At 44.3% G+C, this 144179-nt stretch overlaps 1 protein-coding gene across 4 annotated transcripts; it reads left to right on the top strand.

The window, feature by feature from the left end:
- The first annotated feature begins 58659 nt into the window (after positions 1 to 58659).
- On the top strand, positions 58660 to 129842 carry ZFP64 (ZFP64 zinc finger protein). 4 transcript variants are annotated; one of them, XM_081291311.1, is made up of 9 exons: positions 58661 to 59035; positions 61789 to 62028; positions 74170 to 74334; positions 75433 to 75495; positions 79063 to 79314; positions 121388 to 121525; positions 122088 to 122150; positions 125881 to 126132; positions 128810 to 129842. In XM_081291311.1, exons 1-9 carry the CDS (start codon positions 58990 to 58992, stop codon positions 129517 to 129519), a joined length of 1929 nt encoding a protein of 642 aa, XP_081147437.1. In that variant the 5' UTR covers positions 58661 to 58989; the 3' UTR covers positions 129520 to 129842. The 4 variants fall into 4 exon arrangements, with proteins under 4 accessions (XP_081147438.1, XP_081147437.1, XP_081147436.1 ...); XM_081291312.1 differs by lacking the exon at positions 79063 to 79314 and having other exon boundaries at positions 58660 to 59035; XM_081291310.1 differs by lacking the exons at positions 121388 to 121525; positions 122088 to 122150; positions 125881 to 126132; positions 128810 to 129842 and adding an exon at positions 84807 to 86643 and having other exon boundaries at positions 58822 to 59035; positions 61795 to 62028.
- Positions 129843 to 144179: the final 14337 nt, after the last annotated feature.

The raw sequence follows: 144179 nt of genomic DNA, 5'->3' as shown, positions 1-144179 counted from the left end.
CCAAGGATCTGAACAGACACTTTTCAGAAGATAATACACAATCAATCAACAAATATATGAAAAAATGTTCATCATCACTAGTAATTAGAGAAACGCAAATCAAAACTACTCTAAGATTTCATCTCACTCCAGTCAGAATGGCAGCTATTATGAAGACAAACAACAATAAGTGTTGACGAGGATATGGGGGAAAAGGCACACTCATACCCTGCTGGTGGGACCACAAATTGGTGCAGCCAATATGGAAAGCAGTATGGAGATTTCTCAGAAAATTGGGAATGGAACCACCATTTGACCCAGCTATCTCTCTCCTCAGTCTATACCCAAAGGACTTACAGGGACACAGCCACTTCAATGTTTAAGCAGCACAATTCACAATAGCTAAACTGTAGAGCCAACCTAGATGCCCTTCAATCGATAAATGGATTAAAAATGTGGCATATATACACAATAGAATATTATTCAGCAATAAAATAGAATAAAATCATGGCATTTGCAGGTAAATGGATGGAGTTAGAGAAGATAATGCTAAGTGAAGTTAGCCAATCCCAAAAAAACAAATGCTGAATGTTTTCTCTGATATAAGGAGGCTGACTCATAGTGGGGTGGGGGGGGGGGGTGTGGGAAGGGAAGAGGAAGGCAGGGGGTCAGAAATGATGGTGGAATGTGATGATCATTATTATCCAAAGTACATGTATGAAGACACAAATTGGTGTAAATAAACTTTGTATACAAATAGAGATAAGAAAAATTGTGCTCTATATATGTAATAAGAATTGAAATGCATTCTGCTGTCATATATAAATAAAAATTAATTAAAAAAACATCATATTGTACACTTTACATACACTAAAAAATAATTAAATAATTAAATATTGACAATGCACCCGGCTTAGGTAAGTTTTAATACACACATTTTTACAATTTCTCAGCATTTCTCCCGACCCCCCAACTTCATTAATGTTCTGGGGAAATTCTGACCATTAAAAAACTACATAGACGTGACCACACAGAGGGCTGTGGCTTCCCTCCTTCTGTGGGCCCCAGCGAGGCTCCACGTGGCCTATTACTGATCTGGGCTTTTCTTAAGATGCTGATATTTTGTTCACTATAGATTCTTGGGTTAACTTTGATTTTTCAAATGTTGCATTAAAATATGACTTTCCTTGATTCCTGAGGATCTGGATTCCCTTGTGTAAGTGCCTCCCTGGTCATGTCCCTGTCCTGCCCTGATGGGACATGCACGGCACTTAAGCCAAGTGCTTAATGGGTGACAGCTTTACTGCTGGTCTTCAAACCCCACTTGTCCAGCGCTACCAAAAATATTTCTTTTTACAACCTTCTCGTTGCTTCCTTGGCCCATCAGGATAACCACATATTCACATCTAACAGTCACCACAATAAATTATCTCTCTCTCTCATTTTCCCATCCTGGCATGTGGGGGGAAATGCAGTCTTTTATTGAATCTTTCAGAGGCATATGTGTTGATAACTACTCACATAACCTGTTAGAGAGGGGGAAGTTAGCAAAGCCAAGGCAATTATGGCTGGATAATTTGAAGGGCCCACTTTTTCCTGACAGCAAATTAATTGATGTTATAATGGGTATGTCACCCTGTCATCCATCAACATTTATTGAGTTCTGACAATGTGCTAGGTTACACATGAATCAGAACACACACACACACACACACACACACACACACACACACCCCAGAAACCAAAGTCTTTCTTCCCCTAGTAGTATTCATTGATGACGTGGTTTGTAATGTCTGTTTTTTTATGCAAAAAGGAAATCACATCGCCTATATCCCCTGCTCCATCTTAGCCCTTCTCTCTCCCTCTCTCCCTCTCTCTCTCCTTCTCTCTCCCTCCCTCCCACCCACCCCCCCTTTTAGCACATGACTCCAATTGGCTTTGAAGATGAGTTGTAATCAACTTCTGAAATGGAATAAAGAATTCTGATTTGTGGGAGGAAGTAGATTTGTCTGAGAGTCGCATTTTAATGACTCCTGTGTGTTCATGACCCAGGCTTCCTGGAACCAGGTGGTTCAAAAGCTGGTGCTGTAGTCAGCCTTCCTGACTCTGTCTCACAACAGATGCCCACAGAGGCAGGGAAAGCATCAACCGTACCCTATCCGTGGAATCAACTGCCTGTCGGGTGCTTGGGTGCTCGGGTACTCGGGTGCTCAGGTACTCGGGTGCTCGTGAACAGGCAGATAGCCAATGGCTCTGTGGATCCTGCTCCTGGGGAGGGAGGCAAGTGGCTGAGTCAAAAGAAGAACATCACCAAGTAATTAAAAACACACACACACACTTCATTTCCAGTTGCTGGGAAAGATATTAAAGAATTGCAGGAAGCAAAACCCAACTGAAAAACAGCCACTTAATTTCTAGAGTTGCTGTTAGAAATTAAGATGAAAGAACCCTGGAGACGGATTTATGACTTGGTCCCACATTACTGTTTATTTACTTATTTATCTGTGTGTGTGCGCGTTTGCTCTGGGCAACACTTTGTGGTATCAGATCGAGACCTATAGCAGTGAAATTTCATCCTTAACCCCACGTTTCCTTTCTTCCAGCAGCTCTGGTTACAACCTAATGTTATTTTAACAGTTTTTCTTTAATTTAACGATATTTAATTTGCATTCGCTCAAGTGACATACAATAGATCATGCTATTACTATGATTTATATCTGATGAACTGGCATAAATTCAACATTATAAATTGCGCCTGTAAATGAAACTATTATTTTACAGGAATTACTGTAGCAGAAAGGCTAAGGACCCTCCAGTCAACCTTAGTCAAACCCACTCTTTAGAGTTTTATATTTTATGCCCGCAATAAATGCTTTTGTGAAAGCTCATAACCCACAAAAAAGTCATTTGAAGTACATTAATTACGATAATACTATCCAAAAAGCTGCACGGGCCTATTTTTGTGACATCATTCTTTGATTTCTTGCTGCCTTAAATTATCCCTTTGATGGCTGCGGAGATTAACAGTCATACTTTTGTCATTAAATATAAGGCATTTTAAAGCTTAATCCACCTAAGTTCTAATTGATATTGCTTTCAGTTGGCAGATAGCGACCTGATTTATAATTTAAATATGTGGCATTATATGCATCTCTCCAGTATAATGAAAAAGCAAAGTTCCTCTCATCTTTCTCAGCAATGTTAACATCAAGGAAAAGTCACTTTCTTTTTTTCCTTTTATATCCTAAGCCTAATTGAAAACTGTTCATTGAATTTCAACATGATAGAAAAGTCTTTTTATCTCTCAATTTGTCCATTAGCGATTATAATTGAAGTATCTGCTACACAGCTGAATTGATATTGTTCTTGTTTAAATTCTGAATTTCTCTAAATCTTTCAGAAGACATCAAAAAATGTATATGTATATCTATGCACACACACACACACACACACACACACACACACACACTTATGTGGCTCAGACGGTATCGGCTGACAATCTGCTTCAATGGAGGAGTCGACGGACTCACTCTCCACGTGGAAAAAGCCACACAAAGAAGGAAGCGGCTAATTTTGCTGGAGAATGTGTTGCATAATAATCTTACCAGCATGACCATAAGGTTTGCTAATTGCCACATCTGTTTAGCAGCTGTCAGACGCTCCTCACATGCTGCCATCAATATTACAACAGAACGCATTACTGGGAGTTTTATTGTTCTCAACTGTTATTTATTCGTCATAGACATTACTACAGCTAATGACGTCTATTTATGTTATACCACTAATTATTTAGGGGGAGGGCGGCTGGAAACCTCCCTTCCATCCAGTTCACGGTTTGGATTAGGCCTCTCTTTTGTGCCCCTGACCCCTGGCTTTGTGTCCCTCCCTGATGATCCCTTCCTGGGGATGATACTAATTTGTCCTCATCCATAGTCATGACTATCCTAATAGATTTGTAGAATTAAAAAAAAATTAAAAGGAAGTTTTCGAAATGTCTTCATTCCTGAATGGCACTGATGAATTCTTCCCCTGCATCTCTAAGCGGAGTCCGCGTTAGTGATGATAAATGCAAATGTACAAATATGGCTGTTTAGGCCGCCTTTGTGGGGGCAGAGCTGCTCTTGCTGATTTTTTGTAATTGCTTTTGTATTTCACCTGGTTCTTCAGCATACTGCATTTTTTTTTTTTAAGCACAGCAAACTACGCCATCTATTAAGCAGAAAACAGAGGTTGCCAAACTGCAGACTGAGTGAAATACACATGGCCTGATTTAAGATGAATTGATAGGTGTCACTGATCTCTATTATACATAGAACACAGGAATTCTATATGATGTATTATTTATCCGTAGCCAATGCCATTTTGTTCCATTAATAAACCTGTATATCAGAGATATACAGTACTGAAGATTCGTTTGGGGGAGTACAAAACGACATGGTATTTGCCTACCATTACTCAATTATTTTACTCATTTTTCCCCTGCATCTTTGCATGAATTATTAAGACCCAGGCTGTTTATTTAAGCATCTAATTTTAGTGCACGTGTCCAGCCGAATCCTGTCTTCTCCTCTAATGAAAGGAAAATAGTGAGAGAATTTCCAATCGCGGCCTCAAATTTTAGATTTGCAATGCACAACACAAATTGTAAAGGTCACTCTGCTCTTGAACCACGTGGCAGAGACATTTGATGAGCCTAAAAGTCCATTTTGGTTATGCATCACATCATGCCAACAAATTAAAGTAGAGCTGCTTGGTTAAGTCAAGCACAATTTGCATGCACTTACAGAGAAATAGATTAAAGGAGGAAAGATCCAACGCAAGTAGCCCAAAAGGAAATATCTTATCCCAAATGAAGGGAGCCGCTGGGTGATCACTGCCAGGAGAGGCAGCAAGTTACCATCATTAACAGCACAATGTTTAACACTGCCTACCCCAGTTACCAGGCTTGGATGTTTTCCTGTCTGGTGATGCATATTCATTTATAAATCAAATCATGCTTCAACTCCATAGAATGATTTGAAAGGGCTTACTAAGATACTGAACAGAATGATCTTATTTGTAAGAATTTACTTTGCTTTTCCAAATGTGGACTGAAGGCTAACATTCTGCTGTGGATTAAAAGTGATTTAACATGATACAGAGACATTTAGTATGGGGATTTTCTTGGTTTGGGGGGGTTTTCATTAAAGACTGCCTCAAAGACAGGTCTCTCTCCTCTCTGATCCTATGAGGAGGAAGTTTATGTTGATTCTCTGCACTGCTCGAATCTTCAGAATGAGATTTTTCAAAAGGCTTCAACAGGAAAAAAAAAAAAACTAAAATCTTTCAAAAGATAATACAACTGCAGAATGGAAAGCCATCCTGTGACTCCCACAAGCAATTTTCTTGAAGGCTGCTAATCTGTCCCAAACTTCTATACCATCTCTTCTACCTTGACCCTTGTCCCCTTTCTCCAAGCTCCTTCAAGCCCAGAGATGGAGAGAGGGGCGTGACATATCAGGTACCTAGGAACCAGATGCCCTGCCAGAGTCTGTGTCACCACGCACTTGGGGGCTGACCTTGGTGCTGGGGAACTCTGGCCTTGTGAAATTCCCAACAGGACAAACATCAATGATAGCTCAGTCAACTGTCCTGCCAGGCTGGAGCAGCATGAAGAGAGAGAGGTGGAGTGGAGGGACACCTTCAAAATTAAGGGAAGGATATCAAAGAACTTCCGGTGGAAAAGGGTGGCATGAATTCATCTACTCATTTTCTCTCCTCCTCAAAACCCCAGGAAAAATGGCAGTGAAGGAATTAAAGAGGCATGAATTCATGGGGACAGAGCATAGGGAAACAGAGAATGACAAGAGAGACATGTCAGTCAGATTTGGAAAGATGGAGAGTGGATGGATACATGGTTTCCCCTTTTTGCCCATCTGCTGGGGACCGGATGGTGGTGAGAAGTCCACTTGGAGCCAATTTAAGCTCCAGGACATGGAGAGTTTAAGGACCAGCAGACCCAGGTACTTCTAAAGTCAGGGAAGCAGAAATGAAGTCAGGGCGATGCTAAGGATTTCCTCCCTCATCTTCTCTTGCAAGAAAAAGAGAGTTCCCGCCAACCTGGGTTGAAGGGCTGGAAGAGAAGGCTGCACAGCAGCTGGGAGGTGAGATGAGTCCTTCTCATACAGGATCTGCATCCTGACAGGGCTCTCCCCTCTGTTCTCCACTCAGCTCCTAGTCCTGGTCTATTTGGTTTACACTCACCTCCTTCCCCAGCTGGGAAATCACTGTTTCCTTCATCAAAAAAAAAAAAAAAAAAAAAAAAAGACTGGCCTGTCCAAGAGAAAGAAAAAAAAATTCTCAGATACTGACATCCTGGGGTTCTTCAATGATACAGGCCAGACATCAGTCAGGGCCCCACTGAGAGGCCTACCACTCAACAAGATCCGTGCCAAACTCAAGTGTAGAACGAACAAGGGAAAAGCAATTCTGTGGAAATGAAGCCTGGGTAGCATACAAGAAAAAATGTCAAAACACCAAAATATAACACTCATGAATACAATGCATAAACAGGAACATGCCAAGAATAAAAAAATAGCTTTGGAGAATTAAAAGATAAAATGCAACAACTGAAAATTCAAAAGATAGTTTGGAAGCCTACAGTGAGAACTCTTCTAGAAAACAGAACAAAGAAAGAAGAGATGGATAATGGAGGGGAAAATATTAAGAATTAAAGAGAAAACATCCAAATTATAAGAGTTCTAGAAAACAACAATAACAAAAATTAGAGGAGGGAAATAACATAAGAAATTATTCAAGAAAATTTTCCAAAACCCGCTTCAAGAACTGTCAGTTTCCCAGATTGGGTGTCCACTGTGACAGAGGCCTGGACACAAAAAGACTGAATGCAAACTACCTACTGGACTGAGAGTCCTGGACACCCAAGGCTGGGTACACACTGTCCACTCTGTTTCCTGGCTACCATGAACAGATTTCCTCTGCCTCACTTTTCCTACCATGATGACCTCATCACAACCACCACAGGGCCAAGCAACCATGGACTGAAACCACAAAACAAAATTAACTTTTCTCCTTTTAAATTATCTCAGGTATTTTGTCACAGCAATGGAAAAGACAAAGACACAGCCCTTCCTGTCTACTAAGTGCTTCACTAAATTAAATCAATGAGGCAATTTTTATTTCTAAGGTCTTACTTCTTTGCAGTGTAGGTTTTAGGGTCTCTTATATGTCTAACCAGCCCTTCTCAATGGGTTAAAACCATTCTTGAGTCAAGACAGCAGAGGTTCCCCCAGATTCACCTCTACACCTTCCTCTCACCCAAAGGAGATTTCTTCCCCTCTCCTGGCTCCTCTTACCCTCTCTCACCTGGATTCCTACTGATGCCCTGGTTTTCAGTTTTCCTCCTCTGAAGGTACCCCTCCACATGACAGCTCTAGAGATCATTCTAAAATGCCAACGTGATAATGACCTTTTCCCTTGTTGAAACACTTTAATGGCTCTCCCAATCATCCAGGGGGATAAAATTCAACTTCCATAAATTCAACATCATGTAAGTTCCAGTCCCACCTACCTGCAGCTGAGACCACGTAAAGATGCTGCACACCCCCATGACTCTGCAAATGCTGTATCCTCAGCCCGGCCTTCCCCACCCCACCCCATCTATTCCCATCAAGCCTGCCAAGTTCTCGCACATCCTTCTAGATCCCACACAAGTACGTCTTGCTCTGTGAAACTCACCCCAAACCCACCACCCACCCGGTTCTCTCTCCTCCATCGATGCCATCCACGCCATCCTTCCTGCCATCCTTCCTCCCTCACAGTACTCATCTTAGGTTCCACTGTCTCTCAACACAGGAAGGAGTCCCAGGCTGGAGGATGAGCTCATCTCTCTGTCCCAGTACTGAGACAGGGTCTGTCCTTGGTAGATAATAAATATTTGGTGAAGGCTTGCTGAGTCCTCTTCCAGGACCATTTCTGAATAGTCTTGTGGGAAGAGATACTCAGTAGTTATTTACCAAAATGAACCAAAACTTTTTCACACTCTGTGGGAAGATTCCATTGAGTTCGACTGCTCCACTTCTATGCACCATTACTTTGATGTTGGCACTAGAATGGTGATTTTCTTTGAGAACACCACCTTTTTTTTTTTTTTTTTTTTTGGTCTCAGCCAGTAGTGTGACACAAACAGCTCTTACTAGCTCATGGGAGCCCGTTGTTAAATTATCAGGAACACCTTTAGACATTGGGCAGATAGTTTGAAATCAGCCACGATGAGAACATTGACTCATAGAAATTGGCAAATACCAAAATGGCCTGTCCCACACCTGGAGCAGGTTGTCAAATATTTACCACTCACCATGGCTTGACAGGGACTGACCTCACCCACCGCCCACCGAGTGGGCACCTAGCTCAAGCCTGCCACTCCCTGCAGTCCTCGCCCTGCCAGACCACCAAGACTGGTTGGTTCATCAGCACCCTGTTACTTCCCAACGAGAAACTACTGAGCTACTAAAGAGAGAGGCTCATTGCACTGAAATGACTCTCTCTAAGGATGACAAGTAATCCCACTGCAGGGGCTTGTCTGGTGGAGAAAACCTACCTGAGAGTGAGGTCACCTGGAGGAGAGAGAGAAGGCAGGCAGCAGCTAGACCAAGGCCCCCGCAGTCAGCTGGATCTCATTTCTGGCCCTTCCAATGATCTGAGGCTCCTTTTTCACTTTGGTCAATCTGTGCTGAGGTTTCATCACTTGCATTGAAACATATCCTGCCCGGTTTGTAGCCAACCCTAATTCCCAGCATGTAGGTGGAATCTCTTTGGATGGTTATCTTGCTCAAATCAGTGGCCTTTCCAGGGAACTGGCTCTAACATGGGCTGGTCCCCGAGCAGCTGTTTACACTCCTTGACCCTCTCCTCCTGGCCACAGGTGAATCTCTTCATCCCCTAGGTTTGCAAGTTTCACTTGGGTTATAGTGTGAATGACATAATCATGGAGTTAAGCAGTCTTATTGAAAGCTCTTGAGAAGGGCTATGTCCCTGGCCACGTCCCTGGTCCAAGTGACTTCTTTGCCCATGGCTGCTCCTCTGATTTTACAAGAAACTCCAATAAATTCATTATCTGACCTAAGCTATTCAGTTCTACTTTCTGCTCATGTACTAAAAGAATCATAAATCTGCCTCTCTCCTAGGGTAGCACACGAGCTGGCAGGATGCAAGGCAGTCTTAGATAACAAAGATGACTCTTGGGATATGTGTGTGTGTTTTAATGCACATTCAGAAAAGCCATAACTAGCACATGTAAAAGGGATTCCATGGACATACTACTTAAGATGAAGCGACGGCAGGTACTTTTTAAATCTGTTAATTTCAAGAAAAACATCCAATACATGTGCCCACTCATTTTTTTGACTGCAACAGCAGAACCCAGCTCAGGTTAACTTAGCAGAAATGGAATTTATCGCCAAGAAATCAGGAGGTGCCCAAACTTCAGGGAAATTCCAGAGGACAAGGTGAGAAAAAATGAACAGGAACCAAGGTCAGCGGACCCAGTTCAAGGTCACTTCTGAAGAACCGTTGGTTAGGACACTTCCTCTTACAAGTGCAATGGCCACTGCTGGGTACTGAGCTTCACCTCCATCAGGCGCACAGTGCTGTCTCCAATGCCTTTGCCATAAACACCTTCCAAATGCAGAACCTCTGTGTCCCTCCAAGAGCAGGAGTAGGCCCTGACAGAGCAAGTCAAGATGCATGTCCACCCCACAGAGCAGGGAGGGGGCTCTCACACTCCACAGCCCTTGGGAATCCCCTGGGGAGTTTTAATCGCACTGGTACTTGGTGCTACCCCAAAAGTGCAGATTGCATTTCTGGAGAATATGTCCCCTGGGTGTCCTGTGAAAGCTCCCCAGGGTGCTCCATGCAGGCTGGAGAACCACGGGACCAGCTCCTCCAGCTTCCACAGTGGACAACTTTACCGTGCAAGGAAAGCTGGTCTTATCTGAATTCCACAATTGGCTTCCTGGCTCTCTTCCTTATAGGTCTAGTGCTAATTCTGTTTTCAGCTCTTTCAATTATGCGATTTCCTTATCTTTATACTATTGAGAATACCTTACAAGATTTCTTCAACAGCAACTAAATTTATCTGCCTGTCATTTTGTTTTCATTATCCGCGATACCAATCTCTCGCATAGCTTATAAGAACACATCAAGAGATTGGTTTTAAACAAACAAACACAACTCCACCGAGTCAACTTTTTTGCCGAGGTGCCCGGGGTGCTTGCTGCTTTGGTGGCTCACACACAATCTGTGTCCAACTGCGATGCTCATTCTGGCTGGCAAAGACTCTTCTCTGTGCCTACGCCTGGGCGCTCTTATCCCCTGTTTCCTCCTTATCTCCACAATCTGGAAGGCTGTGGCCCCAGTTTTGCTCTAATGAAAACGATGATTCTAAAAGCTCGCTGAGAAATGTAGATGCATGGTCATTGTCAAAATTTTCTCATTTTGAATGTGGATAGGCATCTGCTCATCGTGGCTGACAGTTGATGGCTTTTAGCTGTAGCATGTCTGTAAAAAAATAAACAAATAAATAACAAGAATCTGCACATCCCATCTCCTCTCTGCTTTGAGCTCATCCACAAAGGTCTGGATCCAGGGGGTTCATGACGGCGGCCAACGTTGTGCCTTTTTCATGATTACTGTGGGAAGAAAGCACTCACAACAGCAGATCTACCCTCTCCACGGTGCTCACTCTCTGTACTACGTCACAGAACAGATCACTAGGACTTTTTCATCTTGCTTAACTGAAACTTTACACCAGTTCAACAGCAGCTGCTGTTCTGGTACTCAGGCAACCACTATGCTACTCTCTGCTTCTCTGAATTTGACTCTTTTAAGAATTATGCAGAGCCAGGCACAGTGGCACACAGCTGTAATCCCAGCGCCTCAGGAGACTGTGGCAGGGAGATCACAAATTCAAAGCCAGCCTCAGCCAAAGCGAGGTGCTAAGTAACTCAATGAGACCCTGTCTCTAAATAAAATACAAAATAGGGCTGGGGATGTGGCTCAGTGGTCAAATGCCCCTGAGTTCAATATCTGGTACCCACTTCAAAAAAAAGGATTATGCAATATTTGTCTTTCTGTGCATCTGACTTATTTCACTTAGCATAAAAGCCTCAGGTTTCAACCTTGTTGTATGTGGTCCTCCTCTTCAAGGCCAATTCATATTCTATTGTCTGTGTCAACCACATTTTCCTTATCCATTTATATATCAATAGAAAGTCAGGCTTTTCCACAGCTTGGATGCTGTGACTGAGGCTACCACAGAGACAGGAGTGCAAATATTTCTTCGAGAGTCTGATTCCAATTCTCTTGGATAAATACGTAGTGGGATTGCCTGATCGTATGGTTATTCTATCTTTCATTTTTTGAGGACGCACCACGCAGCTTTTCACAGCAGTTGCTCCATTTGACAATCCTGCCAACAGTGTGCAAGGGTCCTACTCTCTTCATGACCACACCAACACTTGTTACTTTTGGGTTCTCCATCAGGGCCAGCCTACTGGATGTGAGACGCTATCGCCATGTGGTTTGGGTTTGCATTTCTCTGATGACTCTCCAGTGCCCTTTTGAACCACGGCTATAGCTCCCGGTGATCAGCCATCTACCGACCTGGAAATGAGGTGCACGTGCTCCTACTTACAGGCTGACACCACCTGCTCAGAGTCTAGGGTTCAATGGCGCAGTCAGCTATTCCTCTAACCCAGGGTTTCGCTTCCAAGGGCACCACTCAAAGTTTGAGTGAAGTGCTCTTCTGTTGCGGGGACTATCCTGGATATTGGAGGACATTTAGCAGCATCCTCAGCCTCTGCCCACCAGATGCCAGCAGTACACACACCGGTTGTGACAATCCAAAATGTCTCTTGATGTTGGTCAGCATCCCCAGGAGAAGGCAGAAGGAAGACCTGCTCAGATTCTAGCAGGTCACGTATGAGAATCACCCAGAGAACTCACTCTCCTGGACATCAGCCCGACCAGGAGACTCAGCATCTCTGGGCACAAAGTCCCAACACCCTCCTTGTGAAAGTGGTCCAGGGGTTCCAAGGGGAAGCCAGAGCTGAGAAACTCTGTCCTGAAGCACCCAGCCTAGTGCTGCCTCTCAAATAGATTTATAACTGGCTCTCCCCTGAGCGACAACTGCATAGAAACAATACCAGGTATAGCATCAAGGGCTATCTTGTGGAGTTTGCAATTTAATGAGGTCACGAGAATGTGAAGGAAATAAAGCATTCTTCATTCATAAGTCCAAGTGGAAAATTGCCTGGAAAGGGGATCTAAGAGGAATGAGAGAGAATGAATGCTCACCTGTAGGAGGTCAGCGGATAGGTCGAAAACTGGGAAGCGCAGGGGGAGAATGTGCCCAAGGCTTCTTAGAGGCCAGGAGGGCACTTTGTGTTTTTTGAAGTTCCTGGTATAGTCTTAAATGTTACAAAATATTGTATTATGCTTTTGGCGTTTACTTTTTTAAAAAATCTGTATTATAATTCGCATACCACAAAGTACACCATTTTGAATTCTTTAGGACAGTGATTTTTAGTATATTCATCGTTACAGACTATCCTCAGTATCTACTTCCAGAACGTTTTCATCACCCCAAAAAACAACCCATGTGCCCATGAGCAATCACCTCCCCTGACTCCCTGGAACCTCCCAGCCCTGGACACCTCTAATCCTCTAGTGTCTGTGGACACGCCTCTCCTGGACATTCCGTATAAATGGCCTTTTGTGTCTGACTATCTGGAGAGTGAAAGCAAAATAAAAGGAAAATCAGAGCCTTCCTCTCAAGAGCCAATGAAATATGGTTCCTGAGATATGGGCTTTGGCAACCGACGAACGAAGATCAAACCTTATTTCCTCTACCCTCTAGCTCTCTGGTCCCAGGCAGAACCACTGTCAGACGACCCAAAAGCATGGCAGTAGCCTCCTCCCCTGCCTGGCTCATCCTGAGGCCCAGTGGGCATTGCCTGGGCCTCCAATTCTGCCAAGAAGAAAGAACAGGAAGTCTGGGGTGGCTCTTTTCTGTGACTAAAAAGAGAGACACTCAAAAGAGACACTCTGCCACTTGTCCCCGCCCCTCCCTTCCCTTGAAGGTTGTGAGAAAGCAGGAAGCTTGGACCACATGGTGCTGTATTATGACCACGCAGAAAAGGCCAAGAGGGTCCCAGGAATCCCGTCCAAATTCTGATACCGTTAAGCTACTGAACCAGTAACTGCTTCCTCACCGACTGGTAGACAAAACAGATACGCCCCTGTGTGTCTAGGCTGAGATTCCGCGGTTTTTGTTCCTTGATGCCTAACATATCCCTGACTGAGTCAGATTGCTATTCTGTTGCTATCATTAGTTCACACACTGGTCTGTGGGCTCCCTCATCTATGGGCCAAGCGCCCCTTTCCATCTGCTGGGCATAGAGAGCAGTTTCCTGCTGCTAGGAATCTTTCTTTCCTTTGGGAACAAGCTCATAGGCATCATCTGTCAGCCAAGGCATCAGGCCTGCACACTATCTGCTATGGCTTGGCTGTGGTGGGTCAAGAGTTCATGTTGGAAGCTTGCTCCCCAATGTTCTGGTGTTAACAGGTGGTCATACCTTTCAGAGGTGACCTTAGAGCAAGGTAATTAGGTCATCAGAGACACTGCCTCCAGAAGAGGTTAAAGCTGCTCTCATAGAATGAGTTAGTTCCATGAGAATAGGTCTTTACAAAAGAGAAATCCTGACTCCTGAGGCTCTCTAGTTTTCTGTCTCATGTGTGATCCTTCTGCAAGCTTCCCCACCATCGTAATACTGTTTGCCTTGAAGACCTCACCAGACACTAAATTAGTGGAGCTGCCTGATCTTGAACCTTCCAGTAATAATGATGAACTAAGTAACCTCTTTTCTTTACAAAAGCCTCAAGTATTTTGTTATAGCAATGGAAATTAAACTAATACACCATCCTATACCAATCAGAAACCACTCCCTAGAATTTGAATATTGAAAAGGCAAATTATTGGAGTTCATTTTGTTAAGTGGGCTGTGTCCCCATATTCAACCATGAGTGAATTCACGGGTTTATTGCAAAAATATATTTATTGATTACTTAATATATGCTGGATTGAGAACATGAGATTAAATAAAACAGGAAATCCAGGAACTTACGTTCTAGAGAGGGAATCAGATAATACGTACAACGAGGACTCTGGGGAGAGGGTTGGATGTCAACAGGAATGGAAAAACTTCTGCTTCAGAAGATAGTCAAAGAAGGATCAACAGAAAATGACATTCGGGCAAAGAAGCTCCGGTGTGTGTTCCAGGCAGAAGGCAGAGCAAGTAGCAAAGGCCGCCAGGCAGCAAACTGCTTTGTGAGTCTGAGGAGCATGGACAAGGAAGTCAGCAGAAGATGGGGGGGGGGGGGGGGCGGGCAAGATGGTTGGTAAGACAGTGGAGAAAGCAGCATGAGCCGGCTGGAGTCAGAGAAAGTTCATTACTAAGAGATGAGGACAGCTCGGAGCCAGGGGCCTCCTCTGGCTTAGCTTCTGCCAGGATCCCGCTGGCCACTGGGCAGAGCAAGATTGTCGGGGGCCAGGGGGACCAGTGAGGAGGTGATCGGGATATTTGGGGAAAGCAACGGCGCTGTCCAGAGCCAGGGTTGTAACTGTGGGGTGAAAGGAAGTGGACAGCTTCCAGATATCTTTAGAGGTAGACAGAGCTGACCACATTTTCTGAAGAACTGAATGTGGACGATGTGAGAGATGGAAGAGAAGGATTATCCCAGTAGGTTGTCCTGAGGGCCTGGGGGAAGATAGGTGCCATTCGCCAAAGTGGAGAACCAGAAGCAGGAGCAGGGTTTGATAGCCACGGAGACATCAGAAACAAAGATGGAGCCCATTCCCATGGATAGCACTCTGGGGCCGCCTCAGAGAAGTGTGGACCCTCAGCCTTCCCAATGATTCCGAGCTCCCAGTGGCTTCCAGTGCAGTGTTTGATTCGGTTAGCCAGAGTTAGTTTCTGTGCTTTGCAACCAGAGCCCCAACTGATAAACAAGATGGAGTCACTCTTACGTGCTGGCACAGGACACCAAACACCCTTCTTACCATGGGGAACTGTGTTCTCAGAAGCCACCCACAGATTCCCAGGTGAACCTTCGGACGCCACCCACTTCTCTGCTGGAGGCTGACTCTTCCTCGCATGGCGTCTCCCCTCAGAGAGACAGCTTCTGCCAGTACAAGGTGGGGAAGTGTCAAATACTATTAAAACTTGATTGCTAATTCAAATGCAATTGTGCTTGATGGGCCTGTCATGTAAAAGTGCACAATGTAGCTTAATAAAATTGATAGAACTCCCCTTGAAGATATTTTTGTCACAGAAGCACTGAATAAAACTGTCTCCATCAGCTTCTTCTGCCTCTTCCATATTTTGCTAGTGACACGTTTTCAGGAACTAGTCCAGGGCCCAGCAAAGCATGTTTTGCAGAGGAGGCTGGGGGAGAGGAGGAGAAGAGGAGGCGTGTGCAGGCTTCCCTTTTTATTTTGTGTAATTAGCCGGACCCCTTCTAACTGCCTAATGACGCGGTTCATGTGGGTCATTGGAAAACCAAACCAAAGCCATTTGCATCCAAGCCATTTGTGATCAAATAAATAATCCACAGAGGCTCCCGTCACTGACTCAAAAAGAGCTAATTATGAATACTGGCTCCAAAAATTAATCTGTTCAAGGAAATGTTTCTTTTTTTCTCATCCAAGTCCAACAAGTGCTTTTGGCAGGGAACCCAAGAGAACTGCAGATTCACGATCACCAACAAGATGGTGGCTCAGGGCTGGGAAGGTAGCTGGTCTAGAGTGCGTGTAGAATGGTAGGGTGCTTGTGTGGCCAGGCAGGTGTCTGTGGGGCCCTGAGTTCAATCCCAGCACACACACACACACACACACACACACACAGATAGAGAACCCACAAAGAAGAAGAAGAACAGGTATCTGTTACCTGTTCAAGAAGGAGGTATGCTAGGCAGAGAGTGTCCAGTGCCAATATGGAGTTTGACTTGTGTTATGGACACCATCAGTGTAGCTAGAAGTGGGAAAGATATTTCTCAGCAGTAATCCTGAGCAGCCCTGGAGGGATGCTGACCCGAGTCCAGAGCTCAGTGATTTGAGGAAATGACAGACCCCTGCAGCTCAGGACCCACGTCTGTAAAACAGATACTCTACATACTGTGAGGGGTGATACTCTTTTGAGTGGAAGTGACAGAAAATCCAAATCAAACTGACTTTAAGAGGGAAAAGGAAATTAATTGACTCAAATATTTGAAAATGCTGAAGACAGAGCTGGCTTCCATTACATCCAGATTCAGGAGCTTAAACTCTCTGATCCTTGACTCGGCCCCCTCCCACACCAGCTTCACCGCCAGGCTGCTCAGGACAGTGGGTGCTGCTCCTAGATCACCAATTTTGTATTGAAATATGGAACGTCTGACTCCCCCCCAGTACCTCAACCATTGGCCTGAATGGTGTCTCAGGCCCATCCCTAAACCCAGCCCAGCTCAGTGATGCTGTGGTTGACACGTGCCAGGGATGGAGCCCATCCTGAAGGAGCCAGTGCTCCTCCAACCCCAAGGGACAGATTTGGGGAAGAAGAAGTCCCCAGGGAAATGGTATCTGTTTCCTGTTCAAGGAAGGAGGCATGCTAGGCAGAGAGTGTCCAGTGCCAATACTCACTGTGTTCAGACTGTTGGGGAAATTCAGTAAGACAATACTGGCCTGACACTTTTTAACAGGCATTGGGGTTAAAAGGTTTGGGAACTAGATAGGAGAGGTGGTTACACAATGTTGTGAATGTACTAAATGTCGCTCAACTATTCATTTTAAAATGATTAATTTTATTTTATAGGAACTTCGCCTCACTTTTTAAACAAAGACTGCTTTGGGCTGAATAACAGCCCTATCCATGTGGTTTTAAAATAAACATTTTATTTGCTTATGCAACAAAAAGTATGGAGGTTGGTAGGCCAGAGCTGGTCAATGAAGCTACCTGGGACCCAGGACTTTCCTTCTTTCTGCTCCACCATCCTCAGCATGAGGCATGGATCCCCACAGTCACAAGATGGCTGCATCTCCTCCAAACCTCACATCTATATTCCATATAGGAAAATGAAAAAGGTAAGGGTACAGTGAGGCTGGGGAGGAAGAAGGGATTGCACATGTATCAGAAAAGCAAGAAATTTTCACAGAAAGCCCAGCTTCACCTACTGACCAAAACTGTGCCAGATGGCCAGCCCTGGTGACAAGGGAGAAGGGGACACATTGCATGCTTGGAAAAAAAGAATTGAACTCTGCTAGTAAGGAAGAAGGAGAATGGACATCAAGTGGACAGCCAGCATCGCCTTCTATATGCCTGGAACAAGGTGGGACTTAAATGAAGGAGGGAGAAGCGTCAGATTTTGATACTGAAAGTCTAAAAACAAAAGATACAATCCTCCTGACGTCACCTCCTAAAGCTCACTGATTTTTCAAGTGTGAGTTTCAATTCGGTTTATTTTTAGTCTTAAATGCGAGTTGATTGAACCGGGAGAAAGTGAACAGAAAAAAATGAAAAAGACCAGCAATCCTCTTATGCCAATCATTAGCCTCTTCCTTTCTTTTTCTTTTAGATTCCTTTTAACTGTACCTGAACTGCATCAGAAACAGTCCCTTACCTGGAAAAATCCAGAATGCAGACATTCCACATTCCAGATTCTAGAATTCGGATTCCAGATTCCCAGATTCTCTGCCTGCAGTTACCCCCAGAGACGAATCATTTGGAATGGCTTTACTGCTCAGTCCTGAATCCTTCCAAGGTGTGCACAGGAAATCAGCACACTGAGTACCACTTCTCACTCAAGGTACAGTGGACACACAGACGCGTTTTAGTAAAGAGAGTCTGTGGAGGGGAACAGAGCGGGCACAGCTGGCCTCAGCTACCATCCAGACATGGAAAGCGTATGGTGAATGCAAGTAGAATCTCAGGAATTATTTTCACCCTGGAACCCATCTCTTGATTTCCAGTGTCAAGTTAATTGTAACAGATATGTGCCACATGAGAAAATATCACTAACATAAAGTATAAATTACTTTTAAGATGAACAGAAACTCCATTTTCTAATAGAAATATACTTCAGGGTGTTTGTTTTTTTAACTCACAAAAGAAATTATTGGTTATTTTTAAATAAAATAAGAATTTTTTAATTGAAAATCCCCCTCAGAGACGCAATCTGTGGGGAAAACTTGCTCTCTCTAGCATCTATCTCAGAATTATTTTTATATTTCTATATTATATATTATAATATATTATTTTTATATTACAAACATACACAGCTGTTTTCCTCCCTGCCATGCTGGGCTTCAAACCCAGATCCTTAAACAGGCTAACCAATTGCTCTAGCACTGAGCCACATCCCAGACCTTTTTATTTTATTTTGAGAGAGGGTCTCCCTAAGTTTCCCAAGCTAGCCTCAGACATGCGATCTTCCTGCCTCCGTCTTCAGTAGAGAGAAATAGAGGCACACGCCTCTGTTTCTGGGTAACATACACACATTTTTTAAAACAAAAACTAAGTCATATGACAATATGAACAGGAACACTTATTCTGTCTTCCACATATTTCCCCATGGAGGGACCACAATCCCAGTAACACCCTGCAGAAACGTGAGGTAATTGGTTGATGCGTGATGCCCACCAGGCCACAGTTCTCAATGGGGGGACTTAGATGTTAAAAGGCTGGTTGTAACTTTCTTCTCTGTCCCGGAGCCCTATGATCTTTGAGACAGCAGTCAATGACGAGTAAAACTTTGGTCTAGGTGGGTTAAGCCAAGTGTACATGGGTGCACCTCAAAGCTACATCCTCCAATAAAATTTTCACCAGTAATGAAACTGATGTTTTTATCTCTGTCTGCCTGACTTGTGTGGCTATCACTCAGTTAGCTCAGAACTTAGATAAAACAGAAGAATATTACTTTACTAGGAATATTACTTTACATCAAACTCCACCGTGTGCATGTTGGTCAGGAGTTTTTCATATAACAATATTTTGTGGATACCTTTCTTTTTTTTTTTTACTTTCTGAACCAGATAATCATTCTTTATTTGTTTTTGTTTTTTTTATTGGTTGTTCACAACATTACAAAGCTCTTGACATATCATATTTGTGGATACCTTTCTACATCGATAGCTAAATGGAATCCTTAGTGAGTAAGGTTAAAGATTATCTCACCCACTTGAGTGGATACTATAAAAATATGTTGCACATTATACAATAATTTATTTGGTTAACCCACTATGACGGGCACCTGAGTGTTTTCAGTTTTCACTAAACAAGCAATCGTGGAATGAATATCTTAGCACCTACACTATTATTTCCCTAGAAAATTCATACAAGTGAAGCTACCGAATCAAGGTATATGGACGTGCAAAGAAATAGTACTCATTTCCAGATTTCCTTCCTGAAAGTTTGTAACAGTAAAACCTCAAGTGTCTATTTTCCCACACCCTCACCAGCACTGAGAATTTTCCTTTTGATCTTTTCTGTTTAGCTGACATAAAAATGGCACCCGAAATTTTTTTTTGCAATTTTGTTATTACTGAGGCTACATAATTACTCATTTGATTACTATGTTCTTCTATGAATTGCCTGAGGATATCACATTTTATTACTATAGCCAATGTCCATAGAGACATTTATTCAGTGTCAAATCACATCACAAATGCTTTCCCCAGCCTCTTTTCCTACCCCTCCTCTAATGGACCTGTCCAAAAGTCAGGATTCAGAGTTTCAAGCAACAGAAACCATCTCTGGCTACTTTGAGTGGAAAGGGAATTTAATAAAGAATGTATGTGGTCCTTCCTACATGCAGAAAAAGAACCAAGAATATGGGGACATCAGCCAAAAGAATGCTGAAAAATATACTGCAGAACTGCCCAAGTGGGGTGTTACTACCCCTTCTGAATCCAGACTCTCAAGCTGGCACCCCTGCATCCAGGTGTGGGCCTTAACCCTGCCCCTCAGCTCTGCAGCTGCTAGCTCCAAGCCCCCACGGGGCTCTCACCCTGCTCACTTGCCAGCATGGATTCTTCTGCACGGTGCCTACTTTGTCAACAAGCAAGGATCTCAGGGTCTGGGATGGGAGTCTGACGGCGGCTGTGCACTAGCTGCAAGGGAAGCTGGGAAGGCCAACCTCTGCCCTCTCTGTGATGCATGAGCTTCACAGTCCCAGGGGAAAAAAAAATGCAAAAGAAAGGGTTTGCGGATCCCAGAGAAAATGCTGAACGTCCACCACAGTTCTTGAGGTCTAGATCCACATCTGTGTCACACAGGGAGCTTCAGCGTCTGTTCCAAGGCAGGTGATCAGGGTCCCGCCTCACCCCCATCCATCTACTACCTCGCTCATATATATGCTCACTCCTCTCTCTCTCTCTAGGGCGCTCCTCTTTCTTCCTCCTGTCAGAATGCTGGCCCACACTACACTCCATTAAAAATGATATATAAAATAAATTGCAGAATCTGAAGTTTCAAACTGTCTCCAGTAAAGACAAAAATCAACTCGTCCTCTGCCTCCTTCTTGCTACATTAGAAGGAGACATTTAGCACATTCTTGGGAGGATGTGTTTCTCCAGGATGGAAGACAAACATTCTCTAACAGACAAGGTCCCTGTCCTCCTGGGACCTACAGAGTTAAAAAGAAAAAAGAAAGAGAGAGAGAGAGAAAGACAGAAAAGTTTGCCTAAGGAATGAATCCAAATTTCTTCCAACCATCCCTTCCTATTCTTCCTGCGGGGGTTGATCACCTAGTGCTGATGATGGAAATCATGATAGTGTAGCCAAGTGCTTTCATCACTTCTGGGCCTTTTGGCTAAGATCAAGTGATAAGTGCATTCAGCTTGGTTGGGTTTCCCTTTGCTACCCTGTATGGTTCCTCCTGGGTGATGCTTGGACAGTTGTGCATCCAACCTCAGCTACCGCTGCCCTTGAGGTGCAGCGATCTAATTTTTTCATGATAGTGACTGAGATGCCTCTTTAATGAGCAATCAGGACAAGAAGGGGCTTCTGCACTCACCCTTATCCACTGAGTCAATCGCACTAGAGACCCCCAAAGTTAGAATGTGTGGACTGGACCCCATAGCTACCAAACATGCACTGGAAAAAATATCCCCAAAAGCACATCAAAAATTAAGCGGCAAGCCAGGCATGGTAGCACACTCCTGTAATCCTAGCAACTCAGGAGGCTGAGGCAGGAGGATCCCAAGTTCAAGGTCAGCCTCAGCAACTTAGCACAATATCCTAAGCAACTTAATGATACCGTCTCAAAATTTTAAAATAATAATAATAACAAAAAGGGCTGGGGATGTGGCTCAGTAGTTGAGTGCCCCTGGGTTCAATCCCCAGTACCAAAAAAAAGGAAAGAAAGAAATACAGCAGCTGTTGTCTTCAGGACATTGAATTAATGGGTTGGGGGTTTTTTAGTGTTTTTATTTTCTAAATTCTCTACCGTATTATGCATTTCAGTGTTTTTAAATATCGGTTCATGTTGTTCCAACCCCCCTGCTGCTCCCCTCCTCCCTTCATCACCCCTGATGGAAGGCCGCCCTGCTTCCCAGGCCCCCTCACCCCGCCCTCTCCCTCTCCTCCTCTCCCTCCACCGCTCATTCTCCCGCTCACCCCTGGTCTGGCCTGAGATTAAATTTATCTGTGTCCTCATCTTCTCCCCCTGGTACTGCAGCCCTCTTGTGGACATTGACTCCATTCAATTTTTTTTTTTCTTTCTTAAGCCATGACTGACACGATGGCTCACACAAGGTGGAGTCTCAGCCACTGTTCACAGAGTTGACTTCTCATTTTTTTTTCTTTAACCAAAGGTTTATCTTCTCAGAAAAAAAAAGTGGGGGTGGGGGGTGGGGGGTGGCTCTGCAATGTTACATCTCTCTAAGAAATCAACCCGGCTTGGACCTGGCCATGTCCCTGAAGACCTGAGGCCGAGGCTTTTCATGAAATCTACACACTTTCACATCTCCTTCCAAGCCCCAGGTGGATTCTGGGGGAGACTTCTGGGACCACCTCCCACATTAGGCTCTACTGGGTGATTCCAGGGTCGAGCAGGGAAAAGACGTGATGTTGAGGGTGGGGTTGCTGACAACATAGGTAAACCTGCCCTGAGGACAAGAGACCCCCAGCAAGAGGTTCTGCAGCCACATACGTGCAAGCATACAAGGAGGTGCATCCTGCAGAGTTGCTGGAAATATGTAAAAAGTGGATCCAGGCTCAATCTCTGATAAGTAAATGAAAGAACACCCATATAGACCGGAATATTCTCCAACAGTTGTAAACAAGGAGACAGCCTGCCTGTAGGAAGATGGAGGGATTGGCAGGACACGCTTCCTAGGAAAAGCCACCAGTGCATCAGCAGAAGGACCACGGGCACAGAAGGTAAAAGCAACAAATGCTGAAGCTTCTTTCTGAACTGCACACACTCACAGGAAGTGTCTGGAAAATCCACATTTGACTGAACAGTGAATACTTCTGGGGAAGGAAGAGGACTTGCAGGAAGGGCTACACCTTACCTCTAGGTTAAAAATTATGCAATTGAAAGTTTATTGTTTGAATTTTTTGTTTTCTTTATATATTACATGTGTAACTATAGAAATTTTAAAAAGGCGGCTTGGGAGGCTGAGGCAAAAGGATCACGGGTTCAAAGCCAGCCTCAGCAAAGGCGACGCGCTAAGCAACTCAGGGAGACCCTGTCTGTAAATAAAATACAAAATAGGGCTGGGGATGTGGCTCAGCGGTTGAGTGCCCATGAGTTCAATCCCGAGTATCAAAAAATAAATAAAATAAATCTTTAAATGGAAGGATAATTTCAGGATAAAGTTAGAATTCCCAAATACTCCTAGAAGAAGACTTTTGTACAAAATGGAAGTCCATTTATTAAATTTTGAACAACTAAATTTTACAGGCCTATGATATATCAATATCATATTAAGCTTTAGCTTTAAACTGTAAGAGTTTAAGAAAAATGAAACAGTGGAACCAAATTGGGAAAATCCATTCATTAATGTATTTTTCTTTCCTGACAGTTAGGGAAAAGTCATAATTCACTTTAAAGGTGGCACAGCTTGGTGTGGTTTTAAGAACACTGTCATTTCATGCAACATGATTTGAATTAAATCCTAGGAGGAAGGTAAAGAATCTAGAGCGAGAATCAAAGACAGGAAAAGTCAGCCATGGTTATCTTGCAGACAGTAAGAGCTCAAAAGACTGAAATCCTGAAAAACAAATCGAAAGATCATCCTGGAAATTGTTTTAGATAACAATAGTCATTCTGGAAAACCTGACAGAAGTACGTACCTCGACCACACAGACTCTCTTTGTCTTTTCAGTAAAGATCTGAGCAGACAGTATTAATATTTACAATACATTTTCTTTGAGCAGTAACACATATAGAGAAACAATTGTCAAAAGACCTTTGGGATTACAATAATTTAAACTTATGTCTTTTGCTTCTGTCGTTCCATAATACCACTGGGACTCTATACATATTGAAAGATTCAGGGTCATGTTATACTTCTTAAAGTGGAATTTCACACATATAAGCAGAAAATAAAACAATGTCTTGGAGGAAATTTCATAACATGCTCAACAAGAATTGTATCAGAATTCATAGCCCCATAGTCATTTTTTTATTATTTTTATGAAAAGGAAAAGAATGTTAAATACACAACTAAATAGCGCCCTCTAGTGGGAAATACTATGTATACAAAACACTCAGAATTTGACCTATTTCCAGAAAATACTGCATCTCAGATTTGCTATGGATAAAACAAACGATGCTTAGAATATAGTGCTTGAAATCACAACATTCTTTGTTTAAAGCCCTTACATTTTTTAATGTTTCTTCTTTGGGACTAGTAAATGCGATGGATTAAAATATCCTTTTCTTCTCGAACACATCAAGGCTTCAGACCACAATTGCTTTTCTTATTAAAATACACTCCTTTGTTTAGAAATCCTGGAACACAAGCATGACCCCAGAGGGATCATAAGATGGGGACACATTTACTCCCGCTTAAATATGTGTCTCTTCTTTCGGCTTCTGCACAAACCTGCTGATATCATCTTGTGACCTGATGCAGACAATGATAACAACCAAATTAAAATCCCTCTTTAGGCAGAATCGAGAGGCGCCAATGAAGCCTGCTGCAGTGTATTTCAGAAAGCACCCAGGACTGGGATCTTCACATGATCATTAATCACACGCCTCTGCTTGGAAACCAGATAGCACAGCACACAAGCCAAAGGGGGAAAGATTTGAAAACCCAGCATGTTTAGAATCAATGTGCATCACAAAGTTCACAACGGGGAGTTCCACCAAAACAACAAGTTTCTCCCCAAAACACAATCATGGAACACTTTCATTAGGAGAGCACTCAGGGCTCACTCCACCTGGTGTCACCTTCCCGATCTTTACCACCCATCTATCTTGGCCATTGATTCAATATTTGTTTTGCACCAGCTGACTTTTATTTTTAAACAGGAAAACCCTGGTCATATATCACCAATAGGAACTAACCATAAAAATTTAAAGAAGGAAAAGCAAACGATGTTATTTCAGATACCTTGAGGTTTGTCTTGAGGCCTGCTTTTCTGTTTAAAAGGGGAGATTGAAAGAGCAGAGAGGAGTTTGGGTGTAAGTGTCCGAGCCATGAAAGAGAGGCTGGTGTTGACAGCAGTTCACACCTCCCGGGGCACTGCAAGGACCAAACAAGTTAACACCTAAGAAGCAAGCATCCGCAAGAGTGCAAGTCCCTGTGAGGACCAGGGCCACCTTAGACACAGGAAGTGAGAGTCCTGAGCTAAGCACCATGCCTAAAGCCCTGCTCCAAGATGGTCAAGTCCCCTTCTGGGAGGTGAGTTTCAGAAATGACGGGGTGGGATGTCCCGGGCCAACCAGGAACTCATGGCACCCCCACTTCTGGTTGCCCCTTCAATACTCTCTACCCCCATCCCTGAAGCTCCTCATGGGGTGGTGTGGGGTTCCAGGTCCTGGAGGCCAGCCTGCCAGCCGATGGCGGTCTGCCAGCCACATAGCACCACCTCGTGTGATTGCAGAAGTGGAGTTAACATGCCAAGGGCAGCTAATGTGCGCTGACCCCCATTCATATTGGACTCAGGGTGACATCAGGATTCTGGACCGCAACTCCAGGCTGGGCACCAGACCAGATTCTCACCCACATGTGCGCCCAAGACACTCAACCTCTGGGTTAGAGCACTCGAGGATGGGGCTGCAGTGACATCCTGTACAGTGAATCCCGGGAATTATCTCCCACTCCCTCCACAGGCTCTGTACCCCCGACAGGGAGTTCTCTGGATGCCCACACTGACCTTCAGCCAGGGCTTTGAAGACTCTTACTCCTCAAACCAAGGGCCCTTCTAATTGATGTCCTCACCTCCTGTTTCACGCAGGGACAGTGACATGCCTTCCCCCTGGGTCTTAAGACCTGCATGAATAAGAACACTCTTCTCACCAGCTCCTATTCCCCCCATTGGTGTGAGGTGTGGAAGGCAGAGATAAGATCAACATACTAACAATGCCACAGTCACCACTTAAATTGTCCAAAGAGGTTAGTGTTGGGAGATACGATGTTCTACATCGATGCTCTGAAGTTCCAAGTGGTAGATTAGCAAGAGTGGAAAACAAATGACTGTTCTCCTGCCTTCCTGCATACTCTGGGCCCGATTCATTTGTGGCCACCATTGGAAGAAGCAGACAGGATCATCCAGAGAGCCAGTGGAGGCTGGGTTCATAGGGGCCCAACAGATGAAGCAGCCTCAGGCCTGCAGGTGTAGGAGGCATCGGGGCAACAGGAACACAAAGGTCTGTCTATACCATCTCAGTACAACCAGGTTGCAAAGAGCATGGCAGTTGAGTGACAACAGTGCCGCTGCCTTGTTCTCTTGGTGGAAGAGATGAAATTAGCTCAAGTCAGCCACTGGACCATTGAGGAGCAAGAGGTGGCTTCTGGACCTCAGTAGGAGCCAGTCATGTCAGGCACTAATGAAAGCTTTTGTTGAACAATAAACTTCTAAATACCTCTTCTTCCATGAGTCACCACACCTCAGATAGACCCATATATGTCTTTAATCAAATTGCTTATATAGACAAGAATCCTAAAAAAAAAAAAAAAAAGTTTGTTTGGGACCCCAAAATTCCTAGGGGTGATCTGATGAACTTTATAGAAGTGGTTGCTAATTTCTCAAGAAGTTGAATATCAGGAAAATGTATCTGAAAGGACACCGATGTAATGACACCATAGTTAGCATAGTGATCCCACAATCCCAGTGCTGGATATAAAGTCAAAGCAAATGAAATCAGTATGTCAAAGAGACCGGTGGACTCCCGTGTTCGTTGCAGGATTATCCACAACAGCCAAGATATGGAATCAACCAAAGTGCCCATGGACAGATAAACAGGTTTTTAAAAATGTGATAAACACACATGCAGGAATATTATTTAGCATCTGAGAAGAAGGAAATTCTGCCATTTGTAGCCACATGGATGAACATTATATTAAGTGAAATGAACCAGGCACAGAAAGATAAATCATGCGATTTTATTTATATGTGGAGTCCTAAAAAGTTGGATTCAGAAGAGAAGCCAGGCTCAGTGATGCACACCTTTAATCTCAATGACTTGGGAGGCTAAGGCAGGAGGATTACAAATTCCAGGCCAGCCTCAGCAACTTAGAGAGACCCTTCTCAAAATTAAAAATAAAATGGGCTGGGGATGTACCTCAGTGGTAAAGTGGCCCTGGGTTCAATCCATAGTACCAGAAAGAGAGAGAGAGAGAGAGAGAGAGAGAGAGAGAGAGAGAGAAGGAAAGAAGGAAGGAAGGAAGGAAGGAAGGAAGGAAGGAAGGAAGGAAGGAAGGAAGGAAGGAAGAAAGAGAGAGGGAATAGATGTTGTTCAAAGAATAGTTTCAGACAGGAGGAATAAGTTTGAGAAATATATGGTTCAACATGGTGGTCATACACAATAACAATTTGTTATATTCTTGAAAATTGCCAAAAGATTTTAAGTACCCTTACCACAAAAAAAACAGAGAAAAGTGTGTGCAGTAAGGCATATGTTAACTAGCTGGATTTAGACACCCCACAAAGTTTACAATTTTTCAAGACAACATGTGGTACACTATCAATATATACAATTTTTATTTGTCAACTTAAAAAATAAATTGAAAATAAAAACTGCAATCAATTCTGCCATAGCAAATTTAGACACATTCTCTGTTTCTCTTGGTTCACAGTTTTACCCTTCTCTCTTCACATGTCCCACTAGACATCAACCATCCCCAAATGTGCGGATTCTCAGATGTGTTTGGAAAGTACTCTGGGTTGGCTGCGTCTGGTTGAACGAAGTTTATGGGTCTCCACCCCAAACCTGCTGACCGGTCTTGTCTTCTCTAAAATCCCTGAGATCAGGATTTTACAAGACCCCAGGAAGCCCTGGAAGCCAGCTGCATTAGGGCAGCCCTGGCTCTGCACATGCAGGAGGAGCAGCCGCGGCTTCCTTGAAGCTTCCCACAACCAACTTCCAGAACAGAACAAATACACTCAATTGAAAAAGTTTCAATATGGTCCAAATCCAACATTTTTTTAACCTTTTATAGCAAAATGATGGATGAGGAAATCCACGAGCTTCATGATTTGTTTGTGAATTTACTGATGACACCAAAATACAGTCAAAAGACTAAGCCTTTTGAAGGTAAAAAATAGCAGATCCCTAGTGAGGATAAATGTGGGGCATGGCCGTCTAGTTGAGAAAAGAAACCTTCTTCTTACTTAAGTTAATTGATTTAAATCTGAAGGTTCAAGAATATAAATTTACCAAATGTTTCCATTGAAACCTGGGTCATTATACATTATGGTTCTGTGTGTGTGTGTATCACACAAAAAAGTGTATATATATATATATATATATATATATATATATATATATATATATATTCCTCAAGAGGAAATATTTTCAATATAAATTCAAATAATAACGTTTTAAGGTTTAAAGATACAAAGAATTAAAGAATCACATAGCTAATACATGACTTTTAAAAAAAAATCCATTCCAGAAAAAACATCTCTTGGGCACAAATAGAAAGATTAAACAATAATTAGTAGATTATTTATATGTGCTGCTTTTACTTTACTACTGAAAAAATGTGTGTGTGTGTGTGTGTGTGTGTGTGTGTTGAAATTATGTGCTGAAATATGCCTTAGTTGTACACAATACCTTTGTTTTGTTTGTTTATTTTTATGTGGTGCTGAGGATCGAACCTAGGGTCTCGCATGTGCTAGTCGAGCACTCTACCGCTGAGCCACAACCCAGCCCCTGGAAAAGAAGTTTTTAAGATAAGCAAATGATTAAGGTAGAAGGCCTAGGGCCAGGGTTGTGGCTCAGTGGTAGAGCACTTGCCTCGAATGTGTGAGGCACTGGGCTCGATCCTCAGCACCACATACAAAAAATAAATAAATAAATAAAATAAAGATATTTTCCATCTACAAAAAAAAATTTTTTTAAAGATAGAAGGTCTCTCACTTCTGTGATTTGTTGAGAAGTAGGGAGAGAAGAGAAAGAAAAGAGAAAGAAGAAGGAAGGAGGGAAGTGGGAAGAAAAAACTGCCAGGTTTTTAAATACTAAAAGAACACCGTTGGCCTGCGTGGTGATGCACACCTGTAATCCCAGGGTTTGGGGAGGCTGAGGCAGGAGGACTGCAAGTTCAAAGCCAGCCTCAGCAAAAGCGAGGCACTAAGCAACTCAGTGAGACCCTGTCTCTAAATAAAATACAAAATAGGGCTGGGGATGTGGCTCAGTGGTGGAGTGCTCCTGAGTTCAATACCTGGTACCAAAAAAAATTTAAAAAACAACTTTACACACTCAAAAATTCATATTTGATCATGCTGTAAACATTAAAACCAAACTGTAGGAAGCCGCCTCTGAGAGTTTTGTATTTATTTGATTGACAATATTTGAATAACCCATGAAAACACCAGCTGAATTTCAAAGTGATTCAGCATTGCATGAAGCAAAACTGAACATGGACTTACCCTTTTAAATTATATGATATGTTACTATCAGTATAAGTGTATCCAATACATGTGTCTAATTTTCGCCTACACTGCTAGAAAATAATAGGTAACAAAAGCTTTTAAGAAATACACATTTGTATAAGTTCCATTTTCTTTTCTCCTTATCTATTGATACTATGTCTGGTGCTCTAATACTGGTGGTTGTCTTGATGACACAAATTACACAGAAACTCACTATTTTCCCCAAATCTTATCCATCATTCAAATTCCAAAGCAAAAAAAAAAAAAAAAAAAAAAAAAAAAAAAAGTTGCTCTAAATGAATTTCAACCTTCTGTTCATTTAAAAAGAAGCAAGAGAAAAAATACACTCTATCCATTGCATAGTGATTTGCAAATATTGTGTTAGTGGGTAGGGGGAGCCGGACAGGACTGGTTTTTAAGTCCAGATCAATAAACATCACTCAGTGTAAAAAACACACCATCTCATCTATAATGCTGAAACTTGTGCTAGAATAAGATTTGTAGACTAAAATCTCTACAAAGAACATTACCTTGGGTAAGATTTGGTGAGTACGAGTTAATAAATTTTTTTTTCAGGCCAGCTCTTAGGATGGACTCCTTTGTCTGAATTTTGGTTTTGTTCCTCTCTGTCCCTCCCTCATGGGGTCCAACCTGGAAACAGCATCACTCTCGAGCTCGTTAGTTTGATAAACTGGCCTAAGTGTGCAGCAACAGTGGGTACCTCCTGCTCAGGAGCACTTACGAGCCTCCAGGGAATTCTGAAAAACACCAGCAAGTGTTTAGGTACTGAATCACAGCCAAGTATTCTGAATCTTTAATTTTTTTTCTATGAGGATGTCAGCATTAAAATATAGAACATGCTTCTCCCGCTTGGTTTCCATTACTTGTAAAGCATTGGGGACCTGCTAGGCTGGAATCTGCTTCATCCCAGGCAAGAGAGCATGCTACACTCCAAGAGGCATTAGCGCTTCCTCTGCTGGTCTTCTTTTACATTTTCGACCCAACCATATAATAAAAAAGACAAAATACTAAAACCAGGTGCCGGCTTCCAAATCCATCATGTTTCGAATTGTATTTTTCTGCACAGTGTTCTCACCTTTGCTGCTGAGATAATGCATGTTGAAATCAATTTCCAGAGATAACCACTTTGTTTTCAGCTATGACACATCCATCATGCAATAACCAGGCAATTACGACATGGCAAACCTAAGGAATCAATGATTTGTTAGAAAGGTGGTTTAAGTTACGTTAAAAATTAAAGTTCACTGAAAAGGCAAAAAAAAAAAAAATTAAGACCAGGAAACAATGTCTGTGTAAGTAAGAATTTAAAACTTAAATTTAGGTAAAGGTGAGTTTTTTGTTGGCTGATGTTTGCCTTTAATCAAACATGTTTATTATTTATACTTCAATACTTCAGGCAGCTGTTAAGGAGAAAGAGAGATTACAACTATTTTGTCCCCAATCTTAACCTCACCTCTCTTTGTTTACCATCCGTCCCAGGCTTTTTAAACAAATCACACTGGCAACTTCACGTTCAGATATTTATCCACTTATAAATAAGGAAAATTGTAGGTTCAAGGATGTTGAATGTACCAAGTCGTGACATTAACAAATTAGAGACAACTGTCTATCCGTAGGGAAGGGCTAATACATTTTTGTTAGAGTCATATAATGAGGATACAGAATGTTTTGCAGTCACTGAAGAATTGGTAGATCTGCATGTGCTGAGGTGCAAGCCTATCCAGGGGACCCATGGCTGAGTGGGGGAAGCATTCGCATTCAGAAAGCATGGTAGGACGTCATGTGTTAATAAGTATCCATAGACACGTGTGAGCATTTCTTGCATTTTTGTAACATGAATACATTTATTAACCTCCATATTTTTTAAATGATTCTTTAAAGGATCCAAATGTGTACCAAACAAGGTGTTAGTAGTTATTGTATTGAGCAGGTATACAAAAAGCATATTCATTCTTTACTCATATCCATATCACTTCCTAAATCAAAGAGCTTATGTTACTTTAAACAATGCTTATCTTGTCTCTATACTGTTTTAGCAGAGAATGAAAACATGACATTCACATGAGGCACAGAACTATAATACAAATACACACACACACAGATATAGATAGATAGATAGATAGATAGATAGATAGATAGATAGATAGATAGATAGATAGATGGTATGGGAAGAGAAAATGACAAAAATACCTAGTTTTAAAAGTGCATAATAATAATAATGCCATCTAACATGCCAAAAGGATAATTAAAATATTTCAGCTGATGGTGGGAACAGACATTGGCACAGCCATTCTAAGGAGCCCTTTTGCATCACACATCTTGAGCTTTACAAACACTGTGTCCCAAAACTAAATATTTTCACTTCTAAAAACTTAGCCATGTCAATGTTTATGGCAGCTCAATTCACAATAGCTAAACTATGGAATCAACCTAGGTGTCCTTCAATAGATGAATACATAAAGAAAATGTTTTATATATATATATATATATATATATATATATATATATATATATATATTCAATGGAATATTACTCACCTTTAAAGAAGAATGAAATTACAGTGCTTCTCAGTAAATGGATGGAGTTGTAGAATATTATGCTAAGCAAAATAAGCCAATCCCAAAAAACCAAAGGCTGAAAGTTTTCTCTAATATGCAGATGCTATTCACCATAGGAGGATGGGCACTAGAGAAGAATAGAGTTACCTTAGATTAGGTAGAGGGAAACGAGAGAGAGAGATAGGAAGGATAGTAGAACAAAACAGACATTATTACTGCATGTATATATGCGACTGCATGACCAATGTGATTCTGCAACATGTACCCTCAGAAAAATGAGAAATTATATCCCATCTATGTGTGATATATCAAAGTGCATAAATGCATTCTACTGTCATGTATAACTAATTAAAACAAATTTTAAAATTAAGTTTAAAAAAATTAGCCTAAAAATTGGAGGATCACAAGTTCAAGGCCAGCCTCAGCAATTTAGCAAGATCCTGTCTCAAAGCAAATTTTTTTTAAAAGGGCTAGGGATGTGGCTCAGTGGTTAAGGGTCCCAAATCACCATGCTAATGGGCCTTTCCAATTGATATCCTCATCTGCCCCTGACTGACATATTCCTGCCCCATCCCATCAAGCAGAGATGAAAAAAAAATAGTATTTACCATCCTCTGAAAGGTGGGATTTAAGAGTAATTTTAATGTTTTCATTATACTTGGAAAATATTTTCCAAAATTTTTTATATAAATGTAGGACTTTTCATATAAGAAAGATGGTCATATTACTAGTTTAGCAGAAATATTAAATTTTAAAAACCACTTGAATCTTAGATATTAGATTAGAGCTTGACCCATTCCAATATTCTCCACCCATATATGGTGGATAAATATAATTTTCACCTCATTGGATTCTCCTGCCCCAGCAATGCCACTGACCCAAGAGTTTGGGGATTGAGAGAGTCCCTAATCCCCAGGCACCCTGCTCCTGCTACCCTTGACTTAGTGAAGTCCCTGCTACCTGATGTTGTGAATTCCTGGTCCGTGCTGGGTCTTATCCTCTAGACCACCAGAATGCTCCCTCTGGGCCAGAACAGCGTGTCTTACACATCATTGTATACACAGTGTGTTACACAGATTGGGAACTAAATAAAATGGCATCTCACATGACAAAGGGGTTAGGGGTGTGGCTCAGTGATGGAGCCCTTGCCTGGCCTGTGTGACGCTCTGGGTTCCATCCAGGTACCCCTAAGAATAAGGTAGAAGGAGAAGGAGAAGGAGAAGGAGAAGAGGGGGAGGGGGAGGGGAGGGGGAAGGAGAATAATTAAGACAAATAGAAAAATTAGAAAACTTAGGTAAGGAAAAGGAAAGTAGATGAATTGTTCACAATACCAATGTGGACCAGATGTGTTTGGTTGTATTGGCAGTGTGGGCTACAGTTAATAATATCATAGTGCATTTGGAATTTTTGACTAATGAGGAAATTTGGCTGCTCTTGCAGCATACACAGCAAAAGGAAAGGCAACTCTGGGAGATGAGGGACATATTAATTTGCCTCATTATAGTAACCATTTCATATGAGTCTCATAACATCGTTATGTACCTTATTACAACATTCGTATTTTTAAAAAAAATCAATAATGAGGAAGGGTTAGGGTTAGGGTTAGGGTTTGGGTTAGGGTTTGGGTTAGCTATCCCTTTCTCAACGCACAAGGCTAAGCTCCGCTCACATCCAGAAGCCCCTCCTAGATAGAGGCTGAGAGCTTGTCCTTGCATCTTTTAAATTGGAAGAGCTGACATCTCAAAGAAACACTTCGAAAGAGAAGATCTGAATTGACACCCAGGCATCCCTCTTCACACGGACCAATGTTTATTGAGAGCACACAGCGGCCCTGACTTGAAAACGTTTCCCTGGTTTTGGGCAGTTCCGCTCCTACGAAGAGGCCCTTGCCCGTGGGTGTAAAGGTGCACATTCAAGAAAAGACTAGCAATAAACAGAGACAGGAAGGGGGAGGGAAAGGGAAAGAAAATGGGAATTACATGGAAATGGAGGGAGAGCCGCATTGTTATACAAAAATACATATAAGAGGCTGTGAGGGGAATGGGAAAATAAATAAGGAGAGAAATAAATTACAGTGGATGGGGTAGATAGAGAGGATGGGAGGGGAGGGGAGGGGAGGGGGGATAGTATAGGATAGGAAAGGTAGCAGAATACAACAGTTACTAATATGGCATTTTGTAAAAATGGGGATATGTAACTGATATGATTTTGAAATCTGCGTTGGGGGTAAAAATGGGAGCTCATAACTCACTCAAAGCTTATGTAAGAAATATGCTATGTCAAGAGCTTTGTAATGTTTTGAACAACCAATAAAAAAAAAATGGAAAAAAAAAATAAAAATTTTGGATGTAGAAGTTCACATTGCCTATTCAGAACAGAGCCTGTAATTTCCAAATGTGGAGTCCTTTTTCTTCAGTAATTAGGTAAAGCTTACCCTTGGAGGAAGAGGGTCCGAAGCTATACTTGCTGAATATCTACCTAAGCAATGTGATCTGGCAGAAATGAAGAATGAGAAATGAAGTAACCACTAGGTCACTGTATGCCTGAATTTTTAGCATTGACAAGAACTGTGAGAAATAAAATTAAAGAAAAAAAGAAAAAGCAAAAAAAAAAAAAAAAAAGAGGATCAGAGATGCACAACCTATTATAGAAAAGCACTGAAAGCAACAAAGTGTCCACTAGTAGCCGGATGGTCACGTCTGTGCTACATGCTGGCCATGACATACACAGTCATCGGATTCCTTAATAAGGATCTGCCTCTGCGCTTGCACAGCTCACCTTATCCACCCACCCTAGTCCTGAATCCCCCATTCGAGGAAGGGGAAGTGTGGGAGGAGAAGGAGCAGAGGAGGGGAGGGAGAGGGAGCCGCTGAGAATGAGAGGGGGAAAGAAGACAGAAAATCCACTCAGAGGCAGGCCCCAGCCTGAGAGAACAGTCAGAGATGTCCCCAAGGACTGCAGTGCCAAGGGTAGCAGACTGTGTGCCCACAGGGGACCGGTGAGCGACCTGGAGAGCATGCCTGAGTCTGCAGGTTCTGCAAACAGCCCAGTTAACGGCTCTGATAACCCGGCACTTCCTAGAACTTTGAAAAATCACACCAAAATCTATGCAGTGTGATTTCTTACTATAGGGCAATAGAAGGGGGTTGGGGAGTTAAACCTCAGCCTGCCACAGGCTCCACCCAAATCCACTGAGTCTCATGGTGCTTTTCAATGAATCCTCCTCTCACTAAAGAATACTCTGAAAGTACCGCATAGGAAAATGTCTGTAAAAAAAACATTGCAAACCCAGGGTGACTATAAGAGAAACAGCCAGGGTATCTCTTCAAATATCATCTGAGAAATGGCAGAAGAGCATCATCAAAAATGTTCAGCAGCAAAACAACTTGGTGAGACCCTGTCTCTTAATAAATTACAAAAGAGGGCTGGGGATGTGGCTCAGTGGTCAAGTGCCCCTGAGTACAAAAAAAAAAAAAAAAAAAAAAAAAAAAAGGTTCAAAATTGGGAAGATTCTCCAAGGATGTCTATTTATAACATTGAAAGAATGGGGAAAATTAAAAAAAAAAAAAAAAAACAGACGCACTTTCAGTTTTAGCTGGGTAGATATCCTGGCAAACAATTGGAAGATAGATAGTACAATCCTTATCATGAATCCTTATCATGTGTTGGGGGAGGGGAACCTACAAAAAAATGTACACATTTTTCACATACAATATTGGCAATATTTGCACATGGACACTTCCTAGCCATTAATGTGTCATCTGCAATAGAGTCTGGAATTTCCCTCAGACTTGTAGGCCACCAAGTTTTGTGAAAAGTACACTTCCAAGTGACACATCTCAAAAGAAAAATAAACTTCAGTCCAGAGACTGAGCCTGGCTCTAACAAGATGCTTAGTATTTCCTGCACACTTCCCAAAAATTAATAATCATACACATCAGAAAGGAAGCAGACAAATTACTATTTTGACATAATTAATTTGACATTTATTCATTGTTATAAAATTATTATTGTCACATAGTCATTCTTTAATGTGCACATGTCAATAAGGCAGGCCAAGGATGGGGATTTTTAAGTCGTTGCAAAAAGGAACACAATTAATTTTATGATTGTTGCATAAACATTGCATTAAGTGTCAAAGTAACACATCGGAGGAATTCAAATGGCTTCATAAAATCAAAGGGAAGGAGAATCGTAATTACATATATCAGAGAATGATTGACTCTTCTTTTTAACAGAATTTCCTTGCTGAGGATTAATGAACATTGGTTTTTACCAGAATGTTCCAAAACGTGCACGATTGTTGGGATTGTTTTATGTTTACTTCTATATATTTTGGAAATAAATAATCTTAGCATATCAAGCCCAAGATGCCACCAATATTGTTGTTTATGATGAACTTTCATCTTAAGAGAAGTTCCTATAAATAAAATTTTGTCCAAGTCTTGGTGCAAGTATTGTACAGATGATGGACAATGTCATTACACTGCTGTGTTCCACTGGGTCCCTTTCTGCACACAGACTCCCAGAGTGTTCTGATTCCCAATAGCCATGCACATCTGGTTTTCTCCATAACCAGCTGCTAATGCCAGTTTTTCTAGGTGGAAGGGAGACCCTTGACAACCAGTGCCCTTATCTAGTGACTGATGGTATAAGGGTAAAAGCCAGCACTATCCGTAGGAATAAAGTTACATCCACCTGTGTGATTTGGAATAGTCTAGTAACTAGATTTAAAAAAAAAAAAAAAGCAAAAAATAAAAGGTGAAATAATTTTAATTAAACATTTTATTTTGCCCATGATATTTCAAGTATTATCATTTCAATATTTTAATCAGTTTTTTAAATTACTATTTCACATAGTTTTTGTACTAAGTTTTCCAAATCCAGTGTGTATTTCACACTTATCAGCATATCTGACTTTGGACTTGGTGCATTTTAAGGACTCTCTGGCCGCATGTATCAGGGACTATTTGCTTAAACAGCCCAGTTCTGGACTGACAATCCCCCCACCTACCAGAATTCACACATTGAAGCCCTAATTCCTGGTGTGACGGTATTTGGTGATGAGGTGTTCTGGAGGTAATTAGGTCATAGGATGGGGTCCTTATGAGTGAAGTTTGTGTCCTTATAGGAGGAAACACAGGGAAATGGTCTCTCTCTACAATATGAGTAGACAGGAAGAGGACTTTCTCCAGGAACCAAATGGACCAGCACATTGATCTTGAATTTCTCCAGAACTGGAGAAGTAAGTTTTCTGTTGTTTAAGGCCCCCCACCAGTGGTATTCTTGTTGTAACAGCCCCAATTAACTGAGACAATAGCTGAGTGTGGCCTGCACTGTCTCAGAGCTCCCTGGAGTCCACCCTCCATAGGACTGCACTGCGTACAATACCTTTGCTTGACCTGTCACAAATCCACACTCCCACTGGCTTCCTGGGATCACAGCCTGATTACTTTTGCCACTCTTTGTCTCTGACTCTGCCACTGAGAAATCCAAACCAAGATGTAGATCTAGGGGGGAAAAAGCCATGAAAGTGGTGCATACCTCTAATCCCAGCAAACTGGGAGGTGATACAGGAGGACCATAAATTCAAAATCAGCCTAGTCGACTTAGCAGGGCCCTATCCCAAAATAAATTTTTTTTAAAAATTTAAGGTTTGGGGATGTAGCTCAGCGCATCCCTGAGTTCAATCCCCAGTGTGAAGAAAAGAAAAAAGTGAAAGTAATAAGCAAGCGACCAAACACTAAGAAATATTAGTTTCAGTCATCATGTATTAATACATGTGGATGAAAGACTGCCTTAAAAATTACTTTGGTACTCACTTTGGCATCTGATCCAACCCTTTTGCCATGTCTGTCTGTGAACTTGACCTATAATTGTTATAGCCTGTTCAGGCTCTGCCCCTAAACAAGTCACATGGCCTTGGAGAAGAACTTTCGTTGACCCTCATTTTCTTTCATATAAACCTACATCCTTGCTGTTTTGTGTGCTCCATAGACTCACAGATCAGCCTCTCCCAAGAGTTTCTTAGAAATGCAGAGTTCTGCAGAGACTAAATTAGGATCTGCACTCTAACATGATCCCGAGATGATTGCCTTGTACACAGTATGATTTCAAAAGCACTGGTCTCCAGCATGTTCTTATTATCTTTTTTAATTCATCACTGTATTTTTAGAGAGACTAGAAAATCTAGTCAGATTTCCAAAGGATTTGCAGATATATTTTTAGTTGCTATATCATTTTGTGTCTTTAAATCTGCTATCTATTAATTATATAACCTAGAAGAAGCTATTTGGCTTCTCTATACCTCAATTTTTCATTTATAATATGGGAATGATAAGAATAATTACATCATATGTTTGATGATAAAATGAGGGAACATGAAAGCTCTTAGTGTCTTAGAAATGTGTCAACACAACATTGTTTTGTTGAATGAATAAACATTGTGTCGCGTCTACCCGCCGGCAGGAATGACGACAACAAACAGGATTCTTCTCTAGCACGCTTTATTGGGAGCTTCCATTATGGTTCGTTGAGAGAAAGGACCCCGAGCCCGAAAAGACCACCCCTAATATACTAGAGCCGCGGCCTAAGTCTCACGCGATTGGACAAAAGCGCATAGCAACACAGCAGCAGCCAATAAGGCAAGGAATTCAGCACTGGCGCCCAGAGCCAGGAAGTACAGGTCAACTGGTTCTTACCAGCTTTTACTGGTTCTTAGAACACTCAGTACATTATCATATCGGCTCGCTCCGGAACTGGCCGACCACAAAGCACTGAGTTATTGTCCAAGAACTAAGCCAACACCCACATAAGGCAGCACAGCAAAATGGCTCTCCACAACATTGGACATGGGGATTTCTACTTTGAAACCAGATCAAGTTGGTCACCTGACCCCTTCTGTAGATTCAGTTTCTGGCATGAAAGCTAAAGATCCACTTTTTCATCAAGCCCAAAACTGTAGAGAAACTGCCACTAAGAAAGAGGTTCTAGCCAGGCGCAGTTCTAGCTGCTCGGGGGGCTGAGGCAGGAGGATCATGCCCAGCCTCAGCAAAAGCAAAATGCTAAGGAACTCAATGAGACCCTGTCTCTAAATAAAATATAAAATAGGGCTGGGGATGTGGCTCAGTGGTTGAGTGCCCCTGAGTTCAATCCCCAGGAAAGAAAGAAAGAAAGAAAGAAAGAAAGAAAGAAAGAAAGAAAGAAAGAAAGAAAGAAAGAAAGAGTTCTGCAGAGACTAAATTAGGATCTGCACTCTAACATGATCCCGAGATGATTGCCTTGTACACAGTACAAGGCACAGTGGTGCAACCTGTAATCCCAGCATTTTGGGAGGCTGAGGCAAGAGGATCCCAAGTTCAAAGCCAGCCTCAGCAACTAAGTAAGTAAGGCTCTAAGCAACTTAGCAAGACCCTGTTTCTAAATAAAACATTTTTGTAAAGGGCTGGGGATATGGCTCAGTGATTAAGCACCCCTGGGTTCAATGCCTGGTACCAAAAAACAAGAAAAGAAAAAAGGAAAGAGGGTTTAGAGACAAACATACATACTTTGGGGCTGGATTCTGGTGTGTGTGTGTGTGTGTGTGTGTGTGTGTATAAAATGCTTATATAATATGCCTATATGTGTCTACATATCTGCATATATAGGCATATATATTATTGCCTATATATTTTTATATGCCTATATATGCCCTCTAAAGCTCATGTAACAGCAATTAATACTCACTATGTCCTTATCTGGAGCCAGGCTCTCAGATAAACACCTTGATTATATTATCTTTTGTATTGCCACTTTAAACCTGTATGGGAAATAGCAGAATTTTTCTTCATTTGAAAGCAGTTCAGAGAGTAACTTGCCTAAAGTCCCTCAGAAAGTCAGTAATAGATCAGTCAATATTGTACACACCCAGGACCTTGAAGTCCAACTTATCAATTCCATCTTCAAAGAAATTATTTCAGATTCTGACACTTAGTAAGCCCTCAGAATGTAGTTCTAATTATTATCAGCTTCTATTTGCTCAATTAACAGAGGAAGTGAAATACCTCTGAGTATTTTAAGCACGGCCAACATTAAAGGATAATCATGAATCAGAAATTTCCCTGTAATGTATATGAAGAACAAACTACATTTAAAGTCACACCTTATTTTAGTGACATCTGCAAGATGGCATATTAGGGAGCACCAGACTTTGTTCCCCGACAGAGATACTGACTTAACAACAATATATAGACAGAAACATCTTTATGAGAAATCCAGGAACTAAATAAGAATCACAGTACCTCAGCAAATACCCCAGTACCCCAAACTACAGAAAAGTACAATTAAAATGGATGAGGAAAGCCTTCCCCCATTTGAGCCCTTCTTAGCACGATTGGTAGAGAAAGCCCAGTTTATGGCCTTTCCCTTGATGGGCATCCAACATTCTGGCTTTTTAATGATACATTTTAAACACTGGTTTCTGGCTCACTGCATTCAATGCTGGTAGGGAATAAGCGTACTTGGGTGACAGGGGACCACTGAGAACACAGCAGGGCCCAGTGGCTTGTTGCAGCATCAGAGAACCTTCAGTATCACAGACCTTATAAGCATCTCAAATAGAAACCCATGAGATTCTGTTCACCTGCACAGAGAAGATGCATATCAAAAGAGGTTGTGAGGCCGCTGGGCTGATGAGTGAAGGTCTCTCCCTCTACAAAGCCAGTCCACAAAAATGTGGAGAGATGACTTTTCTCAAGTGCACAAATCACAGTGAAAAATAACAAGGCACATGAAGAAACAGGGAAATAAGGCTTAATCAAAAGAAGTTGACCCTAAATAATTACCTGATAATTAATTCAAACTAAACATCTTAAAGAAGCTCCAAGACAACCCAGACAACAAAGAAAAATCAGAACAACGATCTCTGAACAAAATGAGAATATAAGCGAGGAGGGAGAACCAACAGAAATTCTGGAGTTGAGGCAGGCAATAATGGAATCAAAAATTCCACAAGTGTGGTTTGATGGCACACTTAGTCAAGCAAAAGAAAGAATCGGCTAATTCAACCAGGTCACTTGAAATTAAAGAGTGAGAATAACAACAATAAAAAAAAATTAAGAAAAATGTTACAGATCTTCATCCCATGGACCAATTTCAGGCATTACAGAAGTCTCAGAAGAATAGAGTTTATCTGAAGAAATAATGGCCAAAAGCTTCCCGAATCTGAAAAAAAAAATAAATTAAACACTCAAATTCAAAAAGTTCAAAGGAATCCAACCAGGATGAACCCAACGAGGCCTAACACCTACCAGGAGACATGTTATGACACACTGTCAAAAGTTAAAGACAAAGAAAGAATCTCTAAAATGCAAGACAACTCAGCAAATACCCTGGAGCTCCCCAAAGATTACGAGTGGATTTCTCAGAAGAAATCTTGCAAAACAGGAGAGAGAGAGAGAGAGAGAGAGAGAGAGAGAGAGAGAGAGGATCTTTCCAAAGTGCTGAAAGTGGGAAATATATCAATACTTTTAACCAAGAACACAATACCCACTAAACTGTCCTTCAAAAGTTGTGGGGTGGGGATACAAGATATTCCCAGATAAAAGCTGATGAAATTCATGACCACTAGACCTACCTTAAAAGATTTGCTAAAGGAAGTCCTTCAACCTGGTGTGAAAAAATTCTAAACAGCAACACAAAACATATGAAAATGTAAAACTCACTGGTACGGGTAAATATATAGACAATTACATACTCCTGAAATACTATAATGGTATCATGTAAATCACTTCTAATTCTGGTATTGAATTTAAAAGATAAAAGCGTAAAATAACTACAACTAGGAGGGTGCTAGGGAATAAGATTGACCAAAATATGTTACATACATATACAAATATGTCATAATGAATCCCACTATTATGTAAAACTATAATGCATCAATAAAAAATAACTAACTCTAGAACTATATTAATATACACAAAATACAAAAAGGATGTAATTGGTACATCAATGACATAAATAGGGTGTGGGGGGAGAGATAGAGTTTGTATATTGCCTCAGTCTGGCTAGGCACAAAATAACCGAGCCTCCACGAGGCACTTGTAGGTTCAAACAGGAACTATTTTATTGCTCGAACTCTCACCCGCACTCCACACGCGCTTCTCGGGAACTCTCACCCTCCACCAGGCTCCGCGTGAACTCTGCGGGAACCCCAGGAGAACTCAACAGGAACTCAACCGGAAACTCCAGGAGAACTCAAAAGTAGCGGACACCCAAGGCAGCAGGAGCCACCCTATTGCTGGACAGCAGGGGTCCATATACAACTGAATACACAGCCTGCCCCAATCCAGCATCATCCAGTCACAGCAATTATACACAGCTTAACTTAACTATCATCATCTTAATGGCGTGCTGGCGTCACCTCTCAACCACTCCTTCTGGCAATGCCAGGCACCATCTTGACTTGACTGTGGCTCTCAACAGTATATGCAATTGAATTTGAATTGCTGTAAGTTTAAAATAGATAGTTAAAACTATAAGATGTTTTATATAATTCCCATGGAAACCACAAAGAAAATAACTATCAAAGATAGACAAAATAAACCGAGAAAAGAACCAAAGTATATCACTAGAAAAAGAATTTAAAATACACAAAGGAAAGGAACAAGAGAGGAAAAGAGGAACAAAATAACAAGACACACAAAAAACAATTTAAAGCACAGCAGTAATAAGTCCTAACCTAACAGAATTTTTTGTTAGTTTTGTTTTATTTTTTGTGGTGTTAGGGATTGAACCCGGGGCCTTATTCATACTAGGCAAGTGCTCTACCCTCATCCCAGTAATTACTTTAAGTGCAAATAATTTGAGCTCCTGAATCAAAAAGATGTCAAATGGCCAAATAGGTTCAAAAAAATTTTTAAAAATATATAAGATTCAAGTGTATCATCTGTGAGAAACTCACTCTGAAACCAGATTTAAAGTTAGGTAGTCAGTGTAGTTAGATCGGGTCTAACATCCAGTGAAATCTAAAATGGAGGCCATGTTGAGAGTGACTCAGGGAAAACACAGGACGACTCATGGAATGTTAATGAAGTCCCAAAAAGGCCCTAGGCCAAAGTCCACCTCAAAGAAGTATTAATGAACAGCCCCCAACAGATTTGGAGATGGCCCATCCCAGAGAAGTGATAAGCCCATCCCAAAAGTCCTTTCTGCCCGTTTGGCCCACCTGTGTCCCACCCCTCGGGCCTTCCCACCCACATTCCATCACTAAAAGAACTATAAAAAGGGGAGACAACAGCCCTTCCACGGATTCCACCTCTTGGGTCCCCTTCTTCCTCCGGGAGAAGTCTTTTCTGCTGTCCTTTAATAAACCTCTACTTTCCACTCTGACCTGGCCTCGTAGTGCTTCTTTGGTGTTATTCTTCAACATCGGGGAAGCCAGGACTCGTCACCGGTCAACAGCGGTAACAACTCTAGATATAAGAACATAACCCAGGCTGAGAGCGAAACCACAGGGAAAGGTACTCCATTCAAATGCAAACCCAGAGCCAGAGCCGCTACACTTCCATAAGACAATGTGGACTTTAAGTCAGAAACTGACCTAAAGACCGGGACTTTCCATAAGGGTCAATTTACCAGGAAGAGGTAATAATTACAAGAACATGTGCACCTGACAGCAGAGCCTCCAGATATATGAAGAAGATGTGGACAGAATGGAAGGGAGAAAGAGATAGCAACACAGCTATCCCAATACCTCGCTTTCACCAACACAGAGATCAACAGACAGAAGATCAACAACTTGAACAACCTCCCAGACCCACCAGACCTCACAGAGGGGTAAGAAGACTTCACCTAACAGCAGCACACATTCCTCTCAAGCACAGTAGATCCATGTGAGACTACAAAACAGTCCTAACAGGTTCAAGAAGAATGAAGTCACAAGTGTGCGTCCAACCACGATGAAGGAAACTAGAAATCAATAGCAAACGGAAAACTGGAAAATGAACAATAAGTGGAAATTAAACAGCATACCCTTTAACGGATGGGTTAGAGAAGAAATACAAAGGGGAAATTTTTTAAATCTTGATGCAAATGAAACAGAACAACAAACCCAAACTTATCAACTGATGCAAAAGCCATACCAACAGGGAAGCTGTGGGGGGGAGGGGGGCGGGGGGGGCGGAGGAGAGACACCTACATCTAAAATAAGGAAGATTTCAAATCAACAGACTAATTTCACACCTCGGGGAAGGAGGAGGAAAAACAAACTGTACCCAAAGTTGGCAGTAGGAAGGAAATAAGGAGGATTCAAGTAGAAATAAACAAAATAAAGGATAAGAACAAGATCAATGAAAATAGGAGTTGATTTTTTCTTTAAAAGACTAAGAAAATCAACAAACCATTAGATTATGAAAAAAGGGACATTTAAATAACCAAAATCAGAAAGAGGAGACATTACAACTGAGGCCACAGGAATGAAAAGGATCCTAAGACATTACCGGGAACAATGACATACCAAGAAGTTGGATGACCTAGACAAAACCGAGAAATTACTGGAAACATACAACCTATTCATTCTGTCTTTGTTTCCTGAGTGTGACACAAATGTAGGGTGCACTGGAGTCAACCAAGGAGTTATTGAAAATGCACAATCTGGGGGTCTCCCTCTCACACTTTCCACCACAACATTTCCTTGGTCAGGGTTCTCTAGGGGAAGGGCACAAGTAGAATGTGTAAGTGTATATAATTGTGACATGTAGACATGTGCTTATGTATATCCACCTAGTGTAACGTGGGTGTGTTTAAATATGAAAGGGAATTTATTAGGTTGGCTTATGTGATCAGAGGTGGCCTGGTCCCACAATGGCGGTCTACCGACTGAAGAGCCTAGGAAACCAGCGGCTGCTCAATCCAAGACGTTGGAGCCTCAGAACAAGAGAGAGACCAACGATGTAGCCCCAGGCCACGACGGAAAACCTGGGAGCTCCCTGGACAGCTGCTGGTGTGAGCCCGCACTGAGGGTGTCTCAAGTCCATGGGCAAAGCCTTAGAAAGACACACAAAACACTCAAGGAGCATCCAGTTTGCTCTGGAGCTGGCTAGCTTCCACCGTTTTCTGCTTTGTTCCACAGGAGTCCCCAGACGATGAGACAGTGACACCCGCACTCAGGGCAAGTTACCCCCTCATTTTGGAGTCCCATGTGGTGCTCGTCTCTGGAGATACCCTCACAGACACCCCCAGAAGTGTGCTCTATGAATTGCCTAGACATCTCTCAATCCAATCAGGTGCACAATCAAGATTAACCATCACAAATATTCCGTGACCCCAAATCTGCATTTTCACCAACTGGCACCACCTGAGCTGATGATGGGCAGGCAGTGTGCCACCACACTGAGGTGGCCTATGTGTTCAAGCACAGTCTCCTGTAGTCCTTCTGTGGGGATCAAGGGGACCAACACAGAACCTAAAACCGGCCGCTCTCCAGGGGAGAAACTTGCCAGGGAAACACAGAACTTGAACACGTCCTAGGGAATGGAGAGCTCACAAAGAGTGGTCAGCAGCTAGAGGTGTTTTATTTGTCGAAAGACTCCATTATTTCACCTCAGTTATTTCAGTGAACAAGAGATTCTTAAACTATAAATCATTGGTTCTCAACCAGGGGTAATTTTGTCCCACGGGAGACATTTGACAATGTCCAAAGATATTTTTGGTTGACCCCAGTGTGGGGCCAGGCGTTCCTCCTGGTATCCGTTGGTAGAGACCAGAGATGTAGCCAAACATCCCACAATGTGCTGAATAGCCTCCAGACAAAAAGCTGTCCAGCCCCAAGTGTCATGGTGCCCAGATGGAGAAACCAAGAGTTTCCTAAGGCTGCTGTGAGCAAGTACCCCTCTCTGGGAAGCTCTAAACAACAGAAATGAGTCCACGGTCGTCACAGTGCCTGCAGGGCTGTGCTCCCTCTGAAGGCTGGACGGGTTGGTCTGTGCCCTTTTTCTTAGCTCCTGCTGTAGTTGACGCCTTTGACTGGCTCAAAAATCACCCCGATTTTTGCTTCTCCTTACAACTTTCTCCTTTGTGTCTGTCTCTTTTCTCCTTCTTGCAAGGACACAAATCGAACTAGATTAAGGGCCCGCCCTCCCCCAGTATGACCTCAAGGTAACTTACGTCTCTATGACATGTTGAAAGGCCGTATTTTCAAATAAGATCACATTCATAGCTATGAAATTTTGGAAATGCAACATATCATTTTTGCGGGTGGCAGAGGGTGGTAAGTGCACAAGTCAACCCACAGCAGAAACTATACCCTAAACTAAGTTATTTGTGTGTCTCACATTTCCTAGGTAGTGGACAAGAAGAAGGGGGGAGGTGAAGAATAAACACATGGAACTTAGACCAGCCATGACATGTCGTAAGACCTAACTGGGATCTTCTGCTCCTCAACTGCTTTCTTTTTTCCCTTTCCACTCCAGACCTGATCAAGCACCCCATAGACTAAATCCACCTTTTTTTAAAGAAATACTTAAGCCAAATATACTAGGACACAAGACTAAAGAATAATGGCACCTTGGAGTGGTGCTAGATTTGTTTTCTGGGGGGAGAAAAGTTGCATATCTTTGAACCAAAACGAAAGTGAACAGCGAAATTGCTGGAAAAATCAAAAGGAGACTCGGTCGTGAGGTTTCAACCAGGGAATTCATCTTTGCAGCCCAGGGAGGGAGACTGGAGTCAGTTGGTGTCCTGCAGGACTTTGTTCCACCTTTGACACCGGCTGGACGTGGCTCATTAACATGGACTTTCTCTGTGGCTGCAGGAGCCTGCACAGCCGTTGATGTCCTATCGTCAGACATAAATGCTGACCCAACAAGATTGTTGTTTCTCACACTCTGAGTGGATTTCTGTTACATTAACAGGAGTTTGGGGACTTGACTACATTTCAAAAACCATATAAGTGATCCCTATGCAATAAAAGCTTACTTTAATTCAGGCCCTGGGCTTCACCCTGAGTTATTTATTAAGTTAGTGAGTTATTCAAGCCCTTCTCCACACGAACCATTTTATTTCTCTTTGTGTCCCAAAGCAGAGGGAGGGATATTAGTTTCCTCTGGCTGTTGCAACAAATTACCACAAACTTAGTGACTTGAAGCAACACAAATTTATTATCATACAGTCCTGGAGTCAGAAGTCCTAAATCAGTCTCACGGGGCTAAATTCAAGGTGTGAGCAGGGCTGGTTCCCCATGGAGATGTTAGGACCAGCCCAGAGGAGAATCTAAAGAACAGAAACATTCATCCATCAGGAATATTGAAGCAAATGCACAAATAGGTGTGCATTTCTACCTGGCAGCTGCTGTAACAAATTATTACAAATCCAGTGGTTTAAGTCGCTGAGCGGTTAATTATCTTACAATGATGGAGATCACAAGTTCTAAAACCAAGGCTGGGCAGGGCAGCATCCTTCTTTCCTGGGGCTCCAGAGGAAATCTGTCTTTGCCTTTGCAACTTCTAGAGACTGCCTGGCTTCCTTGGTTCTTGGTCCCTTTCTCTACCTTTACATCCAGAAAGGCAGCCTCTCCAGATCTCTGTCTGCCTTCCCCCTCCCTCCTTGTCCTCGGTTTCAGGCTTGTCATCACTCTGTGACTCTGACTCTCCTGTCTCCCTCTTTTACTTACAAGGACACTCTTGATGATGTTGGGTCTTCCTGGATAATCCAAGATGACCTCCCCATCCCAAGGTCCTTAGCTTAACCACATCTGCCTGGGCATAGAAGATAACATATTCATTGGATCCAGGAATTAGGGCCTGGACATCTTTGAGAGGCAGGGCATTTTTCCAACAATCACAAGAGAGAAGATGGGAAATGGGAAACCAACATGCCTCTAACAAGTGTCAGATGGGAGGTGAGTGTAGCTCTCCACGAACACGCTTCCTCCCTGTCGGACCCCACCACTCACCTTCACAGAGACAGCTCTGGGGGTTCCATTGATACACCTTCCCCCAGGGGAACTCTTTTTAATTATTTCAACTATTTTCTTAGTTTCTTTTAACTTCATTTTTCAATTTAAAATACAAATAACTTGCCCCCTTTGTCTCTGGGCATACAGTGCTATGAATTTCCATGCACGCAGAGATGTGGGCCACCACCATCCCAATCAGAACACAAAACAGTTCATCATCCCAGGAAGCTCTCGCAGGCCACCCTCCCTCCCTCACCCTGCATCGGAGCCACCTTCCATCTGTTCTCGGTCGCTGTGGTCTAGTCATTTTGAGAATGTCAATATAAAACCTCTGGAAGTCAGACATTGAAGGCACATGTCATAGGCTAGGTCTCCTACTAGTAGGGCCTGAAGTGGGAGTGACTTGCTGAGGGACAGCTGCCGATGGGGGCGGGGCTGGGGGGAAGGGGACCAGATGGCCCAGGAGTGAAAGGCTGGGTGATGCTGTGGCCTTGGCCAGACTCTGGCTGCAGCTGATGCCCAGGAGCTGCAGAATGCAAATTGGCCAGTCATTCCTGCGCCCAGGGAGTCCTGCACCTGTGTAGCACAGGCTTTGACGGCTGCTAGGTGGCTGGAAAGGACTGTGGCAGGGTCCCTTCCATATGACAGGATGCAGCTGGGACCTGGTATCTGGGGGAAGAAGCTTTAGTCTGTCTGGGGTTTGGGGAGGCACCAACAGGCAAGCAGCAGTGCAGCTGGAACTCAAGCAAGTGTGAGTCCCTGGGAGCTCTCAAACTCCCCCTGCTGTGTGCTTCGGTGGATGGGAAGGGAAGGTGTCTATTCTTTGGATTCTCTTCTGCTCTGGTCCTAGCACCTGACTAGTTCTTATTACTGAGTTCAATAAAATCTTTAATGTATGTTCTGAAGGTTTTATCATTACCTAATGATTTTACCTTTTCTTTTTTTCTTTTTAATTATCTTTGACACTGGAAAGCAGAGTAACAACTGGGAAATGAAGCAGCAGACCCAACCGAGATGAATCCTAAGCTGCCAAAAAGGAATCCATGCTTCCTGCAGAACCTTGGAAATATCTGGAATGACTGTCCCCAGAGAACTCTGCAAATAAAGGTAAAAGTGAGGCAAGAAATAGAGGGTTTAAAAATCTGAAAAGAGTTAGACGCCAGATTCCCTCCCTCTTCTGCCTTTTGGACACCCAACTCTGACCTGCCCAATGACTGCACTTCATTCTTTGGTTTCTAGACAGTGTGTCAGGTTGAGGGTCTCAGCAGGTGGATGGGGAAAGTTACATTCCAAGGCTGAAACCCCCACACTTTCTCCCCTACTGTTACGTTTTGGATGTGAGCTGTCCTCCAAAAGCTCACGTGTGAGACAATACAAGAAGTTCAGAGGAGAAATGATTGGGTTGTGAGAGTCCTACCCAATCAGTGACAGTGAATCAGTCCCCTGATAGGGATTAATGGGTGGTCACTGAAGGCTGGAGGAGGGGGGTTCCTGGAGATGTGGCTTTGGGGCATGCACTTTGTATCTCTCTCTCTCTCTCTCTCTCTCTCCTTTCTGATCATTATGTGAGCTGCTTCCCTCCACTAAACCCTTCCACCATGATAGTCTGCCTCTGCTTAAGCCCCAGGGAATGGAGCCAGCTGTCTGTGGATCAAGACCTCTGAAATTATGAGCCCCCAAATAAACTTTTCCTCCTCTATGATTGTTCTGGTCAGATCTTTTAGTCACAGCAGTGAAATAGCTGACTGAAACACCTTCTCTGTTCCAAGGGAACCTGCAGGAAGGATAGTATCCTCCACACAGGTGAGTGGACAAGTGTTCTCTGGGAAGTTTGCCCAGCGTAGGAAAAGGAAATATACACATGTCTGGGGGTGGTCAGGACACAGCCAGGCAGGTCAGTCTCCACTGATGCCCAGGTTTCCTCTATGTTCTCAGAGCTGTCAATCAGCCCTTTAATACCTCTTCCTAAAGACTGGACAGCCAACAGGCACAAGACCTTTAAGAAAATCTAAAAGGCAAAGGCCAAAACAACCCAACAGACACAAGGCAGGTCACAGGGTGGGAACTAAAACCCGGCAGGAGGAAGAAACTCCCTCCCCCAAAACATTAACAACCTCAGACAGATAAGATGCTGTCCCCCCTCCCCACAAAACAGGAACAAGACACTGATTTCTAAAACTGCAAATAGTAGAAGAGTTCTGGGGAATTAAACATATGAGAGCTGAAATGTAAAACTGGAACTCTTGAAAGATCCGGTTGAGGAAGCTTTCCATAAATAGCAAGAAATAAAAAAAAAAAAAAAAAAACAAGACATGAAAATTACAGAGAAATAAATGATCCATTGAAAAAATGAGGAGACCACCGGGGGAGATTCCAAACACCAGGAGATTCAGAAAGAGCACAGATAAGCCAGAGGTGGAGGAAAAAATCCAGCAAATTCCTCAAAATCTGAGAACCCAAGGTGGCAGAGCTCCTCTGAGCACCCCATGCAACGAGGGAGTAGATCCAACAAAAAAATCATCATTAAACTTCAGATTCCTAAGGGACAAGGAAACGCAGCTAAAAGCTGGCAAAGAACAAAGTGACCAGAATGACACTGCGCTAACACCAGCAGCTCGAGGGACTCAGTGGTAGCAAGCAACATCTAAGGGACAGTCTCAGTCAGTTCTCACTATTCACTGGATTCGGCATTTAGGAATTTGCCTACCCACTAAAATTTATTTGCAACCCCCAAAATAATACTCTTGACCCTTTTGTGGACAAGTGTGAGCAGCAAACATTTTGAATTTCCCAAAGCACATATAACCAGGTCAGGCCGATCCTCCGGCCTCTTGTTCAGGCTCATTCTGGAAGCAAGGGTCCTCTTTGGGGTCTGTTTAGTGCCATATTTTTTTTTTTTTTTGCATTTCTGTGTTTTTCTGTTCTTTCATTGGTGAGCTCACTGTTTAAAAGGACTCCCAAGCTTAACCTGAAGTGGCATCTGGTGTTCCTAAGTGCAAGAAGCCTGCCATGTGCTGAGGAAGAAACTGGTCTTGGGGTCAGCCTGGTTCAGGTGTGAGTTAGTGTGGTTAAGCATGAGTCCCATGTTAATGAATGATCAATACACATTACACACGACATCTTTAAATAGAAGTACACATAAAGCAAGGTTCTATAATGATTGTTTGATGAAAATATTGTGGCCAGGATTCATAGGACCCTAATTCTATATTTCCCTAAGGGAACTCTGGTCCAATATTTGTTAATTCAGTGTTCATGGTGACTTTTGGAACTTGAGAATCAACTGTGCGTCTACCCTAGATGTTTTGGGTTATGTTAATAGTCTGTAATATAAGAAGCTTTTTTCTTTCAAGGTGCAGTCCTGTGAATTTTAACACAGGCACAGATTGCATAACAACCCCTGCAATCAGCAGAGGGAACATTCATCACTCCCAAAAGCCCCTCCAGCCGTCCCTTTACAGTCAAGCCCCCCCTTCACCTTGAACCCTGGCAACCACTGACCTGTTCTCCGTCACTGTCATTCGGTCTTTAGAGAATGTCATATAAATGCATAGAGTACGAAACCTTTGGAAACTGGCTCTTTTTATCAACATAATGTCTTTGAGATTCATCCAAGTTTAGACATGTGTCAATAGTCCATGGCTCTCAACAGCCTAGAATTTTAAATGCAAATTATCAACAAAGTATGAGGCTATACATGTGAAATCTTAAAACGTGCTTCACTTGTACTTTATCACAAGAATCTACTGCATCAGGAAAGGAATGACCCAAGAAGGTGAAGACACAGGGTCTATAAAACCAGGAATCCGACATGAGGGAGAAACTAAGAAGTCCCAGAATGACATTCCAGAACAATCGCTGCTCAGCTGCCCCAGTCCAGACTGAAGGATCTTCTTCGGTTGATAGAAAATCAGCCGAGATGGCTGTCTCTGAATACATTGAGAGCGGATTTACACAACCAGTGGTGAATAATTCAGATGTGTTCATATATAGAAAAGTAAGCAAGCAAACAAAAGGAAATGTTTTTAACGCTAATGAAAACAAAAAGTTGTACAGAAAAGCAAAAGTAATCGGAATACACTATGGCTCAGCTGTGGATAGTGTTTACATAATGTAAACATGGAGTATTTGCTCAAACATCATTACCCTGTGATTCGTTTTGTAGCGGGAGAAAGAGGGAAGAAGACCTCTGCTTTTCATAACAAGCCTTGTAGATTAATTCTTTGAACTGTGTGCCTTTAATATGTAGGTAAAAATCGAAACTAAATTTGAAATTTTAACAGGATGAACTATTTTTTTCTCCTAAATCAGAGCTAAGAAAGACATAAAAAGCCATTTCTGATGGTATCCTGCTTAAAGTCATCTCTGAGATGAGAACCATATATTCCCTTCTTGATAAGAAGCCAGTTCAAATTTGGGTTCCTCTCCTTAGCAACCGAAAGAATCGTGACAAATACAGTAACTATGGACCCTCCGTAACAAAAACCAGAATCAGTCCTCACTCAGGTCCTCCACTGAACAACGCTGATCTCCATTGCTGCATCCACTGCTCTATTGAACCATATCGAACTTCACGTGTTGAGTGTCAAAGTGCTCCTCTGGCTGCCGGTGCATCTCAGCAGGGCTCGTTGCTAGGCGCAGGGGCCAAGGGGCAGTAGGGCCGCTGGAGGGTTTATGCTCCAGTTGCCCAGGGAACATGGCCCCATACCAACATGGCCTGGATTGCGGGTCTGGACAGAATTCCTGATAATTGTCCCAGTTTGCAGATGTTTCTGTGCTTTCTCATGGAAGCTCTTTTAGTGGCTTTAAGCTTCAGGGAATTGACCTAACCATGCCTGTGTGTCCTACCAGTGAGAGTTTCATCATTATGGTGAAATATGTGATATTCCATCAGTAAGTCAGATTGGACTTGCGAGCCATCCACATTATCATAAGAGATTTCAATATTTGTCCATGAAAGACAAGAAGATGCTTGCTCAGAGAGCTCTAATATAAAATGATAGTGTTGGAATTTTCTGAAAAGTTGTCTTCATAATTAGTTTAATATTTTTATAGAGCCTCCTTGTACCGATATGCCTTTCATGAACAGTGCTTATCAAATATGTGACAAGAACATCAGTTTAAAAAAGCCTAAACAGGAAGTACGTGTAGCTACTTTAATCATATAATCTGACACAAGAAATTTGCATCCACCGAAGCCAGTTCAAGTTTCTCGTGTAAAAGTCTGGCAATTTGTAACTGTATTGTCAATTGCCCTATGTGCTGTACGATCATTATCACTTTATTATTTGCCCCATTGTGAAAACTGCTGGGGAGAACCAGCTTAAATCATAAGGACATTTTTTTTAATGTTATTTAATGAAATCCAGGAGGAAGACAGGACCAATTTGGCTCAATGGCTCAGCAAGAACCCAAGTTCTCTGCATCCTTGCTCCCTACCCCAAGCTTGACACAGGAGGTCCCCAAGATGGCAGCAGCAGCCCTGAAACTAGGTCCACTCCCGGAAAAGGCCAGAGCAGAGAAAATGGAAGTAGGAAAGAAAATAGAACAGGACATTCTTTTCATGTGCCTCTTTCTTCTCAGGAAGGAATTTTTTTTTTTCTCAGAAACCTCCCAGACTTGGTCACGTGATTGTCCACTGGTAGAACAATCCCTGACAAGAGAAAAAGAGATTTTCCTATATAGATGGAGACTGGGCACAGCCTTAGACAAAAAATTAGTCTTGACCAATGTAACCAACCAGTCGAGGATCCCCAGTAACCAGGCCTGTCCAGCCACTGGAAGGACAGATGGCATTGGTGCCTGTAAGCATCCCTGAGAAAAGCTCTCGTGTATCCAAAGGTGTCTTCACTGAGTCAGGCTGACAAGTCAACTGTGAAGATACACTGTGGAAAGCCCTGGAATACCGCCATACCTGGGCATCTGGAGCAGGGATCCTAGACCACCCTAGGAGAGCCTGAAAGAGGTCTTCATAAGGGAGTTCTGGAGCACAAAAGGAAAAAGTAGACATGGTCCTGGGTCATCAGGTAGGAAACTGAATTTAGTTGGGAAACAAGGACAGAATACACATGGTACAGAAGCTGAGAGGAGGAGTTCCGTATGGTAGGAGATGTCTGCTATGACTGGATCACATCATCACCTTTGAGACCACTGGGATGGAGACTTTGATTAACATGATGTGGAATATGGGAGAACCATATTCCCCACAGGAAGACCTGGGGAAGAAAGTAGTCCTGTCCACTAAGGTTAGCTAAGGAAAAGCTTAGATTCACAGATCTCCTTATGATATATCATCTGTGTTAGAGAGCCCTTTCCATGACGAGACAACCATCAGAACCACCTGTCCATCAAAATGTCCCCCACCCCACTATAGAGTTGTTTCCCAGCCCCACCCCCTTGCATTCAGCAGGACCTCCTGACTGGACTCTCCAGGGGCTGGAAGTCAATGCAGGAAGGGAGTGGCCTTCTCAGGCCCAGCCTGGGGGAAAGGAGAGGCACACGCAAAAGGGGTCCAGGCCCTTGAGAGAGACCCTCCTGCTGACAGAAACACAGATCTCAGACTACTGAGAATAAGATAGAAGATTCTAGACTTTCAGCCCCCCTATTTGGATACTTTTGATTTTAGTTGCCAGCTTGGCCCTGAATAAAATACTTCCCAGGACATTTTAATGAAAATCAGGATTATCAAAACAATTACAATAGGGATACTTTTGGAATGGACTGGGAATTTGGATGAATAAAGAGCCTCTAAGAATAAATCACCAAGATTTGACCAGCCATCCTTCTTTAGGAAATTAGTATGCAGATATACTCTCATGTACAGATTTGATTCAGATATAAATCTAGATATTAATTGCACCTGGATTTGTAGTAGTAAAAAACTAGAAACTGAGTGTTCCCTAGTGAGGGTTGCCTAAGTAAACATTGATATATGTTTTATATATAGCAGAAAGCTAGACCCTTCCTAAATCCAGGAGGCAAATCTAGATGCACTTGTAAGGAGTATTTTCCAAAATACATTCATATACAAGAAAGCGAGGTGTGGAAGGCTGATTGCATTCCAGGGAAGTGTTTAAGAAGGGAAGAATATGCATCTGCCATTTTTATATGGGTAAGAATTTTTTTTAGAGAACACCCAGTAAACTGGTTGTAGTGGTTGTTTTCTGAAAGGGAAAGGTTGGGGAGGCACCCACTCTTCACCGAACACCCTTTATATCACTTGGGTGTTTCCATGCTTATGCATTAATTATATAAAAGAAAAAAATCAGGCCTGTGCATGCTGGTTCATATGAAGTTAAATGAGCGAGTATAATATTAAATCACAGGTGTGCCACCTCAGTGAGGAGCCAGGCCAGATTCCAAGTCAACTCTCATCCAAATAATTAGTTGTGTACCCTCCATTTATTGCCCAACAGGTTCAGTCTTGATCATATCCCATTACAGAGGGTTTGGTGTTTATTTTTAGTGTTTCTTCATGGACATTTACTAAAGGATTGCGGGCAGTTGCTAAACATTGTTAGTGAATCCATTTTGCAAAAGAAATTCCCCCTGGTCCCCTTCCAAGATTTCAGATCAGGATTCAATAAAGTCAGGAGCCCATAGAGTCACCTGAGGTGTGTCTCCACCCTGCAGGCCTGGACCACAGTACATCTGGGTGTTCCAGCACATCTGGGTGGTGCCCAAGCACGTGGGCTTCAACAAGTTCCCTCAGAGCGTCTGAAGCGCTCTCTAGGTTAGAGCACCTACAGAGAGGTCAAGAAAGTCAGAACAAAATTACATACTCCATACAGCTTAATCCAACTGTGTCAGTCAGGGTCTGAACAGAGCAAAAGAAGCAACTTGGGGGATTTCAGCAAATGTAATGCAGGGAACTTGATGCCAGGTGGTGAAAGCTGAGAAGCCAAGTGGGATGATTAGAACACCTGGAAGCCACTGTCTTCCCTCACCCTGGGGTGGGATAGGGAGAGCAAAGGGAAGGGGGATGTTTTCAGACATACACATCAGGGACCAGTCACTGGCAGAAGATGAGGCCATTAGGTCCCTTCTGTGGGATCTGGAGCTAGGGAAGAGACAGAGCCGCTGCCACTAAAATACGGAGGGGACAGGTGGGGAATATCTGGCTTCTTCCTTCTATCAATTAACCAGACCTAAAAGGAAGCTAGACGCCCCAGAAGCCTGGAAAAGAAACAAGGTCAGGCTTCCCCAATATGTCGAGCTGAGCAGAGGGCCAACAGACCTGGGACCCGTCAGCCTTGATTATCATTTCCCATAATATGTTTTGAGAGGCTGCTGACACCAGTACTTTTGCAAATGTAAAATCCTGAGTTAGTCATCATTGCTAACCTTTGTCTAGAAAAATAAGGGAAGTTTAAAAAATAAAGTTATCATAAAAGTTAAGTGGAATCTATAATTTTTCTATATTTTGACATCATATCACATTTTTGTCTGTGTTTTTACTGAAACAAAGATTTGCATTTTTAGTATCTTCCAATCACCCATTCCTCCACACCAAGCAAGGTTGTAGATGCTGTACCCAAGCAAGAAAATAAGCAAGATTTCTTACCGTGAGAACTTTTTTAGTGAACAATGAATGATTGCTGCGGGAAAGTGCATTTGTTAATATGTTTATCATGGAAAAAAACATTGGTCCCTTGATAGACTATTTTATTAAGGATATCTTTGCTCGTAAAACTTATGATAGTTAACTCAGTCAATATGTCCTCATTATTTTTGTTACTATAGACATTGCTAGGGGAAAAAAATGCTGTATTCTCTTAATAATTTAAGAAAACATCTGGAAGTCTCCTGCCAGACATTATTTAAGCAAGGAAATAATTTAATAGATTGGCCATCTTAGTTAGATACTGTAAGAAGGCTCCACAGAGCCTTCAGAGAGTCCCTCTCCACAGAGAGTCCCAGGAAAGAACATCTTCAGATAAGGGAAAGAACTCTTCAAGATGGTGGGCCAGATAAGGGAAAGGACTCTCAGGGAAAGCGACTGTGCCTTTGACTCTGCCCCTTGCCGTGGCCTAGTTAGGAAGACCTGGGCTTATCCAAGCAATAGCAAGGTGACCAAGCTGCCTGAGCAATGCAGGGGGGCAGAGGTAAGTTTCACCCCGTAGGCAACGAGTTACATCCAGTTCTTGCCAGCCTCAGGGATCTCACCCCCACAGTTCCTGGGGCTAGAATTGCCTCACCCATCCTCAGTTGCTGCCTCCTGGTCAGCTCTTTATGCAAACAGGGCCTGCTCTGGGAGGCCGTCCTTACCAGCCCGCAGCTCTAGCATGTGGGCTTCAATTGTATGATCTTTGGAGATCTTATCACAATCAAGAAATGGCACTGCTGATTGGATAACAGTCACGTGTTACTTAAGAACAGGGATGTGTCCTGAAAAGGATTTGATTAGACAATTTTGTCATCCATGACTGTCATAGAGTATTCTCACACACACTTAGGTGGTAGAAGTCAACTATGGGATGCAGCCTACCAGGACAGTGAGGCTGCACACACACAGCGGACTGTTTTGCAGTAAACTTTATTTAAGAAGTAGAAAGAGTACACTCTAAAATGACAGTAAAAAGAATAATACACAAACCATTAACATAATTTTTCTTATTTTTATCAAGTATTAGATACTGTATATAATTGTATGTGTGAGGCTGGAGTGTAGCTCAGTGATAGAGTGTTTGCCTGGCATGTGCAAGACTCTGGTTTGATCCCTGGCACTGAAAAAAAAAAAAAAACCTGTTTAATTTCCATAATTGTATGTGTAATATTTTGATACAACTGTCAGCCAGTATGTTTATTTACACAGGACACATGAGGATGAGCAGTTTCGAAGTCCCTGGGCAGTAGGAATTTTTCTGTCAATAACCAAAATGCTACAGGAGTGGACTTCAGTAGACTGCCGCCCTGATCTTCAGATAGGCAGTACATCTGTCTGGAGGGCTGATGTACCTCCAGGCCTAGCACAGGACCCGGCACACTGTGAGCACATGAATAAGTCATTGCTGGAGGGATAAGCACACTCTTAGAGGAGCAGCAGGGGAAGTTCCAGTAGTGACACAAGACGCATCTATGGAAGGCCGACTATGTATCAAGCATTAGGCCAAGTCAGTCATTGGGGGGTACCTCAAACAAAGAGATTTTTTTAAATCCTTAGTTCCATGGGGACTTATTAAAAGTAAGGGGGTGGAGGAAATATATCTATTTGAATGTCTTTCTGAACACATAGGAAGACAGAGATACTAAGACACACAATACATGACAAGTGGCAAGTTCTAAGAGGAAAGATAAAGTACACAGGGGCAAGGGGGCTGAGACCGGGAGCGCCGGCGCGAGGAGGAGGGGGCTTGCTGTACTAGCAAGGGCCAGACAAGGCAGAGTCCCTAAGGCTGCGGATTGGAATCAAGACCCTTAGGGGTCAGGGCGGTGGCAGGTGGCAGGTGGGTGCAGAAGGAAGAGAAAGCATCAGCGCTCCGGGCTGGAGGGAATGGGCTGCAGGAGGAGAAAGTAGGAAAAGAGGAGGCCGGGCGGGTGAGGACACATCAGGGAGCGCAGTGTCCTCAGAGTGTGGACACCACCCACATCGGGGACCTCACCTGGGAACTTAGAAATGCTGGTTCTCGGGCCTGCCCTCAGACCTACTGAATCAGAAACGCTTTGGAAGGACAAGCCTCCCAGCGACTGTGGAGCGCGATAAAGTTGGAGGGCCCTGGACTAGGATCTTCCGCGTTAAGACCCGAGTTACCATTCCTCTCTTCATCCACCTGGTCACGGTCTTCTTGATTCTACCAGCCGGGCAGGGGACCCACCTAGCGCTCTGAGGATTTGCCCAGAGCCACGTCCCGCCAGGTCCTCCGAGGCCCGCCACCCCGCGCCCCCACCCCATCTGCAGCCTGCAGCGGTCTCCCGCAAGCCACCCGGGCGTCCCGGGACAGCGCCACCGCACCGCAGCCTAGGGGTCAGACGCCCGGGGCGGCAGGTGCAAAGGCGGAGGGTGGCGGCGTCCGGCGAGAACCGCAGGGGTGCGACCCGTCCTCCTGGGGCCGCCTGCCCACACCGGACGCGCTCGGCCACCCAGAACCCGGGGGGTTTCCGCGGCCTGGGATCGGGATGGGCCGCCGCTTCCCCGGGGAGCGCTGATGCAGAGCCAGGTTGGGGCGGCCGGCCCGGCCAGCGCCCTCTAGGCAGCGGAAGTGGAGCTTGCTTTACATCCGTCCTCCCCGCCTCGCAGAGTTGGGAGAAGGAAGGTTGGGGGGTGTGGAAAAAATAAAAGGAAAAGTCCTTGCACCATGTAGAGCAGCGCCCCCAGCCCTGGCACCGCAGCCGGCCGGGGACCTCCCAGTCTGCGGCCATGAACGCGAGCGGCGAGGGCGAGAGCTTCCCCGGCTCCGTGCAAAGTAAGTGCTTTTCCGGGCGCAGTGCGCGCTCCAGGGCCCAGTGCGCGCTCCGGGGCCCGGGCCCAAGCACGTCAGCGACGCAGCCACCAGGCCCGGGGCCCCGAAATCGGGGTGACGGCGGCGAGCCGCGTCTCGGGGAGCCGGCGGGCGCGGTGCAGGGGGCGCCCGAGTGGGCTTGGGGTGGGGGCGCGCCCGAGCTGGAGCCAGACTCGGGGAGCCCTCCTGCGCTGCGAGACCCCCGGGAAGGGAGCGTGGGGGAGGGCGTGCGGCTCAGACAATCGCACCTCTCGGTGCATTCCCGCCCCGCCAGGCGGAGTTTGGGACTCGGGGAAGGAAGAGGGGAACCCGGGTAACCAGGGCAACCCTGATGGGGAAACTTCTGCCTCGATGGCTCAAATTTGGATTCTGGGAATTGGAGAGTCTCACGAGGTCTTGACGGCCCATTGCAAAGCCTTTTCCACATTAAAGGTGGGGATTTGAATGGGAAACGGGCTGGGGTCGCTGTTTTTGAGTTTGGGGTTCCTTTTTATTATCCTGTTGAGGACGTCAACCTTTTTAAGTCCCCAGTATTGCCCGATGCTTTGTTTCCCAAAGTGTGGTCCGGGGGCTGAACTCAAACCAACCACCTGGGAGCGAGAGTGCGTATTTAAAAGGAGCTTTCTGCGCCCCACCCAGCTGATCTCGGGGTGGGGCCAGTGATCTGTACCAGCTGTCTGGGTGATTCTGAAGCACAGGAAGTTTTGAGAACCCTGGCCTGGCGCAAGGGTTTGCAGACACCTGGCACATAGTAAGTGCTCAACTTGTTAGCCGTTACAGTTTGGGAGACATTGACTCTCAAACTTGGCTGGGTATTTTCTGCATAATTTATGAAAAGAACAGATTTCCCTAAACCCCAATCCCTCACTCCCAGACAATTATAACTCAGTATCTCCTAAGTGGGGTTCAGTTATGTCCATGTTTGAAGAGTAATGACCCCACCAGGTCACAGGCTTGGGGAGAAGGGGTGCTGGCCTTTTACCAGCACCATCTCATTTAATCTTCCCAACAACCCTAGTAAGTGGAAAGATCTCTTCTCTCCATTTTGTAGAAAAGCCAAGTCCAAAGTCACTTTGGTAAGTGAGAGTGTCAAGATTCTAATTACGGTCTAGTTCATTCCTTGTGCACTTCCACGTGCCAGCAACATTGTTTGGTATTCAAACTCCTTTATCCTGGGGATCAGCCCAGGATCAGCAGTGCAAGTCACTGTATTTCTCCAGTCCTTGTTCACCTGTTAGTCCCATGCAGGTGATTCAGTAGCTGCAGGGAGACTGTTTCCTTCCTTCCGGCCACTGATTTCAAAGGACTTCAGTGCATAGGGCCCTCTGCAAGATGACTGATGTCACCATGCTCAGCAGTCTCTCTCCTGAGCAAGTCAGCCAAATTGTGTTTCTGCACAGAGACTTGTTGTCTTAGACATGGATAAAATTAGACATCATGTCAATATCTTATTTTCAGAAAATTATAGTGCATGGATACCAATCATCTATGCACAAAGGTAGTCTTGTACTATTTAACTTGGGGAAAGTGAAAATAATGTAAATACCTTATTTTTGCAGAGATTATATACTGCACAGGCACCGTAGAATAATGTGTTGCCATTAAGTAATTATACCTATAAAGAGATTATTATGGTATAGCACCATGTTAATGTAATATCATGTAGGAAGTTCTGTAATACGTTAGTTCTATAATATATCATGATCATGTGCAATTTTTAGTTGTAAATATATTTGTAATGTTCATGGGAGATACAAATGGAAAAAATATGCTTCTTTATGTTTCTTCCAAATCTTCTTTTATAAACATGAGTTTTCTCATAATAATGCAAAGAAAATTTTTAAATAAAAATTGAGATTCTCATATTAGGGACATTAATTATATACCTTATCTAACAAATATTTAGATAGTACTTTCTAATATAGGGCCATATAATACTGTGTTAATATTTGCTAAATGCTTTGCAAATGGTAACACAGTATTAACTCTTGGTATTACTACGGTAAAGAAGCAATGCCCCTGTCATTTAGGAATGAATTTTGGCTACAAGTAACAGAAACTTGAAGTACCCTGGCCTAACAAGAAGTCTGGGATTAGTTGATTCTAGGACCAAATTAGGGGATCAGTGAAGTAAGAGCCAAAGTCAATAAGAATCTTAGCATTTTCCTCATATTTACAAGATGGCTGCAGAAGCCCCAACTGCACATCTACATTGAAAGCCAAAAGAAGAGAGAACAGTGCCAATTTTTTCTGCACCCTTTTTATCATGAATGCTAACTGTTCCCCAGAAACTCTTCCAGCTGTGTGCTGGAAGGGCTCAACAAATATGTAGGGGACCAAGATTATTTTGGCTAATGGTTCTTATGGTGGTGGTTGTTTGGGTATGTGGGAGGACTGATTTTCATAATAACCATTTAGTTGGGATAGGAGGTGGCTGCTGCTTCCTGCAAAGTGACCGGCAGCCCTACACATCAAAGAACTTCCTTGCAGAAAGGCACCCCGGGGCAACAGGTCATCCTGAGCCATCCCTTGGATCTGGGTAACTGTGGCTAGGACAGCTGGGATTCTATTTGCAAGAAAGAAGAAGGGTTTGAGGGTATTGGCCTGGCACCTGGCCAGGTCTGCCACGCTGCCCCTTTTCCTACCAGGAATCAGGTTTGCAATGTAATTTAAAGCTGTTTGGAATTAATCGGTGACTTTCCCTTTGTCCCATGGAGTTCCAGGCAGCACAACCGTGCTGGTTGAACTGACCCCGGACATCCACATCTGCGGCATCTGCAAGCAGCAGTTTAACAACCTAGATGCCTTTGTAGCTCACAAGCAGAGCGGCTGCCAGCTGACCAGCGCGGCGGGAACGGCCCCTGGCACAGTCCAGTTTGTATCGGAGGAAACGGTGCCTGCCACCCAGACTCAGACCACCACCAGAACCATCACTTCAGAGACGCAGACGATCACAGGTACGGCTGGGGGGCTCTGGGCTAGGGGTGGCCTGGCTCCCTCCCAAACACCTTCCTGGAACTTGTTAAAAATACCTTGCTGGGGCCCAACCCCTGGGGTGGTAGATTCATTATTTTTAACAAGCTCCACTGGGAAGCCAGCTGCCCAGCCAGGTTTGGGAGCTGCTAGGTTAAAGCAGTAAGTGTTAGCAGTTAGAAACGTTGTCACATGTTAAGCAAGACAGACAAAAAACAGGTTTCAAAACCAAAACTATATACTAAGAAAAAGGTACTTGCAGAAAATATGTCACAGCGAAATAAGTGGTTGTCTTTGACAGTGGGTGTACATGTATAAGCCCTGAGCTTGCATTACTTGAGTGAAGGAAGGAAAAACATATTGTTTTTGTTTTTTGCATTTTAATATGCAAACAGGCATCAGTGTCCCCCTTTCTTGTGCTACAGACTAAGAAAACAGAAAAGCCCATCCCTGCCCTCCATTGCATCCACTCTGCCAAAACAAACTACAGACAGGTCAAAAATTTAAATGTACAAAGTGAAGCCGGGCACAGTGGCACGTGCCTGTAATCCCAGTGGCCCAGGAGGCTGAGGCAGGAAGATCCCAAGTTCAAAGCCAGCCTCAGCAACCTAGCAAGGCCCTAAGCAACTCAGCAAGACCCTATCTCAAAATAAAATATAAAAAGGGCTGGGATATGACTCTGTGGTTACATGTCCCTGGGTTCAATACCTGGTACCAAAATAAACAAACCAACAAACAACATGAAACTACTAAAGTAAATATAATACACACAGAGATACACATACACACCCGTACATGGACCTATAATCCCGTACTTAGATTTATCATCTATCTAATCTGTCTTAAGGAACCAGACAGAAAGAGTTTAAAGCAAGCCATTAATGAGATACTTACAAACAACTGTGGGTCCTATAGGGAAATGGAGAAGGCATTAGTTAAAGGCATTCAAATACAAATTGAAAAATATATTAATGGGCTTCACCAAGAAGGCAGGTTGTGGACCACCCCACAAGAAGGAAGAGTCCTAAATCTGATTGGAAATGAGGTTCCAGCTTTCCCAAAGTAAAAAACGAGTCTAAAGATGAACAAACAACCTGGAAAAAAAATTTACAGCATGTGTGACTAAGACCCAGCATCCTTCCTAGACAAAGAGCCCCTGAGACCCGGTCACCTCCAAGTCAAAGGACAAATAGATGAGGGAGGGAGGGGCAGCAGTGTGTGCTCTGGGGAGGTAAATTCATAAAACCTGGGCAATTTTGATATCCTTGGGATTTTCCACCTTAAATCTCTCAGTTTTATGATCTGCCTAAAAGCATTGACTCGTGAGCCTAGGCCAGGTATTGGTCCTGTAAGAGGGTGCTCAGGTACAATAGGTACCACTGAGAAAGGGTGGAGCTTTGGCGCGGATGTGAGAGTCAGAGTAGAGGTCGCAGTGCAATGTGACTTAGCCTGGGAAAGGGGAGCCAGGCCTGTGTGCAGACATAAAAAGATTCTCGAGGTTAGTGCAAAAAAAAAAAAAAAAAAAAACTCTGCATTTGTGTCATGTCAAACTGTACTCAAGGGAAGCTTCTGGAATGGGGATGAGACAGGTGCCGTGAATGAGATAGCAAGGCTGCGTGGGAGGCACTGGAATGTCGCAGGGACTGTGGTCATGGGGGAAGGAGATCACACAGGGCTCCTCCCCAAGTGCAGCAGCTCTTTGAATCCAGGTGGTTAAATATCTAGATTTTTCAGAAAAATTGAAAAATGTGAAATTTCTCAATTTTAAAACTCTGTTGGCCAAACAGATTACATCAACAAGGCTAAGTCAGCCCACAAGCTATTCTAGCTTTTTCTAAATGTTTACCAAAGAGATCACCTGGAGTCAAGGGGAGGAGCATTTGAAAGTAGGGGAACCAACTTTCACTGATGAGCTGTACGATGGTGTGATGTTTAAAGCTTTTGGCAATTAGCAATATTTTGTGAATCCAAAATAATGTTTCTTTTTTTTTTTTTTAAACCATAATTGAACCCAGGAGTGCTTAACCACTGAGCAACATCCCACCCTTTTTTATATTTTACTTAGAGATGGTCTCACTGAGTTGCTTAGGGCCTCACTAACTTGGTAAGGCTGGCTTTGAACTTGGGGTCCTCCTGCCTCAGCCTTGTCCCAAGCCTCTAGGGTTACGGGCCTGCACTAACTCATCAAACTAATGTTTCCAGTGAGTTTTTAAGACATGAAAATAATCACCTCACAAACCTTCATTAAAGAAACTTGAGGTCACCCCACTCTCTCCAGAGTTTCTTAATTCTCATTCTCAAGGAAGTGACCAAGAAAATGTGAAAGCTCGAGTGTGGTGTGGTGGTGTATACCTGTAATCCCAGCAGCTTGGGAGGCTGAGGCAGGAGGATCATGAGTTCAAAGCCAGCCTCAGCAAAGGTGAGGCCCTAAGCAACTCAGTGAGACCCTGTCTCTAAATAAAATTCAAAATAGGGCTGGGGATGTGGCTCAGTGGTCAAGTGCCCCTGAGTTCAATCTCCAGTATCAAGAAAAAAGAAAATGTGAAAGCTAGAAATCACCTTGGAGATGAGCCAGGTGCTTCTTATTTTCACAGTGGAAGAAAAAAAAATCCAGCAACTGTGCGTGTGGGGAAGAGGCAGGACCACTGTCCCCCACCGTCTCAGTCCTGGGACGTGAGTGTGTTCCCCTTCCTCTAGTGTTCTTCTTCTTGAAGGGTCAGTGCTTTTCCTGTCCTCAAAAGCCCAGTCCCAGTAACGCACACGCGTGTGCGACATGTGTGAACCCAGTCTGCCACTCGATGGCCCTCACCTGTGGGCCGGTCACTTCCTGTCTCGCTCACTGCCATCTTCCAGAGGAGGGGCAAGACCTGATGGGCCACTGTGAGGCTTCTGTAATGGTTCACATGAAGGGCCAGGACCAAGTCAGTGGGTTCAGTGACCACTCTCACTGATGCAGACATCAGTGAAGGGACAGTGCCACCACCCTGCGTCTCTTCTCCACCTGGCTCAGCGGCTCCTCCCATTGTGTCTGCTCCGGGGCCAGCTACTCAAGCAGCGTGCTGCTGTCTTTTCCCTAGAAGGTTTTCTGGGCTCCACTCCCTCAAGTTTGGGCTTCAGGGTTCCATTATCTAGCAGTCCCAGCCCCTACCTGTGGACCAGGATCCCCAGGGAGCTTGTTAGAGGTGCCAGTGCCTGGCTTCACTCCTGAATGAGACACTCAGGCATCTGTATTCTTAACAAGCTCCTGGGGGAGCCAGGTCTCAGCCAGGTTGCAGGGTCACTCACTGCCCAGGGCCACAGTCTGACCCCTGCACAGCCATTGCTGGTAATCCTCATCTGCTCCCAGACTGCTCTGTCCTTGATTGAGCCAAACCCCTCCTCCCTTGGCTCCCACTTCTCCCTGTGCAATAGTTGAATATGAAGTAAAACTGATTCTCTGCCTTCTAGCTTCAAAAGCTGTCTGTTGTTCCACATATGATTGAATAACTTTCACCTAGGAGAAATAAAAATATATGTTGATGCCGGTGAACAAAAAACTACCAACCCACATGCATTTTCTAAGTTCACTGCTTAAAATCGTGGGGCTCTGTAATCAGATCCCTGAGGTGTTGGGGTTTTTGTTTTGGAGGGAGGGGGTTGTTTTTTGTGTCTTTTTTGCCGAGTTGGGGGTGGAACCCAGGGCCTTGCACATGCTAGGCAAGTGCTCTCCCACTGAGCCAGGCTTCCAGCCCAGGTGCCTGAGTTTGGATATTGACTGCCTAGATCCTTAGGAGCCTTCTAACCAGGGCAGATCCCAAGAGTCCTCAGTGTCTCATTTTAAATGTCCATAATAAATGAAAGACAACAGGGTTTGTTAGTTTAAGAGTCTGGAGTTCTTCTGAGACAGACTGCCTCAGCACAAATCCTGGCTGTACCATTTGCAGGGACCTCACAGGACTATGCCTCCATTTCTCCCCCTCTCAGGCGCAGGGGTCCTACGAGGAAGACACTTCTAGCTGTCAGTGTTGCCTCTTGTACTCACCAATCAGGGGGCTAGGAGATTTAACTGAAAAATGTTACCACAGACAGAGGAATGGTCTTTCCCACCTCTTCTGCCTAATTTCTTCTCTTCAGGTCCAAGTTTAAAAATTTCCTCCACCTAGAAGCCAGCCCTCCTACACCTGAGGTTAGGTTTCTCACCTGTTTTCTCTCTGTGCATTCATCACAGGTGTGATTAATTAGTTACTTGATGATAAAAGCTGAAGGGGTCAGGCAATGGCCAGGTGTGCAGCAGCCCAGCAGCTGATCAAGAGGGAAGAGCAGCCGGCACCAGCCAGCAGCCAGTCCCTGCAAGGTCCAGGTGTGGCCAGGAGCTGGCCTGGTTCTCACTGGTCCACCATGTCCTTTTCCTGTTGAACATAAACAGTTTCACAGAACATCAGCATCAGACCAAAACATGTTGTGACTATTTTGGAGCAGGACCAGAACAAGACCACTCTGCCACTGTGGCTGAGTTCAGAAAAAAACAAAACAAAACAGGAACATTGTCCAAGCCTCCCTTCTTTACCTGTTAAGAGCTTTAGCTGTTTTCTGGCCATTTCTCCCTCTCAATCCTGTTCATTAAGATGCAAATCACAGAGTCACCCTTGCTTGCTGATAGCTTCCGGTGCTTCTGGTGCAGGTTTTCCCCACACATACATCTAACATGGTGGAGGTTTCCTCGCTGCAACCAGGGGTGTGTCCCTCGTGATCTTTGGCCAGAGGATATCAACCTAAGGAAGGCCCAGCCACATAATTGATTTTGAAAGCCTTAGGACAAAATCTGAAGGCCCAACTTGGCTTATGAGCCCCAAATTAGTGGTTCTAGGCTTAAATCTCCCTACAAGCAGGGACTTAGTCAGTCTTGTTTTCCTGTCCCCAGCAGCAGGCCTGGCACATCTTGGGCACTTAACAGAATAGCCCTTGAATGAGGGCAGGAGGGGGCAGAGGGAAGGATCAAGCCTGTTAATATGCATGAAGCACAGGACATAGCCTGGGCCCATCAGAAGGGTTCCAGGAGGGGAGCTTCAGCATGGTCTTGTGCCAGGTGCTTGGGCTGAGATCCTAGCGGTGCACCTTGCCCCTGGAGAGGCCAAGCCCCTTGGAGAAGGGAGGAGGACTTAGTCATAGGTTGTAGTCATAGGACATACAACCCCAGCAAGTGCTGCCTTAAAGGTGCAAAGAAGTAATAGTACATCAGTCCTGAGCAGGAAGTGAGGGGGTGGAGGGGTGTGTGAATAAGATCAAATGTGTAACAGACCTTTGGGAGGAAGGTGATGGGAAGGTAACACTTCTTCATGGTCTGCTGGTGGAGAAACTTGGAGTAAGATTTGGAAGCAGGGGCAACAGAGAAATAACTCAGGGCATAGGTATGTAGCAAAAGCCATGCTTTCACTCTGGCCTTATTTCTGAAAGTTGCTGAGCATATGAGTAATTTAATAAGACAAACTCTGCAGGGATTGCCCGGAGGACCTGGCAATAATAATAATTCTAATGCAGTGCTAGTTTGTATGCCATGCACTTTTCTAAGTACTTCAAATGAAGTAATTTTTCACAACCATAAATTAGGTACTAATAATGATTACCACCCATTAATGAACCTGAGGCATAGGGCATTATATAACTTGTTCAAGAAGGGTGTGGTGGTGCATGCCTATAATCCCAGCAACTCAGGAGACTGAAGCAGGAGGATTGAAAGTTTGAGGCCAGCCTGGGCAATTTAGCAAAACTCTCTCACTTGTTTTTTTTTTTTGTTTTTTTTTTTTTTGTTTTTTTTTTTTTTTTTTAAGGGCTGGGTTGTAGCTCAGTGGTGGTATGCCTCCTGGGTTCAGTCCCCAATACTGTAAGTAAATAAATAAATAAATCACTTGTCCAAAATGACAGGGACAGAAAATGATAGGACTGGCTCTCAGACCCATGGTATCTGGCTGTATAACCTGTGCTTTCAAGGGTTAAGGGAAGCCCTCACTGCAGTGTTGCTCAGGCTAATCTGTTTGTAGCGACCACTGGAGGTTTTGATGAAATGCAGACTCCCGATCCTCAGTGGGTTTAGGGGATTCCTGGGACACTGAACCAGCTCAGGAGTTCACATGCTTTCTGTTGCTCTTCAGCCCACAAAATTAAAAGCAGGATGAACAGTGGAGGCGTTTCCCACATCCAGAAGAACAGGAAAGGCCGATCCAAGGTGGGCCCTGGGGCTCATTGGTGGCACGTTCTTTTCATTTTCTTGTCCTTGGCAATGGTCATTTATCCTGTCCTTGCGCCTTGTGGCCACAGGATGGCTGTTCCTGCTTTAGACTTCAGATCAGTAGTTAAGTGCCCCTAGGACACTAGTTCAATCCCTAGTACCAAATAAATAGATAAATACCTAGAAGCCTCTTCAATTTCCAGGAAAGAAAAATGGTTAATCAGTCTATACAACAACTGATTAACATAATTATTTTATTTTAAAACAATGAAATATTATGTTGCCATTAGAAATTATATATTGGATAAATGATAACATGGCAAATGCTTTGGTGACAAACTTGTATAATTGCTTAGCAAAAAAACAAAAGAAGAATATAAAGTACTTTAAGCCATGATTCCAGTTTTATACTTCTAAAATCTGCATGCAAAGAATATGGTAGCCATTTAGTTGATCATTAATTCAACAAAGGTTCTTTGAGACCCTGCCCTTCGCCAGGTTCTGTGTTAGACAGGGAGAGGGAGGACTATAAGGTTGTGTGTCTCATCCTACCAAATGGAGGGAAAGATGGTCATTAAATAGTTTCTCCATTTTTTTTTGACGGGGATTACTGGGGCACTTAAACACTGAGCCACATTCCCAGCTGTTTTTCCCGGGGCGGGGGGTGGGGGGGGTGTCACCAGGGATTGAACTCAAGAGCCTTACTGAACCACATCCCCAGCCCTGTTTTGTATTTTATTTAGAGACAGGGTCTTACTGAGTTGCTTAGCCCCTCACTTTTGCTGAAGCTGGCTTTGAACTCTCCATCCTCCTGCCTTAGCCTCCCAAGCAGCTGGGATTACAGGCATGTGCCACTGCACCCAGTTTAGATAATAATTGAATTGCAGTAGAGCTAAGTGGTTTGGAGAGGCACAATCCGCAGTGAACACACATGATCTGTGTCACATATGATGACAGCAATCCGGCAATTTTTTCTTTCTTCTTGTACTTTCCAAATTTGCCAACAATTAGTGTTCACTTTTATTTTGCAAAAATAATAAGACTTATAATTTTTAAAAAGAGAAAAGGATTTTTAATGGAGTTTCCTTTTTAAAATATTTTTTAGTTGTAGATGGACACAGTACATTTATTTATTAACCTTTATGTGGTGCTGAGGATCAAACCCAGGGCCTCACACATGCTAGGTGAGCCACAACTCCAGCCCCTTTAATGGAGCTTTTTAATTAAAGAAGAGAAGAGGAAACGGGTTGACTTTGGAGATGTGAGAGCGGTCTTCAGACAGTGGAAGGGTGACATGTGGAAAAGGAGGTGGGCACATGAGCCCATCCACTGAGGGCACTTAGTGAGAAGGAGCTAAGGATTTTGATTCCCTGTGGAATCCACATGGCAGGATTACATTTTAAGCAAATGTATGACCAAATAACTAAAGGCTCAGGATTTCCCTGCTACAAACCAGGACTAAAGGTGACAGCCTCTCAGACTCACTTGACCACACAGGAAAGCCAGGGACATCCCCAGGAGGCAACAATCAAACCAAAAGCCCCCGCAGGTGTGTGAGACTCAGCTGCTGGGCCAGGAGATCTTCTCTCACTAAGCAGGGACTTGATTTTAAGGGCTAAGCTAGAGTGGGGGGGGGGGGGGGGTGAGTCATAGTGGTCCTTGCTATCCCCCTTGGCAGATCTGGGGCTGTCCCTGCTGCCTTCACTGCTGCTTGGTGCCCTAAGATTCCCCAAGGCTAATGCCACTCAGTCTATAAAATCTAAATGCAGACCAATGAATGATAATCTGTTATTGCATCAAATTTCAGCAATATCATCTGATAACTGAGTGTTCCCGCTCAGTACGTCTTAACCTCCTTGAGTCTTTACTAGAACAGTAAGCTCTCAGCTCTGTGGTCTCCACTAACTTTACAATTTGACTGACCAAAAGTAACCCTGAGGAGTAGAGAAGTGACTTGGTCAAGGCCCCAGAATTGGTGAATGTGGAGAAGTTGGTTCCAGGTCACTCTTACTTCTGACCACCCACCCCACCCTACCCCCCCCACACACACACTGACACCTGGGAATGGGTGGTGACTCCACCATCAAATCACATGCAAACACCCAAAGGGGCCGAGGGAAGCAGTTGGTCACCAGCAGTCCCTTGGTGTTCAAGGCCACAGGAAGGGTTTCCTGGGGTACCTCCGCAACATGCACTGTCCACAAAGGACCCTAGAGAGAAGCCAGGTTTGGAGGCATGACCCTGAGGATGAAGCCAGTTAGGCAAGCTGCCTATCTGTGTGACACTTACTGTCACCCACTGCCTCTGGGTTGCTGTTAAATTCCAGATGCCTTCAACAGAAGACCATTTTATTTATTTTTTATGGGGTGCTGAGAAGTGAACCCAGTGCCTCACCCATGCTAGGCAAGCACTCTGCCACGGAGCCACAACCCCAGCCCCCAGAAAACTATGTAATCATATGCCTCCCTGTTTTGTGTGCAAATGGCCCCCAACGAGGCCTTCCTGGACCTCCCTGCCTAACACTGCATGTCCCAGCACCCCTGAGAGCGCCCTGCTTTGCATTTCTCCATGGCATTTAGCACCTGACACGCTGTGTATTTCAGTTAGTTATGGCCTGCACCAGTCCCAACTAGAATGTCACCTCCGTGAAGGCAGGCTTGTGTCCCTTTAGATCACTATTGTTTCTAGTACCTAGAACACTGCATGGTGCACAGGAGGTACTTCATGAAATTGAGCTGAATAAATGAATGACTAGTAACAAGATCCCAGCAGCTGCGGATGCCAACCCTGACCCTCACAGCAGCCCTGGGAGAGAGGCAGGCACTGGCCCCATCCTCCAGGTGAAGACACAAGGTGAAACTCTGCAGCCCCTGCTCCTGAGCAAACACTTTCTGGTCCAGTGACTGTCTTCTTAGGTGACACATGTTACACCTGACTGGCCACACACCCAGAATGATCCCCGCAGGTGGGTGCTGATGCCCTTTGTTCTGTTACCTTCCCACGCATGATGCCTCCTGTGGCCCCGCGACAACAGAAGCGGAAACAGACACATGGAAATGTCAAGCTCCCGAGCAGCACAGGGAACAACAGAGTGACACGGCAGCCTGGGGAAAACCTATGCCTGGGAGGGACTTCAGATCCTCAGGAGCCCAGGCTGCCCCTGCTGGGACTTGTCCAGAGAGCAGAGCTGATGCTGGTGGCAGGGCAGCGCAGAGAGAGAGCCACCCGTTTCCAGAAACAGAAAGGGGCAGGCTGAGCCAGCACGTGTCCTCCAGGAGGGTTTTGAGGCCTCTGTGAGGTCGCCTGCCAGGAGGGCCAGCCCCACTCTGGGTGCCTACCGCATGGGGGCCACCCGTTGAGAAAGTCCAGAGGTCACATCAGCACAACACACCAGCCTGGTTGCAGCACCAGAGGTCCAGTACCTTTGGAAACCCCTCAGTCCCAGTTAGGGACAGTGGGCCACCTAGGTCATGACCACTTGAGGGGAGAGTTTGGTGCACTGGGCCCAAGTCCAGATCTGTTCAACTAGAGTAGCTGGTGCTTGTTGTCATTCAGCCGTGGCCACATCCTGATATCAGATTCTCTCATTAAGCTTTACATCCACCTCGTCAGGGGGACGTGGGGATTATCCCTATTTATGGGTGAGGAAACTGAGCCTCAAAGGGAATTCATAACTGGCCTGAGGTCACACAGCAGCAGGTTGCTGTACAGGACCTGAATCAATTCAGAGGCACTTTGGCACCCACCTGAGGCTAGGAAGCTTTGGCCAGAAAGTATCCTTCTGTGCATGGGAACAAACTTGATCACAGTTGATCCCATTCTTGTCACCTCAGGCTTTTGCAACTGGTTGTCTTCAGTTTAACCACTGCATAAAATCTCTCCATGATGATTCAGTTGTGGTGAGAAGCGCTGTACCCAGCTGTGTACCCAGAAATGCCTGGAGACAGTAACAGGGTTGATTTGATATTAATGAAGCAAACGCTCCTGGGAAGAATGACTGAAGTTCCAGTTCTCCCAAAGCAGCAACCAGGGGAGCAGATTCCCTTTGTGTGTATGTGTGTGTGTGTGTGTGTGTGAGAGAGAGAGAGAGAGGGGTGCTGGGGGTTGAACCCCAGGGCGCTTAGCCACTGAGCCATGTCCACATCCTTTTTTTTTTTTTTTTATTCTGAGACAGGGTCTCACTAAGTTGTTGAAGCTGGTTTTGAATCTTTGAATCCTCCTGCCTCAGCCTTCCGAGCTGCTGGGATTACAGGTGTGCACCACTGTACCCAGCAAGATTCCCTCTAGACCAGGCCAGGTTAGAGTTTACTCTGAGATACTGGAATAGGATGGTCTGTGCGGTGGCTTTCAAACTCAGGCATGTGACCAGAATCAGCCAGACAGCTGGTTAGAACACTAGGTACCTGTCACCCCCAGAGGGTCTGATTCAATGCCTCCGAGGTGCAGGCTGAGAATTTACCTTTGAAGCAAGTTCCCAGGTAGCTCCAGTGCTGCTGGCTTGGGACCACACTTTGAGAACCAAGCAGGGCACTTGAAAGCAGGCATGACTGGCAATAAATCCCATGCTGTAAGTGAGAACCTCTCAGCCAGAGGCGGGTGCTGGCGAGTGCCTCAGAGAGACTCGGCGTGGACACGGGGATGGCAGCTTGTCAGGCTCTGTGGGCTGACTTTAACCCCCACGACATATTCCCTGAGAAGAATGGGAACCCTGGGTTTGCTCAGAGAGCAGGTGCTGTCAGAACCCAGGTGTTATTTGACAGGAACCAGCCTGTCAAATGGAGGAGTCAGGAACCAGGGTTTCCTGTCAGATGTCAGAAGACTAAAGAATGCATTTAATATGAAATAAAATTCCTAAGGAATGAGAAAGCATTGGGTCATAATGCATTTTATTGGCAACATTTTCATTGCTTATAAAATAAGAACATCAGGGCCGGGGCTGGGGCTCAGTGGTAGAGCGCTTGCCTAGCATGAATGAGGCACTGAGTTCCATCCCCAGCACCACATTAAAAAAGAAAAAAATTAAATTAAATAAGAACATCATCTAATTGAACATCTTAGATTCAAAGAAATACCGTGTTTGTGTAAAGAGAAAATGCAATTAGCACCTTCAGCCTGTATCAGGGAAGTTACTGCTTTGGGCAAGGCTAAAATCAATAGTGACGTTGGATCTACATGGAATTAAATAAGTATATTCTGTACATAAAACTGCAAAATTTTGAAGATGGTTCCTGGGTGCCTGGGGTTTGGAAAACCGTAGGATAGCAGCTCTTAGAATCACCATTAGGGCTTCTCAGCTTGATAATGTCCACCCACTGAGAAAACCACTATTTACTTATTCCTCTTCGAGGCCAAATCTTCATGTGACAGATTATAGTCTAATAAAGGAAAAAAAATATTATGACATTGCCTATTTGTGCTCGCTCTCTTGCTCTCTCTCCTTTTGCCTAAAAACTTCAGCAAGAGTACAGGAATACTATATGTGGAAAACGTATGCTAAGAAGAATGTTATCAGAATAGTCTTACCCAGAGTCTTTCTATCAGTACTTTTCTGGTAGTTTGTTAGGATTTTTTGTGATAAAGCTTACCAGCGCGCCTATGGCATCTGCTGCATTTAGCATAAAACTTACCTGGTGTAAATCGTAGGAACACTTCTTCATTCGAGGGGTCTGGATCTGTTGTTTCAGAGCTGTCTCCCAGCATCTGATTCACTTACTTTCTCCTTCTGGTTACTGAATGGCTGCCACAGATCCAGGCATCCATCAGAAGCCCTGCAACAAATGTCCTCTAGTGTCTCATTGGCTTGAACTGGGTCATGGACTCACTCTTAAACATCAAGGGAGACTGGGATGTTCGTTCTCTGCAAAGGGAATGGCTGGTGGATATTTATATTATGAAAATTAATAACTACCATGTCTTTTAGTTTCAGCTCCAGAATTTGTTTTTGAACATGGCTATCAAACTTATCTGCCCACGGAAAGCAACGAAAACCAAACGGCCACTGTCATCTCTCTCCCCACCAAGTCATCTCGCACCAAAAAGCCTTCAACCCCACCTGCTCAGAAAAGGCTTAACTGTTGCTATCCAGGTATGGCCCCCATACGTTCTGCCTGTGTAGAGGATGTGACATTCAGTTGGGGTCCAGGGCTCTTGACAGCTGGGTATGGACATGACACATACTGTCTGGCCTGAAAATCAGAGCCTCACAGCATGGATGTCACCACAGGCCCCTTCTCTCTCTGTCACTGGTATTGTGCCCAGGGGCACTAAGGCTTATAGCCACAGGCCTTTCGAAGGGAACTTGTGAGACTATACGATACTATGAATATTCTTCCTGCACTAATGCTTAACGAAACATCCAGGGGGAAAAAATGCTCTTTCTTTACTTTTGCTTAACTTTTTATTTGGGAATAGTTTCAGACTTACAGAAAAGTTACAAAATAGTACAAAAATGTCCCTGTGTATACCTTTCATCTAGATTCCCCAGGATGCTAACATCTTCCGCATTCATTTTGCCATTCTTTCTAGATATATATCTATATATTTTTCCCCAAAGTCTCTTGAGAGTAAATTGTGACCTGAAGGTCTCTTGCCCTGAATACCTCTGTGTTTTCTAGAAGTAGGGCCTCCTTATATATAACCACAGGACAATCATCAAAAGCAGGAAACTAACATGTGTGTGTGTGTGTGTGTGTGTGTGTGTGTGTGTGTGTGATCAAATTTACTGACCTTACTCAGATTTCACTGTCCTACTCATGTCCTCCTTCAAAAGAAAAACACTTCCCTGCCTGGTCCGGTGTCTAACCCATGACCGCATGTTTCATTTGGTTCTTATGTGTCTTTAATTTCCTCTAAGCAGGAACAGTCAAGCCGTTGTCTCCGAGGGGCTTGACGTTTTTTGAACAGTACAGGCCTGTCAGTTTGCAAAATGTGCCTGGACTTAGGTTTGGGTGGTGTCTCCTCAGGATTAAACTTGAGGCTCCACGGTTTGGGCAGGGGCCCCGGAAGTGATGCTGTTCCCCTGGTGTGTCACCTAAGGGGCGAATGACATCCCTTTGTGCCCTTACTGTGCTGCTAACCCACATGGCTTGGAGTAGGAAGTTTCTGCCAGTGTTCTCCACTCAAAAGTAACTGTGTTTTCCTTTGTAATTAATATTTCCTTGTTTATTTGTTTGTTTGTTTTTAGGTTGCCAATTCAAGACTGCCTATGGTATGAAGGATATGGAGCGGCATTTAAAAATTCACACAGGTAAGTAACGCGTCTTTGGCCTCTGTGTCCTAAATCCCTTTTTCTAAAGAGGAGAAAAAGGTGAACGTATAGAAGGAGAAAAATGAGCCGGATGAAGTGGTGCACACCTATAATCCCGGCTGCTTAGGAGGCCCAGGCAGGAGATCTCAAGTTCAAGGCCTTGGCAACTTAGCAAAATCCTGTTGCAAAATTTTTAAAAAGTTTTTTAAAGGGGCTGGTGGTGTAGCTCAGTGATAGAGTGACCCTGGGTTCAATACCTAGGACACAAAAAGAAAGAGAGAAAGCAGGCCAGGAAGCAGGGAAGAGTAAAGAGGCTATTTCTGATCATTTTAATGTTCTTTAATACAGTTTGTCCTTCAGGATCTTCGGGGGAGCTTACCAGAATTTGAGAAGGTTCAAGTCCTTTACAAAAATGAGACTTGTAAAAATAGTAGTTTTATAGATGCCACAAGTGTATCTTTTCTTTTTTTTCTTTTTGGTACTGGGGATTGAACTCAGGGGCACTCGACCACTGAGCCACATCCCCAGCCCTTTTTTGTATTTTATTTAGAGACAGGGTCTCACTGAATTGCTTAGCATTTCACTTTTGCTGAGGCTGGCTTTGAACTCGAGATCCTCCTGTTTTGGCCTCCCGAACCACTGGAATTACAGGCATGTGCCACTGTGCCTGGCCACACAGGCATATCTTACATATACTTTGGATCACTATAGATGACTCTCAACACTCAATGCAATATAAGTCCTATATAAATAGTTGTTTGCTGTATTTTTATTTGTACTTGTTTGTTGTTATGGTTTATTTTTCGAATATTTTGGATTGGCAGTTGCTTGAATCCACAGATGCATCACCAGTAGAGACAGAAGCCGACTGTGTGTTATTTTTGTGTTTCCCAGATGTTTTGCATGGAGAAAGAATGGCTTCTAGGCGATTTTAAATGAAGTGTCAGATGTTCATGTTCAAAAGATTGTATTATACATGTTCAAAGAGTGTCAGTGTGTCTAGGTGAGGGACGCAGTGAATTTGACTTTATTTTCACTAGTTGTCCAGAGTCTGCAGTCGAGCCCAACCTTGGAAGATGAAGCAGCCAACAGTTATTTTTTTATATTCCTTGGCCGGGATGACTGAGGGCCTTATTGCACTGGGGTCACCATCCTATCTCATCTGCCTCACTGTGTCATGTCATTTAGATTCATTCTAATTATCCAGACCTTAATTTCATGTATGGCAAGCATTTTCATGTGAGAAGCAATAAATCTTTCCATGTGGCCTTCAGAGGTTGAAGCTTCAGCCATCGAGCACAGCATATTTATCCTTGAAAGAGTTAAGGACCGTGATTCCTGGTGGCGACTGGGAGACCATTGTAAAAACAAATGAGAATGACTTAATTTCTGCAGATCTGCAGAGAACGCCCACATGCAGCCAGCCACATCTGTGTTTGTAGGGTGGTTCCTGATTAACTGAACTACCTCCATCATCGTCTTCAGCTCCAAGAATTGACTAGACAGCGACCTTGCTAGTTTCCTCAGAGACAAGGGTGTGCTTAGTAACCCCTGGGGACTGGTGGACAGCAACAGCCACAGGACTCTTGCCCATAAAGCTGGCCAGAAGCCACCCAGATGCACCAATAAGCATCTGCCCCCTATTGCACACAAACAGAGCAGTGGCCACAGGGATTGCTGAGCAATTACTATTCCTGGATTTTTAAATTGACTGCTAAGGTTTTTAATAATAAAAATGGTAATCTATAAGAAAATTTTAGAAGTATTTTTAAATCCCAAATGTTTGTTCTAAGATGATAGTGATCACTTTTGGCTAACTAACAACATAGTTCAGCACCTGGCTGTGTGGGACTTGGCAAAGTACATATTTGATACATATAGTAAAAAAATGAAAAATCCCAACTCTCAGACTCTTCTAATCCTTTAAGTCAACTGAACAAAATGGTTTACTATACCATTCTAAGGAATTGGCATGCCTAGCCGGGCGCGGTGACACATGCCTGTAATCTCAGCAGCTCAGGAGGCTGAGACAGGAAGATCACAAATTCAAAGCCAGCGTCAGCAAAAGCAAGGTGCTAAGCAACTCAGTGAGACCCTATCTCTCAATAAAATACGAAATAGGGCTGAGGATGTGGCTCAGTGGCCAAGTGCTCCTGGGTTCAGTCCCTGGTACCCCCCCCCCAAAAAAAAAAGATTTGGCATGCTTATGTGAAACTAAAAACATTCAAATTTAAGTAGCACTCTATACAACTTGCTTCTTCGTTTGCTACTGGACCTCTTCCTACATCAGCGTATGAACATCTTCTTCATTCTCTTCAGTGGCCACGTAGGGAGTTGGTTTCAGTCACTGATGGCACATGTATAAAATACATATTTCTGGGCTGAGGTTGTGGCTCAGAGGTGGAGCACTCGCCTAGATTGTGTAAGGCAGTGGGCTCAATCCTCAGCACCACATAAAAGTAAAATAAAGGTATTGTGTCTGCCTACAACTAAAAAATAAATGTTAAAAAAATAAAATAAATATTTCAGGTTCAAAATCATGTTGTGAATATTTAATGAGGTGAAAAAAAGATGACCAAAATTACTTTAGGTACAAGAAAGTAGGCAATTGGGCATCACTGTAGCATGAGGCTAAATAAACAAAATGGTCCTGGGTTCTAATTCCAATTGTTAAGATAATTAAATAAAATAATTCAGAGCTACAATGCTGTTCAAAAGTTTAAGCATTTAAATTAACGTCAGCCAAGAGAATTTTTTTGTGCCAAAAAAGCACACATGCACCAACAAACAATAATATTGATTAATCATCATCATCATCATCAAAAAATACACATCAAAAATGAGCAGTTGTTCACGACTGACATGTGTCAGGTTCAGATTAAGCTGCTGTAACAGAGAAACCCAAACACCAGCTCAAGCAGGACAGGGGTTTGTGCGTCTGTCACATAACCACCCACAGATAAGCGGGTAGGGTGGCCTCTCTGTCCCAGAAGGGCATGCAGGAACGGAAGTCCTTCTGTCCTTAGCTGCATTCTCCCACCATCTGTAGGGGCCCTGCCCGCATCTGCCTGCACCTGCTGACTCCGCAGGTGTCCCAGGAAAGCGATTCCTTTCACAAAAGGGACACACGACTTTCCCGCCCTTGCCTTCACAGAAACTCAGACACAGAGCTGGGGAATGTCCTCTCTGGCTCGCCAGCCATGACCTCTGCTAAACCTTAGGGGTTTCAAATTTTAGGGTTTGTCTAGTGTGAAAAGAGAAAAGAGAATAAATACAGGGGACATTAGTTGTCCCCGGCTCCCACACAGCTGGAGTCTGAATTTTTATTTTGTTTGCCTCCTGTTATTAATTGGGAATTCTCATTCATCGTAGAAAGAAGTTTCCAATAAGCAAATAGAAGAAGAAACTGCCCCTCCACCACGGTGGCTCTTTGGGCACCCTCTAAGTGGCTTTGGGGTTTTCCAGATATCCTTAGGGAGTTGCGTAATTCCTCTTTTCCAAGGTGGCAGGAAATAAGCTGTTTCTTCTTTAATCTTCTTTCCTGCTGCCCTTGGCGTGTGTGTGAAGGAGACAAACCCCACAAGTGTGAAACGTGCGGCAAGTGCTTCAGCCGGAAGGACAAGCTGAAGACGCACACGCGGTGCCACACAGGCGTGAAGCCCTACAAGTGCAAGACGTGTGACTACGCGGCAGCCGACAGCAGCAGCCTCAACAAGCACCTGCGCATCCACTCGGACGAGCGGCCCTTCAAATGCCAGATCTGCCCCTACGCCAGCCGCAACTCGAGCCAGCTCACCGTCCACCTGCGCTCCCACACCGGTAAGTCCCGCCGCCACCACGCTGCGCCTCGCCTCCCTGGCTGGCAGCGTTGGGCACCGCAGAGCCTTTGGTCACAGAGGAGAGGGGAGGTGTCCGATCACTTCCACTGTTGCAATTTTGCTTTTCTTCTGCCTAGAAGAGCCTTTCACAGTTAAATCAGGGAAATCGTCAAGTTTGCAACTTTACAGATATTTTTCTATAACTATAACATGACATATTTGCAAGTAAAATATAATAATTGAGGAGGAATGCTAAATGAAATAGAGATATAAGCAATGGATACTTATAAACTTCTGGTTTATGGCCAGACATTTTGATAATGTTTAAATTTTCCTCTGAATAGTTCAGCACGAAGCAGCTGGATCAGCAAACACACAGGGGTGGGATGTAGCTCAGTGCAATGTGAGAGGCCTTGGGTTCCATCCCCAGCACTGCAAACACTCGCGTGCACACACACACACACACACACACACACACACACACACACCAGCACAGAAAAGTCAACAGTAAATGTCTCAACAAGTTATTTTTCTTTCAGGGTGTGTATAAGCTAGCTGTTGATATACAATGATGCTGCATAACACAACCCAATCTCAGTGGCTTCATATAGTAAATACTCATTACTCAGGTACTTCAGGTCAGCAGGGGGCTGTTGTGGATGTTGGCTCAGCTTAACCATGTGTATAGCGAAGGCTGTGTCCACAGACCTGGGCTGGGATCTGCTGGCTGCAGGCTATTGGCTGTCCTCTGGCCTTGGCTAGAATGACCCGACTTTGCTCCATGCATCTCTGATCCTCCTCCTAGGACTGTGGCTGACCTAGACTTGTCCTCACAGTGATGGTAGAAGGACTAGCAAGCAATCCTTTCTGGGTGAGGCCCTTTCAGGCCTCTGATTACACAAGTCTACTTACGTCACATTGGCTACAGCAAGCAAGCTACGTGGTTGGTCCTGGTGTCTGATGAGCTCACCCACAGTGAGAGGTCACCACAATGTCACATGGCAAAGGTCAGGGATGTGAGGAGGGTGAGGACTTGGGACCCTTGTGCAAATGCATCCCACCTTCATCCCCATCATCATTCACATCTCTCTCATGGGTAAAATGCATCCATACCCACCCGCAAAGACCCCACAAGTCTCATCCTGTCTTAGGGTCAGACTTGAAGGCCAGGGTTGTATGGTCTCCAGCAGGTCAGGATATGGCTCCACTTCATCTGGAAAGAGCCAAAATAAAGAGACTCCAGGTCCAGTGCCACACACCAGCATTCAGGGGTCAGACAGCCAGGACAGCCACAGTTGTCCTGCTGTTTGGGAGAGGGTGAATGGAGACCCCACCACCCATTGGTCCAGAGCACTTCTGAAACCCTCTGGGCAGATGCTCCCAGGTTCCCCCATTCAGGAGACAGGACAAGTTTCAAGATTAGGCCTTGGGTTAGCTGCCTGGTTCTTCCCTCTGCCTACTAAATCATCCTTCCCACTTGTGATAAGGGTTGGAAAACATCCTCCGAGGAGCTTCTCAGCCTGCTTCCTGCCCACCAGAATTGGGGGGTCTTTTTTTTGCATTTTATGCTGGCCTAGGCTGGTGATGGTTTTGCTGGTAGAGCCATCTTAAAAACATGGTGGATTTCCTGTGTGCCTGTATGCCCAAAGCCACACACCTCTTCTGGAGTCTTGCCTCTTCGCGTGCCTCAGAGACTTCCTTCTTTAATGTCCCCCAGGTGCCGGAAAGCCTTCCGTCCAGCTAAGGGAACCGCTTCGGAGTTTAACAGAATCCTACATCCAGACCCTTCGTTTCTCATTTGTCTTTTCTGTAAGATCAGTTCCCTGAACAGGATCTTCATCTTACTTTGAAAATCTGGTTGGAGATGAAAAACTATATCCAGCAAATCTTTAACTTATTCTATATTCCCTCTAAATTCTGCTTTAGACAATGCTCAGCTCTTTTTCAAGCTTTTCCTCCTCACAGTACCTAATCATAGGCAGCTTCTGAAACACTCTCCCTATTCTGTCTAGAATTTCTGTCTCTCAGAAAGCTCAAACTCACGTGCCTTCTGCCTTCTAAGTTATCCCAGGTGGCAGTTTCACCAAATATTTGTCATGAAATGCTTGCCATTTAATGGGAATTGTCATCTTTCCAGCCTCCACCTGCAAATCAGTCCCCAAACCAGTGCTACATGTTTTGGTCCTCTGCTTTGGCACTACCTCATTTCTAGATACTAAGATCTATATCTGTTTGTCACAATGACGCAACATATTAAAAAAGAAAGAAAAAAATCTTCACCAATCTTCACCAAACCTATACCAAACCATACAACAATATGCCTTTTCTGTTGACATCTTTGGGATCAGCTGGGGACCACCAGGTAACTACTGACCTTGACTGGGCTCACAAGTCTGAGAATCTGCTGGCCATCGGTTGGTTGGCCATGACCCTTGGCTGGGGTAATTCATCTTTGTACTACTTGTCTGTTGTTGTCTTGGGATGAGAGGGCTAGGCCAGGACTGATCACCTCGTGGTAAAGACTGAGATACAAGCAAGCAAACCCCATAAGGCCATGTCAAGCCACTCCTTCTATCAAGTATACTTAGGATACCATTGGCCAAATCCAGTGACATGGTTGAGCCCGCTACTGTGGGTGATGGCAAGCCACCCTGCCCGCAGTGGGAAAGTGCACAGAATCACATACACAGCAGAGGCCATGGCCACAAGGGTGGGGGGTGGGGGGGGGGACTTAGGGACACTTGTGTAAGCTATTAAGCAAGCTATGACATTAGCATAACTAATGCCCAACCGATTCTTCAGTATTCTCCCTCAGACTAAGCTAGAGAAACTCAAGGATTTGTTTATGAAAGTGATTCCCTGCAACCTATAAAGATGAATTTACCACTCAGAGCAGTATGTTTTCTAAAAATTTAGTTGTATGCCATTTCTGCATTGTCTCCATGGAATGTTAATTTTTCTATTGTATAAATTGGTGACACTCGTAAAATTGTAAATTAATAGGATTCTATTTTTACCTTTGAGTCGATTCAGGATACTAAATCATCAGTCATTTCAGTACCAACTTAAACTCAAGAAAGATTTTTCAGCTTGAACGTATCAGTGCCTTCTTCGTTCAGCAACATCCCTTAAGCCCACGGTGTGCCAGAGCCCAAGGGGATTCCGGTAGTAGGTAGGAACAGTCAGTGGCTTTGAAGACCTTACAGTTCAGTGGGCCTGTCTGACCAGTACACTTCATTTAAGAAATAAGTTTGTTCTTCTAGAACAAAATACAATGACAGAAGAGTTTAGACCCTTTGCTTTTCAGGTCAGAAAGTGCTGTTACACTCTTCAACTTAGCTCTGAGATTTGCTCATCTGGTTTTTCTGGGTTTCGGTTCTTTTGATTGTTCAAGAAATGAAATGACTGTCACAGTAATATGAGCAGGGAGGTATCTAGAAAACTCTTGTAGAACATCCTGAGCAGGCGTTATTGCTCATGATTCTTTGTAGGAACGCATGAATAGAATTTAGGAGGTAGGCGCTTGAACTTGAATGTGAAAAACTTATTACTTCATTTTCGGAACATTTACTGGAAATAACTGTGTCCTTCAGTTATGAAAACAAGCAACCAGTCTGGTAACACAGCACATGAACTTATTGCCAGCAAAAATCACAGATGCTTTCATCACACTCGTGCATCTAGATGGAAATATCTTTAGCACACTTTTCTATTTAGAACTGTTGTTACAAGACCCGCCGCTAGCTCTTGTTATTTAATACATTGATAAAGCGTACACATTTCCACATCACAGAATTTTTTCTTTTTTCTTTTAACATTTTCAGTAACTATTTCAATCTAGTTGGCCTCTTTTGTCTTCCTGTTGTTTTTTAGTCTATTTTGTGCACGTAAAACATATTGTTAGAGGGGTTGTAAAGGCTTCACTAACCTGCCAAAAGGGGTGATGACATAAAAAAAGTTAAGAACAACACTCTAAGGCAGAAAAAAGGAAATTTTTTCAGAAAGGGAAAATACCTTAGGCTTTGAAGGCCTTATGGGCTCTGTCACAGCTGTTTCCCTCTGCCATGATACTGTGAAAACAACTGTGGGTAAACAAATGGCTGTTTCCAATAAAACTTTATTTACAAAAACAGGCTGTGGGCAGCATTTGGCCCACTGGCTGTGGCTGGTCATTTTTGTTCTAAGGTCAGTATGCATGATCTTGCTGGTATTTGGTCATGCAGTATATTGTGAAGACTTAGGCTTCCCAATTTTCAAGAAGCATGTTAAATTGCTCCCTGCCACCTCTATTGAATTCATCAAGCAGCTCATGGTTATGTTGTAGGTTTTATACCAAAAAAAAAAAAAAAAAAAAAAAAAAAACTGGAACATAATCCCAATCTTTTGAGTATATGGCCTTAGAAAGCAAACATTCATTAAATAAACAATTACTTATTTGGTTCCAGAATCAGTCTGGGTCGGAATCCAAGCCCTGCCACAGACCACTGGGTGACCATGAACAAATTATGTAGTCTCTCTGGGTCTCAGCCCTTCTGTACAATACTATTAGGACTGATATTAATAATACTGTCCAAAAGAATAAAATAAAATATAATAAATACTAGCCCCCATGCCATGGGATGTTGCCACTGAAAGGAGACCATTCGGTGGAGAGCTCAACACAGTGTCCCCAAAAGCAATGGAAGACTGTTAGCTGCTGTTATTTCCTTTGGTTAAGCAATATTGAAATGAAGGGTCACCAATTTACTTGAATTATCAGTGCCTTAGATAATTTGGACTTGGTGTTCATTGAGAAAATAAATTTTACAAATCGTGTCCATCCAGATGTTTGCAATTTCACTTTCCCTGCTCATCTTTCAGCAAATATTTTTTTTTTTTAAATCAAGCAGCTGGATTCTGTAACTTCACAAGTAAAGAACGCAGCTGGCCATGTGGGATAAATAAACTTTGTGCAATAAACTTGTCTCTATTAATAAAAATCTGCATGAAATATAAGCTGGTGTTTCTGTCACTGTAAAAAGAGAGTCCTCGGATGAATGCAGCGTGGAGCTAACCCATTTGGAAATGTGTTGTTGACTCAATTACAACATGTAACTCAATCAAAATCGTCGGATTATACAAAATTATGCAACTGTGAGCCATTAACTAGCAAAGTGGGTGCATTAACCGTATGAAGATAGTTTGATTGTGTTAAATATAAACGAGTATGTTTGCAAAACTTTTTTGGGACTATTATATAGCTCTTTTCCAACTCCCATTTTTCTTCTGGGCTTCCTAAGGGCGGTAGTGTGCAAAAGCACATGGTGGTGGTTCAGGTGTTGGGGAAGAAGAGAAATCCTTCCCTCCTCCCTCCTCCCAGGGGCTGCTGGGAGCTGCAGTTAGAAGGTCGCCTCCCGCTCGCCTTGGTTTAAGCAGTTTTCTGGTGTGTGCTACGGGGGGATCCTCTGTGGTTGTTGCTGCCTGTTCTTATGGAAACTCACCTTGTGTTGACAGGGGACGCCCCCTTCCAGTGCTGGCTCTGTAGCGCCAAGTTCAAAATCAGCTCGGACTTGAAAAGGCACATGCGCGTGCACTCGGGGGAGAAGCCTTTCAAGTGCGAGTTCTGCAATGTCCGCTGCACCATGAAGGGGAACCTCAAGTCGCACATCCGCATCAAACACAGCGGGAATAACTTCAAGTGTCCACATTGCGACTTCCTGGGTGACAGCAAAGCCACCCTCCGGAAGCACAGCCGCGTGCACCAGTCGGAGCACCCGGAGAAGTGCTCGGAGTGCAGCTACTCGTGCTCCAGCAAGGCGGCCCTGCGCGTCCACGAGCGCATCCACTGCACCGAGCGCCCCTTCAAGTGCAGCTACTGCAGCTTCGACACCAAGCAGCCCAGCAACTTGAGCAAGCACATGAAGAAGTTCCACGGGGACATGGTCAAGACCGAGGCCCTAGAGAGGAAGGAAACCGGCAGGCAGAGCAGCCGGCAGGTGGCCAAGCTGGACGCCAAGAAGACTTTTCACTGTGACATATGCGACGCCTCGTTCATGCGGGAGGATTCGCTCCGGAGCCACAAGAGGCAGCACAGTGAGTACAACGAGAATAAGAACTCGGATGTGACCGTCCTCCAGTTTCAGATCGACCCCAGCAAGCAGCCCGCCACGCCCCTCACGGTCGGCCACCTCCAGGTGCCGATCCAGCCCAGCCAGGTGCCCCAGTTCAGCGAGGGAAGAGTCAAAATCATCGTGGGGCATCAGGTGCCCCAGACAAACACCATCGTCCAGGCCGCTGCGGCCGCAGTCAACATCGTCCCACCTGCCCTGGTGGCCCAGAGCCCAGAGGAGCTCCCAGGGAACAGCCGGCTGCAGATCCTGCGCCACGTCAGTCTGATCGCCCCTCCTCAGACCTCGGGATGTCCGAGCGAGGCAGGCGCCATGAGCCAGCCGACTGTCCTGCTGACCACCCATGACCAGACCGACGGGGCCACGCTGCACCAGACTCTCATCCCCACGGCCGCCGCCGGGCCCCAGGAAGCGTCCGGCAACCAGACGTTCATCGCCAGCTCGGGTATCACGTGCACTGACTTTGAAGGCCTTAATGCTTTGATTCAGGAGGGGACAGCTGAAGTGACAGTGGTGAGCGATGGGGGCCAGAGCATCGCGGTGGCCACCACGGCTCCACCTATATTCTCCTCCTCTTCACAGCAAGAACTGCCCAAGCAGACGTACTCCATCATCCAAGGGGCGGCGCACCCCGCTCTGCTGTGTCCCGCCGATTCCATACCAGATTAGTACTGAGAAAAGGGGGACGAGAAATGAGGAGTAGTGTTCTGTAAAAGGTTTGCTCTTGATGTTTTTAAGGATTGCCGTGACCGCCCCCTGTAATAAATCGTATTTTGAACTTCTTACTGTAATTTTTTTAACACTGTAACTACTTTGAGACCACCTCTGAATCACCGCGTTCTACGGTAGAATCTTAAATGTTACCAAGATGATTCCAATTAGGAGTTGGGATTAAATGGGTTAAGGAGTGAATACATTTGTTTGTTTCCAATTTGATTTTTCAACTGTAATAAAGGTTCTTTTCCATCTCATTCAATTTGTGTAGTAGATGGTACTTCCTAGCCTCTCTTAAGCCCCATTCTGAAATACCTCCCAGAATTTGGGGTATTAGTGTATTACATAGATACAAATCTATTGGCTTGGAGAACCATTTTCTACATAATGTGACATGAATACTTGAAAAAAAAATGTTTAGTGCTAATGAACAAACAGTTCCCTAATAAATTGATACCTGGTTAAAAGATCCCGAATGTTAATGCTTCTTGAGATATGGTTTGGGTCTGAGGGAGTGTAAATCATTGTACAATTAAAGGGAACTGGAAGTAGCAGAGGCTTTTAGTTCTCTCATGAATATTGCACAAACACTTTACCACCTTCACACTTATATGGAAAAAGTGCAGTACCTAAAGTGACCCCTTTTTTGTTTTTTAATTTCAGACTGAAGATCCTGACATTTCTATTTAAACACAAATATGATGCAAGTTTCTACTAAAATTTGAGAGAACTTTTCTAGGACTTTTTTTGGTTGTTGATATCTGTGCAGATCCAGGATCCAGATGAATGGTTTTGGAAAAGTACCTAGCGTAGGTTATATTGAGAGGGAAATTCAAATTGTATTCTGTTTTGAATTGAAATGCTATTTGATCGGTAGGTGGCGCCAGAGAGAAACTGGAATTACTCCTATTTATACCTATAAATATCCTCCAGGGGTTTAATATCTCTGATTTTCCATGTAGACAAGGATTGATAAAGAGGGGTGGTCACTATTCTGAAAGAAGCATGATTAAACTGTTATGAGCATACTTAGGTGCATTTTTGCCTAAGTTGTCACTTTTACTTTTTCATAATATATGAACTTATATATATGCAGCTGGGTGGCAGGGTCCATGCATTAGGCCCTGGGTTCTATCCCTAGGAATAGGAAAAAAAATTTTTTTTGTTATGTAGATCATCTCACCTTCATATGAAGATGTTATTTGTGCTTTGGGTAAAAACAAGCTAGGGAAATAAAAAACAGTGGTGTTAGAAATCTTGAGGGTTTGCCTGTTAGACATGCAGATCCAGTACCCTTCGAAAGAGCCAAAGAGTTAGAGCTGGATTTTGTCTCCCTTCTTTCTTGGATTCTTAGTATTTGGATATAATTCTGAAGCCTTATTGCATAGCTTTGCCAGACTTTCTCTATTTTCATGTCAGTATTGGTAGTAGTGAATTATTAACTGGTTTTGGTCTGAAGCAGGAATTCCTGCAGTGTACAATGCTAGAAATTTTTAGTAATTTTATCATTTTGGAATTACAGTGCCTCCCGATCTACAGTTTTGCTTTCTTGCTTTCAGTTACCTATAGTCAAACTGTAGTGCTAAAATATTAAATGGAAAATTCCAGAAATAATTTTAAACGCCTTTAATATAGTATGTTGTTACAATTGTTCTTTTTGTTGGTTATTGTTAATCTCTTCCTGTGCCTAATTTATAAATTAAACTTTGTTGTAGGTTTATGTGTATAGAAAAGAACATAGTGTATATAGGGTTTGCAACCATCTGCAATTCAGGCATTCAAGGAATGTCTTGGAATATGAACCCAGAGAGTGGGGGACACTACTGTATTACTTGAAGCTCTTTAGAAAATTACTCAGCCACCTTTTAACTATGAAACCTCCATTACAAAACTGTTTTCTACATTGTTCTTCTATCCCCAAGAGTATCCCTTTTTTCAACTTTTAAAAGAGTTTTTTCCTGATTGTAAATATGATGTGTATTCAAGATAGGACACATCACAAATGGAATAGTATGGGGAAAATGAAGCTACTGATAACCTTCCAGGCCACGTGTAAACATCGTCACCAGCTTGGTGGACATCTTCCGGTCTTTTTCCCTATGCTTCCACGTGTATGTTTTCTACTCAAGAAGTGATGAAGCTGGGCTTGAGTTTACTCTTTTATTCTTGCATTCTGTATTTCTTTCCATATTCTCATATCTTCACCTGGCAGCCACCACATGTACAAACAGACACATAGGCATACCTATACATACGCAGCATACTCTGATATTATAAATGACAACAGTAAAATTTGTTCCCTGCAATAAACTGTGCACAAAATTGAACAAAAACCAAGCTAACAATCCCAAACCTAACCCTCCCAACCCAAGGTTGACGTTCTCTGTGTTCATGTGTGCATGCATGGACTCAGATGAAGGTAACATAGAAAAGGGTTTTTCTATTTCTAGAGTAATTGGATCATGCAATACATACTTCTCTGCAGCCTGCCTTGATTATTCCATTTATTGACAGTCCTGTGGGTCAACACAGCTAACCCTAGTTCATTTGGTTTTTGGCTTCTCTCAGCCAAGGGTAGTAGTATGAATGTCCAGTGCTCTCGCCAGCCATCCCCTATGCGTGGATATTTCAGTTATTTAGGGATTTTCCATCACAAACTGCCACAGTCAACATCCTACATAATTCTTCAGATTCAGTGCCTTTTTTTTTCTTTCTCCAAAGACTAGAAAGTGTGCTTAAAACTGTGTTTCAGTGAGTTTCTGTGGCTTATATTTGCATAGATCCCAATTGACTTTCAAAATGGTAGTCTCCTACAGAGTGGCCCAGCCACCTGCACTCCTGCCAGTTAACAGTCTCTTGGAGTGGCCTGGTGAGTGAACCAGTTATCTGCTCTTTGTGCTTCCCAGCTGGTGTCTACATGTCCTGTGACATCTCCAGGCCTGCTGACCACCTGGCCTTGCAACTTATACTTGCCCTCCCTCATTTGTCTCAGCTTATTGGGGAATTGGGGATCTAAACCCCACATCTGTGGCATGGTGCTCAGTTTTCTCCCCTTCTATCTCTTGTCCTTTGACTTTGTTTGTGGCACTGTGGCCAAATAAAAGAGACTGCTTTTTATGTAGTCTGCAATTCCATTCTTCATTTGTGGCTCTTATATTTCTTTAAAGCCCTCCTCCCCCTGAGATGAAGAGGTTCTTTTTCTTTAATTTTTTTTTTATTTGCTTCTTTGGTTTTAGTCCCAACCCTATGGCAGCCAAGATTCATATTTATATTTTCTGGTATATGGGTTTGGCTATCCACTGTGCCACAACCACAAGTTAAATAAGATTTTCCTTAGAACTGAAATCCTGATTTTGCCTTTGGTGTAGATTGAGTTCCCAAATATACTTGAATCTCTATTCTATCCCATCGATCTTTACATCTTCTCTGGCTTGCCAACATCAAATATTTGATTGTTGGTGTTAAGAATACCTTAATCCTTTAGACTTACAAAGTCTTCCTGTTGCCATCTAGTCCCAAAATATTCTTGGCGATTCTTAGATATTCATTCTTCCAAATGAAGTCATTTTATCAAAAACTACTCCCTGACACACAAACACACCAAAAAACAAAACAAAAAATCTTTAGGGGACTTGGACTGAATCGCACCAATATTATGTGTAAAAGGAATGACTTATGGGGCTGCAGTTATATCTCAATGGTAGAGCGCTTGTCTTGCACGGGTGAGGCACTGGGGTTGATCCTCAGATCACATATACATACATAAATAAATATGTAAACAAACAAACAATAAATAGAAGTATTGTGTCCATCTACAACTCTTCTACCCAAAAAACTTTGACTCCTGTTGTAAATATTATGTAATAAAATGATATCTAATTTTCTTCATTCACAGTCTAATACCATGTAAGACTTTAGTTTCTCTATGATTATTGTAATTATGAATGGAAATATTTTCTATTTCAAAATAGTTGTTGTAAGCATAAAGAAAAGCTATTTTTATATATTTGTCAAACACCATTAGGAAAAGTTCACATTCATCAACATGAAGTAATGGAAACCCCTAATCTCTGATAAATATGATTTATGATGATTATAAAATAGTCATCTCATTTCAAATTGTGTTTTCTCTTTCTGCCCCATGTATTTACTGTTTATTTTGTTTCCTTGTCCCATTGCCTTGGGACTGTTGATATAGTTGATATCCCTGTTGTGTTCTTAATTTTAACATGATTGACATTAACATTTCCCAATTTGATGGGTGGGGGTGGTGGCTCAGTGGTAGAGCACTTGCCCAGCGTGTGCAAGGCACTGGGTTTGGTTCTCAGCACCACATATAAATAAATGAAATAAAGGTCCATTGACAACTAAAAAAAAAAAAAAAAATTCCTGGGCTGGGGATGTGGCTCAAGTGGTAGCACGCTCACCTGGCATGTGTGCGGCCCTAGTTTGATCCTCAGCACCACATACAAACAAAGATGTTGTGTCCGCCAAAATCTAAAAAATAAATATTAAACAATCCCCTCTCTCTCTCTCTCTCTCTCTCTCTCTCTCTCTCTCTCTCTCAAAAAAAAAAAAAAAAAAATTCCCAATTTGATATAATGTATATTCCTACGAGTAATGGTTTTTTTATAGTTCTCAAGTCATTTTCTTCAAGTAAACATTTCACATAAGAGTTTTTATCAGGGTAGGTTGCTGAATTTTATCAATATCTTTTCAATTTTTTACCATATGGGTTTGCACTTGAGTATGTTGATAGAGTGAATTAGTATACCACACATCCTGTATTATTGAATCATCTTCCATTCCTGGGGCAAACCCTCTTGGCCATGTTGGATTATTCTTCTGATACTTTGCTGGATTCCATTTCCTATTTTTTTTTAATTTTTACAACCATATGCATAAGTGTCGTTAATCTCAGTTTTCTTTTGGTCCTATCTCTATCTGGCTTTTGCTTGTTTTTGTTTTAAGTCATGCTAATGTGAAAATAAATTGGAGTCTTTTCCCTCTTGTTCAATGACTTGCAATAGTTTGACTACCAGAGCAGAAATTCTCTGCTCTGTTCTCTGGGCTGATTCTCTTTTTCATGTTCATTTTTGACAAAGTTTCCCATTTTTTTCTGTGATTACTGGTCTGTTCATGTTGTTTAGCTCATCTGAATCAATTTCATAATTGATATTTTGCAAAAGGAAAAAAAAATCATTGATTTGTTCTGAGTTTTCATGTCTGTTATCCTATACTTCCATTTAATATTCTCTTAAAAACATATATATATATATATGTATATATGTATATATATCTCATATAGTGTATATAGTATGTATATATTATATATATAAGTATTGAGTATTATTTATATATATTATATGTATAATATATATATATATACTCATATAGTATTTTCATCTCAATTTGCAAAGGATTTATTATGCATTTGTATTAAAATGAAAGTAGAGTTTTTCCTTTTATTTGTTCTTTCTCTGTCCCTCCTCCATTGAATTTCAGATTTCAACTTCAACAGAGATTGTCCCCAAATCTGCTTTTATTTCAGTTTATTTTGTTATTCTCATTTCCTATCTTAAATTCACTTATTTCTCCTTGAATAACAAAACATTTAAAGCTGTACCTTTTTCCATTATGATCCACTTAAGTTAAAAAAGTAATTTTTTAAAGTTAAAATCACGGCTTATACAAATATAGAAAGAACATCTGTCAAAGATTTTATTTCAATCATTAATTCAAAGGGAGTCAGTAAGATATCACCTCAGGTTCAAAGAAGAATTCGACAAAGGCACTTAGACAATCAGGAATGTTGGAATAAATTTACAAAGGGGGCAGACTGGATCAGTATCTCCAGGTGACAATCAGCCGACTCCACCAGACTAAATCTGTTTAATGTTTACTTGTTTACAGATTACATGCATTATTATATATTTCAGTAACTGACAAAGTTGTAAAAAACTCAAAACCACGGGGCTGGAGATGCAGCTCAGTAGTAGAGTGCTTGCCTAGCATCCTGAGGCCCTAGGTTCACTCTCCAACACGGCAGAACAACAAAAATAAAATAAAAGGCACCAACCCCTACAGAATAGATCACCAGGTTTGGGGACTGGCGATGCCTTCAATCATCTTCATTGTCTACTTCAAACTCTTTCAAAAATTTCCCTTACATCTGTATGCCTATAAATTTTATAAGGAATCTCCTTTCTTTTCCTGAATTTCAAGATTTTTTTTTATTTCAGTTGTAGGGTTGGTTGGGAGGTGCAGAATCCAAGGGATGAGTAAAGACATGTTTCCTATTTTTTAAGTAGTTACAATCTATTTTGGTTTTTTGTTTCTGATGTTAGTAAGTTTTGGTCTCATAATGTGACCTTTAAAATACATGCTTTTTGTAATTTTTCAATTTCTGTGAGGCCATTTATGGGACAAATTTCTGTAAGTATTTGGTGGTTATCAGAGAAGAGTGTATATGTAGTCTCTGTAAAGTTCACATTTTTACAAATCAAATCATCTTTGTTATTCAAATCTTCAAGCCCTCTCTGGTAAACTGAAAAAAGGATTCCAAAAACTTGGAATTGCCTTGAGTGGGCATGCTGGGATGGAACACAGGGCCGCACTGGGGCCAGGCCAGCGCAGCCCTGGACTTAGCTTTTGACCAAGCTTCTCTTTCATTCCATTGCGTTTTGTCGTTCGTACGTGGTACCTGTGGGACCACAGCTGTTGCGTCTTTGTCATCTTCATCTTAGATGATGATCCTTTCATTTAATAGCTTCAGCCTTAACTCATGCTTTATCTCATGGTAATATTCTAAGTCTCAGCTTATACCTTATTACCTTTGCCTGATTTATCTTCACCCATCCCACTGATTAAAAACCATCACCTTCTCCTTGCTATGACAGGGAAATTCAGATATTTTATCTTTATCATCCTATTAGTCACTTCCATCTTATGTAATTTTACTATTTATAAACTTTGTGGTTTTCTCCTTTTCTCTAAGTTTTCCTGTTCCTACAGATGGTGTTAGGACACATCTCTCTTCTGCTAATGGCTATTTTCCAATCTTCAACAATCATTTGTAAACTTATATTTTTTCCGTTGCTGTATAAAAAGCAAAGTTAACTGTGACTCTTTCTTCCATCCTGAATTCCCCTTCCCAGTGAGAGGAGGCTTTGGGGCCTCATTTTTTCCTAGAATGTTCTGTCCCCAAATCTTTAGTGTTGCCGAGATAGCTTTCAAGTTTATTTCCAGGCTTTGATTAAGTAAGTCCTGCCTTCTAGAGTGTCTCTCATATTAAAATACCGTCTGCACTTAGATTCAACCAAAATCTGCAACACACGGGGCTCAACACAGTTCTTGGACTCTTCTTCCCCATTCCACACCTTTGGTTTCATTTTGCTTGGTTTGAGTGATTCCTGGACTATGTGCTTCAGAAAGGGAACAGGGGGTTCTTCTTTTGACCCATTTGAACATAGGATCTTCTCTGCAATCACCCTTAAACTCTGTTCTGGTCGGGATGGGGAGTTCATACTGCTCTGATCCAAGTCAAGACAAAATGCTGTGTTGCCAGGAGAGAAGTGGGCAGTGCCCCACCTTAGCAAATCAGGTTGAAAGAGCCAGCCAGGGAAGTTTCTAGAATGTTGAGAGTGGCTTGACCTCAAGACACAGTGTTGATCTTATCAGCCATGAAATTGTAATTATATAAATTGAAAATCATATTTTTTTTATCTCTCATGCCCATGGGGCTCCAAGCTTTAAACATTTCGTCTACATAAAATTATCCTTAGAAAAAAATTGATCAAAACAATATAAAATTATGATACATTATGGTAATTATTAAATATAAACAAAATATTTACTGAGACTATGAGTCTTAATGAGTTAGTTAGCCTTGGTTTGGCATCAGTTTATGTATCCTTACTAAATATTAATTTTTTAAAAAAAATGGATTTTTTTAAAAGTTGCCGCCATGAGATATAATTCATTTTCATTTATATTCCAAATACTCTTTTTATTGATGTCAACTCTAAAGTTTCATTCAAACAAATAAACATATAAAAAAATTATATTGTGATAGCAATGCCTCTCGATTATTTTAACTCCTTTTAAATTATATACCCCCCCAAAAAAACCAATCACATGTTGGTCAATCATGATTAACTGGGTCAATATTATCAGAAGCAAAGAACTGAACGCTGACTGGGGTTTCTTTTCCAATCCTGGAGTCACTGGATTTTATAACCTCGACATCTTGATGTCCCAGAGTTTTCTGAGCTCTGTGCATTGATCACATCTGGATTTTTCTCAACTACCCACTTTTCACAGTTGGGTGTGTTCTTACCTTCTCAACCTTAAGAAAAAGTACCCATGGGAGTTAAGATTTGAGAAGTGATTTCCTTTCTAGGGCCTGTGTACCTCTTGAAATATCTTGGTATATTCCCAAGCTCTAGAACCCGGTTGGAAGACCTTAGTCCTAGATTCAGCAAAAGCCAGGTGACAAGGATGTCCAGTATTATGGACTATGCAACTCTCAACTCTGCCATGGTAGTATGAAAATATCTGTAAATAACTGGAAAGAAGTCGGTATGGCTGATTTCCAATAAAACTTCGTTTATAGACATTGACGTTTGAATTTCATATAATTATCATGTTATAATTATCATATTATTTATTGTTTGACCTTATTCTCAACCATTTAAAGATGTGAACACATTCTTGGCATCAAGACCATACAAAAACAGGTGGTGGCCACAGCTTGCCAACCCCTCACTGGGCACCCCCTCTACCTGAGATTAGAGTTAACATGAAAAGTTAAATGAGTCTCAAGAAAGTGAAGCAAACAGGAGTCTTTTAGATTTAAATTACATATTATGGCATATTTTTTTACTGAATAGAGAATTCTGCTTAAGTAATTTGACCACCTTTTAAGGCTTTTTATTATTGTTATTTTCAACACCAGGTTTAACAAACATATGAATCTACTTCCTGAAATAGTAAAATCGCCCTGCATTCTGTTGTGGGATTAGCCTATAAACTCCTAAAAAGCCACAGGGCTATTTGTGATCCTTGATGCCACCCTTCCTGAAAGCATCACAGAGAAGCACCTTTAGACTAAAAAGTTGTAAATGCCTAACCAGCCCTGGCTTGTGTCATGATCACACTTGATTACATAAAATCACAGACTCCTCACCACCAAACTGAAGCCTGTTAACCTCCATTTTTAAATGAGTGACTTCACCATAAAACTGAGCCTCAAATCTGAATTCAACTTTTGAGTGGTTCCTGCAGAAGATTTGGTTTCCAGAAAGAGAAAAGGCAGTTTCTCTACTAGATAAGGAAGTTCGCAAGGAGGCAGCCTGGACAAAATCTGACTCCACCCCACGAGTGGATCCAGCAATTACAGTGCCTGAAGTTCACGCAAATTAGGGGACCCTCTCTAAGAAAAAGAAGGTGCCGGGCTGGGGGTGCAGCTCAGTGGCAGAGTGCTGGCTTAGCATGTGTGAGTCCCTGGGTTTCATCCTCAACACTACAAAGAGAAAAAAGAAAAACTGCAAAATTATGAATACAAAATGGCAAATAAAGAGTCTTTCAAAGGGCAGGAAAGAGGTAAGGAATTTTAATTTCAGCATCTTCACAAGTAAATCTGCCTCAGCATTTAGTTCTCGGCAGGAAGGAGGAGGGATTTCCTGCAATCAGGAAAATTCCTTTCTGAAGAAGAGAGAAACCACTGCTCTTTCATTTAAGGTTAGCTGGACCCTAGACCGTGGGGAGGTGGCCACCTGAGGAGCCCTTCAGACAGCCAAGTCTCACTTCTCTTATGGAGAAAAATAGACTGTCCCTACCCTTGGTAGGGCAGCAACACAGTTTTTATGACAAAGACCAAGCCCTCAGGTACCGCCTTAAAAATTGTCATTGGAAGTTAAAAGAAAATGACTTCACCTCTCCATTCCCCATCATTTTAGAACGTACTTTTTTTTTTTTCTCTAACTGCACTTTCGTCAATAGAATTGAATCTTTTCTACTTGTAAGTCAAACGAGTCCATTAAAGGGCCAACTGTGCTCGGGGTCTGCTCTGTGTTGGCTGCTAAGTTAGGTCGTCTGTGGTTCTCAATTCACGTTTTCCAAATGTCCAACCAGTCTTCTTTACAATTCCCCTGTCTCTGGTCCGTTTTTCACAGTAAAGCCCAACTTCAGTTCACCCTGGTGACTACACTTGGGTTGATCCTAAAGCTGGAGTTGCTTTGTGGCTGGGCAGGTGTTTTACAACATGAAAATCTAAACTTGAATTTGAAGTGGAGCCAAGTTTCCTTAGAATCGAGTGCCAGTGATTTCATTAACTCCTTTCAGGGGATTTTGTTCTTTACAATCATTCTGAAACTCGGAATCGTCACGTAAAATGAAGTTGTTTTAGAGCCCAGTTTCTCAAATACATTCCTGAGGAGGGGTGGGGGAGCAGTCTTTGGGTGTGATCTTAGGAGGGGTGCTAAAAGCTTATTTTCTTTTACTTTGGAGCTTTCGTTTTAACCAGAATGCTTTTTAAAAGTTAGCACGAAAGCACAACTGTCATCCCAGCAGCTAAGGGGCTGAGGCAGGAGGACTGCGAGTTCAAAGCCAGCCTCAGCAACTTTGCAAGGCCATGAGCAATTCAGTGATACCCGACTCTAAATAAAATACAAAGTAGGGATGGGGGTATGGCTCAGTAGCTAAGTACCCCTGGGTTCAATATCCAGTACCCCCCCAAAAAAAAAAAAAAAAAAGATTAGCACAAGTGTCCTGATTCATCGAAATAACTGACCTACAACAAGACCACCAAGCACTCTTGGAGGGATTGCATTAAATAATTGGCTTGAAAATCAAGCAGAAGCATCCTTACAAAGACAGTTTAGAGATAGAATGTTGCCTCCCGTGGAAAAATAAGCAGTCTGGTGTTTGAAATGTGTCTGGCCTCTCAGAGACAAACCAATGAAGCACAGAATTTAGATTGACCCAGATAGTCAGCAGCGCAGCTGAGGTTGAGAAGCCGAGTCAGCTCCGTGTCTAGCAGGGAGACCAGTAGTCAATAAAAGAAATAAGCCTCCATCCAGTTCTCAAATGCACCTGTAGCTCCTTTCTGTATTGTCTCTATTGATCTAGAACTTTCTTTCCTCTCCTCTATGGCAGCCCCTCATCCAGCTGATTCTAGGAGCCAGACAGCTCCCCCTGCTGGAGCAGTGATTAAGCCCATGCTTCCCTAGGACCCGGATTGATTGGCAGTGTCCACGTTGTACCAAAGTCTTACTGCGCACCCATTGCTTATCACATAGGCTCCCAGGAGCCAAGCATGCTCCATGAGGGCAAGAACCATGCGTCTAGCCCACCATCACCCCCTGATTTGTGGCATAGAATCTGGCAGGTAGTAGGTGCATAATGTTTATTAAATAACGGTGATTGTGATTTCTCAGTGATAAAAGCTAAGATTTATTGTGTCATGTTTGTGCTAAACTCATCAAATCATACTGTAGTCCCTGAGGGAGGTACTATTAAGACATTGTGAAGAAAAGGAGGTGGAGCCCAACAGCCTGGTGTAAGAATCACCTGGAAAACTGTTTGTTTTTTTTTTAACATAGTGATATCAAATTTATTAAATATATTGGTCTAATGGAAAACTGGTTTTGAATACCTACCTTCAGCCCCAGGGCAGCTCAGTAAGTTCTAATAAAGCAGATGGGGGAGGGGGGACGTTGCTGAGAACATGCATTTAAAATCCAGCCTCTGTGGAGATTGCGGTGATCCAGGCATCCTGGGAAATACTAGGATAAAGAAGCACAGTCTTAGAGAAAGTAAGAGACGTGCGGATGTTGCAGAGCGATTAGCCCAAGAGGTCCAAACCTGGAGCTTGCCCGCCCCTCAGCAAGTTCCCACTGGCCACCGCCTTCTTCCAACTTCCTCAGTCAGGGAACCTTTTGTTCACAGGGATCTGCTTTCCCTCTACTTCCCCATTCATGGGTCTCTTTCTTGCCAATTTGGCAGGAAGGAATAAGAAGCAGACCTGGGAGGCCTTTGGTATGCGGTCACTGCACCTGTCCCCCAGTCGTGAGCATCTGATTCACAGCTGTGATTTGGGAATTTGAAGTGTCTTTGCTGGGAGCCTCTTATAGCAGGATGTTTCAGTGTTGTGTCAACAACATCCTTCTGTGCTCCATCCAGTGAGCTGTCTAAGTCTCTGGCATCTGGCTTTACATGAGTTTTCTCAGAGTTTCCAGAATTCAAAGGTTGTCCTGGAACACCCTTGCTATAGGGATCCTAGCTGCTTAGTGTCTTGAGGGAATGTGTGTCAGTTCGCTCTTTGTATTCTGCTTTTCTTTGTGTTGGCATCAGAAGAATTCTCCTTGGAGTAAAAAACAAGGCTTGCAACTGAAATTCCCCTTGAAGTCATTAGCCAGAATTGAATCTTCTGGGAAGGTTTTGAATGAGGAATACTGAACGCAGGTGGTGATCGCTTCCTCCCCCAGCAGTCCTGCTACTCCTGCTGCAGGTCCCTTCAGGGGCTTTTCACCCCTGGGCTCCCTGCACTCAGGCATGTCCTGCAAGCTGTATGAACGCAGCCTGAAAGAAGGCAGACATGTGCTTGAGCCAACCCTGACTCTCAGGTGCCCTCGCTGACCTGTCTGCCCTCCCAGTGAGATGGGGAAACAGAGCCACAGAAACAGAGGTCGTGTGGCTTGCCCAGAATTGCTCTGCTGGTGACTGGTCTCACTACACTTGAGCCCAGGTCCATTCCTAGAGCAGGTGCCTCGTGGTCCCCTGCACACCACCTGCCCTAGGGTCTGGCTCGAGCAACAGCCAGAAGCAAAGGGTGTGTTCATGTTGTTTGGTTTCATTTTCCAGTTTAAGTGGTGCTTTAAATGCCGTCCTGGTGTGGTGGAAGCAAAAGAGGGTTCCCACAAGTTCCCAAACCTGAGGACATTGATATTGGGAGTTGTCAGGGCCACGTTATGATTGTCCAGTGCCCTGAGTCCTTTTGCCTGTGTAGGTCCCTTCCTAAACACACACATGCATGCACATACACACACATGTGCATACACACATGCACAGACACATATACACATGAGTGTGCACATACACACAAGTGTGCATACACATGTACATGAACATGCATACACATGCGTGTATGCATGAATCACAAATATGCACTGCATACAAGCATGCACACACATGCACATGCCTATGCATACCAAAATGCATGTGTGTGTACATACACATGAATGCCTGTGCATGCAAATGCACACACACCTGCACATGCACATATACACAGGCAAACTCATGCATACACACATGTGCATAGATGCAAGCATACAAACATACATGTTCAGACATAAACAGGCACACTCATACACATGCATAAAGATACACATGCAATATACATGCCTTAATATATTCACACATGCACACACAAATATGCATGCATGCATATACACGTACACGTCTGCATAAACTTTCACATATATCTACACACATGCATACATGCACAGATTTACATACAAGCATACACACGGGTATATGTGCATACACATACACATATCACATGCATGCACATGTACACACATTCATGTGCACACACATAAGTGTGTGTGCATACACAGGTGCACACGCATTCCCAAATGTGCATGTATACACGTGCATTTAAACCCACATATGCACACGTACACATGCATGCACAGTCATTCATGGACATATGCTACGTGTGCACACAAGGGCAAGCGTGTATTCGACATTCTTATACACACATACATGAACATATGCAGACATGCAAGCACACACATACACTCACACGTGCACCCATACACGTGTATGCACATAAACACATCTCTATATATTGAGAGATTTTAAATTACATTTCACACTACATGGCTATAGATATGGATAAATCCAAGCTGCATTGCATTAAATTCTTTTCCTCTGATTTTAGAAGAATTTAAAGCATTTGTAGGCCCTGAGGCCCATGGGCACTGTGCAGAGTGGAGAAGTCAGCCCGGGAGGGTAGAGATCATCACCAAGACATGAAAAATGTAGGAGAATTTTACAGTCTACAGAGAGAAGAAATGGGTTGAGCAGAAGGATAATTACTTATCTTTGTTTTGGCCAGTTTTTCTTATAACAGCTTTACAGAGATAAATTCACAGGCCATAAAATTCAGTCTTAAACGGTAAAATTCACTGGTTTTCACTGTCTTCAGATTTATACAACCATTAACAGCATCTAGTTGCAGAACATTTCCATTACTCCGAAAAGACACCCTGCACCCCTCAGCAGCCACTCCTCAGCTCGCACCCCGACTCCCAGGAACCACCCATCCTGTGCTCTGGGTGTGTCCCTTCTGGGCATCTACATAAACAGACTCAGCCGCAGCCGGGCCTTTGTGAGGCTTGCTTCACTCACCACAGTGTTTTCGAGGTTTGTCCTCGTTATGGCTGTATCGGCACTTCATTCTGTTTACAGCCAAATAATATTCCATCATATGATCAACATTTTTCCAGTGGAAGGGAAATATGGGCTGTTTCTTTTGTTTGCCTGTTTTTTTTTTAAATGTTGATCTATTCAAGTTTGTGAATTTATATCATAGTACCTTCTACCTACTGAGCCTTTCCTGTGTATGTCACATTAAATCAGAGGCCACTGCTCTTAAAGAGCCATATTGAACAAAGCTGCCATTTGCATCTGCACTTTAGAGAATACAACGGAAAGGTTGGGCAGCTGGCCCTGGGCCACACAGCCATTTATTTTACTTGGGATTTAGGATTTCACTTGTCTTGAGTCATCTAGTGACTAAGATCTTGTTCTGGAGCTAGAATCATGCATTAGAAATCTAGTAAAGGGCACAGTGCATTCACCCAGAGTTGAGTAAAGCGTGGTGTAATTAAGGCCAGCCTAGTGGTCACTCTGAAAAGAGCAGGATGTCAGCAGTGAGTGACATGCTTCCCTCTCAGCTGAGGGGGAAAGGCAGGCAAGTCGGGGGCAAGGGACTGTTCTCACCTCTGACTGCATGAACATTAATGAACACTTGCTGTATGCTCGGCACATACAGTATTTTATGCCTCTCACAACCAACTCTCAAAACATCGAAGGTGACCAGAGGAAAGCCCTATCTATGCTCAAATCAGTCACCTGTGCGTCCCCCACAAGGGTACACGTATTTGTATTGCTGTAACATCTCGACAGGATGGATAGCCAAGATTTTGTGAACATAAAAATTATAAGCAAAACAGTCCTTTGCAATATTCTATGATCCAACTATCTTTTTCTTTTATTTTTTTTCAATGTTGTTAACTATAATTTTTAAAATAAATTATTGAGAAAGTAGTTCAGGGTTTAATGCTGAATTGGTATTTCTTGAGCATAATGAAAGTCATTTATTCTGGACCTTCTTTTTCCAGTATTATCTTGTCTTGAGGGTTACTTCACTGAATTTTGAAGGAGGTAAATTTTAGTTATTAGGAAAAAGAAGTCTATGGGCGAGTAGCTACTCAGGTTTCTTCAATTCACAGGTGGGTTCATTCTGGGCCACACCTATGGGACTTTTCACAGGGCCCAAAAGGACCACAGGCTTGTTGATTGAGAGGCACAAGCCCACCACAGCTTACTGTCTGTTTTCTCTTCCAAAGGCCCGAGTCTTGGGAGCTGAGACTGACCTGTCCACTCTAATCCTGGGCAGCTCAGTAAATGCTTCCTGAACTCATTTGTTCCTTCAATAAACGTTCCCTGAGCACTTACTATGTCCCAGATGCCGCTGTGAAAACTGATGAAGATCTTGCCCTGGTGATGTCTACCTTCTAGTGAGAGAAGCAGAGGAGAAATACTAGACAGAGTTCATGAGTACTTTCCAGGGGCTCAGAAACCCCGGGAGCGAGGAGAAGATTGGAGACAAGTTGGGTGCTGGGACCGGGTGCAGTTTTACATAGGAAGGTCAGCAAAGGCCTCCCGAGAAGTTACCCCTGGAGTAAAGACTGGAAAGAGGGATGGTGGGAGCCACAGGGCATCAAGAGGAAGAGCAGTCCACATGGAGGAAACAGCCAATAGGAAACCCAGACAGGAACAGCGTGGGGCGTGAAGGGCTGAGGCAGTGGGGAGACCGCGAAGGGATGCGGGCAGGTAGGAAGTGGGGCGGGGAGAGACTCGCTGCCTGTGTTTTTACAGCATGTCGGGCATTTTATAATAATGATGATCTAAACAGAACAAGTGCATGTATTTAGCAAATGCTTATTGGCAAAGTGGCCTGCGATTATGGTGACACGGGGCAGGCAGGACCCTGGCCCTCTGGGAGCTCATGGTCTAGCAAGACAGACCAGCAGCCTGCCCCGGCTCATGGGATCATGGAGTCCTATGACCCAGACTCGAAAGGCCCAGGGGCAGTGGCCAGGGCTGGACCATACAGGAGCTAGTCACAAGGAGGAAGAGAAGTTCCACCCTTGAAAGCTGGGCGGAGAAGTGGGACGAATGTCCCAAAGTGAACTGGGCCTCGTGGGGGAGGTCATTGGTCATCGGAGTGCTTTGCTAGAAGGGAAGTGGCCAATAGAAAAGGATGGCCTCCTTTGGAGAGAGGTGGTGCAAGCCTGTAGTCTCAGCGGCTTGGGAGGCTGAGTCAGGAGGAGCACAAGTTCAAAGCCAGCCTCAGCAAGAGCAAGGCCCTAAGCGACTCAGTGAGACCCTGTCTCTAAATAAAATACAAAATAGGGCTGGGGAGGTGGCTCAGTGGTCGAGGGCCCCTGAGTTCAATTCCCAGTCCTACCACCCCAAAGTAAAGACTGGCACTCCTTATACTGTGTAAGTTCCTGGGAAAGCCATTCATTTCAGAATAAGAAGAAAAATATATGTATATTTATACCATATATATAAGACTCCCCATCACCCAAACTGGGACACTTCTTTTTTTTTTTTTTTTTTTGTATTGGGGATTGAACCCAGAGCATTTAACCACTGAGCTACATCCTCAGCCCTTTTTATTTCTTATTTTGAGACAGGGTCTCACTAAGTTATTAGGATCTCACTAAATTGCTGAGGCAGGCCCCGACCTGAAGTGGGACGCTTTTAAGTGGCACTTGGGATAAGGATCCTGTAAGGACAGCCGTGATCAGCCCTTGTGACAGAGGAAGGTCAAGATCAGATGTAAAACAGTGCTGAATGCTGCCCCCCTGTGGTGGCGTGCAGCAACACACCCAAGGCAAAGCTCAGAACTGTCCTCCTCTGGTCAGTTTTCCAGGAAAAAATAACAAATCATATGCCCTCAGGCAGATAAAAGTCTGAATACTCCACCCAATACTTTAGATATAAATTTATGATTACTATAAATGTATGGCTCCGTCTTAATCGTTCTGACGTTATTGCTGTTTTTACTGTTGGTAGCTGGGGTAGATTGGATTACTGTTTGGGTGCTCACGAAGACCTTGTCCACTGGCATCATGGTATGGGGCGGGCCTCCCTGCCCCACTGGTTTGGGCGAACTGTGGGACTTGCTTTGGCCAGTGGAGAGCTAGTGGGCTGCTGGGAAGAGGGCTGAAGTGGCCGTGAATTTCCCACATCTTGCCCTTGTGCTCTGCCCAGGAAGACCATGCCCTGTGCAGCCCGTGGCCCCAGGAGAAAGGAGCCCCACCTGGGTAGAGTTCCACCCCAGCCCCAGCCTAGAGCCAAGCCCAGGAGAGCCACAGAAAATAAACATTTGTGCAGAAAGCCACTGATATTTTGAGGTTTCCTGGTGACACTGTAAACAGAGACTAATACAATAGACTGTTGGTGAATGTCCTCCACTAGGGGTCTCCTACTGACTGTGCCCAGTGCTCAGCCCTGGGATGAGTGGAACCACATTCTCCCTGTGCCGCCTCTTTCAAATCACTTTCAGTACAAGGATGGTGAAAAAGGCAAAAAAGTCCTTGTGAAAATTATTTCCATCTTGGCTTCTTGACTTGCTTCTTTTCCTCCCCCACCCCCTCCTTTTTTTTTCCCTGAACAATTCTTTTTTCTCTGCCATAGCAGGGCTCCCCACCCAACCTGCCAGCACCTGCCAGCCTCCCTAACTTTCAGGAGAGGCAAGTTTTCCCCTGTTGAGACCCAGCCCTACCAGCAGAAGGGCCTGTAAGGGCCAGGGACTAGAAAGGCCCTGGCGTTGGGAGACATTGTAGCTGCCTAAAGAGGAATCGTCTAATTTGGGGCTAAATCTAAGCTACCCTGCACCTCCAGGGGAGGCCAGCTTCAGATTAATTTGAAAGATCAGTGTTTTGAATCCTCTGTGAGAACTTAAAGTTTTCTGTTAAAATGTCTTGCAATTTAACAAGCTGCAGTCATCTTTTTTTTTTTTTTTCTTTTGGTATCAGGAATTAAACCCAGGGGTGCCTAACCACTGAGCCACATCCCCAGCCCCTTTTTATTTATTTATTTTTAATTTGAGACAGGGTCTCCTTATGTTGCTTGGGGTTTCACTAAGTTGCCCAGGCTGGGCTCAAACCCGTGACCCTCCTTTCTCAGCCTTACCAAGTCGTTGGAACCACCAGGCTGGGTCCCTGCAGTCATCTTGATAGTACATCTTTCCACCTAATCCAGGTAAATGGCATAGGCACGCCCACATTACCCTTAGGCAGGTCTTTTCAGCCAGGACTGGAGGCTGAAACAGGTCCATGGAGAACTGGGGCAACTGGCAAGGAGTGCATTGGTTAAGTACAAGGGCTGTTAGGTCAGAAAGAATTGGATTCAAATCCCAGCTCCACGTCTTCCCAAACATTGGACCCAGATGAATGATCTAACCTCTGAATCTCAGCTCCTCCTTCAATTCATGAGTATAATAACAAGTGCCAAGAAGCCCTTTTAGTTTATTTGTTTATTTATTTATTTTGAGACAGGGTTTAAGTTGCTAAGACTGGCCTCAAATTTGCAATCCTCCTGCCTCAGCCTCCTGAGTCGATGGGATTACAAGCGTGCACCACCAGGCCCAGCTTCTTTTCAGAAATTCTTATGTTCACTCCTGCCTACGTGTATATATTTTTGTTGCTTTACTTTTTCTTGATTCTTTTTCATGGTCTCTTCCTCTGAATATTGTTCTGTAGCTTGTCTTTCTTTCTCTGTTGATTTAATAATATATCTTTTATTCAGGATTCATGCCCTAAACGTTTATAAAGTTCCTACTGTGCGCCAGGCACTTCTGTGTACGAGGTACACCTAGAGGGTGGACTCAGTCCGTGACTCGGATTCCACAGTCATTTCACATCAACTCCTGTAAAACCAGCTCATTCTTCCAGGGACGCTTAGACCAGGCTCACAAGGCCCTGATAACTAGAAAAATACCTGAAGGTATCTGCCGTGCGGAGCAACCAAAGCTTGCCCACAGGCCAGCAGGCCAGATGCCAGAGCTAGATGTTTTAGTTCTGGATTTCTTGGGTGTTCCCTCTGCCGTGATTGAGATGGACGTCCCACATTTGTCCGTCTGTCTGTCTGGGGTTTGCTGTTCTGCTTCGCTCACCGCTCTCCACCTCCTTCCTCTTTGCATTATCTTGTGGCTTCCGCTTTCCGAGGGTTTTGAAGTCGTTCTAGCATGCACTAGGCAACAGGGTGAGGGGACACGAGCAGGACACCAACAGCAGGTGCTGCACGGCACAGCCTTCCAGTGTCCTCCCGGTCACATCAGCAGATATGAGTACCTCCTTCCCTTCCCTCTGCGAAAAGGAGTAGCATGCTCTGTGCAAAACTCAATTCCTTGCTTTTTTATTATTTAATATATTCAGAAGACCCTAACATATTTACACAAAAGAGGGCCCTCCAGCTCAGCTGTAGAGCATTCCCCCTGTGGCTCTGCCGTAGCTCACTTCGAATGACCTGCAGACACATGGGGCTGTTTGAGGGTTTCTGCCATCATGGAGCTCTGTGAAGAATAATCACATATTACCCTGGGTATGTGCGAGGGTAAGAAGAGGGTGGATATCCAGAGTCCCCCTGAGTTTGAACAAAGCACACAGCCACCTTATCACATCCCCATTCCTAGACTCCCGGGTAGTTTGTGTGACCATGTGACTAGACTCTGCCCAGTGGAACCCCACCATGGCAGTGTCCACCCTTTCCATCCACATAGGCCTGACCACCTCCCCCAGTTATCCTCCTTCGTTGCCTCAGGATAAGACAGGATAATACCTGCCCAAAGCCAGCCTGAGCTCTGCCCCCCGGACACTTCAGGAAGGGAGCAGGTGTCTTAATTGCTGTGACCAAGTGCCATGGACTGCGTAGCTTATGAACAACAGAAATCCCTGCCTCGACTAGTCCAAGTTCAAGGCCCCAGAGCGGTGTCTGGGAAAGGAAAGGCTGCTTCCTCCCAATGGCACCTCCTAGCTTCACGCCTGTCCCATGGGGGGAGGCAGTGTGGAGGGAGTGGCCTCTCTCACGAGGGCTCTCCTCCTTCAGGAAGGCTCCACCCTCAGGCCCTAATCACCTCCCGCAGCCCCAACTCTTAACACCATCACCATGGGGCGGTGGGGGGGGGGTGCGGAGTTCAACATGAATTTGGGGGGCACACAGGCATCAGACCATAGAGGTAAGAAAGGAGCCGGCAATTATTTGATTCTCTCCCTCTGCCACCCAGAGCCTCGGGCATTCGCCTCCCCCCACCTCCTTCCCCCACCTCCTGCACCCCGGCTTGCCCACTGGGGCGTCTCAGCAGTGCCCTCTCTTCACCTCCTGGGCTTTGTACAGCCGCCCCCTTCACCCCCTTCTCTACCCGCCTCCTCTGCGTGACCCTCAGCACCCTCAATCATCGCTGTTTACCTGTTGTCCTCTTGATGGTCCTGAGACTTCCTTGAAGACTTCCTGTTGCACTCCTGGAGATGAGCATGTCCTCTCCAGTGGGGACCAGTTAGTCTTTGTGAAACAAAGGCAAGCCCAAGGAGGGTCCTAGTAGATAAGGAGAATGTGTGGTACTAACAACCCCCAAGGTGACAGTTGCTTTGTGCGATATCACTGTTGTCACAAAGGGTGGGAAACATTTTTGGTCGGGGGCAGGTGAAAGAACTGCCCACCCCAGGCCTTCCACACGCTGCGGGGGCTAGGAGCTGAGAGCCCTATTCTTGGAGAACACACTTCTGCAGCCCAGGAATGCCAAGCCTGTAGCAGCCAGCAGCTGAATGAGAGGTTGTTTTCTCTTTTAAAAGAAAGTGGCCAATGTATAGGATGTCCCCAGTTCTTTCCCTTTCCAAAACTGTGCCTTAGTGACTTGTAAACCAGTTTCTAAAGTGGCTTTATCAATTCACATTCCCATCAGCATATATTGCTTTTTAAATTCTCAGGAAAGCCGGCTGTGAACATAGGCCCTAATGCAGCCATTCCGCACCTACACCTTCCTGTGCATAAGAATCACCTGGAGTTCTTGTTAAAATGCAGATTCTGTTTCCAGAGAGTGTCTCCAAGTTAAACTTGTACACAGAGCACCTGGGGACCTCGTTAAAAAACAGAGCCTGATTCTAATGCTTCTCAAACTTTAATGTGCAGAAAAATCAGCTGGGGGATTTGTTAAATGCAGATTCTGGGTAGAGAAAAACACACACATGAATCAGGAGACCTGGGTAAGGCTGTTCCTGGCTACAGGGCTCCTAATTACCAAACTAAAGAGCGCCCTTGGCAGGGAAGGTGTACCTGTGGTGCAGCCCAGCCTCTGATTGCCTGAGAGTGAGAATAAACAGGCTCCGGGTGGCGGCCACATGCTGAATCTCAAAGACTTAAAGATGCAAAACTAAAAAAAAAAAAAAAAGAGAGAGAGAGAGAGAGAGAGAGAGAGAGAGAGAGAGGGGCAAAACTAGGCAGCACACTATTAGGTGACAGCGTTTTTTAAATAATGATCATGCAAAATCACACAAGTGGAAGAGGGGGGCAGAAGGCAGGAGAAGCCTCCACATGTGCAGAGTTTCTTTGGCCTAAAGAAGGTTCCATAGCTTTAGCCGGTGCTGGCCACAGGGGTGTTCATTTTATCCCTTAAATTACACAATTACATTTTGCACATTCTTGTTTGTAGGCTGAATTTTGTGACTTAAAATTTAAAAGCTTGCTGAAAGGTATGGCGCCCGCTACCAGTCACTTCAGCCTCACTGCAGTGACACCTCTGTCCTCCTCCCCAGGGATAGTTCCTGTTACCAGATCCCTGGTCTCCTGAGCATTCACAAGTGCATGTCTATACATCCAGTCTGTGAAGGAGAGGAAGATATATACATATATATATATACATATATATATATATATATATATATATATATATATATAGAGAGAGAGAGAGAGAGAGAGAGAGAAATGCTATCATATATGTGTTTGTCTACACGAAACAGTGTGATTTATATACTTCCTGGCCTTTGGATGTTTTACTTCATGTATCTTGAAGGATTTTCCATAGCAGTGCACGGACAAATACTTTATTCTTTTAGTTAGTTACATAGAATGTATTCCATTGTATAAAGTTACCATGATTTCATTATTGATTTTAATTATTTCTTTTAATTGTAAGTACTATATAAATACATTCTCTTAAAAAAATATATCACTAAGGATAGATGTAGCCAATATACATTCTTCCTATATTTTTCCTCTGGACTTACATATATTTCACCATGGAAAACATTATGGGCTTTTTAAACTTTATTTTGGTGCTGGGGATTGAACCCAGGACTTTTTTTTATTTTTTAGTTATAGGTGAACATAATATCTTTATTTTATTTTTATGTGGTGCTGAGGATCGAACCCACACTAGGTGAGCGCTCTACCTCTGAGCCACAACCCCGGCCCCTGAACCCAGAACTTTGTGCCTGCCAAGCATGCCCTTTCCCCTTGAGCCACACTGCCAGTTGCTAGCATAAATGTATTTGAATATGTGTTTAATTCTAGGTATCTATGTAGATCTTGCCTTTTTCCTTAATGCATTATACCTTGGAGCTTTAGCCATCATCTGTTCATAAATGTGGCTGGTTATTTTTGTCCATTGCCTGACATTTCATGGCAGAGCTAAACCCCAGTCTGATCTGGCCATTCCCCTATTGTTGGACATGTAGGTTATTTCTCAGTCCTGTTGCAGTGGTGTTGCAACAGGCATCCTTGGCCATTCCCCCTTGTGTGCATGTGCAAATGTTTCCTTGCAAGAGAAGAGAGAGAAAGCAGAATTTATAGATCACTGGCAGGGTGCATTTAAAAATCTATTGCCAAACTGCCCTCCAAAGTGGCTGTAAACATTGATGTTCCCACTTGCAGTACATTAGAAGACCAATCCCCCTGACATAGATGTTATCAGCACTCTTGATTTTTATTGATATGATAGGTGAGAAGAAAAAGGGAATTCATGATTGCCTTAATTTTTATTCTCTTATAATTAGTGAGGCTGAACAACTCGTATGATTATTGCCCTGAATCTGCATTTAACAAGTTCCACGGCTTCTGCACATTAAAGTTTGAAAAGCATTAAGATCAGGCTCTGCCTTTTAATGAGGTCCCCAGGTGATCTTCATACACTTTTAACTTTGAGATACTCTGGAACCAGAATCTGCATTTTAGCAAGAACTCCAGATGATTCTTATGCCCTGGAAGTTTGAAAAGTATGTAGTTTGAAAAGTTTGTAGTTGTGAAAAGTACATGGGGAATAGCTGGGAAATGCTCAGCATGTGTGTTTAATCTTTCAGACAGGTGGACACAGTATTTCAATTTAACTTGACATTCACTAATCTTAAGTGAGCTTGAGTTTGTTGTCATTTGTCTGTTGTGGGTACCAGGGATTGAACTCAGGGGCACTTAACCACTGAGCCACATCCCAGCCCTTTTTATATTTTATTTAGAGACAGGGTCTCACTGAGTTGCTTAGCACCTTGCTTTTGCTGAGGCTGGCTTTGAACTCATGATCCTCCTACCCCAGCCTCTGGAGCCCCTGGGATTTCAGGCCTGCGCCACCATTCCCAGCTTTAATTTTTTGTTTTTTAATGTGCCATATTTCCGTTCTCTGGGAACTCTCTGAATCTCCTTGCTTTGCTTCAAAGACGATAGTGTGGTTTTCCTGTAGCATCTTTGCTGTTACCATCCCCTGGCCCAGGACTGCTGTCTCCCTGGTTCTTCCCATGGCTGGCTATCACATTCAGGTTGTAGCTCAAAAGCCACTCCCTCTCTACCACCCTCTCGCTCTCAATCACATCCCTCCCTAGTGTTCTGATCCCAGCACTGACCACTATCTGAAGTGACCTTGTGCATTCATTGGTGTGTTACTCCTGACTGCCCTGCTGGGCCCTGTCTGGGATGCCACCTTGTCCCCAGCACCTAGGACCATGCTAGGCAACAGTGTGGGCTCAAAATGCCTTGTCAGATGGACAAATAAATGAATTCCTGATGGAGTATGATGAAGCAATAAGACCTGCTCCTGTCTATCTTTACAGCCCTTCAGGAAGTCATTTGTACCTGGATAAACATTGGTTTGGTCACGCTGTAGTCAATGGAGAGCAGCAGTAGTAACAGTAGAAGACCAGAGAGGTGGCTCAGGAGACAGGACCCAGGCCGGGCGCTCACACCTGGGAGGCCCCGGTATCATGTGCTTTTATCTACGTCTGTCTCTTTCAGAAAGAAGAAAGCTTCACTCACTTAATGTGTGGACTTTAGCTGGTAGGAAAGCAGGAGAACTCTGTGACTCAGAAGAGTTGAGGGCTGTCACCACACGCTTGTTTGCTTCAAATTTATTTCCATGTAAAATGGAATATCTGTGCCTAGTTAAGGGGAACAACCAATTATAGATGAGTGTTAGGTGTTATTATGGATGACTATAACCCTTACCCTATTATTATGAAGAATTATTAACAGAGTAGCGTCTAACAGACAGTATTCTGTGCACCCTATGTGTATAAACCCATTCGTCATAATCCCCTCGTGTAGTGACATTGCCATTTCACCAGTGAAAAAAAATGGGACACAGAGCAGCTTTTTTAGAGGATCACACAGCAGGGAAGTAACAGGATTCTTTTTTGTGTGCTGGGGATCAAACCCAAGACAAGACCTTGAGCTTGCTCTTCCACTGAGCATACATACCCCCACCCACAAAGAGCCAGGTTCAAAGTCAGGCAGGTTCCTGTCTATACTTAGTTCCTACATTGTGCCGAGACACACCCTCAGCCCTATTTTGTATTTTTTTTAGGGACAGGGTCTCACTGAGTTGCTTAGCACCTCACCGTTGTTGAGGCTGGCTTTGAACTCACAATCCTTCTGCCTCAGCCCCCTGAGCCGCTGGGGTTACAGGCATGTGCCACCAAGCCCAGCCTGCCTCTGGGATCTTCCTGGATGCTTTGGAAAGAGACGCCGAGTGACCAGGAAACTCTTGTGTAATTCAGAGGTGCATTATTTATCTCTTGGCAAAATATCTAAGAGTTATGAAAGTTACAGATTTTCTCCATTATTCTTTTACAAAGTGATAAAAGTGGAGAATTTATTAACTTTCTCTGTGAAGAAAGCAGGCTACCCGGCAGTCATGTATAAAATCAGGATAAAGGCAACCTATCAAGAATGAGGAAGGAACTTGCTTTCCACAGAATCGTCCTGTGGAGAAAGAATTTTGAAGGGCAGGTGCTATGTGACATTGTTGCTGAAACAAGGAAAGTTGTCACCTGTAAAAGCTGCTCTCTGCATGCTTAAACTTGTCTGTTCAACTGTCTTCTCAAAAATAAAAGAAGGTTTACGTGGGTTTGAAGGCCACTTGATAAAAACATAGTGACTGACACACCTTCTTCAGTTCAATTTGCCTTCTCAGGACAGATGAAAATTTATCAGCCGGATTCCAAACTGGCATAATTGCCAAATATGATTGAAAAGGGGAGAGTCATGACTACTTAAGCATAATATATTTGGCTTTCACTTAGATCTGTATTTCCTGTAACTCACCTATTTTTTTTTTTACAATTTTCCAATTATGATACTAAAATCAAGCCGTTAAAACTGAACATGTTAATAAACTTAATTCCAGGACTTTGAAGGGATGTTTTGCAAAATAGCAAAACAATCCTTACAAAAATAAAACCAATCAGTTCTTGCCATTGTACTGGTGGGAAATATTCATACTTTTCACTAGTGTTTTGATGAAATAATACATTCAGCTGGGCATGGTGGAGCAGGCCTGTAATCCCAGCATTTTGGGAGGCTGAGGCAGGAAGATTGTGAGTTCACATCCAGCCTCAGCAACTTCACGAGGCACTTTGTAACTCAGCAAGACCCTGTCTCTAAATAAAATGTAAAAAGAGGCTGGGGATGTAGCTCAGTGGTTAAGCACCCTTGGGTTCAACCCTCAATACCAATTAAAAAAAAAAAAAAAGAATACATTCAGGGAAAATATAAACTGAGGTGGTAGTAAGATACCATTTTTTTATCAATATAGTTGGCAAAATGAAGACTTTACAATGAGTTTTCCTTTATGGGGAAGAGTGTGGCTACATGTTCTCTCTCTTAGCCCTTGCTGGGGACACATAGTTGGTGCAATCAGCTTGGTGTTATCTCTTATACTACTCCAAAGTACACATTCACTCAAGAGAAAGCTTGACAGTTTCACAAAGCTCATGGGTCGTAGCAGCACTGTGCACAGTGGCCAAGACCTGGCATGGACCCAAGTGTCCAGCAACAGGACAGTCAATCAACCATGTTTTTTTTTTCACACAATGAAATATTACATATAAGTCAAAATGGGTGAACAATAACAGCAATTTGGATGCTCTTAGCAATAATATAAGGTGTGGGGAAAAAGTAATTCCTGGAATATTATGTACCCTTTTATGAAGTCCTTTAAAATTAAAATTGTACACATTTTTATTTTTTTAAATACTCCCAGAGCCAGGAAACCCCAGTAAACATTCTTTATAACTTTGTTTTATTTTTGCATGTGGTGCTGAGGATCAAACCCAGTAACTCAAGGGTGCCAGGCAAGCACTCTACCACTGAGCCCCAGCCCCAGTCCCCAAATGGTGTATGTTTTTAGAAATACATATTGGTGTTATAAAACTTGCTTAAGAGAAAAGGCAAAGGAGTGAAGTTGGTAAGTTCCTTTTGATGGTTATCAAATGGGGAAAGGAGTGGAGGGAACATAGAGATGTAGCTTGAGGTTAAAGTACTAGATTTTAGGTGGGAAGAATTTCTCTCTTACTTATTGTATCACAATAAGCCAAAAGGTACCCAAGCAACCCCACAGATGCAAATCAGCAATAGCACAGTAATGATTTTGTGTCATGGACCAGGAATTGATTGTGTGCACAGGAGGTGAAGTAATGCCCACCTGGAGTAAATGCACCGGTGTGTACACACACCTGGCAGTATAAAGGAGGGTCCCTATCTCCTGCGCTTCTCTGCCCTGGGTGCCCCCCCCTCCCCAGAGGCAGTCACTGTTCCCAGTTTATCCGGACTCCCCAGGCATTTTCAGGAGCCACCATGAACAGCAGTACATGTATGTCTCCAAATGCGTACAGATATGGGTAGCTACGCACACAGCCCAAGGAAACTAAAAGTTGCTTTTATAAGTCTTGGGGATTTAACCTTGAATGACTTCACCCAGCTTTACATAAACATTCCTAAGTTGATTCACAACTTGAAAATCAAGGGGAACTTTGAGGAAAACAACTCAGCTTTTGAGAAATGTAAAAATGCACTTCTCACAGGCCCTGCCACGGGGGTTGCCAACATACCCTCTGTAACAGAGGGCCTATCACAAACGCTGTTGACGCCCACAGGACCCGGCAGGCCATCTTTCTTGGACCCCCACACCATAAAACTCACCTGCACTGATTGTAAAATACAGATCAGGGGGCCCTAACCCACGAATTCGGAGCTGAACCTGGCTGGGTCTTTAACAACAGGGTCGTCCCCCCCCACACGTGATTCTCAGGTTCAGGCAAGCTTGGGGCGCAGCCCTGCCTTAAGTAACTCCCCAATTTGAAGAAAGTAAACACCTGTGGGATGTAGGTGGCTTCCTCGCTCCTTGTTGGATGTCGTTCATGTGGTGCAAGGAGGGTTCCCCCTCGGGTCTCATCAAGGTCCCAACTAGTCTGAGCATGAACGCCAATTAGCCTAAACCCCTAAGGACCGCGCCTGAGTCACCTGCGAGGCGGGGCCGGCGCCCTCGGCCTCAGAGGCTCCTCCGGTGTGGTCCTCGACCCGGGGCACCACGGTCCTAGGACAGGAGCTTGGCCCGGGAGCAGGGAGCAGCGTGCGGGGCGGGAGGGATAACCACACAGATTCCTGCCCTCAGCCGCCGAACCCAGAACTTGGCGGAATCTGCATTTTAACTGACTTTTCCAGGAACAGTTCACCCCGCATTTGGAGACACTCTGGTCCCCTCTAAATGTTATATTCGACTCCGCAGCCAAGGTTGAGAACCACGAGTGGAGGTCGTTCTCCTCAACCTTGGCGGCGCATCGGAATAACCCAGGGAGCTTTTCAAAAAATAGACCAACGCCCAGGTCCCAGCGCAGACCAATTAAGAGCGAGTGTAAAAGCGCGGCCTGAGCGGCAGCGGCGGCCGCGACATCACCTGGGAGCTCGTTAGAAATACAGAAGCTCGGGCCCCACCCTAGACCCACACAGTCAGAATCTGCATTTTAACGAGATCCCCAGTGACTCGTGCGCACATTAAAGTTGGAGGAGAGCTGTGCTTCTGAAATTTTAATGGGCAAAGGAATCACCTGGGATCTCGTTAAAATGCAGACATGGTTTCTCCAACTTTAATGTGCATGCGAATCACCTGGGGATCTTGTTAAAATGCAGATTCTGCTTCAGCGGGTCTGGGGTGGAGCCCGAGAGTCTGCATTTCTAACGAGCTCTCGGGTGGTGCGGGCTGCCCCGGCGTGGACCACGAGTGCGCAGGACCCCTGAGGTCTTGGCTCCAGGCCAATCAGCCGTCAGGACTCGGGATAAATCTCCGCGCTCGGCTGAGGAGCTGAGTCGCTGGGACGTGCGCCTTCCGGCTGAGCTGGGGGCAATTTCCGAACTCGGGGAATTCGCTGGGTGAAGTAGGCCACTCGTACCGACCCGCCGGCTGCCTCGCCCTCCCGCCATGTCGCGTCGCAAGCAGGCCAAGCCCCAGCATCTCAACTCCGAGGAGTTCGCCGAGGTGGCCCCGCAGGTGGCGGAGGAGCTGGGTGAGTGGGGACGCCCTGCTTGGGAGTTGGGGACAGTTGCTCCGCCGTCCTTAGAACCGAGTGGGGACGAGCTCTGGGCAGGGAGCGTGGAATAGAGAAGTAAGCTTCCAAGTGGTGTCCTGGACCTCGGACCTGGGCGCGCCCGCCCCGGCCTTTGTGAATGACATGTCCCCCTGGTAAACTACACCCTCGGAAGGTGACTGTGCCCCTCCCTCTGCCGATTCCCCCGGCCACTCCCGCACGCGCTGACAAACACTGGTTCGCCTCCCAAACACGCTGGAAGGACACCTCGGAGGCTGTCTTTGGGGTGTGCGGGCTCCCTGGGCAACGCGCTCGGAAGGTGGACATTCTGGGACCTGCGTTGGTCCCAGGGATGGGGTGGTATTCCTATCGGGTGCCAGACCTGGGGCTCGAGACTGCAGAAGAACAAAGCAATGAACAAGGACGACAAAATTCGGTGTTCCTTAGCTTGTGGTCCCGTGGGGACGAGAGAGTGGGGCGCGTGAGATTAACCAGTCAAACGTAGGACGCGTTAAGAGATCAGTGCTGGAAAAATCATGCCAACGCCAAGAAGGGGACTTGTGAGGTGTGGTGGCGGCAGTGGGGGGCATTTCAAATGCGTTGTCCAAGGAAGGTCTCACGGAGGGGGCACCTTCGCGGGAACCGAAGGCTGGGAGCGAGCGGTGGAGACAGCGGGGCGGGGCGGGGCGGTCTGGGCGAGGGAAACGCCGGCGCAGAGGCCGAGCATCTGCGAGGCTGGAGCCTGGGGGTCAGTGGAGGTCCAAGACCTGGTGTCGGCGCAGCACGGGTTGTGACTGAGGCGGGAGTCACTGGGGGCGGGATTCAGGACAGTGATAGGGTCATCCCAGCTGCCACGTGGACTCCTGGCAAAGACGGCTGCGACGTGGACTGGCTACCCTAACCCCGCGGGGTAGCGTGTCTCCCTACCCCCAACCCCGGAGATCACAGGATCCTCTTCCTGGGAAAAGCCTGCGGGAGGGGAGCTTTTCTAAGTCGCGGAATTCCTCGCCACCCTTAGGCACACCCCGCCCCCATCTCGCGGGAGGGTGGGGATCTGCACTTCTAAGGCGCTTCTCCTTCTGAGTATCTGGCGCTCAAGCCAAGACAATGTGGGTTCCTACTTTTCTCTCTGCCTTCCCCTTTTTCCTAAGTAAGGGGGTGGGGAGAGGAGTTTGCCCTGGACTTTCTAGTCTTCTCCCCTGCATTTTCCCTGCCCAGAAAGCGGCGGGGGCTGGGTATCTGGTCCTCTCTCTTTGAGAGAGCTCACACCTCCAGCAGTGCTGGCGCCCCCCCCCCCTTATCTTCAGCACCACCCTGCATGACCATGGGTCAAATGGGCTTTGACTACACCTTCTGGAGGAAGTGGTGGAGGGAGGTACTTTAATGAAAGTCTTCTAAAGAAATAGTTTGCATTTGGGGGAAAAAATTAAATCAAAAAAATAAAACTTAGCTTAAGCAAAGTACATGAGGACCCATGTGCCTGAGACCTAGGTTGGCTGGAACTGTAGGGTCCCCCTGGAGTGGGAGGCAGGGTTCCTGCTGAACCTCTGCATAAAGGGAGAGTTGGGAGGTTCTGGGGATATTGACTCTTTGAGGGAAGTGATTATGGAAGAGAATTGCTGAAAACCGGGCCTGGAGCTCAAAGCCGGTGCTCTGAGCTACTTTTTATTTCTGTGAACAGTCCTGGTTCTTGGAGAGTAGGAAATGTGTGGTGTGTTCTGGTCAATTCTAGGTGCCCTGCAGCAGGAGCAGGGCTTGTTAGTGTGCCTGGGCCCAGCCAGGGCTGGAGGAAAGGGGTCATGGAACTAATTCGCTTTATGTGCACAGCTTGGGTCTCTGACCCTGAACAAGGGGCGGGGCCTTTTCATTAGGGTGAAGCTATTCTTGAGTTGCAAGGCCACTTGCAAACTAAGGAGCTTTTGGAGGGGAATGTAGTGGGAAAGGCTAAATTGTTAGACCTCCCATCACCACCAGAGAAGATGGACTGATGGTCAGCAAAACAACCAGACGGGGAAAACCAGCAACTTCTCCCCTTTTCTGGGGGTGGAACCCGGGGACCTGGTTCAAGTCAGGCAAGTACTCTGCCACGGAGCGACTTTGCCAGCGCCACTAGTGACTTCTCAAAGGGCAACAGTGCTCACTGTGCTAACCTGGTGTCTGTCGAGCCTGGCACCCCCACTTTCAAGCTCAAGGGGTCTCTTCCCCCAGTTGTGCCTTCCTCAGGAGAGTGGGCTTCTACCTGCTTTGGACTCCTAGATGCGCCAAGGTGGAGGCTCCTCTCGCCTCCCCATCAAAGGCTCTTCTGGGTGTGGTTAGTGTTGGATGCAGTCCCATGGGCTCTACAGACCCATCTTTTTTTTTTTTTCTTTTGCCTTTTTTCAAGTTTTCATTAGAAACGTGCATGTTCCTCCCCCTGACAGTCCAGGAGCTCTTAAGTGTACCTCAGTGAATGAAACGAATATTTATACTGTGTGGACTTTGGCGCTATGTACATAATACTGACCACGAATCTTCATCCATGACTGAGACAGGCACCGTAATCTACATTACAGATGTGGAACCCAGGAACAGGGAGGTTCAGTAATTCACCCAGGGCCACACAACAAATAAATGGTGGAACTGAAGTTCGTAACTGCGGAGCTGGCTTTCCAAACAGTTCCCTAAACCCCTGTTTAACAACACCTCATTTAGGTTTCAGTTTTCAGTCTAACTTGACCGCTGTGGAATAAGAAACCCTGGAGATTTTGATGGTTTTCTTTAAAATGTGAATTGTTAATTAGTACAAGATTTTGTTTGTGCCCTCTCCTGAAGGGCACAGGTCGGGCACCGTGGGTTTCAGTCGACTGGAATCTTCCATCCCTGTAACCCTGAAGGTCTCTGGGCTTCTTCCCTCCCTTCTCATGGAGCAGAATTTCTCAGTGTGATTCCCAGACTACCAGTATCAGCATCAACTGGGGACTTGTTAGAAATTTTTAAAATTACCAGTTCTACCCTAGACCTACTGAGGCAGGAGCTCTAGAGATGGGGCCCAAGCCATCTGTGACTTAACAAGCTCTCTAGGTGATTCTGATGCACACTCATGTTTGGGAACCACTGGATGAGAGTTATTCCACGAATGGGCTGTGTGTGGGTGTGGGTATGGGTGTGCGCTCACGAGAATGTGTGCAGATTGCAGAAATTTACTAAATTGGAAAAGATGTTTCATCCCCTAAGCATCCATACAGCTGCCTTTCAAAGGGTCCCAGGTGCATGCTCACTACAGTCACCACAGTCCTGGAAATCTCTGGGATAACAGCTGGTCAGCCATAGAATCCTTAATCCTTTGCTAAAAACTTGCTCTGTGCATGGTGGCCATGCTGGCATTTTATACCTTTATTTAAGAAGTCTCCAAAGTCTAAACCAAGGAAGCCACCCATGCATAAAATGTGTCATCAGTAGCTAGAACAGAACATAGAAAACTGCATTATAATGCTAAATGCCATTAAAGTCTTGGTTGACACAGGGTTCCTCAGTGCATCTCAGACCTCGCATGCATGAGTCTCCTAGGGACGCTGCAAGGGTCCAGGCTGATGGTGTAGGTCTGAGGTGGAGCCTGAGGTTCTGCCTTTTTTTTTTTTTTTTTTAAGATACACATGACAGAGTGTGAGGTTTTGCATTCTTTACTAGCTCCCAGGTGGTGCTGATGCTTTGGCCACCGCCCTTTGGGAAGCACAGATTTAAAGTACTCTGACAGAATCTCACAAGGAGTACCTTAAAAATTCAGATTCCTGGGATCTACCCCAACTCTCTCCAGCTCCACCTCCTAGTCTTTGAATCTGGGATGAGCTCTCTGATTGAGTTGATTCCGACACAGGGGAAGTCAGATCCCACTGGGATCACTAACATGAGACTAGTTGGCACTGTTGACATTCAGGCCACTTCTTTTGGGTAGGGGGTGTCCTACACATTGTTGTATGTCCAGCCACATCCCTGCCTTCACCCCCTATCAAACATGCATATACACAGATTCTGACAATCAACCATGTCCCCAGGCATTGCCAGATGGTCCTCATTTGAGAGCTGATGGGCTCTATCACTTGTTCAGTCCCTTGTTATGGGGCATCAGGTACCCAACTGCTTAGATATGACAGTCATAGCTCTACTCGATTTGGCATCTGAAGCCAGGTATCTGCGAGCATTTTTCTCAACACAGCTTCCATGTTATCCTGAGAGCTGACAGTTTTTCATCTCCTTTAACTGTACAACTCTCAGGCATGTAAATTGTCACTTGCTACAGATGAGTGAACTGAGGCTCAGAAAGGTTAAGTAACTTGCCAGTAGTCACGCAGCTAGCACGTAGCTGAACAAACTATCTTCCTAGGACTGAAGTCCATACCAGTGTGCTTTGGGTTGCTAATGGTAAAGCTCTCATTAAAGATAGAATCCACCTTTTATTATAATCTGCAGCCAAAAGTTCTCAGACCTTGACCTGTAATTCATAAACTAATCCACATCTCTGTTTTTCAAAATCTCACATTGACAGCACTCCCGCTTGGATTTCAGTCTATTTGAAGATAAATCACCTTTGAGTTATTTAGGAACTTAAGTAACTTATTCCTAAATAACTTATTTAAATACTTATTAAAGTTATTTAGTCTTTGACCCACATGAAGTTAAGAATTTCTAAAACAATCTCACCTGTAGGCTTGTCTAATCATTTTGCAGGTAAGAGTGTCGATTTCACATGGTTCAGTCATACTGCAAATAGAATAATGGCACAAACTGACACACCCATTACTCAGCTTCATAGTTAACGATTCATGGGGCTGGAGATGTGGCTCAGTGGTAGAGTGCTCGCCTCGCATGTCCAAGGTCCTGGGTTCAATCCCCAGCACCACCAAAAAAAAAAAAAAATCAGTTTAACATATATAACAGCAACAATTAACGCCACATGTCCAATCACATTCGTCCTGCACACCACTATTCTACCCTGAATATTTTATACCACTTGGAAACATGTCAAAATCGTCCCCAAACCATGAGAATGCGTTGAATTCATTTCATCTTCACACCCCTAAAATCTACGACTCTGCCAAGCTCTCAGGGAGTCGGCACACTCTCACTGTCTTAAGTGGATCTTACAATGTGTGACCCAATAAGGCTCTAATATTTTAGATCCTCATCTCAAGTCCTTCCGTCTATGGTTTTACCTCTTCAATCTTCACATTGTTTGTTGGTGTAACTGGTTTTTGCTGGAGAGCAAATGATACTCAAAGCAAGGTCTGGGCCTGTTGAACTGAAACAAAACCTGTCATCCCAGCTACTGGGTGGGGGTGCTCAGGCAGGAGGATCCCAAGTGTCAGGCCAGCTCAGCAGCAGAGCCAGGCCCTTTCTCAGAATATAAAAGGGCTGAGAATGTGGCCCACAGGTAGGGCGTCCTGAGTTGAATCCCCAGGGCTGGGGGAATAGTACCAAATCAAGTGGAAGCATTTAAAACCTGCACTTGACATTGCCAGGGCCTCCAGCTTCCAGTCATATCTAATCATAACAATGTTTGGACCTTTCCATCATTTTCCTTGTAATTTATGTTATGTTTGACAAAAGTATCAGCCTGTGATAAATTGGAAATTGTTTTTAAAAACTAGGACTTCGCGTCATTTGCGGTGTGCTTAAGTGGCTTTGAGTTGGAATTGTGCCACAGGTGTTAATCCCTCTGTCACCTGTGTTTCTAGGAAATTGGTAGTTACAGGAAGAAGACTTTTTGCAAGACAAACTGTGATGTCCATGGCTTCCATTTTTTTAAATGATTTTGGAAGCCAGGCAAAGGGGTGCGCACCTGTAATCCTAGTGACTCGGGAGGCTGAGGCAGAAGGATTACAAGTTCGAGGCCAGCCTTAGCAATTTAGTGAGGCCCTAAGCAACTTAGTGACACCTGTCTCCAATTTTTAAAAAGGGCTGGAGATGTGGCTCAGTGGTGAAGCACCCATGGGTTCAGTCTCTAATTTAAAAAAAATAATAAAATGGGAGAAAACCAGGTAAAGGAAAGTGTGATAAGCTAAACCTACCATCTCGGACTCGCCTTGGTAGTTGTGGTCGAGAAATTCAGTGACGCTTCATATCTCAATTTCAGCTTCAGAACTAGACAGTCACATTCCAAAGCCTGCTGAAGGCGGTGACACCCAAAAGGCTCCTGCCATCGAACCCCCATCAGAGTCAAGGGAACAAACGGCCACCCTTGGAGAGAGGACATTCAACTGCTGCTATCCAGGTATAGTACACCTGGCGCAGGGAGCCCCTTCCCTGTGCCAGGCACGGGCATGCGAGCTCCTTGGGAATTCACTCACAGGTCCCTGCATCCTCCCACAAGGTCACGACCTGTGAAAATCCATATCCACACATAGTCTTCCTGGGGGGGGGGGGGGGGGGCTCCAGAAGTCGTGGAGCATCCAGAGCTCCTTGTCATGCCCAACAGAACATCAGATTCATAGTAGCTTCTATTCGGAAATCCCAGGTGCCCTTTAACTTGGGAGGGGTCACTTCTAGATGAATTCATTGAACTATCCTAAGTCGAAAATACACCTAAATTACCAACTGTCGTCTCAGAACACTTACCTTGGCCTACAGCTGGGCACAGCCGGCTAACAGAAGCCTATTTTTATAGTCGAGAGCTGTCTTGGGTGGGTAACTTATGGAATACCAGATGGAAGGTGAAAACCGATGATGGAGAGAGTACACTCTCACTCCGCCATGAAGTTGAAAATCACGAGTCAAACCCTGATAGATGGTTGGGACTGTGTGTATTTTAAGAACTGTGCTGTCTTCCCTTCCAGGGTGCCACTTCAAAACTGTTCACGGCATGAAAGACTTGGACCGCCATCTCAGAATCCACACAGGTGGGTGCCCATGCACATGTTCAGCCTGGGATGTGAGGGAGGGGAGGGTACCAGGACCCAGCAAATGGTAGCTCCTTAGAATCGGTCACTGTGTGGACCTGCAAGCCATCAAGGAGTTTTGCAAACTGCTGAATTCTAATCTCTTGGTCTGTTTTGCACTCTGAGTCTTATGCATGCTTTATTTTGTCATTTGGAAAAGGCTGGTTTACCATTTCATTATGCCATGGGGGGGGGGGAATTCACTTGTTAATGTCTTCTCAGAAGATCTAAGTGCAGGTTGAATATCCTTTATCCAAAATGCTTGGGACAGAAATATTTCAGATTTTGGAGTTTTTTTTTGTTTTGTTTTTCTAATTTTCAGTTATTTGCAGAGACTTTACCAGTTGAGCATCCCTAATTGGAAAAATTCAAAATTCTCTAAGATGTGAAACTTTTGGAGCCTTGTGGTGAATTAGGCATGTTCCATAGGTTGAAAAAAGCTGTGAAACCAAGAGTCAGACCTGTCTTCCAGAATCCTACAGCTAGAGAGCCCAAGAGTCCTCATGGTACTCTGGGTCATTTTCCTTGAAAACAGGTTCACTTAGTTCAAGGGGGGGGAGGGATACTGGGGATTGAACTCGGGGGCACTCAACCACTGAGTCACATCCCCAGCCTCTTTTTTTCTAATTTATTTAGAGATGGGGCCTCTCTGAGTTGCTTAGCACCTTGCCATTGCTGCTGAGGCTGGTGTTGGACTCGCGATCCTCCTGCCTCAGCCTCCGGAGCCCCTGGAATTAGACGAGCACCACCATGCCTGGCCCCACTTAGTTCACTTTTAAGAATGTCTGCCAAACACTGAGTAGGAAAAACACTGAATAAAAATCACGACTTGTCAGTTGTTTGTTCATCAAAATGGTGTGACGTGGGGAAACCACTAGCTCAGCTTCAGTGTGACTGTCACACAAGCATGTTCCCTAGACAACAGGCGAACTCCAGGTTGCCGCAGCACCTCGAGCTTGCTTCCCACTTCATCACGCAGAACTTACTCGGGGGCGACTGAGTCTGTTTTTACTGCTTCCTCGCTGCACTCTGAGTGGACCTGACTCTCTTCCTGTAGCTGGTACTACCGCCTGATCCAGGTGAAGACACCAGCAGGTCTGCCCCACCCTGCTCCCGTGTCAGCACAAATATCAACAGTGACAAAGATAAGCCGTGTTTAGTAGAATGGAAATACACTGGACCACAGACTCCCAAGGAAGTCTCCGACCCCTGGCACCACTGACTCGCCTGGAGAGCAGGCAGCTAGTTTGGCTGGCAGGTGTAAAGAGGGTGTAGGGCGTGTATGGGCATCTAGACCATGTGCCCGGTGCCCAGGGCGCAGCCCTGCAGAAGACCTGCCCTCCAGGAGGGGAGGAATATAATGGCTGTGGTTACGTCGGGGAGGTCCTGGAAAGCCCGGCCTTGAGCCTACATTGGTTCACCTTTTCATTGACCTTCATTCTGAGGTTACTTTAGTATTTTAATACCTTAAATGCCAGTTCTTTCCAGAGGAAGAAAAACAAAATAATTTTGAAATATATGATAGAAATAGGATGCCCTGTAGAGAGGGAGAAAAGCGGAATAAAAATATGCTCTGGGGCCAGGGTTGTGGCCCAGGGGTGGAGCACTTGCCGCGCATGCATGAGGCACCAGGTTCCATTCCGGCACCACATAAAAATAATAAAGGTATTGTGTCCATTCACAACTAAAATATTTTTTAAAATATGCTTTATTCCTACTGTGTCCCATGCAAAACCTTGAGAATAAAAGCATCATGTTAACAGGAATTATTTCTGAATGGAGAATTTTAAAACGGTTTATTCTCTCATACAGTGAGTGTATCAGCAAATACGCCTCTGTGTGTATATTTACGCACATGGCTTTCATTTTCCGGTTTTTTAATCACTCCATTGAAAAGCGAATAAAGCCTTGTTTGAAAGTACAGTGCCAGAATGAATTCCCTTTGCCACCTCTGCTTCCGTACCAGCACCCCCTGCCTTCCCTGCAACAGAATCCACCTGGAAGTGAGAAGACACAAAAGCTGCTACATTCTTAGACAACAGCCCCACGTGTACTTTCTAAGAAACTTGAAATGCCCCAGAGCTGTAATTCAAGTGGTGTGATAAATGGGGGGAGGGGAAGTGCTGGCCTCACAAGTGCAAGGGCCTGGGTTCAATTCCCAGGACCACAAAAAAAGAAGGCTGGAAACGGGTGGGGGAGGGACAAGTCTAGCACCTGAGCAAGGAGAGTGTCTGGTCGTTGGAGGAATAGATATGGCCCAGTCAGAGGTCAATCGGGATGACATCACCTCTCCATTCCAAGTGGAGTATGTGCAACCTTAAGCCAGTAACTAGGAGGACAAGGCTGTCTTTCATGCAAATAAGCTGGAGGAGGAGATCAATTAAAACTTATAACAGGACAGAATGTCCAGACTACATGGTTGTCATGTGTCAAAGGCCGTAAGCAATGAAGTTCAAGTTTGATGAGGATACTATATTTTATTCATCAGGCTGGCTGAAGTTAGTGAATTACAGAACACCATATACCACCATTCATTTAACCATTACTCCACCCCCCCTTCCCTAGCTGCCAGTTAAGACGAGACTGTGGTTATATTAGGGTGAAGACTGGGGTTGGGAGGGAGCCAGCAAGAAAGACATAAACACTGTCATGCAAAGATATTTTAAAATGGTCTGTGTGTAGCTGGGCACAGTGGTGCACGCCTATAATCCCAGTGTCTCGGGAAGCTGAGGCAGGAGGATCGCGAGTTCAAAGCCAGCCTCAGCAACCGTGAGATGCTAAGCAACTCGGTGAGACCCCGTCTCCAAATATAATACAAAATGGGGCTGGGATGTGGCTCAGTGGTGGAGTGCCCCCGAGTCCAATCCCCAGTAACAACAACAAAAAAGGAATGGTGTGTGGGTAGGCTGCAGGCTCCTTGTTGTCGGCCCCTCTGTTTCTGGCAGTTTTTGGGGACAGCCTGGGTGGACGACCGTGTGCACATGAGGGTTTTCTCCTGCCATCATTACCAGTGACTCTGAGTGCCTCTCTGCTAGTCAGCCTAAAGTCTTATTTTGCCTCCCCTGGTTATTTCCATAATTTCAGAGCTCCTGTTTGCTTTAACAACTGCAAGCTCTGAGTAGGGCATGTCTTGGATCTCATGTTTATTGGATCAGCCAAGGGGGCTGAAGGGGTGGAACTCTGTGCTGGCTGGAGAGGTCCTGGACATGGGGTTCTCCACTAACCAGGGCCTCTCCAGCTACCAAGGCCTTGTACTCTTTCTCAGGCCTCAGTACCCTCATTTACTGCCAGCCTGGGTGTCAGTGAGTATACTGGAGGGCATCAGCAAAGGAAGAAGTCCACCTGAGCGTTCTCAACTAGTAGCCAGAAAGCTGCTAGAGGCCCGCCCCCCAATACCTGCTGCCCTGGTCCTGGCTACTTCTGTAACCACTCCCTTTTTCCGAAGAGAGCCTGGCCTATGATTTGCTTCCATCTGAGTTTTGTCTCCTTTCCCTGAGGGTTCCTCAGCTTCTCAGCCATCGATGAATGGCTTGCTGCTTTTTCCCAATGTGCTGATTTAGCCTTCAGTCAGGGTCTCCCTGTCTCCAGGCCTTGGGAAAGGAGGCGGAGGCCATTTGCCCATCTTGGTTCAATCTGTGTCATCCTCCTGGTTAGTAGACACTTAAAACCTTGAATCCTTATGTGTTTGAAGGAGACAAACCACACAAGTGTGAGTTCTGTGACAAGTGCTTCAGCCGGAAAGACAACCTGACCATGCACATGCGGTGTCACACCAGCGTGAAACCGCACAAGTGTCACCTGTGTGACTATGCTGCTGTGGACAGCAGCAGCCTCAAGAAGCACCTGCGGATCCATTCAGATGAGCGACCCTACAAATGCCAGCTCTGCCCCTACGCCAGCCGCAACTCCAGCCAGCTCACCGTCCACCTGCGCTCCCACACAGGTAAGTCTGGCCCACAGACCTCAGGACCTTGCTTTTCTCTAATATCTTAGCCTCCTTTTACTTAAAACACGAGCAACTTTAAATGACATGGTGGTAGAAGCAAAGGAATTTGGAGTTTGTGGTTATGTGACTTGTCAAGGTTTTCTTTGCCACAACAACAGCTTTCAGTAAAACAGTCTGACGGCTGAGTTTTATAACTTACCTGCGGAAATATAGGTTGGGATGGGCACTCAGTACAACAGCCAAGCAACAAAGGATGTATCTCAAATAAACATCGGCTCTGGAAACTGGGCGTTTCAGTATTTGACTTTGTGTGGTTTAACTGGGGGATGTGGCAAAGTCAGTTGATTGTAATTGCAAATCAGACTTCTTGAAATTTTCCCTTCCCTGCTGTGGACCCCACTAAAATTCTAGAAAAATAGGACCAACCCACTGTGGCACAGAAAATTGGGGGGATGAAACATTCTTAATGAGGCTCATGATGAGCATTTCTAAAGAGTTTATGGATGGTGTCAAGCAGATAGGAAAATGCAAACATTTAAAATTGACTAAAGAGAGCTGTATCCAAGTTGACAAATGCAGGCAGCCATGAAGGTGAGAGCCAGTCTTTCCAGCCAATGTCTGAATGCCCTTCGAGCTCTGGACGTGGAGTTAGCCAAGTGGACAAAGAGATAGCCAAGGCCCCAAAGCTCAGGGGAGAAGCCAATACCCATACAAAAACTCAGAAGCAGGCATCAAGTTCTCATCCTTAAACCAGGCTATCTTTCTAAATTTGGTCAGCCAAGGATTGTGAGCCATCTGAAAGAAATATATAACATGAAATGTGCCAACTATAACCAATAATGAATCCCAAAAGTAAGAGAGTCCTTGCAATAGACAAAAAAAAAAAAAAAAAAAAAAAAAAAAAAGTTTGCTTTCTATTTGCTGTCAACAACTGGCAAAGATGTTCCATCTAGAACATTAGAGCTCTATGAAGAGTTAGAACACAAAGACACGAACTAAACCCAGAGCTATTAGCGATAAGGTTAACGAAGTTTCCCAGTGATGAGTGGAGGAAATTGGGGTAGAGAACTGAGAATAAAAACTGTAATGTGGGGTTCTGATGAGGTCTAGGAAAAAAAAGAAATAGAAGAAGATCAAATGAGCAACTAAAAGAATCCCACAATTATAAGGGGCCAGGAAAATGAGAGGGCTCACAAGATGCCAACCAGGAGGAAGGGAGTTGGAAGGGAAGAGCCATACCTAGAAAGACTTCTCGCTCGGCAGGATCGCCTCCTAGAGACGGTGAAACTCGCCCTCAAAGTTGAGAAATGATTTTGACCTTAGAATTCTGTACCCAGCTAAACTGTCTTGTGTATGAGTGTGAAATAGAAGTAAATGTAAGGATTCAAGACTGTACTCCCAGCCACCAAAGTAGAAGTTACTAGAAGATACTCTTGTAGCAAAAAAAGGGAGGAAACACAGTGTCATGAAATATATTGTGTGTGACTGAGTATAGCTACCTGGGATTGCAGCAAGGAGAGGTATCAGGATGATACATGAACAGAACATTGAGGGGTGGGGAAAATTCACAAAAAGCATTTTTTTTTAATCACATGAAAAGTATATAATTAAGAGACTGGATAACTTTTGATATTATGTGAGTTTTTTTTTTTAACTCAAAAACTGCACAGCCCCAATCAAGAACCAAGCTAAGTAGTGGCCAAAAATGAGCATGTAAAGGAAAGAACAGCTTAATCTTGATGGTCATTGACACTAGCCACTGGTCCGGGTGTGACGATGGCCCTATAAGAAGATGGTTGTTATTCTGGTGCCATCTTTGATTCTGACAAATATCACATACTCTATCCTCATATAAATTATTTGTAGTTTGGTTCCAGAGTTGAAATCTGAATATGACTAACATATGGAAATTCACAGGACAGAATGGAAACGTTTTTTAACTTAAATGTACAAATAAAGCTGCTTCTACGAAGTGAGGAGTTAATGGGGAGGGGAGAAGGATCCTCACAGAACCTCACTCGGGTGGATTAAACCCTGTTACCTTTAGGAGGTAGCTTGAGAGGGCAGGAGCCATCGCCTACAGCTTGCAGGAGGTGGCTGGCTGGCTGGGATGAGTGACATTCTTATCCTTGCTCAGAGGATATGACTTTTCATCATGTGTCCCTGTCCCTACCACTGCAGTCATCTGTGAATTTATACATAAAACTAAATCTGTAGTTAGAAAACTTAAAAAAACTTTCAACTAGTAATACAAGCCAAATAACTGATTGTAATATAAACACTGTGGTCAGCCTGTTCCTAAATCTTACCTTTATTTGGAAAATGCATGTGACCTACACCTCACCTCTTCTTCCACTTTTAATTCCAAGATGTCAGTTAAAGAGTTTCCATCTAAAACTCAACTGTCATCCAGGGTAGACTTGGATCTACATCAAATCCCTGCTACTTGACCCCCAAGCCTCAGTTGTCCCACGTGTAAGATGGGTGTAATGATCCTCTAAGCTCGTTGTGAGGGCTTGGTCAGTTGGTACCCAGGGTAAGCGTGTTCTCAGAAGTTGCCAATAGTTGGAGTTCAGAAGACCCGGTCTTCTGGCCGCGGCCAGGTGTGCCGATGCATGTTTGGGGGAGTTCTGTTTGCTGCCTGCTCTAATGGAAACGCACCTTCCGTTGCTAGGGGACACCCCCTTCCAGTGCTGGCTCTGTAGCGCCAAGTTCAAAATCAGCTCGGACTTGAAAAGGCACATGATCGTGCACTCGGGGGAGAAGCCTTTCAAGTGCGAGTTCTGCGATGTGCGCTGCACCATGAAGGCGAACCTCAAGTCGCACATCCGCATCAAGCACACCTTCAAGTGTCTGCACTGCGCCTTCCAGGGCCGGGACCGGGCCGACCTCCTGGAGCACAGCCGGCTGCACCAGGCCGACCACCCCGAGAAGTGCCCCGAGTGCAGCTATTCCTGCTCCAGCGCCGCGGCCCTGCGCGTGCACAGCAGGGTCCACTGCAAAGACCGTCCCTTCAAATGTGACTTCTGCAGCTTCGACACCAAGCGGCCCAGCAGCCTGGCCAAGCACATCGACAAGCTGCACAGGGATGAGGCCAAGACCGAGAACAGGGCCCCGCAGGGCAGGGAAGGGCTCAGGGAGAGCGGCGCCCACCAGATGGCCAAGATCGTGACCCAGAGGGCCTTCCGCTGCGAGACCTGCGGTGCCTCCTTCGTCAGGGACGACTCCCTGAGATGCCATAAAAAGCAGCACAGCGACCAGAGTGAAAACAAGAACTCGGACTTGGTCACCTTCCCGCCTGAAAGCAGCCCCTCGGGACAGCTCGGCCCCCTGGTCTCTGTGGGACAGCTGGAGGCCCCCCTGGAGCCCAGCCATGACCTCTAGTGCAGCCAGAGTGGGCTGTCTGGGTTCCAGGCAGGGCCGGGGGGACCATCCATTCGGGAGCTGGCTGTCCCACCTCCCGGGCCTCCAGCAGCCCAGGTTGAAGCAACTTTAACATGGGGACACGCGTTACCCGAGCCACACCACGGAGACACTCCTTGACACTGCCTGAGCAGTTTGCCTGGGCTGTTCAAAGGTGGGGACCACGGATTCTACTCCGTCCAGCAGACAGACTTGTCCATGATGGACTCCGACTTTAAAACTGACCCATCCCTGATGGACTTGTTCAGCTAGTTAGAGGACATAGAAAACTAAAACCGAACTGATCTGTAGAGTGGGGAGGGTTGAGTGGAGGATGGGATATGTGGAGGGTATGGGGGGGACTGGGAAAGTTATATTTCTTAACCTGAGTAGTGATCGCAAGAGCATCTGCCTTATACATTTGTGTGGTTTCTTTTATCTGTTTTACAATAAAAAGGCAGACTCATCTGTAGAGTGACAGAAGGGAAATACGATTTTTCTTTACATTCCTCCATACTCGGGTTATGGTAGAGGAAAGGCTTCCCGAGCCCCATCCATTCAGTGACTTATTATAGAATCCCATGCACTTGGGATTTAGCCTTACAGTGATGCAAAATGCAGTTTGACCTGGAGGTGGCGCAAAAGGTCAAGCTAATGGTAGCGCAGCCTGCGCGGTGGGCGGTAGAATTTGAACAACAGAAGAGTTGTGTCAGAGAGAAAAGTGGCAGAGTGGTAAGCTCTGGACCTGGTTCTGGGATGTGAGATATTTGGAACAGCCTAAAGCTGAGGTTTTTCGCAGCACAAAATGCACTTGGTGTTTGCTAAATGACACAGGAGAAAATCTAACCCTCATAAGCAGACTTTGTCCTGGGGTTGACACTCAGTAGGCTAGAGGATCCCTGTGGATATATCATTTATCCAGAGCTGATTTGTTTGTCTACTTCAGTGTCTTTCCTTTCAATACAAACTTTGTTTAATATAAAGTCTTGGGTGCCCTCATTCAGCCAAACAGGTATGTTTTTTGTTTTTGTTTTTTTTGGGGGGGGGGTGGTTGTTGTTGTTTGTTAGTTTTTAATATTCTTAATTGTAGATGGACACAATGCTTTATTTTTTTATTTATTTATTTTTAATGTGGTGCTGGGGATCGAACCCAGGGCCTCACACATGCTAGGCAAGTGCTCTACCACTGAGCTACAACCCCAGCCCCAAACAGGTATGTTTTTGAAGTAGACTAATCTACTGTTGATAAACTAGAAAAAAAAAGGATGTGATGGCAAATTTTCATAATTTCACTCATAAGATAGCAAAAGGTACGTAGGTTATTTTATGACAGCAGTTTGAATAACCCTCACTCTATTTAAGTTCTACAGCAGGTAGTGTCTGAAAAGATTAAAATCATAGCAACTCCCCATGATAGAATTCATCATTGCTTTGCTCTGGAACTATTGTTTGGGGTTGGAAGAATGTAGGGCAGCTGAATGCTGGTGCTCTTGTGCAGATGGGACAACTATTACCTCTCTGCCTTTGTCATGCGTCTTATCTGCATTTCTGGAAATAGAAGGTGGTTGACGTCTTGAGTCGGAACTCGGATCAAAATCACAAACGCCTCTTGTACTTCGAAGTTATACCTCTTCAGATAAACAGGAAAGATGACTGTCCTTTTAGCGACAGCTTTTTGTTAACAGCTGTGTGGACTTCAAGGGCATTTGATCCAACCTGGTATCACTTAGCAAATTTCGATTCTCAGAGCCACAGGTGAGCAGAAGTTTGGGGCCGGGTATTAAATATTTCGGGCTTCATGGAACTATAAAGTCTTTTTTTTTTTTTTTTTTTTTTTGCATTTTGTAGCCAGGGGTTTTAGCACAAAAATAACCAAAGACAATGAGAAAAGAACAAATGTGTTTGTTTTCCAATAAAACTTCACAACAGGCAGCCCAGGGGAGGTGGACAAGGTTGTGATAAGCCAGACCTTCCCGGCAACTTCTGGAGCACACTAAAACAGGCTGAGCTTTCTGGCAGAGCCACAGATAAGGATTTGCATAACGCTGAGAATGTAGCTGAAGAGAATAAGGCTGAGTTAGAGAAGATGTTGAAAACTGTAATAAATTTTAGAAAATTTTGAGACAGGTGAGGATTCAGAGACAAGTGAGCTAAGAGGGACACATAGGACAGGAACCTTCCAGGGGCAGGGATGGTTTTACCCCGGCGTTATTGGCAAGGAAATTAGAAGGTGGCAGTTGGTAAGGTTAAATACAAGTCACCCAGAGTGAACTGGCTACGCACCGGCTGGATGAGACCATCACTAATCTTGGAGTAGAACTGAGAAGCAGCTTCGGTAGTGAGGGCTACAGATGCGACGGAGGTGCCGTTTCCTCGCCAGCCCTAGTTTGTAGAGTCACTCTGGAAGAGGAAGTCGATGAGTATGTTTGCCTTTGACTTCACTTGGACCAGGCGTTGCAAACTTTTTCAGAAAAGGATCAGGTAGTAAATGTTCGGGGCTTTGTTGGCACCATTCCCTGCGAACACTGCCCAGTCTGCTCCCTTCTGCTGCAGTGGCACGATCACCCCACTCTGCCGCTACCGTAACCAAAGCCTCTGCAGAGAATGGGCACAGAATGGTCTGCGCAGCAGTAAACTTGTGTCTGCAGTAACAGAGTATGATTTGGACGAAGGCCATAGTTTGCTGAGCCTCAAGTACAAGCAACATGGCAGCGGGGTACATGTTAAGAACTGCGTACTTCTGTGGCCACTTTAAAGAAGGCTTTGCTTAGTGCCACAGACAGGTGAGTGTCGGGTGAGGTACTAGAAAGGACTGGATCCTTCTTGACTTTTTTTTGGCTCAGCTGTGAAATTCCCAGTGAAGAGTCTTGCTTCTTTGCTGGTGGTTTCTTGCTGCCTTCTAGATACTATCAATCAGGAATTTTTATTTGTCCTTAAATTGATTTCTTTAAAAAAAAGCACCAATCTCAATTCCTGTTGCTACAGGGAACAGCTGGAGTCCTAAGTGAACCAGATTGAACCCAGGGGCTCTTTACCACTGAGCTAAATCCTCAGCCCTTTTTATTTTGAAACACTAAGTTCCAAGCTGGCCTGGAATCTGTGATCCTCTCCTCAGCCTCCCACATCACTGGGACCACAGGTGTGTGCCATCTTGCCCAGCTTGAGCCAGATCTTTACCTGGACTGCATTGTGGCAGGCTGCCCCAGAGCTGAAACTGGGATGAGAACTGGGTCCCAGATTTAAGGGGACATGAGAGACTTGGTCACCAAGAACCAGTATTTTAATGATATATATATATATATATATATATATATATATTGTTTGTTTGTTTGTTTTAATCAGAAAACAATAAATAGCCCCACCTATCCCGACTTTTTTCTCCTTAACAGGTTATCGAAGGTTGTCCTGTGAGGCAGGACTCTGTGTGGAGGAGTGTGTGGAGGAGTGGGAGGCTACCTTTATTTAAAATTCACAGGTTGGTTTGTGGACCGCTTTGCATTTTGATTTTTGAAGCAATGACCTTTCAGTGTTCCCTTGGTCACTGAGATCTGGCGCCTCCTTCAATGCTGGTCTGAGGCCATCTTGCCCACTGCAATCCCTCCCCTGTCCCTTGTCCAGGTGTGGCACCTGAAGGATGACCTTGACCACAGTCCAGTGCTGTTAGGGAAGCAGCATGGTGGTGAAGTGACAGGACAGTTCTAAAGAAGCCGCCTCCTAAAAACACTTGACATGTAGTACATGTATTAATCTGACAGTGCAGTAAACTTTATGAACATAAACTCATTGAAATTTCACCACATTAACTATTGTCTGATCTAGCAAAAAGAGAAGCAGTTAAAAATCCGGACTTTTTGCCCCAAGAATGTTGGGCATTTATCCCACGAGCCTTGATTTGCTTGAACACTGTGAAATACAACTTGTCTCCAAATCCCAGGACTCAGCAAACCCTGGATCCTTTAATGGGACAATGATGCTCAGGAGAACCCAAAGCTGCCAGCACAATTGGTTTTTGGTGATGACTGTGCTTGAAATTGGCCAGCAGGGAACCATTTCCAATTGATTACCTTTCATTGCTAATAGCCTCCAAGATGCTCCAACTCCTGTATTTAAATGTAAATCTTGATAGTGAAACAAAGCTGTGATCCAGGAAGGGTGACAAGGGGTGGGGCCACAATAAAATAAGTGGACAGCTTTGCAGGACTTCCAGTAACTCTGAGGGCCCCCTAAGTATTGGAAGTGTGCAGCGAAGCACAGAGCCCCTGACATCAGAAAATTGAAGGGACACCTTGAGGGTGGGTGGGGAGATGGCGGAATCCACCCCAGCAATCCCTTAAAGCTGGACGCATTCAAAAAGCAAGGAAAGAGGAGCAGGAATCCAGCGTCTATTCCGAGCTGCTAATTGTGCTCATTTCCAGAGTCTCAGTGCATTATTTGGGAAAAGATTCAAGATTACTGCAAAGTAGCTTAGTTTAAGAACAGCTGAAAATGTATGATATGAATAATCCAATCATGTGCAAAAGAGGGCAGAGGATTACATATGACTTGTCCAGTTTGCTTTTCAGATCCGGAATCTTAGCACCCAATATGATTGTTTCTGCATTCATAGGTTGGGATTCTGTGTAGTCTATTGGAAAAACCAGCAATATGAGAAGAAAACCACTGGTATTATGACCTTACCCAAGATACCTGTGCTGATGCCGTAGCTAGCGTGAACCTCTAATACTGTTAAAAAGAAACAAAGTCAATGCCTTCTACTCAGAAACATTTATTTAGTGCCTACTGTGTACCTGGCATTGTGTGGAACAACCCAGAGACCCAGGAAAGATAACAGAAGATGACAGTTTCTTTTAACAAATCCTATTTATTGAAGCTGTGGCAGGAGGATCTCGAGTTCAAAGCCAGCCTCAGCAAAAGCAGGGTGCTAAGCAACTCAGACTCTCTAAATAAAATACAAAATAGGGCTGGGGATGTGGCTCAGTGGCTGAGTGTCTCTTGGTTCGATCCCTGGTACACACCCCCCTACACACAAAAAAAAATTCTATTTCTTATTATAGAAATAATACATGATGGGGCTGGGGCTGTAGCTCAGTGGTAAAGTGCTTGCCTTGCATATATGAGGCACTGGGTTCAATCCTTGGCACCACATAAAAATAAATAAAGACATTGTGTGATTATCTACAACTAAATAAATATTTTTTAAAAAGAAATAATACATAGTAATTCTAAATAATTCAAGACTTAATGTATTTTAAAATGAGGACTATGGGGACAGTTCAACAGAAATGGATCAGGAAGGGCTGGGGATGTGGCTCAAGCAGTAGCGCGCTCGCCTGGCATGCGTGCAGCCCGGGTTCGATCCTCAGCACCACATGCCAACAAGGATGTTGTGTCCGCCGATAACTAAAAAATAAATATCAAAAATTCTCTCTCTCTCTCTCTCCCCCTCTTTCTCTCTCTTGCTCTCTCTTTAAAAAAAAAAAAAAGAAAGAAAAGGATCGGGAAATTGGTTATTGATTGGAAAAAAGTAAAATTAGATTACATGTTTTAGTTCCCTATAGTTACAAAAATAGATCCTTGTTGACTAACCTAAAAAGCAAAACTATGGAAGTCGTGGAATAAAATGTAGAAGCATAGGTGTATGACTTCATTCATTTTATCAGTCAGTCAGTGGTGCTAGGGAGAGAGCCAGGGCCTCACACGTGCTAAGCAGGTGGTGACTCCCTGAGCTATGTCCCCGGCCCCATGACTTTTTACTTAAAAAGCACATAACCTGTCAAGTAAAGAGAGTCATCACCTCCACATTATAAACACTGGCCCTAAGGTTGGGGAGATAGCTCAGTGGGTAGAGTGCCTGCCTTGCATGCACAAGGCCCTGGGTTCAATCCCCAGCACCACAAAAAACAAAAACACTGGCCATCGGAATGATAAGACACGATTAGGAAAGTAAACAGACAAGCAAACAGACAAGCAGAGCAGGAGGCTTCTACTCAGAAACATTTATTTAGTGCCCACTGTGTACCTGGCATTATGTGGAACAACAGGGGGCATATCCTACCAATGATTAACATCCAGGACACACAGAGATGATCTCCAAGTCAATAAGAAGACACCACTCACTTGGTGTGGTGGCACATGCAGGCTGAGTCAGGAAGATCGCAAGTTCAAGGCCAGCCTCAACAACTTAGTGAGACCCTGAACAACTTAGCATGACCCCATCTCAAAATAATAAAATAAAAATGGCTAGAGATGTGGCTCAGTGGCAGAGCACCCCTGGGTTCAATCCCTGGCACTGAAGAAGAAAGCAGCACCCTGTGGGGGAAACATGGGGACAGACAGTGTCAGAAGAAGGCACACATGGGTCAGCACCACACAAGGCCAGACCTGACCTGACTCAAGGTGATGAACCTGAAAATGACAGGTGAGGCTGCTTCTCGCCGTGAGATTGGCAGTCCTTTTGCAGGAGGTGATGGCAGCAGGAATTGGCAGACTGTCTAAAATATGAGCCTGGGATTTAGGGTTGTCCCCATAGTACACGAGCTTGTCTCTTTCCTGTGTCCAGCCAACACATTGGCGTGGGCAGCATTGTGAAGTTTCCCTGAGTTGTCCTGCCCTCGGCTGTCTGAGGAGGGAGTGGGAGACAGAACAGGGGTCCTGCGGCTTGGCTGGAAGGGTAGACACACATCTCAGACCAGCTCTGCTGCTTCCTGGCTGAGATGCCAGGGCAGGTTGCCCCCAATGCATCCACCACCGCCCGTCACTGTAAGATCTTCAGTGGGTACCTCAGCCGCCGCCTCTAAATGGGAAGTAAAAGAAGGCATCCTTGATAGCAAGTCCAAATCCTAACTCATAGTAGGTGCTCCATTAATGGTGGCCATTAGAAGGATCATTGCATTCGACTCTCCATGACAACAGGCCCTGGGACAACCACAGAATACATGCTGGCTAATTCCAGTATCTGGCCTCAAATGTTCAAAAAAATATTCTAATTTCAGATAATAATGAAACCAAGATATGCACTAGTAAAGTTGGTGGCCTCCCCACCCTATACATTTGTTTAAGAATTTTAGGAATGAGGAAGCTGACACTCCCATGCCTCAGGCAGGTTATAAATTTTACATGTTCTTTTCCCTGTAAAAATAAATTTAGGAATGAGATGATGGCCAGGAGTGTCCTCCTGATCTGACATGTGCACCTCAATGAGTGAAGGGACAGACAGATACACACAGATTATATGATTTGTGGGAAGCATTAGGGCATTTTATATGCATCTGTTTCTCCTTATCCTGCTTGACGACACTGCAGCCAAGCATACTATAACTTTTTCCCTATCGCCCCAAACACCTATTGACCAACAATTTCAATTGATCATGTATCCAAGTTATATTTCCTGATCTTTTTTTCCTTTGAGCATTTAACTTTCTACTTTGGAATAATTTTAGATTTAGAAAACAGTTGTGACAATAATACCAAGTTCCCAGGAGAACCTCTCCCCGGTTCCTCTACGGTTAGCATCTCACACAACCACGATCCAGCCATCAAAATGAGGAGAGTCGCCTGCTGCCGTCCTGTCAGCTCATCCAGAGGCTCAATCAGACTTTGTCCCTCTTCCCATAAAAGTTCCTTTTCTGCCCCAAGTTCTAATTCAGAATCCCGGACACTCTGTCATCCTTTGCCTCCCATGAACTTAACAGGATTAGAGAGGACTGACCAATTATTTTAGGATGATCTCCACCCTGGGGTTCTCTGGGGTTTTCTCACGAGGAGAATGAGAGTCCGCCCGTTCTTCAGGGTGTGCTGTGGCTTTCGGGCCGGATCCACATATCTCATTACTGGTGATGTTAACTCTGGTCCCTGGGCAGTGGCTCTAGGGCTCCTCCACTGGACAGTGGCTGTCTTTACCACTGTCCTTGACATGAATCCTTGAAACGTGTCCTGAGCATGTGCCTGTCCATTTCTCATGTTCTTTTCTTGCCCCGGCCCCGGAATCGTCCATCAGTGACCTCCCCTGCAAGGTGATTCCTGTGATCGCCAAGGGTCACTTTCAAATCCCATCCCTCGTTTGGTACTTTTTTTTTTTTTAAAGAGAGAGAGAGAGAGAGAATTTTTAATATTTATTTTTTAGTTCTCAGCGGACACAACATCTTTGTTTGTATGTGGTGCTGAGGATCGAACCCGGGCCGCACGCATGCCAGGCGAGTGCGCTACCGCTTGAGCCACATCCCCAGCCCCACGTTTGGTACTTTTTAACTGGAATTCTTCCGTAAGGAAGAACCGTCCTTTCTCGCATTTATTGATTCACCTATAACTTGGGTGGCACATTATTCTCGATATTTATTTGGTTGTTCAAATTATTCCAGCTCCGTCTCCGTCACTCCTGGGTCTTTCCCACACACCCCCCTCATTTGTAAATCCCTTCCTTACTTCCTGGCGTCACAGGGTGCTCCAAGCTCATCTTATATATTTCCTGCCTGAGTCCTGAAATCAGCCATTTCCTGAAGGGACCCTGTTCCTTTTATCAGAGAATAGTGTTTAGAGGTGAGGATCTGGGCTCGGCTGTGCCCAGTGCTGCAGGTGTCTGTGGGCTCAATGTAGCCTTTTCCCTTCTGTCCACCCCCACGGCCACCCCCTGCAAACCATCTTCATGTTCCACTTGGATAATTGCTTCTCTTTTGTCTCCACCCTTCCAATCTTGCCCTCTTCCAATTCATCCTTCAGCAGAAAAATCATCTGTAAAACATGTTCTTGACAGTATCATTCCCTTGCATAAAACTTGGGATGTCTGCCATGTTCTAGCACAGGGTGGGCAAGGATTTTTTCCTAAGGGCCAGAGAGGGAATGCAGGCTCCTCTGTAACACAAAAAAAGCTCTGTTTCCTGCTGTAGCCAGAACCTTAACCAACCAGGCCCAGGCCAGATAGATCCTATCCATCATGACCACCTGCTGTGGCAGGCCCAGCACTGTCCCGGGGCTCTGGGAGGGTCTCTGGAGGTGTCCCATGATGTTTCTGCTCTTAAGGAGTAGATGGAGGGCCAGGGGAACACGCAGACAATGTGTTTTCTGGGCTGGATCCTGTAGAAGAAGGACCTCTGGGAAAACTGGTGAAAACCGCAGGAAACTCCTGGTTGGGTTGATGGCGTTGGACCAATGTTCACGTCTTAGTTTTAGCAAGGTTACTGTGGTTGTGGGAGATGGGTACGTCAGGAGAAGCTGGGCAAAGCACACAGGAGGGTTCTCTGCACTGTCTTTGCAGTATTGATGTAAAATCTAAAAGTAATCTAAAATGAAAAGCTTTAAAATTCACAAGATGACATTGGCTTAAATGGTGTAGATACATATCGTGGGGGGGGGGGGGGGCGGCAGCATCCATCCCTAGAATCAACAGACCTGGAATGATCCCACAAAACCAATGCCCGGATGTGCAGGGGAAAGTCTCAATCCTGCCAGTTCTTCCCGTCTTGGGTTTTTTTTTTTCCCCAGAAAAATTAATAATTAGTTGGGTTCAAAGTTTGGAAAATAAACAGGGAGAGTTGAGCTTTGCGCTAAGGCATTGGAGTGGCCAGGGTTCCAGTGAGAGCAGCAGGGACCTGGAGGGTGCAGCCTGAAAGGAGCCCAGGGGTCAGTGTTCAGTTCTATCAAGGTCATTTCTTCAGCTACTGAAAGGAGCCATTTTTATGTTAACACTGGTCTTAAAAACTTGCATTTTTTTTTCTACCAAAACTGAGCAAACACTATTGTAAAGGCAACCAACTTCCGTGCCAGGGGCTGGAGGTGTATGGCTACATCCAGCCCCTGGACTTCTCTGAAGACATTTGGAAACACAAAACATGCAGACATAGATGTGGTCACCTGTGAAGACATCTAGGAAAACAACAACCGCAGAAAAGATTATGCAAGGATGTACATAGTGCGCTACCACTTGCACATCAAAAAGAATGTCGAGGCCAGGTGCGGTGGCACAGGCCTGTAATCCCTGTGGCTTGGGAGGCTGAGGCAGGAGGATCAAGAGTTCAGCCAGCCTCAGCAATGGTGAGGTGCTAAGCAACTCGGTGAGACCCTGTCTCTAAATAAAATACAAATAAGGCTAGGGATGTGGCTCAGTGGTTTAGTGCGCCTGAGTTCAATGCCCGGTACCTACCTCACCCCTCCCCAAAATAAAGAATATAGTGGACTGGGATATGGCTCAGTAGGAGCATGCTTGACTGGCATTGCCCTGGGTTCAGTTCCCCAGTACCAAGTGTGCGTGTGTGTGTGTGTGTGTGTGTGTGTGTGTGTGTGTATTTATTCTTATATTTACTCAGTATCTCTAGGAAGAGACACAGAACCTGCTAACCAAGGCTTCTACTTGCTGAGCACCAGAAGAAGACATTCATCCCATCCATCTAGTTAAAATTGTATTTGCCATAAATGTTTGCACTTCTTTTGTTTAGGAATTTTTAACAAGAATTCATGGCATATTTGCTTTGTGTGTGTGTGTGTGTGTGTGTGTGTGTGTGTGTGTGTGAGAGAGAGAAGCTGGGTCTCAAGCCAACCTCCTGCTGCAGCCTCACCAGTAGCTGGAACTACAGATGCATGCCCCTGTACCTGGTTTACTCTTTAAGCATGTTCTTAAACTTTTTATTATGGAAAATGTCAAACACACACAATGGAGTGAGAATTATAATAACCTTCCCTGCACCCAGGAGCCAGCTTCCACCTTTGCCAAATTCTGACCTCCTGATTGTGGAGGACATTCACATTGTTTCCATCATTTGAAAATAGAGGTAATGAGGGGCGGGAGTACAGCTCAGGGTGGAGCTCAGGGTGGAGCCTAGCATGGAGGAGGCCCTGGGTCTGTCCATAGCACCTAATCACCATAGCAATGACAACAAAAATAATTGTAAGAGGAACTGAACTCTGAACAGAGGAATTGATGTTTTAATTTATATGTAAATTTCCTTGCCATAAAGTGAATAGTAAACAGCTTTGGAGCTCCCCCCAAATTATTATGTTAATATAAAATTCTGTGTAGGAAGTGGAATTGAAGTACCAGTTTAAGAAGAAAAATTTACATTATAAAAATTGTTATTAAAAATAGCTTTTTATGTTTAAATGGATAATGATGGAGACCTAGGATACATGATATTTAGATTTGAATGTATTTTAACATAATGATATGTCGGGCATGGTGGCTTATAACTATAATCCCAGCAGCTGAAGAAGCTCAGTTCTGATCATTGTCTCTTTCCCACTATCCCTCTGACCAACTTGGATTATCCAGAATGCAAGGTTGGTTTAATACCTGGAAGTCAGACAACTTAATTCTCCCATTCACACCCAGAGTCACAGACATTTGATTGCCCTGGACCATTATATACACACAGGAAAAGTGACACCTCCTTTCTTTACTCCCCAGAAACCTGTTTAAAACAACCTGTTTTCTCTTGTTGAATTTGTACTTTCTTTAATGCATTGGAAGAGGAAAATAAGACACATGTACCCTAAACACCTTCCTTTTAAAAAATGGCAAACAGGGCTGGGGATGTGGCTCAAGCAGTAGTGCGCTCGCCTGGCATGCGTGCGGCCCGGGTTCTATCCTCAGCACCACATACAAACAAAGATGTTGTGTCCACCGATAACTAAAAAATAAAAAAATATTTTTAAAAAAATGGCAAACACTCTCCCCTGCCTCATAGAATGCTTGATCTCAACAGAATCTTTGTTTTAAGTGTGGTTTGTTGCTTTGTGTGCAATTAGAATCCTTGCAGATTCCTGCACCCCCCACCCCCCCACCCCCGCATGAAAGAGGCTGAGGGGATGGGGGAGGAAGGAAGGAAAAAAGAGGGAGAGAGAGAAAGTCAAGGGCAAATATGCCCCTTGGAGCCTGGTCCTTGAGGATGGCACTAAACATCCACCATAGTGACTAATACTGCTCAGGCCCCGGGGAGAACTCCTCTGCTCTCTCATCCTATGACTGCCAAACAAAAGTCACTTCTTCTCATCTTGAAGTTGTCATTGTGCTGCTGCCAACTTCAAACAGCACTGCTGCACTGGGGAGAGGGATACAAGCAGGAAAACATCTTGAAAGAGGAAGACACAGCTAATTCCTGGTCCATGTCCTCTTTCCTAGAGAATAGGCACATGAGAAATGTATGGCCAGGTATCCCTAGCAACATCTGAGCCTCTCCTGTCTTGCTCCTCATTGTCTGAATTCATTATTCCAACAGTGCTTAAAGAACACAGTATTGTACAGTTGCATATGGCAGTTGAAATTTGGAACAATTCATATTATGTTTAAATGTGCTTATATAGCTGGGTGTGACAGTGCATGCCTATAATCCCAGCAACTTAAAAGGCTCAAGCTAGAGGATTTCAAGTTCAAAGCCAGCCTCAAGACCCTGTCTCAAAATCAAAAATAAAGGGCTGGGGATGTAGCTCAGTGGTAAAGCACCCTGGGTGCAATCCCCTTTTCCTAAAACAAAAACAAATATGTATATGATGGGTATGTAAAAACTTTTTAAAATTAATTATATTTTGGTTTTCTTTAAATAATTTCAGTGTAAAATCTTAATATTAATTTATTACTATTTACCTTTCCATCCTAAATAATTTTAATAGTTCAAAAATATATATATTAGAACACTTATGGGATATTTTTAACATTTAATTTTTTTTTTTTTTTTTTTTTTGGTATCAGGAATTGAACCCAGGGGTGCTTAACCTCTGAGCCACATCCTTAGCCCTTTTTGTATTTTACTTAATAGACAGAGTCTCACTGAGTTGCTTAGTGCCTCGCTTTTTGCTGAGGCTGGCTTTAAACTTGCAATCCTCCTTTCTCAGCCTCCTGAGCCAGTGGGATTACAGGCGTGTGCCACCGTGCCTAGCAACATTTAACTTTTAATGAATGTATATTTAAGTTTTTTATGCTTTGAATATAATTGCATTTGATTTTTCTTTTTTCATTTTTTAAATGGCAGTTGTAAATAGACAAGCTCAGCCAGTGGCAACCTGAGAGATGAATTAGATCCGTGAGAATGGCTGTTGCCAGGCCCGTCAGCAGAATGCCCAGGCCTGTGCAGTACTGCGCTCCCCCATCTCTGATGGTTTTTCTGACTTTCAATCATACATGAACCGTAGCTTTACACATACATTTGGCTTTTGTTATTATCAGTGTATACCTGTCAAGTAGTTGGATTGGATGTTTGGTTTGATTGGAGACTTTTGCACATGCTAGCCTGCAGAACACAGCCCAGAACCTACAACCATGCTGGCAGATCTGCCAATCTGTTCTGCTCTGCCCGGTGGGTATACCTGAGTTCCAATCCTTGCATTACCCTAAAAATTTTGAAGATCCCGAAAGTCCAGCTCACTGTGGCTGTCACCTTCTGTGGTGCTCAATGGAGTTGTCACAGTTTTGCTGCTACCTGGAGTTGGGTTCAGATGGTCCTAAGTTCAGAATCTCGACATTCCGAACAAGAGAAGCTCCTGTGCTTTCAGTGAATACTGTGGATACATGATAATTCATGAACACATAAAGCAGCAAAGGTGTTTTCTTAGGCGACATTTTTATCCCAGAACATAGAATCATTCTGGTCAGATCCTATTTTTCTTTAGTAATTGCAGTCACAGGTCACAAGTGCTTCCCGCCACTGTTTCCATTCACTGGTTCTCAGGCCTCTGACCTGTTTGTTGATCCTATTTCCACACCAGGAAAGGGACGTGTCTTCCAATTACTTGTAGAAGATGTAACAAGAAGAGCCAGGCACAGTGGCGCACACCTGTAATTGCAGCAACTCAGGAGGCTGAGGCAGGAGGTTCAAAGTCAGCCTCAGCAACATTAAGGTGCTAACTAAACAACTCAGTGAGTCCCTGTCTCTAAATAAAACACAAAATAGGGCTGGGGAGATGGCTCCATGACAGAGTGCCCCTGAGTTCAATCCCCGGTATCAAAAAAATAAATAAAAGATGTAACCGGAAGGCAGAGTGCAGAGAGGCCATTGATATTCCCACAGAAAATCTCAATCCCCTTTGCAACTGGAGGCGAAAGAGAGGAAAAGGGGCAGGAGGAAGAAGGTGAAGGAGAGCTAGAGCATGAAAGGAGGAAGGAAAAGGAGATGAGCAGAAGTAGGTGGAAGAGAGGAGGAGGAAGAGGAGTGTTGGGGAGGAATCCTGGGAGGAGGGGGAGCAGGGGGAGCAGGGGGAGGGGGAGCAGGGGGACTTCCCTCAGGGCTCCGCCCAGCTTCCGCCCACCCTCCTTCCTCCTGCTAGGCTTTCCCCAGTTACGACAGTCTTTCACAGAGGAAGGGGAGACCAAGGTTGCTGTCACCACTTCCTAAGAGTGAGCCTTGGTGAATTGGAAACTTTTGGCTCCTTCTCCTGAAGCACAGCTGGCCAGAGGACACCACATTTAGGAAATCTTCTAGTACGCTCTCTGCGCTGTTAACATGGCTTAAGTTACCCCAGGGCTTAATGTATATGTATATTCAATGACATTTAAAATTCACTAGCATTTGACCACATGGAACTGGGAGCCCAAAGATCTGAGTTTCTCTCGTTTTGCTTTTGCAAATCCATAAGAAGGGCCGGGGCCCTTTTTTCCAGAAAAAATTTACTTATTAAAACTCAGGCGCATATCCCGACATGCCAGGACAATGAAGCTCTTGTGC

This window comes from Spermophilus citellus, assembly GCF_964194105.1.
Source record: "Spermophilus citellus genome assembly, chromosome: 4".
NCBI classification, from domain to species: domain Eukaryota; kingdom Metazoa; phylum Chordata; class Mammalia; order Rodentia; family Sciuridae; genus Spermophilus; species Spermophilus citellus.
Note: the sequence above shows the minus strand (reverse complement) of the source record. Positions and strands in the feature narration are given on the sequence as shown.

Excerpts from the sequence above, each read along its gene's own strand:
- ZFP64 (XM_081291309.1), top strand. The coding sequence starts at position 58,990 with ATGAACGCGAGCGGCGAGGGCGAGAGCTTCCCCGGCTCCGTGCAAA. Across the intron at positions 74,335-75,432 it reads GCTTAACTGTTGCTATCCAG|GTTGCCAATTCAAGACTGCC; the intron begins GTATGGCCCCCA and ends GTTTGTTTTTAG. Across the intron at positions 75,496-79,062 it reads GCATTTAAAAATTCACACAG|GAGACAAACCCCACAAGTGT; the intron begins GTAAGTAACGCG and ends GTGTGTGTGAAG.